We start from the raw sequence: 144,179 nt of genomic DNA, 5'->3' as shown, positions 1-144,179 counted from the left end.
GCCACGAGGCAAAGAACCCCACCCTCGAGTCAAAATCCTTGTTCACATAATTTAAATATAGTAATTTGACGTCGTACCGACCATGGCCGTTAAGCCCGTGCTCCGCACCGCCAGTACCGTATCCTGTTGCAGCCCCCTTGCCCAGCCGGATTGAGTTAAGTGAGTGCCCCAGGCGTGACCTCAATTAACTGAATTAAACATCAGGACACGAAACCCTGGGGGCTCGACTACGGGAAACAATTCCCAAATGAGGCATTAAGACAAAGTAAATTAATCACAAGCAGTGAGCAAGTGCATCATAGAGGCTCTGTGAGTGTGCGGCATACACAGAACAGAAAACAAACCTCATTACTAGCCACAGCGGCTACTGGCCTTGATTAATTGGCCTATGATAGTGGTCTAGCCAAACTAAGGGAATTCAAACCCGAACAGTGCATGTTGAGACAATTTATAATTAAATTTACAGTCGCCAACTTGGTGCTGCTTTTTAAATTAGTAAATCATTAAAAAAACTGTTAAGCTTAGGCAACTATTTACCAGGTGCAAAGTTTTAATCAAGCACCTGGAGTATGTTTTTTACTCATCATATAACAAATTAAGTTATAAGTTGACATTGTACTGCCGTCGTCCGGGGTCTCGGGCTCGAGTCCCGGTGTGGCTCCTAGTGGGAAAAGGCGGTTCTTGATCTGTGTTGTCCGGGTGGGCGCCAGACTAGCTCGTTTCTAGTCGTGAATTTGGGGTCGTGGATGTATGTGCCCCTGCGTGGCCCACTAGGGCCGGCGGCGGTGTTGCGTGAGATGATTTTAAATAAGAGACGTGGAGTTGAGGTGGCGGTGTCGTACCTTTTATTCAGAGGAGCGAGTCGTACACAATACAACACTCTACAGAGGTCCCCGGGGGGGGTTTTTACTTGTTATTCCGTGGCGCCGTATTGTTTGTGTTCCGCGTTACGTGGCCTCGGATGCTGTTATGTCTCAGACGTCTCACTGGGTACGCAGGTAACGTAATTTCGTAACACAAAGGCGGGACACAAAATACACTGAATTAAGGGGGCGCGTACAGGTTACGTGGCACTCGTTACTCGGGTAACGTAAGTTAGCAATACAAAATACGGGATACAAAAATACACTGAATTAAGGGGGTGCGCACAAGTTACGTGGCACTCGTTACTCGGGTAACGTAAGTTAGCAATACAAAACAGAGGATACAAAAATACACTGGATTAAGGGGGCGCGCACACGTTACGTGGCACTCGTTACTCGGGTAACGTAAGTTAGCAGTACAAAATACGGGATACAAAATACACTGAATTAAGGGGGCGGGCGATTGGAGACGGCCAGTCCCGTATGCAAATGTCTCGGCGCGGGTGTTGTGCACACTGTGGTGAAACACGCACCGCAATTAAGTTTGTCCAAGTTCCCTTGCGGGTTTGTGGTCAGCGCCGTGCGCGTGACCTTAAATAAAGTTCTGTACATTGCGGGAGACGGCCCGTGCCATATGCTGAAGAGCAGCCCCGCTGACAAAGTGTGGTGCGGGGTGTCCTTAAGTTAATGCGGCCGGATTAGGTCCTGGACCGAAAAAAGGGACCGGGTACTCACGGAGAGGTTAAGTAATAAAAGGGGTTTTGTTAATTAGTGACTATATTTACCGGACGTTACTTTCAATGTAGACAAAGGATGTTGCCTCTCCGTGGGACGTAGGTCCGCCCCGGTCCGTGAGCTGCGCTGAACTGCCGAACTGGCATGGCATCCGAGGGAGGCTCGGCCTCTCTCGCGCCAGGCGTGACCTCATTACGCTAGACTCCAAACGGGTGTGTCTGGAAGAGATTTTATTGTCGCTAAAATCCTAATTTAATGTTTCAGGAGGAATGGGTACGGTTCTTCTCTTGTCTACTCAGGTTTCCGCGGTTTTGCCTTTAATTGCTGTTCGGCTCGCCTGACTCGGGTGGGCCACGGCCAGGGGTGTGTTCCGTTAGCGGGAGCGTATACTGGCGGGTACAGGTCGGGCTCTGGGGTGGTCGTCGGCCAGACGACATCAGTACCGACCGAAGGCCATTAGCCCGGCCTCAGCCCGCAGTACTGGCTCCTGCTGGTGGAACGCACCCCTCGCCAAGTCTCCACCCAGATGAGACGATGGGCGTAACCTTGGCGCATGGAGGCAGTGTCCCCCCCTCCACACACCAACCCTTGCGGCAGTTCTGATCAGCTCACGGCCCGGAGCGGACGTGCGCGTACCATGGGGAGCCTTCAAGTTTTGTCTCTCTGATTCTTCACGACCGGTAACTATAGTCATCACCAAATACCTTTTTTAACGCAACTCCCCACACGACTCCGGGTCGGTTTTTTCTACGGTGCAGGGATTAACGCGGCCGTCGCTACTTTCCAAGTCAAGACACTGAGTCTAGGGGACATGCTGGGGCCGACCGACCCACTCACGGTTAGACGACAGAGCTAGCCTGGCGCCCTCCCGGAAAACACCCCCAATTTTCACGTACAGCTCCTTAGACTCGCCGCGGGAATCGCACCCGAAACCCCGGTGGCAAGTACGTTGATAGGGGCTATTCCCGGCGATTTGCGAGTGAGATGCTCTGGCAGGCGATAAGTCTGTTCATACCTCGGTGGAAGTCCGCGGCACGCAACGTGAAATGCGTGGGGAGGTTGTTCACACAAAATTACTTAAAATCAAACATTACACAATAGTCACTGCGATTAGTCCCGTGTTCGGGTCTAGATAAAGTGTTCCACTCAGCTGGTTAACTAATCGCGGCTACTCCGCGGGGTGGCGAGGGCCACGTTATGCTGGGTACGGGCGCGGTGGAATCCTGCAGGATATCACACACGTGACCGTGGCACGTCCCAGTTAATGACTCGTCTGAAAGTTTAGATTCGCATTTGGCGTAGTGCCGCCCTGCGGGGGCGATGAACTAGTTCCCGATGTGGGACTTTACAGCGTGAGGCGCAGGTGCCACGATGGGCCACCTAATCATTTACGTATTACACTAAAAGTCCTGTGTCGGACTGCACATTTTATTGAAGGACAGCGCGGGGTCTCGAACGATCGATTCGGGCCAACCGGGGAGCTGAATTAAAACGATTTTGCTATAATTACCTATTGTAGTTACTGGTGATGTTGGCGCGAAAGTTGAGAGCTCCCCGTGCGTGGGCTGCCGGCCCGGGCGAGTGGTGGATGGCGACTGACTAACCTCCCTGGCCGCAGGGGCAAGGGAGGGGGGAAATTCCGCGGGAAAACTGCAGAGCGCGGGAAGATGACTTCGGCCAGTTTTGTGAATGATAACACTTTATAAAATGATTATTAAATTAACATTAATTATTAATGGTTTTAGACTTATTAGTTTCTGTTTATTTTATCAAATGCATGAATAAATAATACCCTTGCACAGTGCCACACCCGGCCGGGCGCTTTGCACACGTAGGGGGCCGTGACTGACGTCACGCCATTCGGGACACTGCACTATGTTGCGCGCGCGGGCGCGTTCGAGGCGCGGCACTGATCAGGTGTTGAGGACACATAACGGCCTGTGCTCTCAGAGGGAGCACCGACGACGGCGTCAGTCTAATTCTTTGTTTGTCTTAGTTTCATGTGAACACGAGCCAACAGTGACCATGTCCATTTCTTGGGTCTACACTGTCAGCAAGGTTGAGTTGCTGGCCTTTCTATCAGATGTGGGCGTGGCTAGCGAGGAGCGAGAAACGGTGCAAGATCTAAGGCGAAAGGCAATTCAGTTTCTCCACGCGGAGCTGTCCGCACCGCCTTCGTAGGAAGCAACATCTGTGAGTCCAAGCATTCCTCCTTCTTTCAGTCAAAAGTTATTTCTAAAATCCCTGCAGGGGTTGCCAAAGTTGTCATCCGGTGATCCTCGTGCGGTCTTGGATTTTCTGCTTGCTGCCAGAAAATTGTGTGAGCTCATGTTAGTGAGCGAATCAGATTTTGTCCACTTACTTCTTACGAAGTGTGCTGATCATTTTCTACAGTTATTGTGTGTTGTCATTAGGGTGCACGGTAAATTTGATGACTTTGCAAAGTCCGTGTTGGACTATGCTTGTCCTCCACAGGTCAGAGAAAAGTGCAAGGCTGATCTAGTTTATCGTTTTCAGGAACCGAATGAGCCGATGATACATTTTTTCAATTCAGTTATAGACTTTTCGAACGTGTTGTGCACAGGTCTTCCCGAGGCAACTCTAGTAGAGATTCGTTAGTGCAAACTGCAATACAATAAAACAAATAAATTACTAACATTACATATTTACGACACTGCGGCGTCGGTAAATGCACCACATATACAGTTACATTATAGCATTTAACTCGCAAAGTTTTATTTAACTCCTTTTACATAGAGAGTGCCATGCACCGACCACTCATGAACATTTAAAGTTTACCTATAAAATTGATAGTACTGGGCAAAGGCAACACAGCCAATGAAAAAAAACTGACCGACATTATGAAACATAATGATTCCTACACGTAAGTAATGATAAGCCAAACAAAATTTCCAAAGGCAATCCGAAAACAAATTTAGAAAAAACCTAATCCAAAGTTAATCACATACCCTCTTCGTGCTGCCCACACACATCGGAAACGGTTTACTACCTGCTACCCAATAAGTTACATGTTACCTAGTTCAAACCTGAAATAAGAAGGGCGTCAAACAGTCGTTGCAATTACCAGGGAGACCAAACGCTCGAGCGCATGCACAGAGAGAAGACTGGAGTAGGGGAAAAGGAGGGGAGGCAGCACAGACAACCAGGGAGGGGACAATAAGAATAAGAGGAGGAAGGAGGGATGATTCTTGTTTGTCGATGATGTCACTCAAATGTCTTCTTGCTGCCGGCACAACCACCCACCCTTAAAACACTGACTAGGGTTTGACACCCTAAAATCCTGCCTCTTGATGCTTCACCACTCCTAGCCACATAGTTATACACTCAGCTCTCCCAAATCTAAGTCCGTCGTCCATTGAAGATTAAGCGTAGCACGCTCACGAAGAGAAGAACTGAGCAGACGAAGTCCAGAAGAATAGAGAAGAGGATACTTCGCTGTAGACAGAAACAAAGTTGCACTAGGCAAGGAGCACCTAGAAGTTCGTCAACCGCTGAATAGCGGTGTCATACAGGACGCTTAGTTCAGGAACATGCTCCAAGAGCAGGCAGCCATCTGGTGTACTTCAGGAGATGAGCACCACAGCAGTGGGAGTACTGAAAATTGGTCGAATAGCCCATTCGAAACACATACTCTTATATGCCACTGACTGAAAACACTTGGCATTATCCGAAGTCAGAAATCACAGAGCCCCAAAGAGCTTCCAAACCTGTGATGTTAAAACATTTACCACTGTAGAGGCTTTCAAATTTCTCATAGGAAGTAAAAACACAAATTTTGTAAAAATATCTAATAAAACCAAAATGCACACATTACCCTTTTTAGACCTCACAAGAGGACCGAACACATCCAAGTGCGCAGTATGCCAAGGGGCTTCAAGCAAACTAGCAGCATTCAAGCCCGATTTAGCTTGACGGGGAGGCTTACAAAGCTGACAATCTGAACATTTCTGCACATAATTCTTAACATTCTCAATTAGAGATGGCCATGCAAAATGTAATGCAAGATTTTTCAATGTTTTTGCCCTCTTTAAATGTCCTCCAAACACTGTGGAAATACTTCAACACAACCGATCGTAACGATAAGGAAACTAGCATATTTTTTTGCTCGTCCTGTCTTCCCTGTATAACAGATTAGCCCATTATGCATACAATAAGGAATAGTATCACCATTAGCAATTTTTTTGGGACAATTCTACACAAAAGGGGTCCTGCGCTTGAGCCTCTTTCAAGTTGACGAAAGTTTCCGGAATAACCCGCAAGGCCGACACCACCGCTACCTTGACATCATTGGCAGAAACAACCTGGTAATCTTCCGGCTGAAACGTGCGCGAAAGTGCATCTGCGACCACATTATCAGCTCCACGAATATGATGAATTTTGTACCGAAAAAGAGAGAGACGTAACACCCATCTACCAATTCTGCCCAGTTGAACAGGGTAGTTCAAGAGCCATATCAGAGCCTGGTTGTCAGAATATAAATCAAATTCAGAACAATCCAAATAGGTTTGAAACTTCTCCATACCATAAATGCATGCAAGACCTTCCTTTTAATAAGCACTAAGCTTGCGCTCAGAAACTGGAAGCGCCCGACTGGCATACGCAATGGGCCTCAACCTACCCTCTTCCATTTGTCCCAAAACTGCTCCCAGAGCTAAGGGAGACGCATACACTTGCAAAGTAAAAGGCTTAGAAAAGTCAGGCAATATGAGAACTGGAGGAGAGGCAAGCTTATTCTTGAGAATTTTAAACACCGATTCTTGATCTTCACCCCAATCGAATTTTTGACCTTTTCGCTTCAGAAGATTCAAAGGAGCCGCATGAACAGAAAAATCTTTAACAAAACGGGCATAGTAACCCAAAACACCAAGGAATCGCTGTACACCCTTCACATTCTTTGGATACGGAAAATTAAGTATAGGAGCAACCTTATCAGGATCCATCAACAGTTCTCCAGATGAAATCAAATAACCCAAATCTTTAACATGTCTTTTACCCAGGGTAATCTTATTCGGGTTGACTGTAAGACCCGCCAACAGAAGTCTGTCAAAATCCTGTCGAACATGATCCAAGTGCTCTTCCCAAGAATTACTATATATAATAATGTCATATATATAGTTGAACACAAACTGAAATTTGATGTCAAACAATATATGTACCAGCACTCGAGACAACGCCTGTGACCCAAATGAGGAACCCATAGGTACCCTATTATACTCGAAATGACACCATAGGGTGGAAAAGGCCAAATATTTCCTACAAGCAGGATGTATTAGCACTGATGGAAACTATAGTTCAGGTCCACAATAGTGAAATATTTGGCACAACCCAGATGCTGCAATGCACTCTCAACCGTCGGCATGGGAAGTGGGTCAAATACTATGAGGTCATTAACCTGCTTAAAGGAATGAACTAGCCTGAATTCACCTGGTTCTTTCTTGACAATCAAAAAAATCGGGGTACAATATTCAGATACCGAAGGTGGTATGACACCTGCCTTTAGCAATTTATCAGTGAGAGTTCGCATAATCTGCATTTTAGGAGTACATAAGCGGTATGGACGCTCTCTAACCGGCAAGTCTTCCTTGACACGAAAACGATAGGGAAACACATCACATCTTCCCAATTTCTTTGTGACAACATCAGAATATTCCTCCAATATACTACTCAACTGCTTCATCTGCTCCTCTCCTTCATTCACAACCACTTCCATCACAGAACAACTGCCCTCATTAGCCCAAGGAATCTCAACATCCGATGCAAAAGCAAAATGCAAGCACAGCTTGCCTGCATCTACAACACACTGAGCATGCCCTAAAAAATCTAAGCCTATAATAATGGCTGCAGTGATCTGCGGAATTATCCAGAAAAGAAAGCTCCAAGAAAAACAATCAATTTGAAAATGTAATCGTACACAGTACCTAGAAGACACCATTTCTCCATTAGCTACACAAATCTAGCAACTGATGGTCTTCTGAACACACTCTGTATAAATGAGGGCATTCTCTCAACAAACTTTCGAAAAATTTAGCACTAACCACGCAATGCATGGCCCCTGTATCCACAGGTGCCAAAACCTGTTTACCATACAAAAGTATAGGGACTTGACACGCACGAGGCAAATTACCTTTTATTCTTTGAATCCCACTCACACACATCACATGAGCGGAGCGGCCTCATTTCCCGGACATTTCTCCCTAACATGACCTGGTTGTTTGCAACGAAAACACAGTCGTTCAGAATAAGCAATCTGTGGACTAGTGCAACGCGAGGACACATGCCTATACTGACAACAATTAGCACATCTAACATTCACAGCACCAGACAGAGTCGCACCAAATGCCTCCACCTTCGGCGAATTACGATTCGTAACGTGTTGCTTGGAGCGACCACTCACAACTGCCCTACTAGAGAGCTGGACACCTTGTCCAGAACATTGACTACGAGTCTCACTAGCAGAAAATTTCCTTGCATATTCCTTCATAGCCAGCAGTCTGTTCTCAACTTCACTAGCCAGGGCCCTCAACTGCGCAAAGGAGCGCGGCACATACGCAAAACTACAGTGCTGCAGGGTAAGAGGAGATAGAGGAGTAAATCCTTTGGAACATATTATTTTGGTAAGAGTTCACATGTCCTTTATTAGGCACCTTGCTTATTTAATGTTCTATTGCTGTTTTATTTAATTTAATTGGTAAATACTTGTACTATGTCTCGAGATTTGTACAATGGAATACGTGCAACTCGCGGTGGCGATGGAGACAAACATTCAGAGGATGTGGGGAATGAGCGCACATGGCCCCGAGCGAGAACGGAGCGGCCAACCCAACCACCGACACCTGCTAGCAATCCAGGCACCACCACCCCAACCACAACAGAGAGGCCCCAACCTCAGGGAGCCGAGAACGCTACGCACCGACGGCCTGATGCGGCCGGAGGCCAGCCCGAATTATCAACCGGTGCAGTGCAAGTTAGGATGCTCCCAGGGCAAGTACCATTGGCACAGCGACTGTCCTAGGGGGGTAAACACCCGGCGCACGACACATCCCGCCTATCGGCCACCCACCACCTCGCACGACCAGGAGCCGACGGGAAACGCGAGTAAGGGGGGGACACAGATGGAGCCCCCTGCTCGCAATACCGACATGCGAACCAGGTGATGCCACGACCACGGCAAACCCACCCATGAAGAAAAACAGCACGACGTGAACCACCCACCACGACACTCACGACAGGACCCGGCGACCCCAGCGCCGCACCACGCTCAACCGCCGAGTGCACCCACTGCACCGACATACACCATGCCCAACAGCCCGGCCACGGCGGACCAATCCATCAATGAATCACCCCGTGGTTATGGGTACGAGGAGCAGAGGATCATATGGGAACAGGTCACTGAAATGCTGCACAGTGGGGTGATCGAACCCTACAACAGCCCCTACAACGCGTGTATCGTTCTGGCCCCCAAAAGGGACGGTACCCTGCATTTTTGTATGGACTTTCGCCCCCTCAACGCTGTAATCATTAGCGCACCACCTCCACAGATCAGCGTCGAGATGGCGGTATCCGGCCTTGGGAGGGCCCGCGTGTTCAGCACTCTAGATCTGAATTTGGGGTACTGGCAGGTGCCAATCAAACAGCAAGACCGGGAGAAAACCGCCTTCACCGTCCCCGATGGCAGGCGATTCCAGTACAGGGCCATGCCCTTAGGGCTCAAGTGTGCACCAGCTACTTTCCAAGCAATGATGACGCGGGTGCTAGAAGGGTACCTCGGCCAGTTCGCCCTCGCGTATCTGGACGACAATATCATTTTCTCATAGACGTGGGAGTACCACTGCCGCCCCCTAGCACTAGTGCTCGAGTGACTCGCCACACACCACCTGACCGCGAACCCCGGTAAATGCCACCTGGGTACTGAGACTGACCACCTCCAAAATATTGTGGCCGCGGAGGCCCCACGTACGAGAAAGCAACTCCAAAGGTTTATCGGCCTGGTCAATTGGCTGAGGGTATACATACCCGACTTCTCTTGGATAATCGCACCCCTCACCGACCTGCTTTCACCGCATAGGCGCTACCACTGGGGCAACGATGCACAACATGCGTTCGAGGAGGTGAAGGGTGCGTTCACTCGCTGCCACACCCTCGCGTGTATTGACTCCGAACGCCCACACATCCGCACAAGGGGTAGGCGCCGTCCTGTTTCAAGTTGACCACCTAGGAGACCAGCATGTCGTGGACTACGCCAGTGCGAAGTTCGGGCCTGCTGAGTGTAGATACCACAGCAATGAGCAGGAGTGTTTGGTGGTGATCTGGGCAGTAAAAAAGTACCGGCCGCACCACGAGGGCCTGAGTTTTACTCTCCGTACCGATAACCGCTGCCTCACCTGGCTCCAGAGAATGCAGGGCAGGAAAGGGAAACTCATACAGTGGCCATTACTCTTCCAGTCCTTCGACTTTGTGGTGGAACACGTGCCAGGGCGAGAAAACCAGTTGCCAGACGCCCTGTCACCGCAACCGAGCGACCAACACGAGGTCATCGACGTGTAGGAGTGGGAGGACATGCTGCCGCCCGGTTCCAACGCCGAACACTCCTCGCCACTGAACACCTGTTCACGGATCATGACCGACGCCAACCAAACCGACCAAAAACCTGACACCGCAACTGACGTCGTGCAACGCGTCATGACCGCTCAACGACAATCAACCGAAATGACCCGACGACAACAAGCCCGAGACGAACTACACCCGACGTGGAGAGACCAGGATGGCCGAATCATGCACCGAGCGCGGGGAGGGGCTGAGTCGTGGAAGACCTACGTGCCCCCCAAGGCCCGCGAGGCCATCCTGCAGTTATACCACGACCACGATCTGGCAGGACACCCCGGTACAGACTAGACATGACACGCGGTCGCCCAGCACTACCATTGACCCGGTGTGGCGCGAGATGTGAGGGAGTACGTCCGGGAGTGCCAAGTCCCCAATGCACACCGACGCGATGGGGAGCAGCAACAGCACCCACGACAACCGACCCATGTCTTCCAGACCATCGCACTCGACCTGATGGGGCCCTACCCCAGGTCGCCCAGAGGGAAGAGGTTCATAATCGTCGTGATGGATATGTTCATAAGGTGGACAAAGGCATATCCATGCAGCAATTACAGGACGACCTCCATCATCCACCTAATGATGCAGGAGTTCCTGCCTCGGTGGGGCTACACACAGTCGGCCTTGACCGATAATGGCAGCCATTTCATCGGCAAGCAATGGCAGGACTAGTGCGTGTGGATGCATATCCAGCACCACACCACCCCGGCTTACCACCCCAGGGCCAACCCCACCGAGTTCAGGAAATAGAATTTTAAGATCCAACTCCGACTTCGACTGACTGACGACCACTCGAAGTGGGACCAACACCTCGCCGATGCACTGTTCTGCACCTGCCGTTGTGTGAACGCAGCCACCGGTCATATGCCCACCGAGATGGTGCAAGGAAGTAACCTGCACCTCCCAGGCGAATGGGACACCCACGGGACACCGCATGACGGAGAAGGGACAGAGGAACGCGACCAGTGCAGGACGAATATGTATGAAGACGCACGACGACGAAAAACGACCTACTAGCAGATCACCCCCAAGACCACGCGGGAGCCACCCCTAGTCCGAACGGGAGACCAGGTCTACGCCCGGGTCCACCCGCTGTCAGCATCCCCCCGCAACTAATATGCCAAATTGGCACTGCGCTGGAGTGGGCCTTACAAAATCCAGAGACGCATGGGCAGGACCGCATATCTAGTCAGTCTCGGGGGCGGCGCATCCGGAAGATCTATCGCGACGATCTACGACTGGCTACGACACCGGGTGAGCTGATGCCGGAAGAACCCGACCACGACGAGACACACAACGACATGCACGACAACTAACAACCGGTAGCAGACGAGCCCAAACTGGCTACCGGAGAGCATGACCACGATATCCGAACCAGGACACCAGAAGAGGCCCTCGACAATCTGGAAACACCAAGTGACGCACAAGACCCCACGCACGAGATGACAACATCATGCCAACCGGGACAGGTGACCCGCTACGGACAGGTGACCATCACCGACGTCTCACTGAGCGACCCGGAGGGCCTATTGGGAGACACCGCCACTGTCGTCGACAAACCCGAAGACCTGGTACTCGGTGCCGCTGGACAACAACTACAACTCTGTGCGGCTGGGCCAGTGATCGCCCACACATCAGAGGAGAAGGCAGAAACCCTACCTGAGAGCACAACACATGTCGTGGAGGAACCCGACGACGAGGCAGGAGAAACCCCGGGTATACCCGAATGAAGGAGGCAACCTTACTCTAGACGGCCATCTAACAACCACGACAGAAGACCACAACAAAACCATCACGACCACCACTCAGACGCCTCACGACCCACCAGGAGCGCCCGACGAACCGCCCACACGCCAAGTGACGAGACCTGTCAGGGACAGGTGCCCCCCTAGATACCTGGCCGAGTACGACCTCGGGAGGGCCTAGTAGGGCCACCGCGGCCCCCGCAATCCCGAGGGCATGACGGAGGAAACTCAACCACCGGTGGACACGCACTACCACCTGTGACCGCCCAGAGCCCCAACCGCCTGGACATGCTGTGAAAACTAGGCCACCACACCACACCACCACACAACCACAACACTGCACACCACCACCTCATCACGCCTCCATGCGGCCCCACCAAACGCTAAACACATAGAGTGGAACTGCAGACACGCTACAGCGAACGGCAGACTACTCTAGACCCACCAACTTAGCAGAAACTACGACGTTCATGCTCCCTTAGAGCCTACACATGACACTGGTAGACTGAATAGCATGCCTGATATTTTAGATATCGCCCTGAATAAACGTGTACACACGGGACTCGAACTCGAGGTTGTACATGACATGTCATCGGACCACTTCCCAGTCCACTTGATTTTCGATGATGCCAATGTAGACTCCAACCAGCCACGAAAAATCAGGGACTACAAAAATGCGGACTGGCAACGATTTAAAAATTATTTATCAATAAATCTCCCAGATGCGGCAGAAATAAGCATAGAGAATGGCGACAACTAAAATTCCGCGATATTAGAATTAACAGAGAAAATCCAGGATGGTATTAGCCAGTGCATCCCGGAAAAGGAGGTTAGGTTAGCACACGACGAGCTGCCAGAATACATCCGCAGCTTGATTTCACAAAAAAATCGACTGCGGCGCGAATACACACGGCGTCGCACACAGCAGACGAAACGCCGAATAAATGAAATACAAACAGTCATTTCTGACGAAAACTCACTCTGGCGAAGCAGCTAGTGGGAAACTAAAATCGCGAGACTCGATAAACCAGGACGGAAGCGCCTGGACAATGACGAAGCGTATTCTAAACAAATCAGACAATATCCCGCCCCTTGAAACAAATAATGGCATAGTTTTCCAGCCCCGTGACAAGGCACAAGCTTTCGCTGACACACTGGAAACAGCATTCCAACCCAACATGCAGCTCTGCGATAGGCTAGTCACAGCGCAAATTTACCGCGAACTCCGCGTTAAACTGCGACAACCTACACTCTCTGCGCCTCTGTTAACACAGGCACAAGAAATAAAGTGTGCTATCAAAAAAATGAAGCCGCGAAAAGCTCTCGGAAATGACAGCATACAGGCTGTTGTTCTCAAACAACTCCCGACCGAAACACTAGAATATCTAGCCGAATGAATCAATGCAATGTTTAGGTTAAATATTTTCCCCTCGCAGTCGAAAGAGGCTCGAGTTATAGTCTTCCACAAGCCAGGCAAAAACAAAACACTGCCACAGAATTACAGACCTATCAGTCTGCTAAGCACTGTGTCTAAAGTCGTGGAGAGTATCATACTACACAGACTTAATGTGCACATTCACGATAATAACATACTACCGAATGAACAGTTCGGCTTTCGCAGTACGCATTCGACAGTACATCAGCTAGTGCGCCATACTGAGGAAATCACAAGCGCATTTAACGTACAAGACTACGTAGTCGCTACGTTTATAGACATAGAGAAAGCCTTCGACAGAGTATTTCATGCGGGGCTAATCTACAAACTCTATCAAACAGGATTCCCGGACTGTTATATTAAACTAGTCGTGTCCTATTTAGCAGACAGAACCTTTACAGTATTTACTGAAGGAGCTCTATCTGACATTAAACAAATAAGAGCAGGTGTTCCACAGGGTAGCATTTTAGGCCCTGTACTCTTCAATATATATGTCAGTGTCATGCAACGCCCCGCACACCGACTGGTAAAGTTGGGCTGTTATGCAGATGACACAGTGCTGTATAGCAGGTCCCACAACCTCCGACTAGCTACAAACAGATTGCAAGTCGCGCTCACTGAGTTCGAAAGATGGTGCACGACTTGGCGTATAAAAGTAAACACAACTAAATCAGAGGCTATTGTGTTTACTCGCAAAAATCTCCCGCCTGCAGAACACAGGCCGCAAATACGTTTGTTTGACGAACAAATACCGCACAAGGATGACGTCGTCCGACCGAAGGCCACCCTAAAGCCCGACCTGCAACTGCCAGTATTCACCCCGCTAACGGAACGTGCCCCTAGCCATGACCCACCCGAGTCAGGCGAGCCACCAACAACTAAGGTAGAACCCGGCCTTCCCCAAATAAACAGACCGTCACTTCAATCAACCACGTATAAAAACAAACACTAATTATTAAACTATATTACGTAGTAATTTAAAGTCGGTTGACAGAAGTGCGACGTAGGAGTGCCCGGGCACTCACGTGTGCAACTACATAAATACGCGTGTGAGTGTTCCCCTGGCGGCCTTCTGCCTGAATCAATCAATCAGACCTTATGACATAATTATTCAAACCTTGTGTTGCGTCATTAACCACACCAAAACAATCTGACAAGAAACGAACAGTCGCTGGTGTGACGTAAAAATTCAAACACAATAATTCTTAAATATAATAACTTTCAATTCATAGAAGGGGCAAATGACCTTAATTCAGCCTTTATAATTTATATAAGAATTTAACATCATTAAATTCTCTTATTAACTTATCAGATCAGAAATTAACGTAATGAGGTCAACCCTGGCGCGAGGGCCACCAAGCCTCGGCCGGACGCCATGACATGACGCCAGTACAGCGCGACTCGTGGACCGGGGCGGACGCACGTCCCACGGAGAGACATCATCCTTTGTCCACACCGAGTTCACTTCTGGTAACTATAGTCATTCTTCAAAACCTTTTTAATAATCTCTCCGTGTGTACCCGGTCCAGCTTTTTCGGTCCAGGACCTAATCCGGCCGCATAAATATCACACCCCCCCCTGCACCAAACTTGGTCCGCGGGGTAGGTGCACTATCCGGTACGGGCCGACTCCCGAGGACAGAACTTTTGTTAATCTCAGTCGCTCCGGCGCTGACACTCCCCGTAAGGGAACTCTTGAGCGAATTTAGCTGCGGTCCGCGCTCCACTGCCGTGGACGCGAGCACCGCCTCAGTACGCAGATTTACGGGATTGGCCGCCTCCAATCACCCTCTCCCCTCGTTGAGCAGTCAGGCTCAGAAACGCCTAGGGACACGATAATACGGAACAACTACTGACGTTGTAACATTCTTTTATAAACTTGTGCAACGCAACCTCGTGTAACATTTCTTTTGTAAACTTGTGCAACGCACCCTCGTGTAACATTCTTTTGTAAACTTGTGCAACGCAACCTCGTGTAACATTTCTTTTGTAAACTTGTGCGACGCACCTCTCCACGTAACATTCGTGAACTTATATAACGCAACCTCGTGTAACATTCCCTTTGTAAACTTGTGCTACGGTAATTCAGTAACTCTCAGACTCAGTTGAGTGTAATTGTGTAATTTGTATCTTGTAACGTCACCTATTGTGCGACGTGGCGTGTAACCGACAACGTTACACCAGAGCCACTGTCGACTGAATAAATGACACACGTCATTTATTAACTCACTCCAGCGTACGCTTCTTTAAACCTGCTATCCCCAACCACCGCCGAGTAGGGAATCTCTCAGACCCACGTAACACCGCCGACGGTCCTAGTGGGCCACGCAGGGCAATCGACCCCACGACCCAACTACCGACTAGCACCAGAACTAGTCTGGCGCCCACCCGGACTCATTACATTCGCAACAGCCACTCCCGCTAGGAACCGCACCGGGACTCGAGCCCGAGACCCCGGACGACGGCAAGGATGTAGTGAAATATCTAGGCGTACACATGGATAGGAAACTACTCTGGCGCAATCACATTGACACTAAGCGAGCGCAAGCACAGACTAGAATTAGTGCGCTCTACCCAGTAATGAGCAGGAGTTGCGGCAGCAAGGTTAAAACCGGCCTACTGCTGTACAAAGCTCTCATACGCCCAATAATCACATATGCAGCCCCTGTCTGGGCAACAGCTGCCCCTACACACTTAATTAAATTACAGCGAATTCAGAACAGGTGTATTCGAATTGCTACCGATGCCCCGAGGTACTGCCCAGTCGAGGCATTGCATAGGGAAACCGAGTCGGAAACTCTGCAAGACACAAACTTTCTATGATAAATGTGCAAACAATTTAAACCCACATGTTTCCTCACTTGGAAACTACGATCCAGACGTTGCGCAAAAATACAAACGCCCGAAATCCATCCTGGCGCACCGACCCCCATAGCGGCCTGTGATTGGCTGGTAGCTCCGGCCAATCACAGCGCATCTGCGCGCAGCCGAGGCCAGACCCCCACACCGCGGTTGCGGACTGGCGAGAAAATTCCGCGCAGATCGACACTCGTATTCTGGCAGCTCCAGATTTAAAATTAAACATACTATTTTTAAGTATAATATTAAGAATTAATTAATAGGATTCTGACCATGTGCCTGACCACGTCCTGCGGTGCAAATAAGCAACATTGGACCAGCCAATGATTGATATTCCCAGGCTGGCAGCATATTGTGTCGGATCCCACCACTCTTAAATACACTAGCTGAGCTGTAACCCAGCAGCGAGGCCTGACAGACACAGACGCACGACACGGTAAGCCAATAATGCCTTCAGCTTTGTGCCGAGTACATTGGAGTGCGTATCCGCGTAGCTTCGGCTACAAAATTTACCCATTATTTTTTAGAAAAGCGTATTTTTTAATTTTATAAGTGAGCAGACTCACCAATTGTTTATAGGTGTTGGACCATGTGTCTGACCACGTCCTGCGGTGCAAATAAGCAACATTGGACTAGCCAATGATTGACATGCCCAGGCTGGCAGCACAATGTGTCGGGCGTACATGGTCGTGGTAGCTGGGGCAACCTGGGTGCTGCGGCCATATAATTATAATTATAGTTGTAATTTGCATTTCTCTCTTTCAGCTAACCTGGCTGGCTGGCATCCTGGCGGGAAACGACGAAAGTCGCCCCCTAAAAACCAGTCATGCCCAAACCAAAATGCGGACAGAAATGTCCAAGCGCCCGCCCTTGCTTAGTAGATATTTTCTACTCTTCCAACTCTTCTTCCTGAGCCATCCTTCTACTCCCGTAGCCAACCCGCATGTAATTAATGCATGAATTTTTGCATCCCGCATGTAAGTGCCCAGGGTTTTCCCTGTGTCTATGCAGGTTTTACCTGGGCCCAACTTATCTAGTTTTAGTCTAGAATAGTCAGTGATGGGAGTTAGTCGTGGCGCCAATCGCTGCCATGGCTGGCCAATCCCCTCCTAGCACACGATGCATGCACCCTCTCCCGCATGGCTACCCCTGCACGATTAGAGCGTATAGGCTTCGGCCTGAGACGCACTTAGACTCTGTCCCTAATCCAGACCCCTCCCAAACACACTTAGTTTTAATTTAGGTTAGGAAATCGCTTAGTCCCCTCTCCACAAACCAATCTGAGAGAATATATACCAATATATCAACTCTCATTCTCCTTAATATTGGCTTCCCTTCTCATTATCCCTCTCTCTTGTACCTATCCGCTAGCAACTCCTCGTGAGACTGGAGGCACCTTCCTTGTCTGCATGTCCTCGGTCAGCTGCACTGGGCCGAATGGTCCGCTCCCACCTCAGGGTGTGAGGCTGCTCTACCGAAGAGCTGGTGCCAGGCAAACAACATCTTCACCAGAGACGAGGCCGCGCCATTTGGCGCCCGAATGTGTGGCACATCTTCATCATCGAGACTACAAGAGAGCATGAACAGCCAGCAGCATTCGGCGACCCGAAGTGTATATTGTTACGGCCGTCGACTCACACTTATCTGTGTCGACCGTAAAGATGGAAATGAAGGGAATATGTACGTGAAATTATGATAATGAAATGAATCGTGAAGGATGACGGGGAAAGGGAATGGAAGTGAATCTACCGGGCTCGTCTGTGTTCCTGATATCGTGACGGCCCTGTCATGAGTATCAGGTTCTGGGGGCGGTTCCACCATTCGTGTTTTTCCTTAATCAGTCCTTAAGTTAGGGTGACGAGTCCCTATTTGCAAAACATTTTAAATAAAGAGGTTAAGGGTGAACGTTTCCACAAGAACATGTTTATTTCCGCAGTTTCAACTAACATTTTATTCAACACACATATAATCCTCTACTTTCTGTGTATTTATAATTACAATTTGTAACATTCTATTTATCACACATAAATTACTCATAATTACTGAACCATAGTAGTGCCTATCAAGGATACTGTCGTTAATAAATAACCCGTGCTGTCGGCCATTTCCTAGAGCTTATTCTTGACCTCATTTGTCTCTTACAGTTTTGTGCTGTTACCAACTGTTGCAGGCTAATTTCTCCCAATTTATGTGACGGTTTTAAATTAATTTATTATTCTTTATTCATAATGTGTACCGTGTGATTGTTAATTTGCGTATTCTTAGTTTTTGAAATGAGAGAGAGATATATCGAATATTACCAGCTACATGGGCATAAGGCCGTTGTGCTGCTGTCTAGTGTTGAACCATCGTTGCATCGTGGCTGATCACTCACCAATCGTCGTCTCGGTGGCGGAGTAGCGTGGCTTCCAACTGACTCTGTGACTCTCACTTCTCGAATAAAATCTCCCGGTATAAGAAGCCCGTTCTGACCCTGTTTGCGTGTGTTGTTAAAACATAAACAGTTCCGCTTCTGCGCCGCTTCTGACGTCATTACACACTCTCCCTCCTTCCCTTTGCCTATGACCGAGTTTCGCTGCGCTGTGACCAAGGTCGCGCCAGCCAAGGTCGCGCTTCTACAGCGAGTCCCAAAAGGACTCAGAGTCAGTAGAGCAGTTCGTGGCAAACAAGCTGCGGCTGTACCGGCGCATAGCCCCAGGAGAAGAGCCCGAGCAAGCTTTACCAGAAGTTGCGGCATTAATACGAGAATAATTGCAACCATTCTTCAGGCCATACTGCAATGGGATGGTAGAGGACTATGTACGGCAGGCAACAGCTACAGAAGGCAACCTACGACACCTCCTGGGACGTCGGACCGGGACAACTATCCCCGAACGAGGGCCCAGAAAGCAGGTCGGAGCACCTGCAGGGACAAGCAGGGCCATACCGCAGGAACGTCCATGGCGGACAGCAACACGGGCGATCGAGGGCCCACCTGCTGGGACAGACCAGAACACATCTCCTAAATAGCGAAATGCAGGCAATCGGCGCGATGGAGGCCGACCACTACAGTGCCGTCTTGGATGCCCACAGGGCACGTATCACTGGCATCAGGACTGACAGAGACACCAACAGCGACAACAACCAGGGGGAAACGGGCAGTAGGGGGTGTAGGACCTACAGACCTACCCCCCATTGCAGCCAATCCCCTTCCGCAAGCCACGGAGAACAACCTAGAACAACTGGGTCAGCTAACCATGCTAGAAAACCGACTGTTGCGGATCCCCATCACCCTGAATGGGAAACCGACTGCTGCACTTATAGACACAGGGGCGATTCATGTGTTCGTCGCCCAGCACTGTGTACCACCCGCAGATATCACATCCAGACACTGTGCCCTGCGCCTTGCTACGAACACTAGAACTGGGACAGCCATTGGAGATGCCATCATCACAGTGGGTATACGGGAGATGGTGACCCAAACTCCAGCAGTCGTGGTAGAAGGACTCAGAGAAGATTTGGTACTCGGACAGCCAAGGTTGGTAGATCAGGATGCCTTGATTTCGCCAGCATCAGGCCTGGTAAATTTAGGTAAACGTGAGCACCTGGCAGTATATAAACTAGGAAGCAAACCACCTTCCCACATGGCACACGACCACAGGCCAAGAGACACGACCTGTCGCCTGCTCACTGTGGGAGATGATGACCCACCTCCAGTGGACCTGATCGAACTCAAACAACGGGTTCTCGACTCCCAACGCACCTCCCCAGATGCTCAGCATAGACGAGCAAAGCAAGCAAAAGGACTGGATGAGATATGGACCATGAGAGAGGACATGCTGTGTACGAAGGGGATAGGAACCAACCAGGAATGGCGCACCTATGTACCACCGAAAGCACGGGAAGCCGTTCTGCGCTTCATGCACGATCATGACCTAGCATGACATCCAAAAGCAGACCAAACCCGCCGGGCAACCAGCCAGCACTACCACTGGCCCGGCATAGCCCGGGACATACGGCAGTATGTAAGGACCTGCGAGAAGTGCCAGGAGCGAAAGACACGGTGTAGTGATGGGACCGAACAGCAGCAGCCGCGCCTCCTCACTACCCCATTCCAGTCCATCGCGCTGTATGTTATGGGGCCGTATCCCCATACTGCCCGAGGGAAGAGGTTCCTGTTGGTGGTCACGGACCTCTTCACACGATGGGTAGAAGCATATCCTACCAGTAACATCCGAGCCAAAACCATTGCAAGAATCCTGCAGACGGAATTATTTCCATGATGGAGATACCCGAGGGACCTCCTGACGGACAATGCCAGCCAGTTCATCGGAAGGCAGTGGCAAGATTTATGTCGGGCATGGCAAGTGGAAACACCGGACTACGCCGGCTTACCATCCATGAGCCAACCCAATGGAGAGACGTAACCAGGAGCTGAAAGTCCAATTGCACATACATCTGGGGGACGACCATACCAAATGGGACGAACACATAGCGGAGGCCCTGTTCTGCATCTGCAGCAGGACAAATGCAGCCACAGGGATGTCCCCGGCACAAATGGTCCAAGGCCACAATCTGCCCATGCCCGGCGAATGGACGGCCCACGGAGTCACAGATGAAGGGGAAGACCCCGAGGATCGCCGGCGGCATTAAGAGATTGAGCTGACAACAGCGCGAGAACACCAGAGGGCCTACACTCAGCAGATAACCCCGCAGACCACATGACAACCACCAGAGCTACAGCCAGGTGACCATGTGTATGTCCACACACATGCCCTGTCCAACGCAATTAGGAACTACTGCGCTGGACTGAGCCCCAGGTGGTCGGGACCACACCGCATCCTGAAGTGGCTAAGTCAAAGCACTTATTTGGTGCGCTGGGGTAGACAAATGCGAAAAGTACACCGGGACCACATCCGGAAAACGGCACTCCCAGAAGGGATTAATGCCGTAGAAGACCCTACCCCAGATGTGACAGGACCAATGCCGGACAACCACCAATCTGTCACACTCCAAGGAATGCAGCATCTGTTCGAGGGAACACCGAGCCCAAGTACAAGAATGGAGAGGCCAGCAGAAGCCCCTGCCACGACCCCGAGACTACAGCACCAGAGAGAGGCACCTGGCACGGATGCAGATCCTTGATGTCACTGGGACACCAGAGGCGGGCGTAAGCACCACAGAGGAGCACCCCTGGTGACAGAACCGGACGACATTGAGACAACGGAACCACCCTCCCCTACCCGATGCGGACGGGGGCACGGAGCCTCCCTCGCCGATGCCGAATTCCGGGTTAAGGTGGAGGAACCAGGTGAGGACAACCAGAGACACCGCCGCCGACAACGCCGGCCCTCACTGTACCTGGCAGGTTACGTCACAGGCAGCGAACTGGACACACTGGTGAATGGTGACCCAGGGAGTCCGGAACCAACAGGCCGGCCCTGACGCATGCAACCACTAGGAGAGAAGGCATCATGTGCCTGCTGGAGGGCACGCGGACGGCCTAGACCCGGGCTCTTCCAGGGGTGGGGGGGCGTCTGACGTCGTACCTCCTCTTTATTTAACTAAAACCCGGGTCACAGTCCTATCTGCGGCATTGTAAATGCAAATCAGCCAAAGTGATTGCAATATGTAAAATTTAACACGAACAATTGTAGAAGGAAAATGTTTATATTGTGCGGGCTAACAAGCCTAGACAGCTCTCCTCTCTCCTAGCAAATCAGGGAGAATAAATACTAACACAGCAAATAGTGGTATCATTGGCTTACCTTTCTCTCTCTCCTCCTCTGCTAGCGACTCTTCGTGAGACCGCAGGCATCCCTCTCTCCTACTCCCAAACTTTCTGCTAGCGACTCCTTGCGAGACTGCGGGCACCTTCCTTGTCAGCACGTCCTCGGTCAGCTTCACTGGGCTGAACGGTCCACTACCATCTCAGAGTGTGAGGATGCTCTACAAAGAGCTGGCGCCAGTCAAACAACACGACAACCGAACGACCGAGCGTCCTCCACCCCGTCTTCACATCTTCACCAGAGACGAGTCCTAGCGGGAAGGCTGTTCTCTTGCGGGGAAACGTGTCCGGGAGGGCGCCAGGCTAACGCGGTGGTTAGCCACGAGGTGGGTCGTGAGGTCCGTAAGCCCCTGCGTGGCCCACTAGGAACGGCGGCGGTGGTGATGATGACGTTAGGGATCCATAATGCTTGTTGCCCCACTGGCCCTGCACAGCATAGGACGCTGATCCCTAACTAGGTTGGTGAGGATCAGAAATAACGTACACGGTTTTGCAGCGTCGTTTACACGTCGCGCACAGAGTGTGCGGAGTGGACATTTAATTACGATGGCAAATTACACTGCACTTACAATCACACAAATTCCCTAACATAAAGTACATTGTCAATTACACACTAGGCGCTCTGACGCGCCGACACTAACGTTATTTCCTCACGCCAGTCGCAGTTGAGAGAGAGTGTTTGATTAGAGTCGGCTAATCCCGTAATTGGTGAACGGCGACGCGCGGGCCCACCTGTGTGGACCGCGGTTCGCAATTAAATTAAGAAAGGTCTACGATTAGCTGTAGCCAGTGCCTGTGCACTTGGTGATAAATTAAAAGACTGTGGTGGCGGGAGTCGGCCCGTACCGTATATTGCACGGCCCCACGTAATGCGTTGTGTGGGGCGTGTTAAGTTGACGCGGCTGGGTTAGGCCCTACACCGGAAAAGGACCGGGCACACACAGGGAGTATTAAAAAAAGGTTTCGGTTGTGAATATAATTACCAGATTGAAGTTCGATGAATACAAAGAGATGATGGCTCCCCGTGGGACGTGCGTCCGTCCCGGTCCGCGAGTCGCGCTGTACTGGCGTCTGGCTTTGGCGCGAGGGGAGGGGTGAGCTCCCTGTCGCGCCAGGGTTTTCTAAAGTTCCGTTATTCGTAAAAATTATATTAATAACAAAAATAAAGTGGCTCTAAATTCATACAATAAAACTTAATGATTAACTTAATATATATATATATGTTTTAGAAATGACATTTAATAAATTTGTGTAAAATAAGTTTAAATTATTAGAGTCACACTGGAGACTGTTTGTTGCTTGATAACTACTCCAGTGGCGAATGATAAATGCTAATTTGGGGCGGTTTGAGTTACGTCACATATTACACTATTGAATTCAGGCTGAAGGCCGCAAGGGGTGCACTCACAGCTGTTTTAGTAAAAAACTACATGTGAGTGGCCTGGGCACTTCTACGTCGCACTTGTGTTGCACGGTTTTGTTAATTCAAAGTGGTGGGTTCATTAAAGTTTAGTGGATTTACTGTGTACATGACTCGGTATGTCTTGCCGATTACACTAAGGGCATTGATAATACCTAAGTCCCGCGGCACTCGTCTGACTCGGTTGGGCCATGGCTAGGGGCGTGTTCCGTTAGCGGGGTCGGATACTGGCGGTTGCAGGTCGGGCTTTAGGGTGGCCTTCGGCCGGACGATGTCAAGGTTTCGTTTCGGTTTCGACCAAGTTGTTGAATATCAGCTACATAAGGAGGAATGTTTGTGTAAGCCACCGAAGACGTTCATCACTCACGGAAAATAAGTGCAGTTTGTCCATATTCCTTGATCTACAGGCTTGTGTTCTGTTGCAAATATCATGAATGTCAAACCACTTTCTCACTATTTTCATGAAGTGAACTGTTGCCTGTAGACTGTCTTTGTCGGGAAAGTGTTCACTCGAAAGTGTGCTGCATGTCTCAAGTGCAGCAGTCACTGGTTCAGAAAATAACAGTTTTTCTCGTTTTACATTCATTTTTTTCCAAATTTGAAAGATATACCATCTTCCGAGACAAATTCCGAACAGGGGTAAACAAGAGTTTTTCTGTAACTTATATAAAGTTTGCAGATGCTTTCCTGTTATCTGAGTCCCATTTAGCCTGATTGTCTTCTCCAGAAACTGTGTCCTGTTATGTTTTATTATGTGACTCTGGTCAAAGCTAAGGAATATTTTTCTTGTCTTGTCTGTAGGATGTTGTATCATTGATGTGACAGGCCCTTCACTTAATTTCTCATACATTGCCACATTTACCTTGGAATTATCATTAACAATTCTCAGCACACAAAATCCCACTTTTTCAATGGCTTCTATTACTTGCAGAGTTTTTGTGTACAGTTGCGAGCCATCTAAATTCTTGCAAAAGAAAAATGCAACAGGAATTCGTATCTTGGCAGAAATTCCTCTAAAAGTGAAACATAGAAGTCTATTTGCCAATTCATCAACATTGTCCATTTTCTCGTCTGATAATTCTTTCCAACCATGAAACTGATCAAGCTGCCTATTGTATAACAACTTGGGCTGAATTGACATCTCATCAATAATGAGTGAACCAATCCGTTCTTGATCTGTGCTTAGTGACTCAAATTCTGTTATCAGTCTCTGTATGATTTCATCAGTGATTCCTGTTTGACCAGAACACTTCCCTACATATTTTTTTATGGTGGATTTGTGAGGAAAGTGTAATATGTTCATTTCTCTTGCGAAGTTGTAACCTTTCGGTGAACACATTTCCCAAAGAGAGGAAATTTTTAATGTTTCTTCTGAATATGGCAATTTTCCTTTACCAAACATCCGCGGTTGCTCCAATATAAATTTCGCCTTCAAACTATTAGCATTTTTAGCTGCGATTAAATTGGAATACATTTTTTCAGCATGGAAACTTTCTTTTTTTCTTTTAACTGTCTTCCTAGTTCTTTATTTTTGCTCGTAATTTGGTGATTATTTTATTCTTTTTTACAATGATGTGTGATGAATATTTCTTTGCAACCACTTTATGTGAACATCGACATTTGATTTTGTTTAGATCAACTTGAACTGAAACAGAATTTGCATTTAAATTCGCATCGCTATCTGCAATGTCTGAGTTACAGCACTGTTCTGTAATAGTACTTCTTTGTTGAGGGAATGTACAATCGTGTGTCCTCTTTTTGGAAGTTTACGGGCCTGTTTTTATTTTATTTTCAACCATGTATGATGGATACCCAGGGAAAATAGTAGGGACAGAATTTGGAAGTAGTCTCTTGTTTTTAGTAGAAATACTAAAGCATTCATTACTAAAATGTTTGCTGCAGACAACTGACCTAGCTGAAGGCTGCCATTTATCACTGCTATCAGGACTTTCCTGTCGTGAAATGACTTTAAGCCATTTGTCACGCAAATCACAATTTGTTGGAAACTGATGAAATGAAATGCCAGTCACCTGTGAGGAATCACTTTTGTTGGTACACAACAATACAGCATCTTAAAATATAAACAAATAAGTAAATGTATGTCTTTTTACAGTGTGCAGGGATACTAAAGAGTTCCACACATCAAAAGCATTAAATCCATTGCCTAACGAACTAGCAAAGCGTTAATAAATTCAATGTTTACATCATTTTGCACCATTATACCAAAGAACACTTTTGAATATTATATTACCAAATTACATGCAAAATAGTCGAAATCATTAATTTCCCGCAACTTATAACCGGTTTAGTCAACTTACTTGCACACTGCTAACAAATAAACCCCAGGAAAATGTTCTTTCATCAACAATTCGACATTTCATATCATAAGCCATGTGTTAATTCACAGTGTAAACACCTGCGCTTTAGCGGCATTGTGCGAACTACACTCAATGTTCCACATTGAAATCATTGATGCGAAGGCCTTCCCAAACTCGTAGGCAACGGCTATGACAACTGTAGTGTTGTTGAAACAATCGATAGATGCCCTCGACAGGTTGTTGTTATTATTTATATTTAGTTCCTACGGTTTCCCTTTACTTACTCTATGCGGTTCCTATGAACATTGTGTTGAAATAAGATATTTAATTTTAAACAAATCTTAGTGAGTTGTAGAGTTTTAGTTTATTATGCCGAGGATAATAAACACAGTTCTCATAGGTACGTTAGCGTAAACCAATATCTTTATAATAAAGTTTTGGTTAGCTTAAATATAGTATTCACTTAATTTATAATACTTATATTATAATATTATGTGTGTTTACATTAATTGAAATGGAAAACCAATTAGGGTAGTAAACAGTAATGGTTCCGGCTGTAATATTCTAACATTAATAAATACCCTTGTCTTTTTAAATCATACTTGGATTATCCTATATTCCTGATTTGAGTGAAGTTAGATTCGAAACCCAGATTCATTTCAAAAGCGTTTGGTAATTATAGCACGGTGCGACAAAACTTGCAAAGCGTGAGTGCAAGAACGGCATAAATGATTTAAGTGGGCATTTATGAAAATTGATGTTAAACAATACTATTCTTAAGAGTACTGGGCATGTTGTATGCCACAGACCAAGTAATTTTAACAGAGTTTTATTAAAAGTAGGCAATATAAAAAATTAAAAATATTATTAAATGCTCTACTTTGTACAACATATCAGATTCATTTTTATTAATGTTTCTGTTTGTTTTACTGTCCTCTGAACTTGTCACATTGCTGACTGTCAAAAAATTATCATTCATAGTCACATCGGTTTCTGTTTGTCCTCTGTCAGTCCTCTGAACTTGGCACATTTGATCCTCCATTTGTCGAAATCACGTTTAAACAGCGATACAAGAAAACCAGAATTTCCTACCTTATAGTGAGGTACCTCACGTAAAGAACGCCTTGCTGAGTAGGGTTATTCTGTATGAAATCAACACTAAAATAAAAATAAAAATTTACTTAACCACTTCAGAATTTAATGAAATTTGAAATGAAGATTGTCCTCATAGAGATTAAGAAAAATGCCTTTTTTTTAAATATCTAAAACGGTTTCAAAATTACGGCTATGTAAAGTTTCCCAAAATCCGCCAAAAAAAGTAACCAACATATTTTTAAATCACAATAGCTTTTCTCCTAATTGAACTAGAAAAATGGGAGTGGTGGGTGTCATTTTACTCAGTTTTAAGTGCTCTTTCTTTTGATGTACAACACAACATACTTTGTTATTAAAAGTGATTCTGAAAAATCAAATTTAAAATTTTGATTTTGATTTTCTCAAAAAGAGCATTTTTGAAAATTGTTAAATAATTTCTATAAATAGGCTAGTTTATACTTTTGGTAAGTGATTCTTAAAATTTCAAAGTGGAAGGCTAAAGGGTTCATAGTTAAATAATAATTTTAAAAAAGGGTGTTTTATGAAACTGTTAGTCAGCTTACCTACCACAGATTTCTTTACTATATTACATTAATTATGAACATAAAATTAAATTTTTAACACTTACATCTTAGGCAAAAGTTATTCAGAACTTCATTATTTGTGAAGTTTTTATGGCTTCTTCAGATGTTATTACATAAATAAAATCCTTCCTGTAGCAGTTGTGGGATCAACTTTACAAAGTAGCTACATCTATCTGTCAGTGGTATCCACAATATGTCCGGTATTCTTGGATATAAAAATGATAAAGAAGGACAGCAGGATGCAGAAATGTCACTTTTAGTTTATCTTATTCATTCTTTTCCAACACATATGCCAGCCACCACTTATATACAGCTGTTATATATCCACTAACTTCTGCTGTCATTTATAGGTTTTCAGGGAATTTTTGGATGGTCACTGTTTCCTCCTTTGTATCTTCAGAGAATATTTTTACACATATCTTTGATACACTTGAATTTACAGGCATTACTGTACCAGTAATATGAACTAGTCTCAGGACACCTAATTTTAAATACTGATATTAAGAAAAATACTTCAAAAACAAAAATCTGACATATCAAAATATTATCTTTTAAGATTTATTTTTAAAGTGTATCGGTTGATAGTTGTGTTTCATGCATTAAGAATAAGAAGAAATTGGGCAAACAAATCTTTGTTTATACTTTAGGCACAGTGGTATTTTGCTTAGCAATTTCAGGAAGAGAGGTAAGTATAGTAATTAGTATTATGTTGCATTCAGTATGTGAGAGTTAATGTCAAAAATATTGCAGACTGTTAATTACCTGTCATTGAAGAGGCAGAAGTGCTTTTATCAATACTTGTTGAGTTTTTATGTGATAGAAGGGGTGTCCAGCTACTAAAACACACAAACCTCTATTGCTGTAGTAACTGGACACTGGGCTGTAACTAGTGCAAGCAGGATTTTTTTAAAAATACCTCAAATTGTTATATTATAATACATATCTAACCGACATAAAGTAATTGTTTAAATATTATAAAAAAATCTTTGCCAGATCCAGTGACTGGACTCCTGTCCAGTCCCGTCACTAAAACAAAAATGTCCGATAACTAAAACAATACCTTTTAATGTTAGGTATTAGGCAAGATACAATGAGTTAAGACACTAGGTTTATAATTCCATTAACCATGAAACAGTATTTATTAAAAACCATTTGTATTAGTATTTGGTAATGATAATTGAAGATACTTTTGCCCCTTAACGAAAGTTATTTCAGGATTTTTGTAGTTTCAAACTTCCACCCTTGTTTTTATGAAATTATTTGTTTTTAAAAATAACCACCTGTACCTAATTATCTCATTAACTGGCATATAAAGTTTATTAAGTATATGTATATTTTTTAACAATGGAACATAGGCTAAGTATTAAAATTGTTATTAGGTCCTAGGTACCTACATTAACTTTTGTCTTTTGTAATAGGTTAGTTTACCTTTTTTTTTTTGTAAATAAGCCAGTTCTCTGCTTAAATTTCAGGTAAAATGTCAAAAAAAAACTAGTTTTCGATATGAAGAGGCAGCCATGGAAAGAGCTTTACAAGATATGGATAAAGGTATGGGCTTAAGGGAAGCTTCAAGAAAGCATGGTGTGCCATGCTCAACATTGCATGGAAAAAGAACAGGGATGTATCCACTTCAGAGAAAAATGGGCCCACAGTCATACTTAACGCAAGTTGAAGAGAAGAGACTAGTCGACTGGATGATAAGTATGGCCAAGGCAGGCTTCCCAGTTTCAAAAGAAGATCTACAAAACAGTGTAAAAGGTCTTGTAGTCGAATTGCATCGAGATGTCCCCTTCACAGATGGCTGTCCAGGAAGAAGCTGGTGCACATCATTTTTAAAAAGACACCAGAAAATTTGACAGTGCGTGCACAAGTCTCCCAAGAGAAAATCTCCACATGTTTCCAAGAAGTGCAGGCATATATACAAGAGAACAATTTTTACTCTGTTCTGTTGGATAATAAGTGGGTCTTCAATGCTGATGAAACAGCTTTTTTTCTGAACCCAAAAGGAAATAAAATTTTGGCTCAGAAAGGTCAGAATAAAGTGTATCAAGTAGTGAATGCAGGTGATAAAGAGTGTTAAACAGTCCTCATCACACGAAATACTAATGGAGATGTCAGCCCACCACTGATTTGTTTCAAGTACGAACACATTCCCCAAGATCTTGTTGCTGAGATGCCAAATAAATGGGGTATTGGAAAGTCAGCTAACGGTTGGATGACTGGAGAAGTATTTTTCGAATTCATTTCAAATATGTTTCATCCTTGGTTATTGGAAAGTGGCATACAGTTAGCTATAGCTCTGTTCATTGATGGGCACTCTTCTCACCTAACACTTCATACAAGTGAGTTTTGTCAGAAAAATGGCATTATTCTAATAGCATTGTTGCCAAATGCTACTCACATCCTACAGCCTATGGATGTTGGTGTATTTAAACCACTCAAAAGTGAATGGAAAACCACTGTTCATAATTGGCGTATGCAGCAACTGCAAGAAAAAAAGGACCCTACACTGAGGAAGAAGGACTTTGGGAAGTTGTTAGAGGCAGCAGTTGAGAAATCAGTTTCTTCGAAGAATCTAGCCAGTGCATTTAAGAAATGCAGTCTTTTTCCATTTGATACATCAGCTGTTATTGTTGAGACAACTGTTCATAGTGTGTTGACAGAGGCAACTTTGCCTATACCAAAGCCTTTACAGTCTCAGAATTTGCAGAGTTGTAATAAGTACCAGTGTGTTTGCAGGAGATTACAACAATTTTTGGACCAGTTAAAATTGATGAATTTGAATCTGCTGGTGATATATGGATTGGAGATCCATCAGACAAAAACCTGTTTATCTTGTGAAAGAATGTCAAGAATGGCCAGAACCCATTGGAAAGTGAATCACGTACCAGTGACGTGAGCTTTGCAAGCATGCTTCCATCCCCAGCAACCTGTAGTATACCTAGTACAACACCAATTGCAAATGCTGAGTTTGATCCAGATTCTTCAACATCATCAAATGTTCTTGAACCTAGCCCTTCAATCAACATGGTAGACCATGGCTTAACTGACAAGAATCTCAAATCTGCAATTTTGCTTCCATTGCCAGCAGCCCATAACATACAGACATCTTCACCAACTGCAACTGACAAGTCTTCTAACATTGCTAGCGTAAAATTTCCAACACCATCTAGGCCTAAATCCCATGAACCTGGCCTTTCATCATCCACAACCACCCCTGAAAATGTTCCTTCCCCCCGCCCCTCTTCACATCTTTGTCATTTAGAGACGAGGAGGAGGGATGCGGTGCGAATGAGGCACTGACTGAGTGCGTTAATGGGGGAAACGGGAGTACCCTGGGACAAACCCATCACAAAGCATCTCAGCCTTAGATTTGTAGTGTGCATTTCTCTTTCCAATTCACAATTTCTGCTATTAGCACAGCCCTTGTTTTGGTGTGCTCTATTGCCATACGCACGCCATTCACCGCAAAAGTTTCAGACATAACTTTGTAATTAAATGAAAAAATTTTTAATGTATCGAAAAATTTTGTATTTTGTAAAGTAAAATTTGGAATGAGGATTGTGGAAATAAATTTTCTTATAGTTCATCAAGAGCATCATATGATAAGTTCAATTTTTTTTTCTAAGGAGATGTAATTTTAAGATGCCATCTTGGTTTCAACTGTTTTTGGTGACATTTTGTTTATATCATTTAATTTTAAGAAGTTTGGCTCTTTTCAGCATTGCACTTACTTTCATGGAATGCCTTGTTATTAATAGTGACTAACTGTTACAAATAGTTTCTCATGTAAAATAATAATTGGTGTTTAGCATTTAATTATTATTTTTTGGTCAGAATAACAACTGTAACAATACTGTCAGTAGACACTATTTTACAGTCAGAAAAGTCGAGAAATATGACAAAATATATATTAAAACTTGATATTGTTAACAATGTTTTACAAAATAAGTCTTATAATGTTATGTAATTAACAACTTGGTATAGTGTCATTCTGGCAACGGTGCTCGCCATTTACTCAGTACTGCAATCCAAGCGTGAAACAGACTGTGGCTCACAGCAACATCTTCCGGGTTCACCACTTGCGGAAGATTCTGAGTTCACCCCGTCTGGAAACAAACTGGGATCGCTCTGTTCAAGGTGGTGGTTCAGGCTTCATCGGCTCTGCGCTCACCAACCTCCTGCGTGCCAAGGGATACGACGTCATCGTCGTCTCCAGGATGCCGGGTCCCCAAAGAATATCTTGGGCGAGTGCACTTACAAAATTTTCAATTCCGTGTGTTTCCTTTCCTCTCCCAGCAGCACCTGCGTTGAGGGAATTTTCGGGCTTGAAACACCCGATACAGATTATTGAAAGGACTCAAGGGACTTGCATTACACCTATATCTTCATTTATTCGCCATATGTTGTGGTCACCGCTTAAAATCAAAGTTGCCATATCTTGACTTATCGTTTAAATTGTATGACTAAATGATATGAGTAAAATCAAATTCAATTTTTAAAAACCTAAAATCTTTATACTTATATATTTCCTTGAGATATATTTATTTGTAGGCATTTAGCCGTTATGTATAATTTACTTTGAAAAACATATAAAAATTTAATATTTTTTTAACTCCACGCATTTCCCACAATTGTCTTTTTTTTTGGTTGTACAGCCTTCTTGTTGATGGCTCCAGATATATATATATATCACGTGTTTGAGGGCACGGCGTGGGTTGCACTTATCATCCCGCCTATCTAACACAGATACACCTATGACTAGGCGGGCCCCTTGAGTTTCATACAGTTTGAACTCACTTTTGGACTATCTTCTCCTCGTGTTGAGTTCACCTTGAGCAATGTGATGGTGGGAGTTCTGTCTGTGAAAATGCTTCCAGGTCTGCAAACGGTAGTCGTTAGGACGACTCATCTGTTGGACATGTTTTGAATGGCTTTAGGGGCCTCGTCATTTTGCCGTTTTCCTTTTTACTTACAAACATAAAAAAAATTAACGTAGTATTTGCATCTTTTGCCTTATTAAATATGCATTTTCAAGTACTATTTACAGAACAAACTCTTTAAATGCTGACATGCAGAAATATTACAGAATAAAAATAAAGGTAAGGTTTTACATCACACAGTTCTATATATGTAGGCTTAAGGAAATTGACTACATTTGCAACAACATGCACTCAGCATACAGAAAGTTTTCAAACTTAAAGGTTTTTTTCCCCCTCTGCTGTTGCTGATTTAAGTTCACTGCCAATCAGCAGACGGTACGTCAGCGGTATAGAGAAGCTAACAATTGTTTGTAAATGTGCATTTCAAAAATAAGCTAAATATAATTTGTTATGCAGGGTTCCAGCAGACAAGGAAAATGTGAACATCAGGGATAACTCAGAGAATGAAAAGGTGTCTGGAAAACACAGGCAAATTGACAATATATAAGTACAAAACCACAAAATATTAGACTATGAGCAATTTTTCATACAATATTTACACAATGATGTATTAAAACTGAATGTGTCCTAATATAATTGTGAAAGTTATGATGTTTGAATTTTGAATGTTTGTTACTCAGTCATGCTCAAACCACTATGTATTAGGATGAAATTTTACATACAGCTAGCTCATTTCCTGGATTAACACATAGGCTACATATAATTATTAAATTCCATCTCTAAGGGTGTTAAAAAAAGAGTAAATTGTGTTTTATAATATGACACAGTCATACATGGACATAACAAACAGTAAATGAGTGTCATTGCTCTATGTCTGCCACATGTTCATATACGTAGTAACTTGTTAACCCTTTGGTTGGTGAGGTAAAAATTAATTTTTGTGTATCCTCTAGAGGGAGGTTTTCCAAAAAAAAAAAAATTTTTTTTACTAAATTTTTATTTCTTACAGAATTTTTACGATTTTTGTGAAAACTACAAAATCTTATAATTTTTTTGCAAAAACAATTATTAACATTAGTTTTAAAACATTTTAATAACTGACATTTTCAATTACATTTTTTTTTAAATATACATATAATAATAACATATACACATTGTACACACCGATCAGATATTTAAAAAAAAAAATCAATATTTCGGTGATCACATGTACTTTCAATATTTTGAATAAATATTTTAATATTTTAATAAAAATTTAAAATATTTACATACACAGTTTCTTACAATGCAATCAATTTTGACTCGAAAAAGAATGCCAATGAAAGATTTTTATTTCAAGTTTCAGGATGAAATTATTTCGGTACTTACAATATTATACATATATAATAAACAAAATCTGTTAACAAATTTAAAAGTTTTTTATTGTGTGGAATGTGCTGAAGCATGGATGTACGCTGAGTCCTACATCACATTCTGCACACATCCACCTTGTTTCTTTTCGCCTTGGTTTTGTCTTTGTGCTGTGCTTGCACACGTAACACTGCCTTTGTGGTTTGGCCTTCGCTGCTGTTGATGGCACTGGAGTTGGGAAGTGTCGAGCAGTTAGCAGCAATGGTGTTGGGGTGATGACAGCTGAGCGCCGCCCACCTTTTGCAGTAGTTGTCGAACTAAATTGAATCTGAACTGCACCAGCCTAATTTGATTGTTATGACTGATATTGTACATAATACAGGCATTCAAAATTATTATGTCCAATATATGGAAAAACAATTTTTTGTACCATTTTATTGTCTTCCTAGTACTATCAACAAAACTTATCTGCATGTCAGTCTTATCCACTAACCCCATGTTTCGATTGTAGTCAACCACGGACCGAGGCTTCATTATGCTTTCACCCTATGTTCGGTCATTTTTGTCTGTTTCGACAAACACGTGGTTATGAACAGTAGTAAGCATGCAAACCTCCCTTTTGTCATGCCACTTTTCAGCTAGAATGTTTTCTGTGTGTGAAACTGCACACTGACCTTTTTTTTACTTTTTGTGGAAATCTCGGCATTTCTTTCCTGTTTGGGCGCACTGTTCCGCATGCACCAGTCTGATGATCAAAAAGAAATCCGAACAGTTTTGGGCTTGTGTACCAATTATCTGTAAACAAAATGTGACCTTTGTCTAGGTTGGGCTCCAAAAGTGTAATGACGATAGAACCTGAAATGCCGAGATCGCTGATTTTGACAATGTTGGTTTCACTGCCAGTGTAAACAATAAAATCAACAATATATCCTGTCTCACAGTCACACAAGACGAACAACTTAACACCAAATCTGTGCCGCTTGGATGGAATGTATTGCTTGAAGACCAAACGACCCTTCCACATCATAATGCTCTCGTCAATACATAAATTTTGATGCGGCTTGAACAATGTCTTGAATTTCATTTTGGTAGTTTCCAAAACAGTACTTATTTTGTATAGACAATCTCCGTGTGGCTGACTGTTGCTATCAGAAAAATGTAATAGACAAAGTAAGAGCAAAAAATGATCCTGTGAAAATATTTTTCCAAAAATAGTAGAAGACAGAATTGGGTCAGTGGACCAATAATCATTTATACGGTTTTTAGCTGTGTGGGGCATGAGTATAACTACATCTAAAAATGTATAAAATTCTAAAACATTAGATTTCACCCATTGTTTGAGTTTTGATTTTTCTTTGACTTCAAATCTTTCTGTTATGTATGAGTGGTACTTATCCGATTCATCAACTATGTGCTGGACCAAATCTTGATCAAACAATATTTTGAATACATCCAATTCACTGAAATTTTCCGGCAAATTGAATTCATCTGTGAGCCCCGAAAAAGAATTGTCAAAATTTAATGTCCTTGGTTGGAAATTTTCATTGTTTTCGGAAAGAGTTTTCTGTATTAGTTGGAACATCTATGCTCACCTCTGTTCCTGTAGTTGCATTCGTGGCACCTAGACTGGAAACTGCATCACTGTCAGTGTCTATGTCACTTACACTTTCATCACTTCCTGATTCCCAGTTAGCGATAATTTCTTGTAATTCTTTTTCAGAAAGTATTTTTCTTTTGCGAGATGTGGCCATTATTACAAATAGTTTCAAAAAAAATTATATACGAATAACAGTCATAAAAACATTCGGTAAAACAGTAGCACTATATTTCTACTTCTACGCATTTATGGCCAATAGATAAACCCCGGGACTGAACATCGTTTGCACGAACAAGCCACTTGTATATCTTAGTAATACAAATTCAATGACACAAGCATATAGATGGAGTACATATCAGACTGAAAAATAATTGCAATATTGCGAAAATATTGTGTTGTAAAGTTCTGAAAATGATAGCTATAGGCTATCCATCTTAGTAAGTTCCCAGTGGAAAAAATTTTGTACTTGCTGCTCAAACAATTCCTTCATCAATACGATTACTAAAATAGTTGTATAGAAAACAGATATTTGATTCATAATATTTACAAACTTTATTTTAAATCCCTTTCTTTTTTCGCACAGATTTCTGGCTATTATGAAGAGCCTATAGTTCAGTATCTGTGACCGCGAAAATAAAAGCACTCTCAAATAAATACACCCCTGTTCGCGTTACCGGGAGATGAGCAGATAAAAGATTGACTCTGCAATTCTATAGGTGTGCGACTGTTGCTATCGTTCAAAAACCCCACATATAAGGACTTGACTACGCCGCTATCTGACGCATTGTGTTTCACCACCTTGTAAAATATGCAAGAACTTTAAAAATCACTGGGAATCATTTAGTAAACTGTACAAGAGAATGTAGGACATAGCAAAACATTATACTGCCACCAAAACGTAAAATTATGGTCAGACTATTAAATTTAAGTTAAAAACGTACATTTACGTTCATACTCTCTAATACCATTAAAAATATGCCCGTACATGTACGTTCATATTAGCCAAAGAGTTAATTGTGCAGGAATAAAGTTTAATTGACAGTTTGGCATTTAATGCATATTTGTTTCTATTCGTTTTGGTAGAAATTGGTTTTCTAATATATCTATCATGTCAGATGGACTGATTGCATTATGGGATGGGGAAATTTGCTGAAGTAAAAATTAAATACACACACCAGTAAAAAATTGGTTGTCTGTAAAGTCGGTTTACGGACGATAGTTGAACGTGACAACGTCATAACAAAATATTAATAAAATTATTGATCCAGAAGAAAAGGAAATATCATATTAGGCCTGAGACTGAGCCGTAATAGGTTTTTGCAACCAAACCATTTAGGCATTAAAAATATTATATTCTTTGAGGAAGAATTTTTTTTTTAAATTTTTCTATCTTTTGTATGATAAAATCTACCTCTGCATACTTTTATGAATAAAATTGAATCATTTTTATTGTATTATCACTATTTTGTATGGATACAAAGGAGTGAAATGTAATCTACAATTTAATTAATAAATTTACTTTTATTTGCATTTATTAATTCAAATATATTTATTACTTTTGAAATGTTGCGTGCGCCGTATTTATTTTTACAAGTACAAAAAAAAATTTGCAGCTGCCGAGATTCGAACCGATATCCTTTGAAGTCATCCATGCTAACCACACGCCCACGAGACCATATTGAGAAAATTGTTTCAGATGGTATAAATTAATAATATTCCATGCACGATATTTGTTTGAATTTCTTTTAACTAGCATATTCTCTGTTGGACTCGAAATATTTACACGCTCGTGGGCTCATAACTATAATACGGTGTGTGATTTAGTTCATCAAATAATAACTCATGACAAATAATAACCAATGTCAAACTAAAGCGTGAAAAGTATCACACCAGCAATAAATATTTAGTTACACAGCTAAAACAATACTCATACAAAACTGTTTAAAGTTACTGATTTACACTAGTAATTAAAATAATACGTACTTGTAAGAACGCCATTTCCTTGCGAATATACTCCCGTGGCGCGGTGCACAACAATAACCTCGGTTTTCCACCACGTGCCGGCTAAGTTCTCTGTACCGTCCGCAACATACCAGAGAGATGCCACGCATGCGTAAGTGGGACATCAGTAGTGGGACAATTTTTCGTGCGTGCAGCCAGCGTTCATCGATTTATTAGACGTCACGTCAAAAAGAGTGTGGGAACTTTGATGTGTTGTGTATTGGGGGTAAGTAGTTCCTAACTGTGCCTAAACATGTTGTGTGTTTCAGAACGACCTGGCAGAGTCCAGGCTGCCGCAGAACGTGACCGCCGTGGTGAACCTCGCTGGCCAGAACGTGCTGGACCCCACGCGAAGGTGGACCCCGGGCTTCCAGCAGAACGTGTGGGCCAGTCGCGTCAACACGACGGCTTCCTTGGCGCAGGCCATCGTCAAGGCAGCCAGCAAACCCAAAGTTTTTATCACCATATCAGGTGTAGGTAGGAAATAAAGTCTATTTATTTTGGCACTGTCAGAGATTAAGACTATTTAGGGTTCTCTGAATTGTAATTGCATATTAAGTTAACTGGTTCCCGTTAAAATGAACACTTTTGAAATCTTGTATTTTTTTCTCTATCAGTCAATAGGACAACAGAATATTCTTATTCTTCTTATAAGTATTTAAGTGATGTAAGCTAATGTCTGCCTATTTTTAAGTCAAATTAAAGGTCTGTGATCATTGATGAGTTTAAGGAGTAGAATCAGATTGTTCCGATTAGGTACAAATGTTTACTGCATTATTTGAGTTTTATTTAAAGTAATTTTTACGGATTTCACTTGTCATACAAGCATTGTAAATTAATTTATGTTGTTAATTTTTATTTCAGACATTCAGAATCAAAGAAAAATGATTGCCAGGGCTTTAAACTGAAATCATAAAAGAAGTATTAAATTGATATACACGTGTGGTGTCTTTCAAAATGGTTAGAAAATTTAAAGTTTTGGATTTAGCTTAGTAAACATTGATATGGGTGTATATTTGTCTTTGATGGTATTTAGTCTCCTGTCACGTCTTCTGAATTGTTTTCACAGTTTCAGTAGCAGTTGCTGTAGCTTCACTGTCAGAGAAGATCTCGTGAAAACTTTACTTTTTTTCTGTAGAAATAAATTAAAATCATTGTGTTCTCTGAGAAGATAATGACCAGCCAGCATCTTAAACAGAGGGTCGCTCCAGCCAATGAAAGCTGTAAATGTGGACAGAATCAAAAGACATGGCAGAGACTGAACACCATCTTGACAGTATCAAAGCTAAAAGGGCACCTATGTCAAAGTGCACTAAGTTAAATTCAAAATTTAAGCATTTTTGAACTTTTTGAGGTGCCACATGTGCATATCCATTCAATACTAAGATTATAATACAGTGAAACTTCAATAATACAAACCTGAAGGGACCATAATTTAGTCTCTTTGTAATAATTAGGTTTTTTATTAACCATTCTATTATAAAATTCAATCAAAATTTTTATATTATCAAATTAAAATAAAATTTAAAATATTTTGTAGTTTACATTTAAAACACACCTAAAATAAAAAGGATATACTACCAGAAAATTTATACACAATTTTATACAGCACCATATGTACTTTTTATGAGTTGTAAAATACAACTAATAAAAAAACATTTTGTACTGCTTTTTAAAGGATTTAAGACAGAAGGGTCATTTCATGCCAGATAATCCAGCCAAGATAACACATTGTCCACCCCACCATTTCAGATTTGGATGAAATTTTGTACACAGTATCTTCAGACAAATACAAGAACCAGTATTTTTCATTTTTGGAATATTGGCTCTAGTTTGGAATTTAAAGCCCTTCCCTCTGTTTGGAGGAATTTTTTTACTCTGCAACCAAAGTCGAGTGACACATCTTGCTTCAACTTACATTTGTAATAATATTTATTAATCTAGAATCGTGAAATTCACCAAACTTATTCATAATTTTATGTAGATTACAAATATCTCTCGTAAAATGTAATTTAATGCCCAGAAGTACATGCAATTTATGTTAGAAGTGAAAAAAATTAATTACCAAAAATTTTAAACATCAATTTAGTAAACCTATTATAACTTTTTTCTATTAATCTTTACATTCTTGGGCCTTGTGCCATTAGAAAGAACACAAAATTTGCTACAAAATAGTTAAATAAAATTTGTGGATATTTATCTTCTCACCCCACCTAAAAAAATGTTTTGGTAGATAGAATTTTTGTTGAATTACGGAATTACAGTAGTTAAAGTTAGGTCTGCAAGCTGTGCTCATGAAAATTTATTTTTTACATTAATCTTGTCACTTGATGTTGTACATACCTGAAGTAAGTCTACTTTAAGTTCTTTATCAATGTAATTATGAAGAAGCTGATTCCATTTTGATCTTTTTGATGTAATTTTTCTCTCACTCATGGATGTCTGTTTATAATGCACCCTTCCAACCTGAGTCTCAAATTCCGGAACAAAAATAGTGCAAAGAATATTGACTAATTTCATTGACTAATTTCACTGACTAATTTCACCCAGCATTAATCTTCCTGCCCATAATTATGATGTTCAGGCCAGTAAAATAATTTAGCTGGCCAGTGAGGATGCATATACGTAATCATTGCATCTTCATTTTCTTTTTCAAGCACTAACCCATTATAACATTTATAATCATAAACTGAACACACATGCGAATTGTTTTTAATTTTGAGGCTCTCCGTTTTTTTCAGTCAAAGAGTACTCTGACGAAAAATTCTCATCATAGCTAATTCGCTTAGCTGCTATTAAAGTTTTAGATAGAGAGATGAAATAGTGCTAGAACCTTGTTCCAGGCACAGTTGTGAACTCTGAGAAACACTTGTTAAGCTTTTCTTCCACTGCGTGAACGTCATCTTCTTTTTGATCAGCTGAAACTTAATTGTAGTAAAGTAGGTATTCATTGCAAAGTTGAACATCTGCTCATTTGTCAAAGTTTGATCTTTATATGGTCTTTGCTAGCTTACTCTAGATACTGTTCTTTTAGCACATCCTCCAACACCATCACAAGCTGTTTTACCATGACTTGTTGCATGAAAGGTCCCAGAAGCTTTTAAATTAAAATCTTCCAAGTGATAGCAGAGGTTGACCAAACTTATAATTCTTGGTTTGTGCTGCACTAATGTCTGTGGTATAATCCAATTGATTTATTTGAAGTAATTCTTTATGAATTAGTAAGCTCAATCTTCTTTGAACCTCATATACAAAGCAAACATCATGGTTTAGGTAATCTGAGCTAAAGCACAGACATATTACGTACATGTTTCTCCATCCTTTCTGAAGTACAGAAGTACTGGATGTAATCTGCAAGCAGAACGCAACCAATGACACGACTGAATTTTGTCTTGGATAACAAAAGAATAGTTTTCTGCAAAGTCCACAAAATAAGTGGTGTTCATTTCATTGTGATAAGTCTCCTGTAGCTTGCTTTAAACGCCACATTAACAATGCATCCTTGATAAAACCCATTTCGCCACCTGCGTGAACAATTATCACTCGCTCGCCTTTAGATACTGGTTTCAACAGGCCTGCATTGCTTTCGTCACTCCATGATTTGGCTGTACAGTGCGAGCTCAGTATATACTCTCGTCCATGTACACTATAGGCCTGCCTTGCTGCCTAGCTTCCTTTATCTCTCTTAGGTACACAATCCATTTGTATTTTATTTCTTGCCTCTCTGTAAGTACAGAACGGTTTTTTCTCGTTTTCTTCCATCTAAATCCCAATTCCCGTACGATTTTTCGCAAGCTTGTTGCTCCTCCTTTAAAACCAATACTCTGTCACAGTTATTGTAGTATTCTTGGGATAGTAGGGGCGATTTTCTGATTTATATAAAAATTGTGAATACTTTGTCGCACAACACACTTATCAAAATCGTCAAGTCCCGTAACATGCTTCGTACGTGTCCTATGTTTGTTTGGTGTTACGAAACTTGTGCCTTCGCCGATTGCAATACTCTGCATCTCTTTGGTAATCTGGGTAACAACATTTTTAGACACGCCTGTAGTTGCAGCCACACGTTTTCGTACTTCGGCAAAAGGGATTATGGGCTCTTGAGCTGGTTTTTCATTTTTCATGAACTCAATTACATTCGCAATAACTTCTCGCTTTTGACTATGCAGAACCTTGTGTTTCAATTCGAATGTATTGGAGACATTGTTATGTACCTCAAGAGAACGTGCACACAAACTCCGACAATTCTCACAGCACTCTGTTAAATACGTATAGTTATTCGCGAACACAACACTACCACGGAAAGAGGAAGACTGATATGTCTACTAGACAGCCATGCGCTATCGCTGGCCTTGGCAGGCACGGGCGCCGCTTGGACTCTCAAGAGGGGTGGTTTTTCGTCTCAAAGCCCTTCCTAGCCTGCGCGAGTTGTACACAGCTGCAGTTTGTATTAATTTCTGCAACTTAGAAAGTACAGTATATTGCTTAATAATGATGTATTGTTGTAGTTATGTAGAGTGGGTGTGATGCTACATAGAGAGTATCATTTTATGGACAACAAGATAAACCAACCAAAGTCAAGCAATTGCGATGTTTTAGGGAGTTTGTCTTTAAATAGTTTAAATAGAGTGGCATAGAATGGAATTTACACTGTATTACCATCAATTTCCCCGACCCACACGGAACCAAAGTAATGGCATCAGTATTATAGTCAAAACTTCATGTTGTTTCTTTATATCATCCTGGGATATTTCTATTAACCATCTTTTACTTTAAGCAATTGTTTACCTTTGGAACAAAATCAACTTTGTATTACATAATAACCATACTTTCATATTAAACAAATTACCTAGCACTTGTCACACCTCAGACCACCTCAGCTAGCTCAAAATATTTGGCCTAGAGTGGACATTCATAAATACTTGCATAAATCATTTGAGCACCGAAACATCAGTGTAAGTTCCAAATAAATGTTACTGCAGACAACTGGATATTGGAATCATATTTCTCAGGCACAAACATAAATTAACATATTTTTATTAATACTTGAAGAAAATTGACAAATTACATGGTGGCGATCTTCTGACCATGAAAGCCAGTACATGTAGAGTATACAAATTTTCACACATAACCTCTTCACAGACTCGAAAAACCAATATGTCAACTGTTCGCAGGTACCGAAGGATGAATATTAAAAAGATAGTTCGCAATTAAGTCCCTGGTGTAGCAGGTGCACCACCTCTCCGGCCAATCACAGCACATCCCTTACAAAAAACATAGCAGTATACAAATTCAGGTTCGTGCTGCTATGCCCTTCCCCCTCCTTCTGGATCCGCAAGTGGTTCGAGCAGACGATCTCGTACTCAACGTGACAGCAAGTGATAAGAGGGTTATAATTTAAGCAGAACATGGTACAGTGAAAAATCTTTAATCTGGCCCGTTGGATACCATGGCAATGCAGGATTATAGTTTTAACTGGAATGCTAAGAGAGAGAGAATATGTGAAGTGCAACTCGCTATAAAATAAGTTTGGCAGCACATTAATGCTACCTGACAGCAAAGGAAAATACGTACCAGGAAGCCACTTTAAAGTAAAATCTGAACACGAGCAGCTTGTTTATTGTTTATTATATTTATTATTACTTGTTTGCCAAACAGTTGTTTATTTATCTTTTTAAAACAATGCAGGTATTTACAAGCCCAGCAGTAGCGAGGAGTACGATGAAGATTCCGACTTGACGGCGTTCGACTTTTTATCCCGGCTGTGCCACAAGTGGGAGGAAGGGGGACAGCTGCCGGCGGGAACCGGAGTGCGGCAGGTCACCGTCCGATCAGGTGGGCCGTTCTCCATTCTGCCGTGCGCTCGTGCGCTCTGGATTGTCCACGTTCTGGAAAGATATCTCTTCTAAACCTGGATAACACAGCTAAATTGACAATATCATAGTTAATTTTTCCATATTATGTAGTATCTAAATTTTTTAAAACTAGGCCTGTGCGAATATTTGAAATTTTTGAATACAAATAATAAACTATCCACATTTGATATGACCTCGAAAACTAATATTTAAAAATTAACGTATATTTGTTGCGTTCCTCGTAAGTTTGTCGTAAACCAACATACACTGTGCGATATAAGTATCCTTTTTTATGTGTTAATGAAACTTCATAAACGATAAGCAACGTTTTAAACGTGGAACAAGAATACAAAATTTTTTTTCACTACTGACTCACTACACAGTAACTGCAAAATCGCGTTTACTGTTCAAAAAGCTGCATATTTGTCATTTCGACTTTAAAAAAATTATTATTATTATTTATATTCATTACATCGCATGCACCAGAAGTGGGAAAAAATAAATAATCTTCAACAACCTACGATTTTAGGTTCCACATGAAACTAGCAAAAATGGTATTTATAACTAGAGACCTGAAAAAGTAGATGTTATTTTTCTCAAAAATCGGTGTTATTTTTCTGAAAAATAGGTGTTATTTTTCTGAAAAATAGGTGTATTTTTTTTTTTTTCAAAAATAGGTATTATTTTCCTTACTTTAAAACTGGTACTAATTTTTTTTTTTACAAAATTATGAATTATTGTTTACAAAAACTAACTTGGAAACGCACCACAATGCTGAAATGCCAAACTGACCACAATGCCGACAGCTAGAAAACTGCTGTGTACCACAACGCCGAAATACATTAATGCCGAAAAATGTCATTGCATGACTGCTACAAAGGTTAGGTTAGGTTAGACAAGGTTAAGTTAGACTAGGTTAAGTTAGACTAGGTTAAGTTAGACTAGGTTAGGCTAGGCTAGGCTAGGCTAAGTTAGGTTTGATTGTGGTATTTCGGCGTTAGGTACATTTAAGAAACACACACAAATTCATTCAGTTGTTATTTAGGCGTTGTGGTACACAGCAGTTTTCTAGCTGTCGGCGTTGTGGTCAATTTTGACATTCGGCATTATTGTATTTCGGCGTTGTGGTAACGACCCCACTAACTTCTCCTGTTCTTGTCTCTTTTTTAATATGTAACTGTGCAGCTGCATTGTCTGCACATTAACGTTTTTGGGTCAGAAGCGTAGAAACCTTAGCGTTTGAATTCTTCCGCCTGTATACACGCATTTACGGGAGGCTTAGGCATTGCAAACAAAATATGGGTAACTTTATACTTAATTTAACATTAGCTGTACAATTATTTTAAAACAATGCTCAAAATCCAGAAAACCACAACGAAAACAAAAGCCTAATAAATAATCGCACTAGCTACGTTACTCGATGATAAAATAATTGGTTTTCGCGGCAAACTTGTTTACAGCGTCGTAGGATTTCATATTTTGAGGTTACGATTGAAGTTCCATACTTGTTGTACGTCTCTTTCGTGTTATTCAACTATACCTAACTTTAAAATATGGGTATAGGAAAGTTGAAAAATTAATTTCAATAATTATTTAACAATAAATATTGTCGTTCGTATTATACTACAACGTAATTTACGTATTAAAGTTTTTGTCAGAAGAAACTTGTTCATATGAAAATAACGAACAAAACAGAGTGACCAAAATTAAATCTCAAACATTCTTAGCCAGCCAATTTATTTTCAACCCGTACGTAAAGGCACCGTTAAAAATATAAAAGTAAATTTAATCGATGTTATAAGAATATGAAAACTATTTACGAAAGAAATTGAACATTGCATTTTTATAATTATGTATAAATATATTTCAAGCCCGTGACAAATTTTATTTTTATAGTGCAACAAGTGAACAACCGTTGAGAAAAGGAAGATGGCGACTAAACTAAGAAATCAAAATAACCGTAGTATCTAGAAAAGTAATGAACTTACGGAAAATCATTGTAAATATACATATGTGTAATTAATTACGATGCATCTTTATTTTGATACGTAAATTTTAGGTGGATTTAACAAAATTTCTTTAAAATGTGCCAAAACCATGATAAATAGGCATTTTCAACTAAAAGTGCAGAAATTCGCGTTTTACATGTGAAAATGCTTAAATTCGCGTTATTATTCGCGTTATCGCGGTAGCGAATTTTTCAGGTCTCTATTTATAACATTGCTGAACTAAAATACATTTTACTTGTCTGCAGTTAAAAACAAAAACACGTTAATAACTAGGGTTTAAATATGTAAATATGAACTCATTTAATCACTAATTTGGGACATCATTTAAAAAAAAATTAATATTTTTTGTGAAATGTATCGCATTTCATGGCATGTGGTTCGTGAAAATTTTCTGGATAAATATGTAAATAAGGAAGTTCTGGCCAATAAGGGCAGTAGGAACTGAAAAGAAAGGTTGGTTAGTTATGTTAACTTAAACTAGTTGCATAGTTACAAACACAGTGTTTTATTTCATAATTTAAATATTTTAACAAACATTTTACATAAAATTACTGTAGCAGACTTACCAACCTTTCAGGTTAGTATTATTTGTATAATTTTCCAGAAGCCACCACATTACACATTTACTCCCCTATTTATTTTATTTATTTATTTATTTTTATTTGTAATTGTAACATGCCAACCAACAGGACAAAGCCTTTAATGGTTGGCACACAATTAGATACACATACACTCACAATAATAAACATAAATGAAAAACACAAAACAATACAATATAAAACATATAAAAACAAAACACACATAAAGAAAGACAATAAAACAAAAATCAAACGTTACAATTTAGACAATACAGAACTAAAACACATATGATCATTAGGAACAAAGGAAAATAATTAAAGTCTTTATCAAATTTATTAAAATTGGTTATTAGCCTAAAGATAATATCATTATTTCTGTTAACTGTACATAAAGTGGAAGTTAAACGACTGTTAAAAGGAGGTACTCTTAAACCGGTGTTGTCAAGTATATACAGTCAAACCTCATTATTACAAACCTGAAGGGACCATATTTTAGCACTTTGTAATAACGAGGGTTTGTATTAACCAAACTATTGGGATATCATGACAAAAAAAATTGATTGAACTTTAAATGCCTATATTTACAATTATAAAGAAAATTATACACACCATTGGTAGTATAAGCTGGCTTCACTACATGCACGACAATATGTAAACACTGAAGAAAACAAACACAATGCAACACTTACAGAATAAATCATAATACAAACTTCAATAAATTGCATTCATGACACATTTTCAATTCAAACATTTGGTTTAAAAAAAAGCATCAATTCTGGTTTGCACTATCTTTTTCTTATAGGCATTGTTTACCACATTTAACTTTGGTCATATATACTGCTGCCGACTCCCTACACATAGTTTTGCCAACAAGATTGTTGCGAATCTTAAACCGTTGTAGCCAACCATTGCTGAATTGTAAGTCTGAAATTCCTAACCTCAATGCTAGGTAGTCTGTCTTCTTCTGAATCATAGGTCCAGAAATTGGCAAGTTTGCTGCACACATTTCTTAAAACCACTGCAACAATGTAGCTTCCATTTCATGATGTTTTGGGCCTCGCATTCTTTTTCTTGTTGATAATCTGCACGAACTCGCAAAAGCCAATTCAATCTTTTCACAATTTTTTAATATTGTCGACAACGACGATTACGGGATGTAATTCACTCGCAATTTCAGTTTTCGTTCTCTCTCCATTGTCTACTTCTTCGATAATTTTAACTTTAACTTGCAATGTAAGTTCGTTGCGTTTACGTTTCGCAGTCATATTACAAAACAACAAACACTCAAAATTGAGGTTAAGATTCACGTGCGTGAACAATGGAAAATATCAGAACTTTTTTCCATAGATTGTTTAAACTTCTACGTATGTACACTTCCGACGACTAATATTAATAAGGTATAGAGTTCTTTCCTTTTCGTTTTCCGTTTACAACATGGCATCTTTTCTAGTTTAGTTACTAACATCGCCATTAGAGTTGAACTTTTCATCTTGTTTTTCGACCATTTTGCGCTGTAGGATACATACATGTATCTTTGGAAAAACGTTTGTTTACATGACGGTTATGAAGACTATTTACTTTAGACTTCGGCGGTGAAATTCGTATTAACCGTTTACTTATACACCTTAACAGCTACTTGAGGGATCAAAACAACTTCGTAATTCATATTAACCGTATTTCGTATTAAAAGTACTGAATAACATAGGAAATCATACTTTATTTTCCGGGACTGTGAAAGTACTTCGCATAAACTGGAATTTCGTACTAAGCGGATTCGTATTAATGAGTTTTGACTGTATTTACAGTTTAATTTGTTAGTATAACATTTTTTAATAAAAATAAAGTCAAGTAATTCTCTTCGACTTGAGAGAGATATCAGATTGGGTAGAGGAAGTTGTTTTTGAATAATAATATTTATTAATTTATTCTGTATATTTTCAATTGTCATATTATCGCACATATTGATGTTCCAAATTACTGAGCAGTATTCTAGTTTTGACCTAATTAATGCTAAATAAAGTGAGAGGATAGAATCAGTTTTGGTAGCATAACATGTGACATATTTAATTAAAGCTAATGTTCTTCGGGAACTAGAAATTAAATGTTGAACATGTAGGTGAAAGAACAATTTTGAATCTAGAATGATACCTAAATATTTGAGAGAAGAGGATTTCTGAATTAAGGTGTTGCCCAATTTATAATCGTATTTGATAGGAAGGTATTTTCTGGTAAAGGATATTATTTTTGTTTTGCCTTTGTTGAGGGTCACAAGATTGGCTTTACACCAGTTATTAATTTCATTAATGTCAGTTTGTAATAATAAACAGTCATTAAAAGAGAAATTTTTTCTACTTATTTTTAGATCATCTGCGAATAGAGTGCCAGAAGAATGATTCAGAATTTGAGTAATGTCATCAATAAATATGTTAAAAAGTAAAGGAGACAAGGTACCACCTTGAGGAACTCCAGAACAAGCTATAAAATTTGAAGAATTGGAGTTGTTGATAGATACAAAAAAAGTTCGATTTTTAAGGTAGCTAGAAAACCAATTAACATAATTGTCACTAAGACCGAAATTATGTAACTTGCCTAATAGTAATGAATGGTTTACAGTATCAAAAGCTTTAGCAAGATCAAAATAGCAGGCATCTACCTGACCCCTGCTAATGACTTCATTAAAAATAGGATTGAGGAAAGTAATTAGATTGGTGGCTGTGGTCATTCCTGATCTAAAGCCATGTTGATTACTAGATAAATGATTTTTTAGTTGGAAATTAGTGATTTTAAAAACTATTTTTTCAATAATTTTAGAGAGACTATTTAATAGTGATATTGGTCTATAGTTAACCACATTTAATTTGCTACCGTTTTTATGAATTGGAATGACCTTGGCAATTTTCCATTTATTTGGATAAACTTGGGTTCTTAAACTAGTATTAAATAAATGTTTTTATAGGGGTACTAATATATTTGAACAGCCTTTCAGAATAAAATTAGGAATCCCGTCGGGTCCTGTAGACATTGAGGGTTTTAGAGCCCTTATGCCCCAAAGCACAAGGCTGTCAGAAACAGAGGGAACAGATATTGTATCAAGGAATGAATTTAAGGTGGGAACTTGGTAATTGACAGAGGACACATAAACACTTGAAAAGTATTCAGCAAATACATTGATTAGTCAACACCACTGGATCACTAGATACAACATCATTAACTTTTAACGAATGCTGTTCATGATAACCGTTTTTTATTAATTTGACATAGCGCCAAAACTTCTTAGGGTTGTTCTTGATATTATTGTTTGTGGTTCTGGTCCAATTAATTTTATCACGCTTGATAAGATATTTGGTTTGTTTTCGAAAGAATGAAAATTTAGTATAATAATACATATTTTTGTTTTTTCTGTAAAGTTTGTGAAAATGTTTCTTGGATTTTAAAGCTTGAATTAAGTCTTTTGAAAACCAAACAGTGTATTTAGATGGTTTGCTAATGAAAACGGGGATGAATTCATTAATATTGTGACATATACAAGTAGTTAATTGATCAACAAGATAGTTAACATCAGTAGATTCATAGAAATTTGACCAATCATAGTTTTTAACAGCATTGTAAAGACCAAGATAGTCACCATTTATATAGGACCTAGAGACACTAGTAGAACTGACCACATACGGAATGCTGTCAGATATTATTTTTATAATTAAGGCAGGATGATATGGGTCTTCAGTGACAAGTGCTTAATCCGCATGAGATACTGAACATTGCGAGATGTTTGTAAAACAAAGATCTAAGAGGTTTTTGGATGATAGGATTGTATTATACTGAAATAGACCAAGACTAGATATAAAGTTTATAAGATATTGTGCTTTAGTCTTGATGTGCGTGTGCACGATGTTGGTAGTTAGATTATTGGTCCAATCAACACCTGGGACGTTAAAATCACCAAGAAGCACTAACTCATCTTGATAAGCAGCCAGTTTATCTTCCAAATTCTCAAAATAAGATGAATAAATATTTGGTGATGTTTGGGGTGGTAAATATATATTGCCAATTATAAAGGATTTATTCTGAGACATTTTAACTTTTAACCAAACAGATTCAATTCCGGGGTAGCCCAGGTGAAAAATAGGCTGAATAGAAGTGAATTTAAACTTATTGACTGCTATCAAAACACCGCCACCACGATCTTTAGAAGTCAGCAAGGCTTCTCTATCATTTCTGTAGATTGAGTATTGGTCTGTGAAGTAGTGGGAATTAATGCTAAGATCGTTGAACCAGGTTTCAGTTAGACAGATAAAATCATAATTAGAGATAATAATGTTTTCATAGAATTCTTTTGATTTAGTTTTTAGACCACGGACGTTTTGATAAAAAATTTCCAATTCCTTTGAAATAGGATGCACAAAAACAAATTACGGTGCTCCTCCTGGCACCGGAGACAGGTTTGTTGCAGTGACACCAGCTGATAAGGGCTTCATGGGGATGACGGTCTTATCAGTGCTGACGGAATTATTTGATGTAGAGTCACTGGTAGCAATTTGTTCCGGGTGGAGATTACCGTAGAAGGGACTGATTAAGCACCCACTCGGCCAGAATACTATGTTATTTATTCTATTAAAATCTTCTTCAAGTACTACTATGTGAAACGAAGCGTAAGAATCGAATTTGGTTCTAAGTTTCACTACCTTAACATGTGAAAGATTGAGTTCATTAGTTATGTAGTCAACTATCTCGTTTGCTTGAACAGAAGGATCAAAATGAGTAACAAACAGTGCTTTTGTTCTTCTCGGAACAGGCTTGGCGACCGTTTTAAGGGTGGGAATATTCCTTATACCCACTTGCATCGGTGTTTTCTTTCTTTCCGGCTCACACTTGGATTCTGTATTCGCCTTCAGTTTGGATTTTCATGCATTTTGCACAACGGTGAAGCCGTCAGAGTCAGCATGTTGGTTGGTGTGGTTGTTTTTGGTGACGTCACTTTTTTCTTGCTGCGTCGGAAGTAGGTCACTGGACGGATGCCCGTTACCCGAGACGCTCAGTACTGCTACACGTTCAGTTTTTTTGTCGCTCGAAGATTTCATTAAAGCCTGACTATAAGATATCTCACTTTTATTTATTACAAACAAACTTTCTTTTATTGAGATGAGTTCTTGTTTAATCACAGCCGTTTCAGAGCGGGAGTCGATAAGCAGAAACTTAAGTTGAGCGTTTTCGTTTTGAAGGGCATCAACTTTATTGCAAAGCAGTTCAACCTTATTAATTAAATCATCGAGTTTAAGAGCATCTGGCTTCATTATTTCCAGCTTGGTTATCTCCAACGTGGGTAGTTCCTGAGTTGCACTAGAACTGGAACCAGATTTCTTGGTCGGCGATCTAAACATTTCCGTGTTGACGACCTGTACTGACTTTAAAGAGAGAGGTTCATAATGGGGCAAAAAACCCCGGAAATCAGGTTGATCTAAGATGGACGAATTAATATTTAACACCAACAGACGATGTTAAACCAAAATAGATCGAGATAACCGACGGTAAACGAGGAGCACGCGCACACACGTCCGTCGGCTATGGACTCCCGGCAGCTACTGTAACATAATGTGAAATAAAAATGTTTAGTGGGATTATATTTCACATTCTTACTATTAAAATTTAGGATTCATATTCGAGAATAATTTGGTATCATATTTGATTCAGACTAAAAACCTGATATTTCCACAGGCCAACTTAAAACTGTTTTGTATATGTAAAAATGAATGTTAGTGTGTTCGACTTCTATGCACTCGTGCATCGTTTATCCGATTAAGTTGAAACTTTGCACACTTGACCTTCAAAACACTGGGAAGGTCACTGCCTAGGTGAGATTCTGATTGAACCATTCCTTAAAGCAGAATTTAATTATTCTTGATAAAATTTTGCCATTTCTTTGATAACTCATCGTTTATCTTCTCTATGAAATTTTGTACGCTTGACCTTTGAAACCATGTAGGTATTAGTCTATGGAGTGGTTGTCTTTTCTGAAGTTGAAATCAACTGGTTAGCAATTGGGTGGCCAAAGAAATCATAGCTGTATAAAGGCTAATATGCTTTAAATTGGTTTAATAGCTTGAAAAGAACTCTAAAAAGAATCGTAAAGATGCCGTCATATAATGAAAATTGCTAAACAAACATAATACCAACACATCTGCTAGATGTTAGGGTTAAACTTACTTACTTACCGTGCATAGAGCGCCCTTTTTTCCCCTCAAGTAAAGGAAAAAAATAAGGATGCACTCTATACACGGGAAAAAAAAGTGAGGGGGTGGGCCGGGGAGGAGGAGTGGAAGTCGTTAACTGCCGGGTGACAGGTGACGTTTTTGGCCAGCCCCCACACATACGCACAAGCAACAAGGCCTCTCTTTCACACACACACACACACACACACACACGCGCGCGCGCTCGCACGCACACAATCTGGTCTCTCGCACACACACGCTCACAGCACACACACACATACGTGCGTGCGCAAGCTCGCACATCATGGTCTCTTGTTTATTTTTAGATTTCCCCCTCTACAGAAAGCCAGCGCAGCAGCTAGTAAAATAAGAGAGAGAGAGACAGAGAATGTTGTCACCAGTCCCCCTCCCACTTCCCTCACTTCCTCGTCCTAGCAGCTACGGGTGAGTCATCCAGTCCTCCGCACCAGCTTAGCAACGTAGCGTGATGGAGTGGTGGTGTTTAGTCCTGTCAACTGTCAAGGTTAATTGATGGTCATAGTCCCGTTCCTGCCTACGTGTGTCAAGTTGGCGACCAACATTGGAATTTCAAGGTCAAGATTTGTCACAAATTAGTGCTCAAATTGTGCTAATTTGTGCCGTAGAAATCAGAATTTGTGCTGCATTACGTAAAAAGTTATAGCATATAGTAAGTAGGTCGCCAACTTGACGTCAAGTTGGCGACCACCCAAGGAAAATATCAATTTTTTGGAATGAATTTTATGTCACGAATTAGTGCTCAATTTGTGCTGCCAGAAGCCAAAATTTCGAGCTTATCGCAACAAAACTAAAAAGTTATAACCCTTGATATGTTTGAAGTGAATTGACAGCTGGCGACCACACATTGGAATTTCAAGTTCAAAATTTGTCCAAAATTAGTGCTCGATTAGTAATAATTTGTGCCGTAGAGAACAGAAATTGTGCTACATTACATAAAAAGTTATAGCATATAGTAAGTTGGTCGCCAACTTGACGTCAAGTTGGCGACTACCCAAGGAAAATATCAATTGTTTGGAAATGAATTTTATGTCACAAATTAGTGCTCAATTTGTGCTGCCAGAAGCCAAAATTTCGAGCTTATCGCAAAGTAAACTAAAAAGTTATAGACCTTAATTCGTTTTGCACATTTGTCAAGTTGGCGACCACACATTGGAATTAAAAGTTCAAAATTTGTCAAAAATTAGTGCTCAATTTGTGCTAATATGTGCCGTAAAAAAGAGAATTTGTGCTGCATTACATAAAAAGTTATTGCGTATAGTATGTTAGTCAAGTTGGCGACCACCCATTAAAAATATCAAATTTTTTGAAAACACTATATGTCACGAATTATTGCTCAATTTGTGCTGCCAGACGCCAAAATTTTGAAATTTGTGCAACGTAAACCTAAACGTTATAGCCCTTAATTCGTTTTGCACATGTGTCAAGTTGGCGACCACACATTGGAATTCAAAGTTCAAAATTTGTCAAAAATTAGTTCTCAATTTGTGCTAATTTGTGCCGTAATGAACAGAATTTATGCAACATAACAAGTTATAGCATAAAGTATGTAACTCTCCAGCTTAACTTCTATTTGGTGGCACTCTTAAAAATATTAATATTATGAAACAATTTTATATCTTGAATTAGTGCTCAATTTAAGAAACTCACTGCTAAAATTTCAAAGTTTGTGCTATGTAAACAAAGGAGATATAGCCCTTGATATGTTTATAGCAAACAGACAGCGGGCGACATGAGTGTCAAGTTGGCGACCACACTTTGGAATTCAAAGTTCAAAATCTGTCCACAATTAGTCCTCAATTTGTGCTAATTTGTGCCGTAATGAACAGAATTTGTGCAACATTACATAAAATGTTATAGCATATACAGTAAGTTCTCGGTTTACGTCGGGGTTACGTTCCTGAAAACCGCGACGTAAATAGAAACGACGCAAAATGAGCCATGTTTCATGCCACCGGCCGGCCACGGCCCAAGGTCGGCCGGAAGCGCTGGCATACAGACGTGACAACGGGCAATTTTATCAGCAAATGACAACCGACAGCGTGGGAAACAAGTCCAACTAGTACTTCTCAGCTTTATAGAATGGTTATTTAACCAGCTGCTTTATTACCTTTATTGATTGAAATATAAAAACAGATATATAGTACATACTGTACGTAAGAGCAGGAAGCGTCCCTCATGATGTATGATAAGATAAGGCGGTGAACGTGTAGCTTACGCTACATAGCATAAATTAACTACTGAAGGAAACAAAGAATTATAAACGAATTATATACGGTGTTTTGGTTAAAATAAAGATTTACGGTCATTGTAAACGACGTTATTGTGAATCGGCGACAACTTAAATTGAAACATGAGTACTCAAACATTTGCGACGTTAATCCGAAACGACGTAAATCGGTACGACGTAAATAGAGGACTTACTGTAGTATGTAACTGTCCAACTTAACTTCAATTTGGCGGCACTCTTAAAAATATCAATATTCTGAAACAATTTTATATCTCGAAAAAGTGCTCAATTTAAGGAGCTCACTGCTAAAATTTCAAAGTTTGTGCTATGTAAACAAAGGAGATATAGCCCTTGATATGTTTATAGCAAACAGACAGCGGGCGACACGAGTGTCAAGTTGGCGACCACACTTTTGAATTTTGCGTTCAAAATCTGTCCACAATTAGTCCTCAATTTGTGCTAATTTGTGCCGTAATGAACAGAATTTGTGCAATATTACATAAAAAGTTATAGCATATAGTATGTAACTCTCCAACTTAACTTCAATTTGGCGACACTCTTAAAAATATCAATATTCTGAAATCAATTTTATATCACGAATAAGTGCTCAATCGTTGCTGATAATAGCCAAAATTTCATAATTTCAGCTGCATTATATAAAACGTTATAGCGTATAGTACGTTTGTCAATTTGGGACCACCTGTTAAAAATATCAATTATTTTGAAAAAATTTAATGTTACCAGTGGGTGTATACCATTTGTTCGAGTGTCCACTTCTCCGAATGACCACTTGTCCGAGCTCCTTTTGTTCGAAGGACCACTTGTCCGAGTGACCACTTGTCCGAGCGGCCAACTCTCCGAGCTCTGAGGGGTGGATGGTGTCTCCCACCCGCGCGACCTTGCTCCGCCCTGCCTCCTCCTTGACAGCCAATCCCAGCACGGCCGATAGGCCGCCAATCAGCAATAACAGTTATCACACTGGGAGGTGGCTACCGAAACTAAAACCTCTCTTACAATTACGTACATAAAGCGGCTAAGTAGAGCAGGCACGGCCCTAGTCGCCCCGAGAACGAATCCTCGGGCTGAGCACATTATCGACACGTTACCGTTTAAGATAAAAATTCACGTTTAATTTCAAAACGTGTCTTAACGCACGCTTTTTAAAAATTATTTTGAATGTTGATGTATTTAAAGACATTTGTTTTAATGTTGTAATTAAATTTTTATATTATAATTTTTTTGATTTTACGACAGAGTTGTACTGCAACATGTTTGTTTTGACAGTTTAATGATTTATTATTATTTACGATATATTTTATTTTTGTTTGCTCTATGTATAATATTATTTATTTTCAGAAACGGCAATATTTGGTTATGTATGTCTATGGAAAAGTGATTCTTTGGATTTTTACCGGACTATTTGAACGAGGTATTGTTGATACCCCTCTAAGGACTAATGGACTTGAAAACTGTGAACGGTAAAATTAACGCCGTAATTTTATTATGTAAATTATTATTTTAATATTTATTTATTTAAATTTTAAGTGAAATTTTGTTATCCGCGCAATTGTTGCGTTCGGAGTTTACGTTTTCGGTAAGAAATTATGTACCTGAAACGGTCCTTTTGGCCAATCACGGGCCACCATTTAAAAGTGAGTCTTACTGGTTATTTTGAGGAAACTAGTAAGAAAGAGAGTTCTACAATGGCCAGCTGAATGAGCGGCAACTCCGTGACGTCGGCGATTTTAAATCCTGAAAATTAGCTATCTAGCATCAGGCATCCCGGATAGTGGATGATAATTATGAACCATTAGGGAGTTCAGAACATTTAAATAGGATTTATCTAAAAAGATAAATATTATAGGAGTGATTAACGTGAGTAACAAAAGTGCCCAGATTTTTTTGTGCCCTAATTTTATGCACGAATCACGAAACTCCCGTTTTTACGTCACATCGTCGCCGAAACTTATTATAAACATTGATTTCATGAATTAAATTGACTTTATAGCTGATCTAAATAATACTTGGAGATAAATTTTGCGAATTTACACATTAATTAACAGACTCAGTGGTCCTATAGATGAGAGGCTCTGAGCTCTGCCGATGAACTATTCGAACCTAACTAGCCGAGGTAAATTGATTTAAGTTCCCTAAAAACATTAATTAAAAACTGTGTAGTGTCAACGAACCCGAATTAAGACTTTTGAAAATAGGTAAATGTGCGCAACATAACTCCTGGTAATTGAACTTTTATTGAATTACTATGATGTCACCGTTAAGTTAGGTTGTTGTTTTGGGATATGAATAATAATTAAATATATTAATAAGATTGAAATCTTTTAAATCGTTTTTACATTGGAAATAAAATAATTCTATATTTAATATTCAAAGTGTTGTGTTGTGTTATTTGTAATTTCACTTACTCCAGTGTATATTTATGTATGTTCCAAACCAATCAATTAACACCTAACTGTGATTTACCTTATATCCACATTGCCAGCGAAGAGTCACACAATTAAGAAACCTAATTTATTACACAGTTTTATTCAGCCCAACGTTTTAGTGTGTGCGTGAGGGAAAAGGGCTCGCACATATTTATTTGACAACCCTAGTGGGGCCTATTTAGTACAAAACTAAATCTTCAAAAGTCCCCCCACAGACTATTTGGAGCCCATACGGTGGGGCCGATTTTGAGGTTAAGGGACACCTCAACATTTTTTTTGTGTAAATTCTGTACCAGCCAAGTACTGAGTGCAAGTGCACTATTTGTGTAATACATTATTTTTTTCAATTACTTCCTTGCACACCACTATGGCCGACGAACAAAACAAATACTTTCTTAGAGAAAGATCACGAAGTGTAGGAGAGGAGTATGCTACTGCACAGACTTCAAGCAGTGAGTCGCATCATACATCATCTGCAGGGAATTCACCTGTAGTCACCTGTGAGGAAAGGTTAGGGCGGCCCACATCTCCCCTAATCATGGAGCAGGAAAACTTAAGTGACACTGTCATTCACACAGCTGCACCCCAGGACAGTACTCCTACTCCACCGCCAGTGACACTTGAAGCACTGATGCAAATCTTGCTGCAGACAAATGCTCAGATGAAGCAGACCGACTCTAAATTGGAACAAAACAACACCGTTCTCAGTGAGAAACTGGAGCAGAACAGTACTGCCATGGAGCTGAACAACTCTGTGCTCACTGCAAAGTTAGACGAGGCCAGTAATAGCATAAAGAATCTCGAACACAGCATCGAGGTCAGACTCTCACAACAACACGAGGAGATTCAGCAGATAGCCGAACAGGTCTCCCAGTACAACAGCAGGGTAGATGGGTTGGAATCCCACGTCACGTCCCTAAGGAACATGATGGCTAACGAGCACCGAGGGCAGGCCAACGCCAGGGAAGAGGTGCGCGAGCACATCCAGCACCTGGAGAGCAGGCTCAGCGATATTGAGGTGGCCACAGCTACACTGAGGGACAGGTTTGAAAATCTGTCTGTTCAACCAAGTCCTACAGCTGCATCAGCTGGCAGTATAGGCCAGGCCCAGGCAAGCGAGTGCCATGGCCCCACTGTTCCCACACTGTCCACCACAGGCAAGCGACAGGGCGGCACCGAGTGCTACACTGAGCACCAGCCCCAGGAACCGTCACGTGTCACCCCCATCACTCATCGGCCAAGTAGCAGGACGTTTGTAAACACGTCGAGTATGGACCCTGCTACTCTGATCCACCACCCGGCCAAGCATTGGGCAGAGGCCATGCCCACGTTTTCAGGAAGGGTTACTGAGAACCCTATACGCTTCCTGAAACGCTTTGAGGAATATGCGGCCACATTCAATCTCAGCGAGGCTGAGGTACTAAAGTGCCTCAACAGTGCTTTGAAAGGGCAGGCTTTCTACTGGTGGGAAATGCTGAGTGCAACCACCAGTAGCTACAACCACTTCCAGGCCATGTTCCGCCAGCAGTATTGGAGTCTGCGGATTCAGAGCAATCTGCGTGCCCAGCTCCATACTGAGAGGTATGACCCCAGGAAGGGCACAACGCTGGAGGCCCACCTCTCAACAATGTTTGAGAAAACTAGATACCTCGACTTGCCCATGACGGACGAGGAGTTCGTAGCGGCAATACTCACTCAGCTGCCGCTGCGCTACCAAAAGCAGTTGTCCGGCCTGACGTACCGAGACGTCACAGAGTTCAGAGAGAGGCTCCTGAACTACGACAAGCTGGAGAAAATGGACAGGACGCCAGCACCTAAGGAGGACCACGAGAGGGTGCCTCAGCAAAACCGCCAGCCACCCCTGAATAACTACTGGCAAAACAGGGACAACAAGCCAAGGGACAACCGTCAGGCAGCTGTCCACTCTATGACGTGGCAACCCAAGGGCAGGGAGCAAAGCTCGTATGGCCGTTACGCTGCGAGCCAACGCAAAGGCCCCTACAACAAGAGGAAGACCTGGTGGTCAAACGCGAGGAACTACCATAGCGATGAAGAGATGTACCAGCGCAAGAGGAAGGACGACCGCAACGACAACCGCCGCCGCTCCTACTCGCCTGAAGTACGGCCTCCCAGGGAGTCCCGTGACCGACGCCCAAGATCCTCGTCTGAAGACGAGAGAGAGTACGCGAGGAAGTACCGCAAGACGGAAGAACCTCGATACCAGGGCCGGCACGAAGAAACCCGAATGCCACCCCACCATTATTCCCCCCAGACGACAGAGAATCATGGCGGCAATGCCCAGAATAGCCAGTTCTCTGGAAACAAACGCTACCAGAACGCGACGTTTCCACCACCATTCCAGACGCAGCATCCAGGACATCAAGCTGCATACTACCAGAGAGGGGAAGTGAACCCGGTTGCAGCCGAGTTCAAGGCTGCAGTGTCCAGCGTCGCAGGACCCAGTAATTGGAACCACAACGAACAACAACAACGTGTTCCAGGTGGACGTGCCAACCAGGGCACGTTAAACTAGAACGGGTTTCAGTTGGATCGCCCCGAACAGAAACCCACTATTCAGGCTCAGGGGTACATAGCGATAAATCTCCAATCTACAGCTGCATCAGCTACGATAAATTTATATGCACTGTTATGCTAAGAGAAAGTGAAAGAGACTTTCTATATAATGAAAATGATGAAAATAGGATTCATCAAGTTTGTACAGTTTGTCCACATGTGACATTAAAAATTGAAGAATGCAACGTGGATGCATTAATTGACAGTGGCGCTGAAGTCACGTGTATCAGTGAGGAGTTGGTGAATTACCTCGAACACCAGGGCATAATACTACCCAAGATACCAGTACCAGCACTCAAGATAATTGGAGTGACATCAAGGGCAAGCCCTATTGTAAACAGACAGGTACTGATAACAGTACACGGCCTAGGCAGACCAAAAGACATGACTGCACTAGTTGTGAAAGGCCTAGCAAAACCGCTAATAATAGGCACCGACTTCCTATCACAGTTTGGTGTAGTGATAGATTTTAAACTATGTGAAATTCATTCAAATGACTGTGAAACTCCAGTCATACTGACTTGATGTAAGTTTTTGGACATACGCCATTGCTAAGAACTTTTTCTGTTGAAGAAAAACTAATAAAATAAAATAAATAAATAAAAATAAAAATACTCAAAAAAAAAAGATACAAAAAACACACAAAATTAAGCAAACAATTGCTGTTGTCAACAAGGATATGAACACCACAAAATATTCCGAAACAGGAATATGGTCAGCAAACAAAGAAAAAACAAAGAAAAATGTACTAAGAGAACGAAAAAATCCCCACAAATGATGACAACACAAAAATATAGAAACCCAAAATAATTCAGCACAACAGTTGAAGCGAGACAAAAAACATGACAAAACGAAAAAACAAACAAATACAATAGTTTTACCTAAACAGAAACAAGCGACGTTTCGGGAACTGCTATCTGCTCCCGTCCTCAGGCAGAGACGCACATGGTACGGAAACACAGGTGCGACCATATTCCTGTTTCGGAATATTTTGTGGTGTTCATATCCTTGTTGACAACAGCAATTGTTTGCTTAATTTTGTGTGTTTTTTGTATCTTTTTTTTTTTGAGTATTTTTATTTTTATTTATTTATTTTATTTTATTAGTTTTTCTTCAACAGAAAAAGTTCTTAGCAATGGCGTATGTCCAAAAACTTACATCAAGTCATGCACTCCCATTGCACAAATCTTTTAAAGATAACATCCAGTCATACTCACAGGCAAGTGGCATGTGAGAGAAAATTTTGTAGGAATATTGTACAGTGAACCTATGCACAGGCACATATACAATGCACAAGCAAGTGAGCAACTTCAGGCATCACTTGAAGACATAAGACAGTCACTACAGGAGGTGAAGAGTGTATCACCCAGTCAGCTGCAACGACTGTTTGGTGTACTGGCCAATTTTCAGTCAGTATTCTCTGACAAGCCAGGTAGAAACAGATTCTACCAGGCCAAAATTAAGATAAATGAGGAGGCACCGTACCACCGCAAATGCTATCCCATTCCGGTGAAGTACGTTCAGGAAGCCACAGCCTACCTACAACTTATGATCGATTGGAATGTAATCAGGAGAGAAGCAAGCCCCTATGCTAACCCCATTGTTTGTGTGAGTAAACGAGACGGGACAGTAAGACTGTGTCTCGATGCTAGGGAGCTCAACAAAATTACAGTCAAGGACAGGGAAAGTCCCGTACAAACGGCAGAAATTTTAAGATTGTATCAAGGTGTGAAGTATCTCACAACCATGGATCTGTCGTCAGGCTATTGGCAGATACCATTAGAGCCTAATTCCTGCCAATATACATCATTTCTGTTCAGGAATCAACAGTATGTATTTACAGTTATGCCATTTGGACTGTGTAACGCAGTGGCCGACTTTACGAGATGTCTAGACGCAACCTTAGGACCCGAGTGTCAGGGATTTGCAAGGGCGTATGTCGACGACATATTAATAACGTCATCAAATTTTGAAGAGCACATGCAGCATGTTGCCACTGTACTGCACAAACTGCAAGAGGCAGGCATGACTGTGAAAATTAGAAAATCTGTATTCTGCAGAGAGGAATTACCCTTTCTAGGACACATCCTCACACCTGAAGGCATCAAGACAGCCCCAGACAAGCTGCAGAACATTCAGGAATTTCCTACACCGAGGAACGTGAAACAGCTAAGAGCGTTTCTTGGAATAATTGGTTTTTACAGGATATACTCCAACCAAGTTGCACAGTGTGCAGTCCCGCTGTTCAGCCTATTGAAGAAAGGTCAGGCATGGATGTGGAGTGAAGAGCACGAGCAAGCCTTCCTCAGCTTGAAAAACTTGTTCCTGACTGAACACGTCATCTACCATCCAACCCAAGGGAAGGAATTTCTGTTATACACAGATGCCTCTGACACAGCCCTAGGTTGTAAGCTTGCACAGGAGGAAAATGGAGTTGAAAAGACTGTAGCAATGGCTAGTCGTACTCTCAACCAGGCCGAGAGAAATTACACTGTTACAGAGCGAGAGGCTCTGGCCATTATATGGGCACTCCAGAAGTACAGGGATCTGCTACTTGGAGAAACAGTGAAATTGTTAACAGATCACCAGGCGTTAACATGCCTTAAGGCAGGCAAGTTATTTGGTAGCCGCCTTACGAGATGGTTTTTGCTACTGCAGGAATATGATATTCATATACATCATATCAAGGGATCTGCCAACACCACTGCAGATTACCTAAGTCGCCTGCATGAACTACAAGAGAGTTCACCATCTACATCTAAACGACAGAAGGAATTTCTAGTGGCACCAGTATCCACAGAGATATTCAAAACCAACCCTAAACTCCGAGATATCCTGAAGGATATAAAATGTAAACAACAAGCAGATGAGTACTGCAAAAACACCATCAACCAGCTGCAGAAGCAGTCAGCTGATAATAAAATTCACCAACATTTCTGTTTGTCAGCAGAAAATGTTTTGTTTGCCCAGTCAAGGAAGAGAGGCATTTTCGAAGATCACTGGAAACCAGTGATACCAGCTGATTTGAGGCAACCAATCACCTGGGAACTACATGTAGCCTTGGGACATGTAGGGAGCAAGAAGCTCATCGAAGCATTAAAGAGGCAAGTGTATTGGCCTAACATGTCACGCTATGTAAGTAAGGTCACAAGTGCCTGTGACCTATGTCAGAAGGCGAAACCACCTGGACAACACCTGCATGGAGAGTTGCAGCCCATCATTCCAACAGCACCATTGGAATTATTATCAGTTGATTTATTTGGCCCCCTACCACAGTCAAAGGGAGGTGTTAAGTATGTTTTTGTGATGCAAGATGTTTTCACAAAATTCACAAAATTATATGCAATTGTGAACCCAACTGCAAAAGCAGTCATGCAAAAATTAAAAACTTTCGTTGAAAAAACTTTCGTTGAAGAAATTGGTTTACCTAAAGTGGTATTGTCAGACCGAGGTACCCAGTTTACCAGTGATTTGTGGCAAACAGGAGTCAGGAAATTAGGTGCAATACCTACAACTATCAGTGTACGACATCCACAAAGTAACCCTGTGGAGAGACTCATGAAGTCGATAGGGAGTCTGTTACGTACGCTATGCCATAACTCGCAGCAATCATGGCGAGATAAGTTGCCATATGTAGAGTGCATTATCAACCATACTGTACATGGTTCTATTGGAGTAACCCCTGGAGAAGCTATGAGCCTGAATAGATCGGTGGCGATCAACCCGAAATATTTACCCCGATGTGAACAAACCCCCAATGAAGAGGAAAAACTACCTACAGGAGAAGAGGTAGAAGCTCTAGTGAAGAGGAAGTTGACAGCAGAAGCTGACATCAGACGCAAGAGGAAACCAGCATCAAAATTAGCAAAATTTAAAATTGGAGACCAGGTACTGAAGAAAACAACTCCAGTAAGCAAGGCCTGGGAACATGTAACCAAGAAATTGTTTTTGTTATTTGAAGGTCCTTATGTCATCACAGACATAGTACAAGAGAATTGCTATGCACTAGCAGAGCCAGCAACAGGCCGACCAGTAGGCCGTTATAATATAACGCAGTTAAGGGAATACAAGAGCCCTACTACTATGTAAGCAGTACCGACCTAAGCTGTGAATGCCTCGTGATGGTATAAGGTGTAGTACCATAAACAGCTGAGAGCAGTCTATGTGTAAGTTTCAGACCAAGGATCTGAACTGTACAGAGGAGTAAGTGTATGTCACTGTGATTATGTGATCTAGTACGCCATGTGAGGCGTAGTGCAGCCACTGTAATTTGTAATGTTAAGCGGAGGTGTAATTCCCGCTTGTTTCTGCATAAAGGTGAAGTGAAATGCCACCTATGCAGATATTTACCCTGTGGTTATGCGGAAGTGTAATTCCCGCTATATTGCTGTATTTGAGGTGAAGTGAAATGCCACCCATACAGATGTTATTGTAGCCTGTGAAGCTACCAGTGTACAATGTGTATTGTATTTATGTATCAGTTGGCTTGCACAATTCCTCGTATGAGTATGAACTCAAATGTCACAAAGACATATATATACAACACTAGACTAGCCTATACCTATGTGAAGCTGTATGTACTGTGTACTAACAAACGAGAAGAAATTAAGCTTATTTAGTGTTGATGTAACTATGTGGTATGATACCCCATCCTGCTGTGTAGACATATGTAAACACTGGCATGCAAAGCATCTCTAAAAGCACATAACACTTTGCAACTACAAGCAGAATAATATTATGCAGGTTACCTTGATTTATTGATGATGCTGAGTAATCCAATAGGCGTCGTTATGTTGATGATGAAAAATATAAAATCACTGAATTTTCTAATATTTATAGAAGAACTCACTAAGATTTTAAAGCTTCACTATTTTTTTTACCATTTCTGGGATGAATTTAGGGAAAAGAATGATCTTTAGGATTGCATTCTACCCAGAATGCAGATTAGAAAAGTATGCACCCACTTCGCATACAAATCCAATCAGTTTTAGTTGAAATATTTAGTTTATTAAACTTTGGATGTCAAGGTATTGACATTTTATGAAATGAAAACACTGAAATTTGGAATCGATGATTTTTAAGGATTTATTGGGAGAAGCCCCTATACAAGAAAATTACGTCGTCTCAACACTATTCACTCGCAGCACTGTCATAGTTGCTTGAATAGTATTCTTCGAATGATGTGAGGAATAGCGAAGCATGTGGATCTGAAAAACTCAGGATCTAAGCCCTTTGTCGCGAGAAGTGAATGTACTCCGGCAAACAAGTGTCCACAAGCAACTTCGCCTAACAGAAGTTATAAAATTGGAAAAAACAAGAAAATTTTTCTTAAAAGGAAATAAAAAAATATTGAACATGTGATACCATGTGTTGAAAGCTATCCTGATACAGCATGTTTGTGAAACAGCTGATTGGTAAGAGTAACCTTAGCTACACTGAAGCCAGGAGCCTCAGTAGATTACAAGACTCATGTTACTGATAGTAACCAAGATGAGATGAAATGTGAACATTATTCAACCCAGCGAGACCGCTACGGGATGAAAACAACATTAATGAAAGATGAGAAGAGGAAGATAAAGCCTCTACAGCTGTTGAGCTGAGCACAGCAGACTGAAATTGAAAAAGTTACTAAGTTGGTAATTGTGTAAACCAACGATTTCTCTGTATGTGAGATGAAAATGGAAACAATGTGTAAAGACACTATGAAATTTTGATTGTACAACCTGTAAACATAATGAAATGTAAATGTTATGATGTGTAAATGTTATTATATATCTAATTATATATAAATGTTATGTTTTATGACCAATTGCTAATATGTACTATGCAAACATAATAATGAACTATTAATTGTTAATATGTACATGATATGATATATATTCTTGGATGAAATGTTAACAAGTGTGATAAAATGCAAATGTAAATTGCAAGCTAAATATGCTACGGTTAAATGCAGATATTTTAATAATGGAATGTAAACGTGTGAGTTACAAACATTGAGTAATGAATATAAATTATATTAGCTATCAATATGTTATAATGAAAAGCAAAACATGTGATGTTTAATATCCAATAATGATATGTATAATGATATGTTTTGTGAAATGTATGAAATCTCATGAAATGAGAACACAAACAAGCAAATGCACTGTGATGCATATTAATCGAGTACGAACTAACAATGGGATATGTTAGTAGCAAGCAAAGTACTAATATTGAATTTATTGTTTATTGATAACCATGCATTGTTATGCAAGAATTGAGATTTAATAATTAATTGTATTTATTTTTTTTTTTTCTAACAATGATGTTAATAATGAGAATGTTATATGTTAAGCTAGGAATTTTAAGGTTAATTTAAGATATTTTTGTTTTAACGGTGACGTCATAGTGTTCCGCGGCAAGTACACAAGTTGTATTGCCTGCAGACACTTGTATTTGCAAGAGTACAAGTACGCACATAGTGATTAAGTTATTGATTAAGACCCGGACACCTATACTTAAGTCAGGTGCGAAGGTTACACCAGAGTGAGCTAGACGTAGTGCGGTTCGCAACGATTGTGTACCTAACAGTGAAGGGAATAGACGAGTGCTTCCTTGTGGGAAGTGGTGACCTCGCCCCACGCAATCAGCACCGCAGACGCCACGACGCCGTCTCGCGCGTAGTCGTGAGGCAGGGCGGCTGGACGCCGCCACATCAGCAGTTGATGACGTCAGCTGCAGTGCCAGATGCCGTGCTATCTGGTACAGCATCATCGCCCCATGCCAGACCCCGTCGACGCGTGGTGAACCAGGCCAGGTTTGTTGGTCGTTTTGAGGACAGGCGCCGTCTCGACGCCGCTGTCCGCTGCAGGAAGGAGGAGTCGCAGCAAGGATGCAGTCATCACCGCAGGTGGACGTTGACCCACTGCCGTGACGTGACCTGGAGAACGTCCTATTGTTGACTCACGTGTACATTGCACCCCTTCGAATCCCTTTAGTGAATCATACTCACAGTAAGTAAGTCCTCCCGAGTCCTTCTCAACAGGAGCGGCTCAAGGCAGAAGCAGTTCCAGCCTTCGAAGATTTTGCTCTGAAAAATCCGTGAACTTCTTCGCGCAGGTCTGTTAGCAGCGACGACCCGACAACAAGTGTTTAAAAAGGCGCGATTTTCAGGCGCGCAACGGTAAAAAACGAATCGAGGAGGAGAGGTAGTCTCTCTCAAGTTGTTTTTTTTGTTTGTCGTTTGCTGCGCGCGTTGCTAGGCAACGAAGAGTGTTGTGTATTGTGCGACGGAGAAAGGGAAGTGCCAATCACATTGCACCGTTTTGAACAGGTCAAAGAGCACTGTTCAATGTAATTGACAAGGGCGGCAAAATCTGTACTGCAACATGTTTGTTTTGACAGTTTAATGATTTATTATTATTTACGATATATTTTATTTTTGTTTGCTCTATGTATAATATTATTTATTTTCAGAAACGGCAATATTTGGTTATGTATGTCTATGGAAAAGTGATTCTTTGGATTTTTACCGGACTATTTGAACGAGGTATTGTTGATACCCCTCTAAGGACTAATGGACTTGAAAACTGTGAACGGTAAAATTAACGCCGTAATTTTATTATGTAAATTATTATTTTAATATTTATTTATTTAAATTTTAAGTGAAATTTTGTTATCCGCGCAATTGTTGCGTTCGGAGTTTACGTTTTCGGTAAGAAATTATGTACCTGAAACGGTCCTTTTGGCCAATCACGGGCCACCATTTAAAAGTGAGTCTTACTGGTTATTTTGAGGAAACTAGTAAGAAAGAGAGTTCTACAATGGCCAGCTGAATGAGCGGCAACTCCGTGACGTCGGCGATTTTAAATCCTGAAAATTAGCTATCTAGCATCAGGCATCCCGGATAGTGGATGATAATTATGAACCATTAGGGAGTTCAGAACATTTAAATAGGATTTATCTAAAAAGATAAATATTATAGGAGTGATTAACGTGAGTAACAAAAGTGCCCAGATTTTTTTGTGCCCTAATTTTATGCACGAATCACGAAACTCCCGTTTTTACGTCACATCGTCGCCGAAACTTATTATAAACATTGATTTCATGAATTAAATTGACTTTATAGCTGATCTAAATAATACTTGGAGATAAATTTTGCGAATTTACACATTAATTAACAGACTCAGTGGTCCTATAGATGAGAGGCTCTGAGCTCTGCCGATGAACTATTCGAACCTAACTAGCCGAGGTAAATTGATTTAAGTTCCCTAAAAACATTAATTAAAAACTGTGTAGTGTCAACGAACCCGAATTAAGACTTTTGAAAATAGGTAAATGTGCGCAACATAACTCCTGGTAATTGAACTTTTATTGAATTACTATGATGTCACCGTTAAGTTAGGTTGTTGTTTTGGGATATGAATAATAATTAAATATATTAATAAGATTGAAATCTTTTAAATCGTTTTTACATTGGAAATAAAATAATTCTATATTTAATATTCAAAGTGTTGTGTTGTGTTATTTGTAATTTCACTTACTCCAGTGTATATTTATGTATGTTCCAAACCAATCAATTAACACCTAACTGTGATTTACCTTATATCCACATTGCCAGCGAAGAGTCACACAATTAAGAAACCTAATTTATTACACAGTTTTATTCAGCCCAACGTTTTAGTGTGTGCGTGAGGGAAAAGGGCTCGCACATATTTATTTGACAACCCTAGTGGGGCCTATTTAGTACAAAACTAAATCTTCAAAAGTCCCCCCACAGAGTAGTGACTAATTAAGACAAATGAAAATTTACATTAATGCCTTACCCTAGACGTGAATCCTTTAAGCCCTACTTCTCACAATAAAAGCCGGTATGCATTCAACTACATCACGTAGATCAGCAAGCTTATTTCTCAAGGCAGCGTTTCTTATCTCCATGGGTCACAAACAGCGATAAAGATTATTTTTATAAACGATATATCCGAATGTAAACAAATGTTCACAAATACTGACTATCTGCAATCAGAACCTTTCTGACCTTTTAAGAGTCGCATACTATTTTTACACTGCACATTAAAAGCAAATTCTAGGCTTTTTTAAAGTTTGGTATATTAATTCCGTAGTGAAGTGATACATATTTTGTAAAAAAAAAATCAATTTTCTATACACTTAAAAATATTAGTAAATTTTATGCTAAGTGAACACAAAATAATCACATTCGGCAAGTCTACAGGCGCAGGTAGATATTGAACTAACTTTATCTTCTAGAACTTTGTGGAAGATTCTTTAAACTTTCGGAACATTCTGAAAACTTAATGCACATAAAATCCTTCTTTATGTTGACCAATATTCCAAATTGATCGATAATATATTTTTTCATATTCGAAACATCGGAAATGTTATGAATGGTTTTTAGATAAATGCATCTAGCATTGAAATAACTTATAATGAACTACATGCTTTGCCTACTAGTAGATAGTCATGAATAATTTGTACCTTCAGATACCATATTTCCTCCCTTGTTTTGGATAAAGGTTTTTAGTAGTGGTGCACCGATGCGGATACCGATGAATCGTAATCGGCGATTATGGGTACTTACCAATGAATCGTAATCGGCGATTATCTTAACGATTACTGTGCCGATTATCTACGTCCCGGCGTAATTAAGTAGGTTTTTCTGTGTAATATTTTGTTACACATTTTAGGACGAAATACGGTAATATTTGTATATATTACAAAATTCGTCTAACTCCGTCATATCAAGATTACAGATATTTCGTTAAGTTTAATAAATCTCATTGCCTCAAACAATAAGAAATACATTTTTTCTACACGTTTATTTACGTTTAGTCTTTTGTTCTGTCTTTTGTTTAGTGGCCTTGTACATTACCTACAGCCAGAGACGTAAAATAGATGACACGCAATCAAAATACCACAAGCAGTTGCAGTGGATTCTATGAAAATCGATCTTTTCGAGTCGTAGTAGCGGTTCAAAATCGTGGTCCCGATACCTTTCAGAGTTTATCACTGCGTTTTACAAACTCGTTATGGGCGTCTTTGGTAACATTATCCGTTGTTGTGTTATTTGTATGTGACGTGAAAAGTGAAAAAGTATTTATAATTTTATACATTCAGTCAACATTAATAAAATCACATGTGCTAGAATTGGTTTTGAGTCATTTTTATATAATTATAGTGAGATGGCGACTAATGAGAAAAAAAGTGAAGTTTGGAAACATTTTTCTATAAACTCAAGTGAACAAAATATAGCAACATGTTTACATTGTTAAACGGTAATTTCTCGATGCAACCTTATGTGATAGTCGATAATAATGCTAGTTTTCCGCAACAAAAACTTACCCACTGTAAATTACAATTATTAGACTGTAGTTCAAGTTGTTTACAATAACAAATATAAATAGAAGTTAATTTAATTTACACTTTGCAATAACTTAATAGTGTATTTTATATATTTTTATACTGTTATTATAACTGTATTCTCAATTTTACCTAATCTTGATATTAAATTCACAAGGGAATAAAAATTTTTGTGTGCATTTTTACACTTTAAAATTTGTTCATTATAATCGGTAACTGAATCGGTATCTGCCGATTATTGCTCTCATAATCCGTAATCGAATCGGTAATCTGTAAAGTTATATCGGTGCACCACTAGTTTTTAGATAATGTTTTGTGCCGTTTCAGTGCCACTTTCAGGCACAATGTACGAATTTAAATTTAATTTTTAAAGAAGGAAACCAAATAATAAATTTGTATTTTTTTATTTTATTTTATTTTGTTTCCATTACTGTACACTCCGACGTAATCTTGTGCTACCCAGTGCACCTGTGCTTGTTCGCAGGCTTCAATTAGATACTGTTTGCTGACGATTTGTGATCGCAGCATCTCGGCCGTGGTTCGCGTCACGTTTTCTCCATGTAACAGAATGACTTTCGTGCTAGCGAACGCTACCCCAACCCCACTGCTAGCAACTTTCATTTCTCGGAGGCTAGCATACGTAAGGGTTTTGCCGTCACGTACTGGACTAGGTTACAGCCAGCGGCGAAGCCTCGGGACGGTCCACATGACGCCTTTCCCAGGCGATTTAGCAAATTTAAACCCCCCTCCCCTCATCACCCACTGGTGGCTTCACGGGAACTCCAACCCGGAGCAACGACCCCCAGTGAACCCAGGCGGAGACATTGTCTCTTCAAGGACTTTCGCCCTTGTCAAACAGAGCCCTCAGCGAAGTCTAGCGGCGGGAAAAATCCCTAACCTCGCTCTGAGCGCTGGTCGCGAGCACGCCCACTGCACTCTAGCGGATGTTTCTGTGACCCTCCAGGCAAGTTCTCGTCTTGCCCGCCAGAGCGCACTACTCATCTCTCCCATAAGAGACAGCTTGTCACAATTGACCTTGGCAGCAGTCGCAGTGCGATTTGCGATTTTAGTTCGCCTACGACTCGTGTGAGAGCGCGGCGAACATGTTGCAGTCTGCTTCGCCCCTTCGGGCATCTTCGGACACCTTCGGGCAATCACCCCCCCCCCCCCCCCCTCTTTGGCTGGTGGTAGTTACTTCCTTTAATTAGGCGCCCCGAGGCCATTTTTTGAAGATGGGGCGGGCAGCATCTGGTCTGTGCGGACCACGCGTCGCGTTCCGCAAGAGTTAATCTCCGTTGTTCGTCCCAGACTCGACACTACGTCATGTAGTCGCCAACGTCAAGGCATAGAGGCCTCAATTTTCTTATTTTTAAATTTTGCTGCCCGCAATAGTTTTTTTGGTAATCTAAATTATTTCATTATCTCTAATCAGGATTACCGCGAACTTCCGTGCCGCGAGCTGCATTCCCTGCTCCTGGAGGCAGCCTACATGACTTCACCCCGCTGTTTTGGGTAAGTGGTCGTCATCCCTACCCCCCCCCCCCCCCCTTTTTTTTTTTGCCTTTCACTGGGCATAGTCTTGCCCAGGCTTAGCCGCCTGTTAACCAGTCTAAGTAATTTGGGACTTTGGTTGCAGGCGGGGTCCAAGTTGAGGCCCAAAATGAGCTCCAAAATGAGCTGCAAGCTCCAAAATTAGCTGCAAGTTTAACTCCAAGTTTAACTCCGAGTTTAACTCCGAGTTTATCTCCAAGTTTCTACTCAAAATGATTTCTTCTGAACTTTAATCTGCTGAAACCTCCGGTGCCAGGACACAGAATATAATTAAATTTCAATGTAATTGTTTCTTTCTTTTGAGCCTGCGAGCTAACTTAAAACCAGTATTAAGTTCAAGATGTATTATGGTGTTACTTTTATATGTATTTTGTTGCCCCGGGGCTCCCTCCATTTTGTAATCAACATGTTTTAATACCAATGTAATTAAAAGATAAAAACAAAAGTAAATTAGTTTAGTAAAAGGGCACTTATATAAATCAAACCACCAGTCTTGTTATTTCATTATTATTCATCCCCAATCCACATAGCCTACTAGAGTTACTAGGAGGTTATAAATAAAATTCTTTTATACAACGTCTGAGCACCTCTGTGATTAGTGTTGTTATTGTTTTGTTTTCTGGGCTGACGCTTCCAAGGCCTTAATTTAATTATTCACTTTTGAGTGTTTACCTGCAGCCCAGCGTTCGTTATAGTTTAAATGGTTTGAGGTACCTAAGTTTCAATGGATTTTATGGTACAGACAGAAAGAAAGTTTTAAAATATATTTTTATTTCAACCTCTGTATTATTAACCCCATTGGATCATCTGAAATGCCTTATCAAAAATTGTTTAGCCAAATATTTTAAATAATATCTACGTTTCAAAAAAATTAAAACAGACTTGATTGTTTACATATTAAGGGAATTAATAAAGGTATTCGTCCTTTAACCCTTAGTTTTACATCCATAACAGCAATAAATGTTTACATTAAAAATTGTTTCATACAAAAGTTTTAGATAAATGAGGAGAAGAGACAAGTAGAATGATTTTGATAGTGTGCCTACTAAGGATGCTATGAATTTTTGCCCCCTTAAACAATAATTTTGTACACCACATGCTGTAATTGTGGGTTGTATGTAAAGAATTTAAGTAAAAAGTGATAATAGGTACAAGTTTAGAAATAAAAAATAATAGAATTGATTGTATACATTGTACGTACAATAATAATTATTTTTTATTTCAACAGCTATTTTAAAACCTCTTGCAGCAATGGTTCATATTATTGAACAGTTGTTTAAGACAAAAAATTACGATAGTATTTATAGAGTTCCACGTGCAAATTGAATGGATTTGATGATGTAGGTACCTAGTTAGAGAATTTTGAATTTTTTTGTCCACTAAACCCTGTTATTTCCACCCCTTGAAGTCATAACAAAAATTTGTTTCAACAAACGTATTTGTCATACCTCTTAATGAAATATAATGCTAGTATAGGGATATAATATTTATAATATTAAAGAAGTCATAATGATTTTTCTGTTTTTCAAAAACTTTCCCTATCTGTTCCACTTTGGTCGGATTATGCCCAATAACGAACTCGACCTAGATTTTCCATTAATTTGATTAGCAATTTGTGCAAAATTGCGGCAGCTATTGCGTACATAATTGTGATTGAGGTATTTACAAACGTATTTAAATACTTTTGAGCGGACAATGGTTTTTCGGTGTATGGAACATAAAAAAAAAAACTAAGTTAATATTTTCCGGAAGTCGCACCATGTTTAAGGCTACAATTGATTCTGTTTCTTCGAAATATACATAATTGTGACACGAAACAGCCATAGTTCCTCGTAATTTTATGATATATTTTAAACAGAAAAATCTTTTGCTGGAATCCTCGGAAACAGTTTTAAAGGTGTTTTCGTGTGCTAGAACCCGATCTAGCTATTTTTTTACTGTAGGAAAAATATTTTAAGACATCGAGGTTGTAGCCATATCACAAAAAAAAATTGTTCTAAAAAGTATTTGAATTATGAAAGAGTTGGTATAATGCAAGTGTTCATCTCACCATGCAGTTAAGAAGACTAATATTTTAATATGTGTCACTTCAAACGATTGAAATACAGCAATATAAAGGACCATGCCTTCATGTGCAGCAATTGTTTTGATATGCTATAAACATTAATTTTTGTTTAATGTTTCCGAGACGTTTTAGAGAAGTCATAACAATGATATTATGATTAAGTCATAAATATACAAATAAATGAATGTTTGTATGTTTGTCCTCTGTGTATTCATATAATATTGATTCGATTCTGATTAAAGTTTATCGATTAAATACTGTGTATTCTTTTACGAAAACTGGTGCGTAATTATATAGGTATTTCAATTTATGTTTCCTTCAAACATATTTTTTAACCTTGGAAAAGATAATGGAATATTTAACAATTACACTTTATTTTGTTTTATCATGTCTATTAAGTGCGCTGTTAATACTGGAAAGTTATTCAGGGAACGGTTTGCAAATAACTTCAACTATTGGAGGTAGGACAACACAAAGCATAAATGCCCGGTTAAAAAATAAAAGGCTGCACAAGTGTGCGAGTATGCGAGTGTGCGAAAACGCAAGTGTGCAAGTTACAACTGGCATGTAGCAAGCTACGCTACGTAAGTAACCCACCTTCCACCTTTTACCTTCTTCCTATTCGACCGTTTGTACATGCGATGGAGTGGTGTCGCCGCTGACGCACTCTCCTTTACCGGTCTCTCCCTCCCCCCTACCTAACTATTCCCCTCGTCCGATTAGAATTTTCTTAACGCTCGAATATTGTAACTATCTCAGCAAAAAAGTTTACTTAAAAGATTACAGTGTACGACCCTTATAGATTCGACTCTAAAAAAAGGGTTCTCTTGAGACTGTAACGTATTTTATTTATTTATTTATTTATTTGTTTATTTATTTAATATTGTAACATGCCCACCAACAGCCGAGGGCTTTAGCGGTGGGCACAACACATATATACAAGGACAACATATAAACAATACAAACAAAATGCAAACAAACAAGTAAAGTTAAAATAAGTATAACTATTAAAAATAAACATCAAAATATAAAATGCATAAAAAGAAATACAAAACATAGACATTACAGTATAATGAAATTACTAATTGCAGGCTTATGTAAAAATTAATTTAAAAAAAGAAACTAGCTACACTTTCACAGATTAAGATGATCAATTTTATTGAAATTAGAAATGAGTCGAAAAATTATATCATTCTTTTTATGGTATGTACATAAGGTAGAAGTTAAACGGCTGTTAAATTGGGGAATTCTAATGCCAGTATTATCAAGAATGGACTTACAATTTAATTTTGAACAGTAACAGTTTTTAATAAATACATAATCCAGATAGATACGGCGTTCAGAAAGAGAATCCATAGTAATCTGAGAGAAGTTTTTAAGTTTAATTATTTTATCAAATTTATTCTGAATGGATTCTAATTTATTGCTATCGGAAGGATTAATTGAATTCCAAATAACTGAACAATATTCTAACTTAGATCTAACAAGTGATAAATAAAGACAAAGAAGAGAGTCACTGTTTGTAGCATAGAACGTAATATATTTGATTAATGCTAATGTTCTATTTGAACTAGTAACTAAGTAATTTACATGCAAGTGAAAATATAATTTTGAGTCAAGTAGTATACCTAAATCTTTTATAGAAGAAGTGATTGGGATTATTTTATTGTTAAGAACATAATCATATTTTACAGGATGATATTTCCTTGTGAAGGAGATAATTTTTGTTTTACTTGTGTTAAGAGTTACTAAATTTAATAAGCACCATTTATTAATTTCATGTATATCAATTTCAAGTAACAAGCAGTCATTGATAGAGTTAATACTTCTGGAAATTTTAAAATCATTGGCAAACAATACACCACTCGAATGTTTAGGTACAAATGTAATATCATCAATGAAAATATTGAAAAGTAATGGAGAGAGAGTGCCACCCTGCGGGACCCCAGATGGAACTTTAAAATATGAAGAATAACTGTTGTTGATGGAAACAAAAAAGCATCTATTATGAAGGTAGTCGGAAAACCAGGTTACAAAATTGCCACATAAACCAAATTTAGCAAGTTTACTGTTGTATATAGTATGGATGAGGATATTTGGTGACTCAGGTTGGCAACACAGACCGATGCGCCACTCAGCCAGTCGAGCATCAGCCGCCGCCATGTCCGCGTGGTCTAAACATAACAGTTGGCGACGAGGTTAAAACGGATAACAATTTCGTGTACAATATGGCCTTAATCGGAGCCATCGGAGAGTTCGCGCCCGAGAAAGAATCGTGGAATTCTTATCGCGAACGGTTACAGTTTTATTTTATCGCGAACACTATCACGGAGGATGAGGCCAAGCGGGCAGTGTTTTATACCGTGTGCGGCGCCGATTTGTACGGGCTGGTGACGTCGCTAGTATCACCAAAGTCGACCGCGTCGGTTTCCTTGACGGACGTCTTCACCATATTAAATAATCACTTTCACCCGAAGCCTAGTGAAATTGTGGAAACTTTTAAGTTTTTGAAGCGCGATCAGAAAGATGGGGAGACGATCGCCGTGTACATAGCAGAGCTTCGAAGGCTGAGTACACACTGCAATTTCTCGGACCTCGACCGAATGCTTCGCGACCGGCTCGTTTGCGGCGTAAGGGATAAATCAGTGCAACAGGCTCTCCTCGTTAAAGAGAAACTAACCCTGAAAGAAGCAGTGGATATTGCGATGGCAACAGAGGCGACTGGACAGAACATGGCGGACTTGAGAGACAGTACAATAGTGGAAGAGAGTGTACACAAAGTGAACAATGGCGTGTCAAGATATTCAAAACCGGCGGGTTCGGTTAAGTCGAACACTATATCACTGGGAAGACAAAGGGAAGAGACAACGAGAACCAGCTATGTTGGCGCTGTAATGGGCAGCACGCAGCAGACACGTGCCGACATTGGAACACTGTATGCCGGTTCTGTAAAAAGAGGGGACACATTGAGCGGGCTTGTATCACAAAAAAAAAAGCATGAGGGAGTTTCGAAAACAAACGACCTAGCGCAACGAGAAGTGGCACAGGAAGTACAGCATTTTGAAGAGGATTGTTCGGAAGGTGCTGCCACGCAATATACGCTGTACAATATGCGGGAACAACAGCCCAGGAAACCGTGGTGTGTGGAAGTGTTGCTGGATGGGAAATCAGCGATGATGGAAGTTGACACGGGGGCAGGTCGATCGATTATCAGCGGGAGAACTTACAAGGCCCTGTGGCCTCAGGAACCTCCACTGACAAGGAAGGACATGTTATTACGCACCTGGTCCAGCGAATATCTACAGGTGATGGGGGTTATGGAAGTTGCTGTACAACTGAAGGGGCGTGAGTCAGCGGTACTCCTAGAGTTGGTAGTGGTGGAAGGACAAGGGCCGAATTTGCTGGGACGAGATTGGTTTGCACCTCTGGGAATTAAGTTAGTGGGGGTGAACAAGGTTAGGGAAGACTTGGCAGCAGGGATTGTTAGGGAGTTTCCGGATGTGTTTAAGGCAGATAAGCTGGGAAAATATGTAGGACCACAAGTGACAATAACAGTTCCACCAGAATGTGACCCTGTGTTTAAAAAGAGCCGGCCAATACCATTTGCTTTGAGAGACAAGGTGAGCCAGGAAATAGATAGGTTAGTGCAGCGTGGAGTGTATGAACCAGTGGACTTTTCGGGTTGGGCGACTCCAGTCATACCCATTTTGAAGAAAGACGGGTCCATTCGGCTTTGCGGGAACTATAAGGGCACTGTAAACAGCGTGTGTGACACTAGTGTGTACCCATTGCCCACTGTCAGTGAAGCACTAGCAGTACTAGAGGGAGGACAGCTGTTCTCAAAACTGGATCTGGAGGAAGCATATTTGCAGGTAACTGTAGATGAGGGCACAGCAAAATTGCTTACGGTAAATACCATGAAGGGGTTGTTCAAGGTTAAGAGATTACCATTTGGCATAAGTAGTGGTCCAGCGATATTCCAGCGGTTGATGGACACCTTGCTTGCTGGCATACCTGGTACAGTAGTATTACTTGATGATATATTAATATCCGGAGGAGGTGACAATGAGCACTGGAGTCGTGTCCGTGAAGTCCTGGGACGGTTGCAAAGTGCAGGGCTTAGGTTAAAGAGTGAAAAATGTGTTTGGGGGGTGGATTCAGTTGTTTTCCTGGGACACAGAATTGACAAGATGGGTATCCATCCACTTTCAAGTAAGGTTGAAGCAGTTCACGATGCGCCAGAACCTAGTAACAAAAAAGAGCTCCAGGCATTTTTGGGTCTCTTGAATTTTTATGAGAGATTTCTTTGTCACAAAGCAGATGTATTAGAGCCTCTTCACAGACTGCTGGATGCCAACACTCCATGGTGCTGGACAGATGCACACGCAAGGGCGTTTGAAGAGGCCAAGCAGCTTTTACGATCGGAGCAAGTCTTGATACACTATGACCTAAACAAACCCTTAGTTTTAACATGTGATGCATCTGAGTATGGGGTAGGGGCGGTGCTGGCCCATGATCTGGGAAATGGGACGGAAGCTCTAATCGCATTTGGGTCTAGGACACTACAAAAGAGCGAACGAAACTACGCGCAGGTGGACAAAGAGGCCTTGGCTGTCATTTTTGGGGTGTCCAAATTTAAACAATATTTGATCGGAAGACAGTTCAAGATTGTGACTGACCATAAGCCACTCTTGCGCCTTCTCCATCCCAAGCAGCCCGTTCCAGATACCATTTCACCGCGATTGTTGAGATGGAGTTTGATGTTAGGAGTGTATGATTTTGAACTAGAATTCAGACCAGGGACCCAAATACAGCATGCTGATGCCCTTAGCAGATTGCCTCTGCAGTCACCTGCATTCCCAGTTCCAGGTCCCAGTGAAATTCTCATGCTGGAAGAAGCGGGGGAAGTGTTTGTCGATCCACAGACAATAGCAAGAGAGACTGGGAAGGATCTTTTACTGTGCAAGGTGTTGACATATACACAAAATGGATGGCCAGATCAAGTGACAGAGGAGATGCAGCCCTATGTTCGACGGAAGCTGGAACTGTCTGTTCACAAGGAGTGTTTGTTGTGGGGATCCAGGGTAGTAATCCCACCACAGTTACGGACAGAGGTGATGAGCATGCTTCATGCAAACCATGATGGGGTGGTGCATAAGAAAGCGTTGGCAAGGAGTTACTTTTGGTGGCCAAAACTAGATGCTGCAATTGAACAGGTTGTGAAGGAATGCAAAAGTTGTCAGCAGTGTCAAAATAATCCACCTAAGGTTAAAGCAGTAGCCTGGCCCACAGCTGACAAACCATGGTCTCGATTGCACATAGATTTTGCGGGACCATTTCAAGGAGCTAATTTTCTCATTGTAGTCGATGCGTATTCCAAGTGGCCAGAGGTCAGGCAAGTGGGAAGTATGACTGCAACAGCCGTAATTCAAGAATTACGAGACATATTCAGTTATCATGGACTGCCAGACACTGTGGTGGCAGATAATGGGACAGCCTTCCGATCCCAAGAGATGGCACAGTTTTTAAAAAATAATGGCATTGACATGGTTTTCGCACCACCCTATCATCCTTCGAGTAATGGGTTGGCGGAGAGGACGGTGCAAACTTTCAAGGTGAAACTCCGTAAACTGGTATTGGGTGATTGGCGAACTCGAATAGCGCGGACGCTGTTGGCATGGCGCACTACGCCAAGACAAGGGGAAAATAACACTTGGAAAACTCCCGCGGAGTTGTTGATGGGGCGATCATTACAGACAGCTTTGACAAAACTCCATCCAGCAACAGGTACAGTTCAGAGAAGTCAGGCGGACAATACGGTAGCAACGCGGGTTCGACACTTCAGAGAAGGTGAGGCAGTGTGGCTGCGGAATTATAGAAGAGTCCCAAAGTGGATACCAGGCTGGATCTCTGGGGTAGAAGGGTTGCTGATATATGGGGTCAAAGATCAGCAAGGAGGCTTACACAGGAGGCACGTCGATAAGTTACGTCGAAGAAGTAGCCAGCCAGACAGGGGACAGTGTCCTGGGAGGCAGTGTCCTGTAGGGAGCAGACGTTTTTGCAGCAGCCACACCGGTTTGCATCCGGAGTTCGCCCCAGCAGTGAAGGTACGCAGCAGCCAGCAGCGGCGGCCATAACAGCAGCAGAACCAACTGGCGAACGGGGTTGGACGACTGCAGATGAGTCCACAGCGGCAGCAGGGACACCCGTAAAATCAGCTTCCGAGATGCCTGGATATGGAAACAGCCCGGGGATCTCCCAAGGATCTCCTCCATTCAGGGGTTTTCCTTCCAGTTCTGTACTAGGCCGTACTCAGGACAGGTCCTCGAGGAGACATCGAGTGCCACCAAGAAAGTTAGATGATTACGTGACAAATTAAATGGGGGGAAGTGTTGTATATAGTATGGATGAGGATATTTGGTGACTCAGGTTGGCAACACAGACCGATGCGCCACTCAGCCAGTCGAGCATCAGCCGCCGCCATGTCCGCGTGGTCTATACATAACATTTACTGAGTAAAATATCATGATTAACAGTGTCGAATGCTTTCGCAAGGTCAAAGTAGCAGGCATCTACCTGACCCCTATTCGTTACCTCATAATAAATAGGATTCAGAAAGGACACAAGGTTGGTTGCTGTGGTCATACCAGTTCTAAAACCATGTTGTGAAGGAGATAGTCGGTTTTTAATTGGGAAATTTAAGAATTTAAAGATAATTTTTTCAAATATTTTAGACAAACCATTAAGGATGGAAATAGTATGGTAGTTTAGAACCGCTTTTGAGAATGGGAATTACCCTTGCTATTTTCCATTTGGTGGGGAACTTTTGACTTTTCAAACTTACGTTAAATAAATGTTTAAGAAGTGGTGTTAATATGTATGAACAGCCTTTAAGAACAAAGTTAGGTATTCCATCAGGACCGCATAACATAGAAGATTTTAGGGATTTAATACCCCAAAGCACAAGACTTTCAGAAATAACAGGGACCAAAATGGTATCATGGTTTGATGTTGATACATTAACATTATGATTGTGATTAGTAGATGAATATACATTAGAAAAATATTCAGCAAAGGTATTATATAGCAAAACAGGGTCAGAAGACACAACATCATTAACCCTGAGAGAATACTCTTCACGGTAACCATTTCTCATTATTTTTACATAGCGCCAGAACTTTTTAGGGTAAGACCTTACTTTGTTATTAATATGTCGAGTCCAATTGATTTTGTCACGTTTGATTAGATATTTAACTTGCTTCCTGTAGAATGAAAATTGGGAATAGTAGATCATGTTTCTTTTCTGTAATTTATGGAAGTGTTTTTTAGCTTTTAGATTAAATATTAATTCACTAGAGAACCAGCAAGGGTATTTAGTAGATTTTTTAGAAATAACAGGAATAAATTCATTCATACTGTTACATATGCAGTTAGAGAGTTGATCCACTAAAAAATTAACATCTGTAGATTTATAGAATAAAGACCAATCAAAATTTACATAGTTAACAGTCGTGAATGTCAAGACTGGGTTATTTAATAATCCCTTTGTTTCGTTTCGATTTTGCTCCATTGTCTAACATTTTCTTATAAATGCTACCACAATATGTAATGAATTATATATATATATATATATATATATATATTTTTTTTTTTCAAATAAGTAAATACCAACTTAAAACAAACTACTACGTGTATCATGAAAACTTAATATAATTTATATTTTGTCCTGTTTATGTATGGCTTATGTAAATAAATACATTCAAAAATATTTTACTTCACGTCATTTATGCAGCTTCTGGCTCTCCTCTCTTACTGGTCAGTTATGTACGAGTGTAAGAAAGCTGTTGTAAATGAAACATTACCTATTTAGTTAAATCCATTTGAATAAAATATTTTACTAAAAATTTTGAATAACTTATCTTATTAACGTACATCCTTACGATAGCGATTAAATTGCACAGTAATTTGATTTTCAATAACTCAGTAAAATATTTGAGAAAATTTGGAACGTATGGAAGATGTTCGGTAATTTCTGGACATAAATTTGTTGAGTGGCAGGGAATAAAAATAAAATCTATTATTGTTATTGAATAAACATATTTACGGAAACGCAACCCCACAAAGTTCCAGTTGCGTACGATAGCGTGCAAATTTCAATTTCGCGCTTATGTGGGTGACTCTCCACTGTCTAAAGGGCACGTGATTGAACGCCATGACATTCAAATGCTCCGCGGAAAAGAATACGTTAGAGCTATATCTACGCATAAGTTGGTAGCTGAGTTGTATATTTCCAGATAAATTTTACTTATAACTAGCCCAGAGACGTTTTTGTCATGTATTATTTTGGTAAACAAGAAATATACACAGCCAAATCTAATCCGGTTGTCATGCCGCGCCGTATACTATGAGGCAGTATCGGGTGGCTGCGTCAGCAATGCGCTGGTGAGAACGCCCTTTTCCTAAATTGTTCACTGAAGAGAACGCAGACATGTCATTTTTTTTTCTGTTTGGAGGGAGCTTTTTAAAAATGCTTTTAGTGTTAGGAAAGAAGCGAAGTCATAAACAAGTGTTTCACGTTCCTGAAATCCGGATTTATATATGTGTGTGTGTGTGTGTGTTTGTATATATATATATACACACACACACATCTGTGTGTGTATAGATACGTATGAATATATATACACTACACACACATATATACACATATATATAGTATAGGAAAGTATATCTGGGCACTAGCGCTGGCGCGAGGTGTTGGTGCCGGGCCGCCATCTTGGATTTGTGATGTCACAATATCCATCCATCTTGAATGAACTTGACCTTTGACCTTCAAAATTTGCCAAAATTTTCCCGAAATCTGCCAAAATTTCCAGTTTTTTTGGAAAAAGAATTCTTTTAAAACATCTAAAAAGAATTTGTTATTTCAAAAATTAGGATTTCGGAAAACCTCAAAAACTTTTTGCCTTAGAAAGAACACAAATTCATAATAAAGGCTTAAGCATCCAAGTATACAGCCTCCGATAAGCCATTTTTAGGAATTAGGATGTCACGACCGCCATCTTGGATTATGACGTCACCGTTGGAATTACTGTTACTTCCGCCATCTTGAAAATCTTTATTTACTATCCGATTTTGATGAAGAATATTCTAAAATTTATAGAAAAATTATTAAATAAATATTAATGATAAATATTTACCACTTGGAGTTCTGAGTCCTCTGTTCAAAACCAGCAAGGGCAAAAATAAATAACTTGACGTTAAGTTCTTCCTCCACAGAAGCTGCTGGCAGGCTGACCTCCCACCACTTTTGTCACGGTATATTTATCGTTAACTAGTATGACATCATGTCCGCCATCTTGAAAATCAGTAATTTCAATGTTAGAATTTCGGGAAAAAAAGTAAAATTTTAAAAAATTAATGAATTAAATTTTAATAAAAAATTTTCAAAATATTGTTTAACATAATGTTACGGTCGCCATCTTGGATAGTATAAATGTTGCATGTTTCGTAATGCACAACATATTGGTTGAGTATGATGTGTTCGTTACATTATTCGTTATGCCCACCATATTGGATTCTAGATCGTTGCACTTTAAGTTACGATCGCCATCTTGAAAAACCATAATTTTTATGCTAGAAATTCGAGGAAAATGTTAAAAATTATAAATATTTTATTGATAAAAATTAATGAAATATTATTCTTAACTTGGACTTACTTCTTTGGTACGATTCCAGCGAGGTCAAAAAAATGAAAAACGACAGATCCTTCCTCCTCATCGGCTAGTATGACGTCACGTCCGCCATCTTGTTTTATTTTGCTGGAGGCCACCATATTGTTTTAACTACTATGCCACCATCATTTTAGTTTAATTTTTACTCATTAGAGTACAGATATAATTTAATATTACTATGGCACTCACCATCTTAACATTTGGGCACCATCTTGGAATGGTGTAATTACTTAGCTAGAAATTCGGGAAAAAGTTCAAAATTCATCAAAAAATAAGTTATTAATAAACTGATTGATTCAATAAGTTCCTGTCCTTGGTTCAATCACTGGACGATGCAAAAAAAAAAACTTTAATCATAAATACCGCAAAATGGACAGGTTTGAAAAATAAAACACCACAATTTTAAAAACATAATTATATTACATAATTTCTATTCTACTACAGATACACTTTAAAAAGTTAACAATTCAATAAACATTTAGTTCTGCATATGCGTGAAATGACTAATTCTCAGCTCAAAACGGTTTTTACTAGACGGAGAACAGCCAGATCCTTACTGACATAGTCTTCCTCTTCTTGACAGAGTTTCTGGACATTATGTTTAACAGTATGTTTCACGTCGTCAGAACTATAAATTACAGCAGCTGATTGTTTGAAAGCACACTTCTTTACTTTGTCCTCGAACGGATACGGTTAACCATATATACAATCCAACCACAAGTTATATTTCAAAAGTCCATTTATTGCTACGTCATCAGTAAGCTGATTGATTATGTTCTGTCTGATATCGTCAAGAAAATTACAAATGTTTTTTGACTCACCTAACGTATTTAGATAATAGTAGTCTTTCAATGTTCCACGAAATGCAGACTGCGCTAAGTAGAAGCCATTATCATTCACCTGTAGAGCACCGAACACAGTCTTGGGTTTAGTTTCATGTCCAGACGTCATATCAATCGGTTGCTGCACATCATTTTTCTTAATTGTACGATTACGAGTCTCCAATCTAAAGCGATGAGTCGAAATTTCTGCATGTAGTTCAGCAGTAAGCACACGGACTTCACCTTTACATTTTTTTCGCATGATGTCGTAACTGTCAATGCATGTAAACCAAACATAGCACTCACCGTAGCGAAACTACGTATATACGAGAAGGATTTTTTGCATTTATTCCGTTCATGTCTCCGTACATCATGAGCGAATTAAAACGAGATATCGTAGTAGCTGCAAGGATACAGCGGTGATGAAGACAAGCCTTTCAGACCCGATCCAGATACTGACGCTGTAGTTGTGCCAATTCCCGACGAACTCTTATGAACATCAATGTATCGCTGTTGCAGCGAAACCGATACCTTCTGCCGTGCAGCACGACCTTTACACGTATTCATGTGTGTTTTCCAATTATCTTTTCTGGCAAACTGCTTATGGCATTTCTCACAGGGGAGGGGGATTCTCAGCACATTCTTTCTGTTTGAGAATATTTTGTCACAGTAACGACATTGATGGTCGTTAGTGGTTGTCGAATCACTAGCCATTGAAGTCTCCATCGAGGGCGAAACAACGTTCATCGAGGTTTCCTGTGCAGCCAGTACTGAATTCATAAAACTCTCTTATGCTGGCAATATTACGACTGTTGAAGTCTCCTCTAGTTTTGACGTCGTCTTTGCCAACGGGATCTGCTCCATCATCGTAGTCGCTGAAGTTAGGGTTCCCGTAGTAGATGGTACAACCTCCATCGAGTTCGCCGTTAAAGACGTTAAAGATGCCATCGAGTTCACAAGAACAGGTAATTACGTGACTTAAGCACGAGACGCGACAAACTTTGTGATCCTTACACCGTCGAAGACAGTAACAAACTGAAAGTCCCGTCGTCGAAGGACTCGCTCATACACTAGCAACCGACTTAATAATACGCTAGTAAAATCAAGATCCATTTAATATAATTTATCATTTTAAAAGAAGCACATTAAAATAAAATAACACATTTGGAAGCATATTCTACTAAAGAAAAGTGCATGCAATACACGCACTTGCAGCTTTCATCACAAAGTTAACATCTAAATTTAATTAAAACGAATTATCAAGCCAATGTCACATACTAACATCCTATTGGTCGTAATATTCTCAAAATCTCACAGTCTTATAAATCACATCAGTTATGGAAGGACTTACAGTTTATAACGCACATCATTTCAGTCATTGATATTTAACAAATTCAAATTAAAAAAAGTAAAATGTAAGTACTTGTTAAATCGAAGGACCGGGTTTGCTAATGGTTTATATACTCCATGAACACTGTAGGCACAGAAACCTTGAAAGTACATATGTAAGAATGATATTTACTAAAAGTCGTACTAAATTGTATATTTCTTCCCAACAATATACATCACATCAAAGAATAGTTTTTATTCTATAAACCTCACACTTCTTAGCACATGTTTCTTTGATGATGTAAAAATTTTCATCATTTTTCGAACCAAGTAGAAGTTTTAGCCCATTCAACATGTATTTGGATTGTCTTTTGATGTACAATATGCCTCGTGAGTTACTAGTTCCACCTTCTTTACATATGTTTTATTAATATGCTTAAAATCTTCGAGCCCATGTCACTATCACAGTCCCAAAGACATCATCATCGTAGCTATCAATATTATTAACATGAGCTTCATCAATATCACTCATGTAATGATATCGTTTCCATATTTCAGTTGTCAGTGATTTACCACAATCTATGATCTTGTTAGCTTCATATTATTCTCTATTGTTTTCAAGACATAGCTGGCTTCATTCTCATTATCTTTAAAAGCTAGTGTGTCCAGTATTATTATTTAATCCTTCAACCCATCATCCCAAACACAATTAAGTCATCGAATTATAAGGAAGAAAAAAAAGGTTCCTTTCATTAAATCTTAGGAACCGCATCATCCTTTCCACCTATAGTATACTTACTTGAGCGCAAGAGTCTCTCATTATATACCATGCAGTGTTCTTCAAGAGATGTGGTGTAATACCAGTTCTACATACAAATCCATCCTATCAATTATTTGTTTACACATTAAAAAAAAAAACTTCACGTTATTTTTACGCGTTTGATTAAAATATCACTTCGACTAAAATAATTGCCACACCTAGTAATTTCCACAAAGGACTCTTTTCCCAAGACATTTTAACCATTATCTCTGAAAAAAATATTGTTCCTTCTATATCACAAAGTAAAAGCTGGTTAGATGAGATAGGACAAATGACAAGTGCTAATCACTCATAGGACAATGTGTTTGATATCTCAGACATTGTAGCAACTATGTATTTTTCTTGCCTCATGTAGAAAAATATCTTCCAATGCATACAAATTTAAAATTATTCACGTACGACTAGTCAAAGTACCTAAATTCAAGAACATTAACCTCAAATAAAATATAAAAAAATTCTCAAGGCTAGAGGCAGAGACTTCACGATTGAGACACGCCTACCGTCACCTACAAATGAACATTGACCCCATCGCGCGGGAGTTACAAGCTTACAGAATGCTGCGACAGCCAGATGTACATCGTATCGCTTGACTTCCATCTCATTACACGTAAAACTCCAGTGAAATCATAATCCCGCACATGTAAAGTACTTGCTGGAACCATTTCAAAATATCCAAAACTAAACCAGAGCAGAAAACCAGCATACGAATGTATAACTTTCAACAACAAAAATTTGTAATTGAATGTACCAAAGTCGAACCCAGTACCATACACAATACTCTGAACATTATAAGCAGAAAAAAAGTACAACAAGCCACCTGCTAGTATACGTTTTTTCATGTACCCTAAATTCTTGTTAGTAATCAGTTGCGAAGGAGTAAGTGACTTGGACGAAGAATCGCTTACCATGTATTCAGAATCTTACTGATACTACAGTTAATCCAGTGTACCAGCTTAATCGATAGTTTGGTTAATCAGTTACCATTTTCATTTTTAATATCACCATCATAGTGTACTTCGATATAAGTGTCTATGATTTTAAGGTCATAAAATTCCTAGAGGTCTATTAGTTTTGTTTCTAGGAGTAATAAATTATTTCATAGTAACAACAGAAATACAGGTTCCTATCAGGTTTTCTCTAATGCTTCGTTATTACCTGTGCCATCACTTAACCAGTTTCATCACACACTCGCACAAAATACATGCTTGACACTCATGCATAAACAAATACGAATCCGCATATGTTCGCATAACCAATTCCCATAAAAAATTTTAAGAATGTAGATGCCATACTCAGGTAAAAATTATGTTAGCAAAAACTGCCTTCATCATTATTGTTTAAATAAAATACTCCTAATGGAGACAAAATGGTCATTTACAAACCAGATCCAATTACAAAATTACTTGCCACCTATAGTTTATTAAATTAAGAAAAATGGAGAAGTAGGCCTACGCCAAGAAAAATAAATAAATAAATTTATTTAATGCTATTAATTATTTTAAATTACACGTTAACATACAGTAAAATCTGACACTCATGTATATTGTATACATTTCTCAGTCCATGATGCATAAATTTCCTCTGAAAAAAATATTTTAGTTTGTTTTAAGAGTGAAAAAATACATTTAATTCATACAGATCACGATACAGATGTTCAGGTTTGTTACACCTTAGTGGACCACAGATGTTGATGTTAGAAACCAACCTTCACAAACTGTATAATGTTTTTTCAAGTATAATTTTCGTGTAACCTGAACACCGCACTTCAAACACATAAATTTTACACGGTTGGGATTGCTTCTGCAGCCATGATTTTCATGAGTTAATTTACTTCCTCGTCATGCAAATCGTTTACCACAGTAGCGACAATGATATAGCTAACCGTCACAATTAGCATCGCTTCCTCGCTACACAACTTGCATATTTACTTTGCTTTTACAGTGCCTTATGAAATTAGTTTTGTTCGTGAAATGTACACCACATGGGTCACATGGAAATGTCACACGATTAGCGTTCCTTCTGCAGACATGATTTTCATGTCTTATTGCATATTGTCGATATTTAAAACTTTTGTAACAGTACCTACACATATGTCTCGTCGATAGTTCTTGAGTCATCAAAGGCTCGGAAAGTATGATACTTCCACTGCCCTCTGCTGTTGTAGACAATGAAGTCCCGAATGTTGCATGAGCTGGAAATTTCCCAGTAGTCATTGACAGAACATCCGTACTGGTTGACAAAAAAGCTGAAGTAGACGCAACTGACGCAGAAGCTGGAAATTGTTCACGAAATGTTTTATTTGCCAAATTCGGTGTAGTTGCAGGTATTGAGGTCTCCTCTGCTGACGAAAATGCACACATTGAAGTCTCTTGCAGTGAAGAGTCAGTAGATGCAGCCAACATCGAGATCTCTGGAGATAGTAGCCACGTTACCATAGGAATCTCCGGAGCTGTCCTCATCGATGTCATGGGGATCTGCTTTGTTTTCCTTATTGCCTTCATCAGGGTCCCCACTGTCAACGCTAGGCCTTTCACCAAGATATCTGCAGTCGCTGAGCCGGCGACCGTCGGGATCTGTCCAGATGTCAACAAGGTGGACTGAGCGACCTGCTTTCTAGGACTCGCTTAACCCAGTTAAGACTGGCGTCCTTTGGGTAGAACACATGCACTTAAATTACAGATATATTTTTACTTCTTGTTCTGTTTATTATTTTGGTGTTGAAATAAATTCTCTGTCCTCCCTAATCTATCTGGTTGGTGCATTAATTTATTTGCTTGTCAATAACCAATACATCTATATTTAAAGGTGAATGATATCATCAATGATAATTTTTGTTGGGAAATTTTACATTTGACAATGCAAATGATGTTATAGTTTCTCTGTATCTCTTTGGAATTGTATATGGTTTTTAGAATAAGTGAAGTATATATCAATTTATGATACATATAGTTTATTACATGAAAAAAAAAAATATTTATCAAATTTATGGAAACTCGTACTTCAGTGTACTAATTATAGGACGCCAGTCCATCAAGGGTAATGTTACATGGCACAACAATGCTGTTTATTTTTTATAATAAATCATGTGTTTGGCATTTTTACTTTTTTTATAAAATAAGAGCAAAGCTCTTTTCATTCTTTTCATTTATTTTTTGTTTGTGAATTCACCCCTTGAAACACTTTTTTTTTTGGAGTGTCTAGAAAAGTTTACAAATGGCAGCACTGTCATTTACAGTGTTTCAGAAAATCAAGTACACTTTGAACTGTGCTGCTTTTAGCCATCACTAGGAGCAACATTTTACGTTATCTTGTTTTCTGTGACTTTGGTACAAAGAATCAACGATGGCTGATGATCCATTCATAAAATTTGAAAGGTAAGTACTGTCACATTTCATAATTTCATTACTTCATATACTTCATATACTTCAATGAACAAAACATACTTATTATAGATTGTAATGACCGTATGTATCTGTGCAACACATCACTAATTGTGCATGTATATAACTATTTATAAATTTATAAATATATATATAAAGGTTATATATAAATATAAAAATATAATATTACATACAGTAACTATTTATAAAAAAAATAATTATTTATATATGTATTGCTGAATGAATAAATCTGTATTTATATTATTTATATAGACATACTGTACACACTTCATATCTATGAATCATAAATTCGCTTTCTTCTACGCAACTTTTCTAAACATGTTTATTCTATTTGATACTACATTGATTTTATATAAAAAGTCTTGGTTTTTGTTTCAGAGGATTATCACTAAATGGAGCACTGGAAATGCTTGCAGCATCTGATACGGATGATGACACTTGCGAAATTAAAATTATTGCTCTTCCACCTGCAACTGCATGTGATCCAGTAACAGACGAAGATTCCGGTGGAGAGGAAAATCCATTACTGGATAATCTCCCTGGTAGTCAGTTATGTTCGAATGTTGAGGTATCAGGTAATCAAATTTCACACAGTGTTTTAAAAAAAACTTTGAAGCAGAAGAAACATATCAATCTCTGTCAGTCACCGAGATGAACAGACAGATTTATGGATCTAGCCCCTTTGTTAGTCACCAGTTCAATAGGCGCAGACCTACAAAGTAACTACAATTATTACCTGCAGTTGATACACCGAATCTATGGAAACTAATATATAGAGATGAAGATATCCAAGTATACATGTACTTTAATTGATTTCACTCTTCTAAGGGCTGAATCCACGAATAAGATCTTTTTGCAAAAACAATATCTTATCTTTAACGTTATTCATTAATTAGTCCAGTATAGTAGTTCAAAACATCTGTAAGCTGTGAAGTGGTCATGAACATCAGTGTAACAGAGATGCTGAAAATGAAAGGTGTATTGAAATTTGAATTTTTACTACCAACGTAATTAATTGTGACGCTGGTGACAATACACATTTACACAGACATACCCATTTACACTGCGTACTAAAATAATGAAAACGTGACAAGTGATTATCATTTACAAATATTCCAGATCAATATAGCTCATCATCTTTTTATTGATGATATTCGTAGTATTTAAGTTTGGTAGTTTGTTTATGTTAGATTTCAAACCAAAGATGTTTATAATACTCAGTCGAAGAGCAAGAGTTATAGGAACCTTTGGACTTAGAACTAATAGTAGCATACAAACTCAGTTTACAATTGGAGAGTGGACATTTATATAATTACTTTTATGAATAGCATTATTGGATTGAACTTATGACATTTCAAATCTGTGAGATAACACTTAATTCACCATAGTTTCTTTTGAACAAATTTGACTAATTATTTGTGGGTCAAATAATAAAACAATTATAAATCTTGTGACTGTTCAGTATCAAAGGTTAACACGAACTTTATGCAGTTTGGGATACCTTTGGTTGGGGAAACAAACCTCGTCGAACTGCTACACGATTTGGAATGCTCTGGAAAACCTTTCAAACTCCGTGGCTTCCTTCCTGTGCTGCTGGCTCTGCAACTGCCGAAGTCGAATGTTAGGTTACTCCTCCGGTCCTCTCCCTCTGAACTTGACGTCGGTAAAATTGGAGTCGTCGTAGTGGATGCTGCCTCGGATCCCGTCATCCGCGATGTCTCCTCTAGTAGATCGACATCCTTCCTTCGCGGCGTGGGTCGGCATCTCTTCTTTCTTGCTTCACGGACATATTTGATTCTCTGGTATCAAGCTTATTAACGTTGCCTGTACCAATCGACGGTCTTGATGTCATGCTCCATAATTGGTCACTACCTCTTCTAATACTTAGTAGTACCGGGTTTCTTGAAATGTATCAATATTATTCCTGGTTTTAGTAGTTCATTAATTGCTACTAAAACTTTACACGTTGATTCTTTGATTCTATAATCTCAAATTACATGGAACTTATTAACGATGTATCTTAATCCCTTGGCCGTCGAAAGAACAATCCAAAACTAAGCTTCCAAATTTTTAAAAAAAATAAACATTTTAATTTTCCTTGTTCCGAGCTCATCGATATATCGCTTGAAATCGCAAATATAGTTTAAGCGGAATATTAATTGTGCCCTAGCCTCCAAGAATAATAATCTCTTAAGTGTTATCTCTCAGGAACAATACATAAATATAGTAACACCGAATTTAATGGGACAATATCAAACAAAGCATTAATAATTATTTTAATCAAGAAACATATTTATAGAAAGTAATAAAATTAACGTCTAAGCTAGAGTGAAATATTCATAGAGAACAAAATTTGGAAATAATTTTCAATATAAGGCAAAGATAAAATTACACAGAGACTAAAATAAAAACATTTAAAAACAAATGTTTTACTTCTATGAGTGCTTCACTATGTACCTCTACAGAATTGCCCCTTCCAGAAATGTTAATAATGGACTATACATTGCTATAGGACTTTAAGGTTATTTCTCAAACTATATACTAATTACAAGCTTAGTCAATTTAAATGTTTTTATACATATCTTATGTCGACAATAGTCTCTTAGCTTACCGAACATTGACATCAACATGACACTAAATTCAAATGAATATTATTACAAACAAACATATAACAAACATTACGCTAATTCAATAAATATTTATCTACATGTGCAAGTGCATTGTCACCAGATATATGTTTTCAAGCGAAACATATGTAGCTATACCTGTCATTTAGGTGTCCACAGGAGTGTAATACTTCCTGAGCTGTGTGATGTTATAATTTCCCACTATTTGTTTAGTTTCTATATCTGTCAGTTCATAGCAATTATTACGTATTATATCAGTAATCATATATGGTCCGTCGAACAGTAGGAACAATTTTCTTGTGACGTATTTCCAAAATTGGCTCACAGGGTTGGTCCTCTTGAGTACCAATTCTCCGCAAACGAAATTCATTTTATATGCATCCTTCTGATATCTCTTGCGAAGTTCTGCAGTGGACCTCAATTTAGCTGCGACTAACTCTTCGGTTTCCTTCCTGATTTCTTCCAGTTCATTTTTCTCCTGTTCAGGAGCTTCGTCTTGAGGTTTAGGTATCATAGCTGGTGGAATGAGCAAAGACTGTTTTCCCGTGAGAGCTTCATACGGAGTGACACTGGTGGAACTGTGTACCGTGTTATTCAGAACACACTCTATAAAAGGTAACTTACACATCCAACTCTGTTGTGCGTCGTGGCAAAATGTTCGTAGCATGTTTCCCAACGTACGCATTTGCCTTTCAACCGGGTTACTTTGAGGGTGTCTCACTGAGGACATGGTGGGTATGATCCGCAATTTCTTTAACCCTTCTTGCCAAACTTGACTTATAAATTGTGTGGCATGATCAGAAATAATCACATCCGGGTGACCTACTTCTGCTACAAATTGCTTGACCTTTTGGAACACTATTTTGCTAGTGGCACAGACGATTGGGTACAACTTGGTGTATTTGGTAAACAGATCTACCATTACAAAAACATACTTTACACCTGCCGTCGATCTAGGCAAGGGTCCCAATACATCCACGGATACCAATTTCAGAGGTCTCTCAGGAACGATAGGCTGTAATTCTCCCTCAAGGTTCTGTTGTGCATGTTTCGCCTTTTGACATAAGTCGCACGATTTTGTGATTACTGCTACTGCCTTGTGCAGGTTCGGATAATACAACTGTCTACTTAAAGACTGAGTCAATTTCTTTGAACCAATATGACCACAGTTCAAATGAGTCTCCCATATAACAGTATTAATGTTTCCTTTCGGAATCACGGGTTTCCACTGTTCTTCAAACCTGGATTTTAATTTAGTTTGACAGAATAATACTCCCTCTTTGGAAACACAGTATTTATCATGGAGTTTGTGTGTGATTTCTGAGTTCTCTAATTTAGCTATTACAGTTTTACAAAATTCATCTTCGTTTTGCAACTGAGCTAAATTTTCAAAAACATTTCTGATAGTTACATTTCTTTTAATCTGTTGGGTTACTAAATTTGCTACCAAAAACTCTTTGGAATTCTTCTTCGGCGAAACCTCATCGGATAAAACATCGGGTACTCGGCTAAGGAAATCAGCGACTATATTTTCTTTGCCTTTAATATGGCATATTTCAAGATCAAATTCTTGCATAAGCAAGCACCATCGAGTTAGTCTACTCCCAAAAATTTTACCTGTTTTCAAACACATCAGAGCTTGATGGTCGGTTAGTAGTCTGATGTGTTCTCCCAGAAGAAGGTCTCTAAACTTCTGTAATGCCCATATTATAGCTAGTGTCTCTTTCTCGGTGACTGTATAATTTCTCTCTGCTGTGTTTAACGTCCTGCTCGCCATCGCAACTGTACGCTCTACTCCGTCATCGTCTGTTTGAGCCATTTTTGTGCCTAACGCATACTCGGAGGCATCTGTATACAATAAAAATCCTTTACCTAAGATGGGGTGATACAAAACTCGTTCTTCTAAAAATATCCTCTTGAGGCCTTCAAACGCTGCTTTCTCCTCTTCGTCCCATTTCCACATCTTGTCCTTTTTTAGCAAGTTGAACAATGGCACAGCAATTTTGGCTACCTGGTCGCTATAATTGCGATAGAAGCCTATGACCCCCAGAAATGTTCGCAATTGTTTTACGTTCTTCGGTGTAGGAAAGTTGGTGATACTATGTAGTTTTTCAGGTGCGGTGTGAATCCCTGTTGGAGTCAAAATATGACCTAGAAATGGAAGTTCTTGTCGGCAAAACACAGATTTTTTTAGCTTCACTGTCATGCCTGCGTCACGTAATTTAGTCAGCACAATACTGATGTGTTCGAGATGTTCTTTGTAAGTGGATGATGTAATTAAGATGTCGTCTACATATGCACGTGCGAATCCCTTGCACTCTGGTCCTAGTGTTTCATCTAGACAACGAGTAAATTCTGCCACGGCATTACACAAGCCGAAAGGCATGACCTGGAATACATATTGGTAGTTCTTAAATAGAAACGAAGTGTATTTCCTGGAGCTTTCTTCTAACGGTATTTGCCAGTAACCTGCTGACAAATCCAGGGTGGTTAAAAATTTAACACCATGGTACAAGCGTAGAATGTCATTCGTGGATCTAGGACTTTCCCTGTCTCGAACGGTGATTTTATTTATCTCTCTAGCATCCAGACATAAACGCACGGTTCCGTCCTTCTTCCTCACACAAAGAATGGCGTTAGTGAAAGGACTAGGTGCTCGTTTTACTACATTCCAGTCCAACATTAACTGCAAATATTCCTCTGCCTCGTTCAAAAATTTTGCCGGAATCGGATAAGACTTCTTATGGAAAGGTTCACTGGGTTTAACTTCAATGCTAGCCTGATATAGTTTGTTTAAACCAGGTTTTTCTGAGAACACATTCTGATAGTTTTTTAACACCTGAAGAAGCTTCTTCCTCCCTGAATCATCAACCATCGTAACACCATTCACAGCATTAATTAAATCCGATTCTGTCGCCACCAAATCTATTACATTATTCGTACATATTTTTAAGTAGGTTTTCTCCTTGTGAATTAAAGAAACACTTTTTTCGGAAACTTCCCAATGTTCCGCAGTCTTAGGATTTTCCGCATCATCCATGGCGGTTACCATCCATCCAGCGAAGTCTAAAACTACTTTATTGCTGCTTAAGAAATCAACACCTAAAATAACTGGTTTTGCTAATCCCTTTACAATCAAAACATTTGCGTACTTGTTTTTACCTAATCCTTCTACTTCTAACAAGGTCTGTCGGTTAATAATGGGGCTAGGCCTTGACGTGACTCCCAGAATCTTCAAGCTTGGTACTGGCATTCGCGGTAATGTCACACCTGTGCTCTCTATCATTTCTACGCAATCTTCACTTATGCAGGATACTTCTGCTCCGCTATCCAACAAAACTGGAACTTTTACTCCGTTTAATGTTAATAGAATTTCCGGACATAGAGCTTGTTTAGACTGTATTTCATTTTCCTCTGGCTCGTTTAGTAAAAACTCGCGCTCATTCTCCTTGAACATTATCGTGTTTACATGTTTGGGTATTAATGCGTCTTGGCTGTAATTGTGTGCATAAGTGTTTTTAATTTTAGCCCCGGCAACATTATCGTTAGGGAGTGACGTGCGGAGCTGTGTTCCGCCATCCCCGATTAGTTTACCGTACTATTTCTAAATCCTTTAATTTGTTCAGGAACCCAATTTGCAACTCCATTACCTGTATTTTGCGGAATCACGAAAGTATTATTTCCTCCTTGGCTTTCCTCTGTTACTCCGTTTGCCTGCACGAGCGACCATTTTGTGTTGCCGTTTTCGTGGCTGGGTGCGATAAAATATGCATTGTTTACTCCTTGTCGTGCCTCGTGACTTGCAATAGTGAAACTGTTCCCTTTTCCTGATGGTATGAAAGTTCGTGCGTCGACACGATACTGACTTTCGGAACTGTTGGTGTTGGCTGTCGGCTGTTCTTTCGTGATTTGATTCTCGCGCGTATTCTCTCGAGCTACAGCTGCCCCTTCCTGACGTTTATCCCCAAATCGCGGTTCGTCTTCTCGGCGGTCCTGTCGTTTTTCATTTTTACGCCGGTAATTCTGGTAGTTTGTGTAATTACTATTATATCGGCGACCTCTGTAGCCGTGGTGATACCAGTTTTGTTCACGACTGTCTACATTTAACGTATGAACTTGTGTTGATTTTCGTACGTTACCATGTTCGTCGTTTCGGCTACGCCAGTTGTTGTACAGTGGCGCGGACGGGTTCGTGTTCTTACGTTCTTCACTTTCTTTGTGTGTGGCCGTTCTATCGAGTTTCACTAGTCGGTCGTAGGTCAAGAGTTGTTCCTTAAAATCCACTATGTTATTATAGTGTCGACCTGTGAGTTGAAGTTGATAATTAATAGGCAGTTGTGCTATAATCATCGCAATGAACTCCTCGTCCTCCATTCTGCAGTCTAAATAGCGAGTTCGCTCATACATCTCACTGATATGTGATTCTAGGTTCTGGAATTTGCGATTTTCAAATTTTTCGGAATGTAATTGTATTCTTAAATTACTCTGGATTCGGGTACTCCAAAATTGTTGTAAAAACGATTTTTGAAACGAATCATACTCGTGTACGGAGTCTTGCAATAATTCCCACCAAAAATAGGCAGTGTTCTTCAAACAGTGGCTAACGCATTTCAGTTTCTCCGCATCCGAAAGATTGAATGTTTTGCAATATTCTTCGAATTGTTTAAGAAAACGTTTTGGATTTTCTGTACTTTTTCCTGCGTAAGTCGGCACATCATCTAGCCATTTCCTAGCCGGGTGGTGTAATGTGAGTACCGGATCAGTAGACATAAGTATCGCATTATTACTTGTGTGGTTTTGTTCTCTATCGTTCATTAATGAATTGTTTATATGGGCATTTTCCCTATCTGGATGACCCACACTAGTTGAGTTGGTGGTTATGGTAGGAGGTAAATTTGTATTTGGTCTGGTTTCTTTTTCCATTTCTCCTACCCTAGATTCTACTATATCCAACCTTCCTGCTAAATTTTCATGCACTCTGCAAACCTTATCATTCGTTGTTTTACCGAATAATTCTAATGTTTCGATACGTGTTCGCATACTGGAAAATTTCCGTTCCATTTCCTGTTGAGTTTCCGTTAGATCGTTTCTAATTTCTGTCGTTTCTTCAGATATCTTGCCTAATGTGGTGTGAAGGAATTGAACTAGGCCATCTAATCTATTAGCATTTTCCCGTTCTATCCGTTCCCGTTCTAGTTTTTCCTCTTGTATAAACCGGAAAAGTTTCTCTAGAGTAGCTGTTTGTGTTTGGGGCAGATCCCTCATTTCGGCTTCCTGTGGTGACGCCATGTTAATGACTTCAGCGTTATGTAATTCTACTATTTCCCTAGGTTCTCTTTCAGGACTTGAATCTGAGCTATCCTTTTCTCCTCTCAGAAAGTAGGGTTCTCGACCTGTGTCTGACATGCTAAATAAATATTAATTTCTGTTCTGTGACTTGGTTGAATATTAACAACAATCCTCTATGCAAAATGTATTTTTTTGTCTACGATGTCTGAGTGGCAACGAATTTGGCTACTATTGTTCCTATCTGGCCTACACGTTTTGGGCGCCAAAAATCTGTCAGTCACCGAGATGAACAGACAGATTTATGGATCTAGCCCCTTTGTTAGTCACCAGTTCAATAGGCGCAGACCTACAAAGTAACTACAATTATTACCTGCAGTTGATACACCGAATCTATGGAAACTAATATATAGAGATGAAGATATCCAAGTATACATGTACTTTAATTGATTTCACTCTTCTAAGGGCTGAATCCACGAATAAGATCTTTTTGCAAAAACAATATCTTATCTTTAACGTTATTCATTAATTAGTCCAGTATAGTAGTTCAAAACATCTGTAAGCTGTGAAGTGGTCATGAACATCAGTGTAACAGAGATGCTGAAAATGAAAGGTGTATTGAAATTTGAATTTTTACTACCAACGTAATTAATTGTGACGCTGGTGACAATACACATTTACACAGACATACCCATTTACACTGCGTACTAAAATAATGAAAACGTGACAAGTGATTATCATTTACAAATATTCCAGATCAATATAGCTCATCATCTTTTTATTGATGATATTCGTAGTATTTAAGTTTGGTAGTTTGTTTATGTTAGATTTCAAACCAAAGATGTTTATAATACTCAGTCGAAGAGCAAGAGTTATAGGAACCTTTGGACTTAGAACTAATAGTAGCATACAAACTCAGTTTACAATTGGAGAGTGGACATTTATATAATTACTTTTATGAATAGCATTATTGGATTGAACTTATGACATTTCAAATCTGTGAGATAACACTTAATTCACCATAGTTTCTTTTGAACAAATTTGACTAATTATTTGTGGGTCAAATAATAAAACAATTATAAATCTTGTGACTGTTCAGTATCAAAGGTTAACACGAACTTTATGCAGTTTGGGATACCTTTGGTTGGGGAAACAAACCTCGTCGAACTGCTACACGATTTGGAATGCTCTGGAAAACCTTTCAAACTCCGTGGCTTCCTTCCTGTGCTGCTGGCTCTGCAACTGCCGAAGTCGAATGTTAGGTTACTCCTCCGGTCCTCTCCCTCTGAACTTGACGTCGGTAAAATTGGAGTCGTCGTAGTGGATGCTGCCTCGGATCCCGTCATCCGCGATGTCTCCTCTAGTAGATCGACATCCTTCCTTCGCGGCGTGGGTCGGCATCTCTTCTTTCTTGCTTCACGGACATATTTGATTCTCTGGTATCAAGCTTATTAACGTTGCCTGTACCAATCGACGGTCTTGATGTCATGCTCCATAATTGGTCACTACCTCTTCTAATACTTAGTAGTACCGGGTTTCTTGAAATGTATCAATATTATTCCTGGTTTTAGTAGTTCATTAATTGCTACTAAAACTTTACACGTTGATTCTTTGATTCTATAATCTCAAATTACATGGAACTTATTAACGATGTATCTTAATCCCTTGGCCGTCGAAAGAACAATCCAAAACTAAGCTTCCAAATTTTTAAAAAAAATAAACATTTTAATTTTCCTTGTTCCGAGCTCATCGATATATCGCTTGAAATCGCAAATATAGTTTAAGCGGAATATTAATTGTGCCCTAGCCTCCAAGAATAATAATCTCTTAAGTGTTATCTCTCAGGAACAATACATAAATATAGTAACACCGAATTTAATGGGACAATATCAAACAAAGCATTAATAATTATTTTAATCAAGAAACATATTTATAGAAAGTAATAAAATTAACGTCTAAGCTAGAGTGAAATATTCATAGAGAACAAAATTTGGAAATAATTTTCAATATAAGGCAAAGATAAAATTACACAGAGACTAAAATAAAAACATTTAAAAACAAATGTTTTACTTCTATGAGTGCTTCACTATGTACCTCTACACTAAATGGAGCACTGGAAATGCTTGCAGCATCTGATACGGATGATGACACTTGCGAAATTAAAATTATTGCTCTTCCACCTGCAACTGCATGTGATCCAGTAACAGACGAAGATTCCGGTGGAGAGGAAAATCCATTACTGGATAATCTCCCTGGTAGTCAGTTATGTTCGAATGTTGAGGTATCAGGTAATCAAATTTCACACAGTGTTTTAAAAAAAAACTTTGAAGCAGAAGAAACATATCACTGGTCAGAAGGCGATATTATACAAGATGGTTCAGAATGGCCATTGTTGCAGATGCCTAAAAACTCTCTTACACCTGAACAATTGTTTTATCTTTTTTTTGATGATGAAGTTGTTTCATTTATGACAACGTATACTAATCAGTATGCAGCAAAGAAAAATCTGTCGGGTGACATAACTGAAACTGAAATGAGATGCTTTATTGCTGTTCTATTGCTGAATGGTTATGTAGATCTTCCACGAAAGAACATGTTCTGGGAATGTAGTCGGGACACTCACAATCCATTGGTATCAAATGCTGTTTCAAGAGATAGGTTCAAATTTATTATGGGAAACATACATGTCTGCAACAATGACAATCTTGACAAAAGTGATAAATTTGCTAAAGTTCGCCCATTGTTTACAGAACTCAATAAACGTTTCCTTCTTCATACCCCTCATTGTTAAAACCACAGTATTGATGAGACCATGGTGCTATATTTTGGAAAACATGGATGCAAGCAGTTCACAAAAGGAAAGCCCATTCGCTATGGATATAAGTTGTGGACAGGTGCGACTAGCAGTGGCTACATTGTTTGGACAGACCCATACCAAGGTGCTAACACTATCGCAGTTCCAGAATATAAAGACTTGGGTTTAGGTGCTAGTGTTGTCCTTCAGTATGTCGATGTACTATCAAACATTGGCCCTTTCAAGTACCACGTGTTCACTGATAATTTCTTCACTTCCTTGCCATTACTGGCCAAACTTCATGAAAGGAACATAAAAAGAAGGGGCACCATTAGAGAAAATAGAGTAGGGGGTTGTCCTTTGACACGTTCTGAAGTACTCAAGAAAACTGATAGAGGAACAATTGAAACAAAAGTAGATAAAAATAACAATATCGTCTTGACCAAGTAGAATGATAACAGGGTTGTGACTGTTGCTTCAAACTGTGTTCCAGCATCTCCAGTACACCATGTCGGCAGATATTCTCAAAAGCAAAAAAAGAGGATCCGTATCACCCAACCACACAACATTCATGTTTACAACCAATACATGGGTGGTGTTGACAGAGCCGATCAGAACATTAGCTTGTACAGAACTTCAATATGTGGCAAAAAGTGGTATTTCAGTTTGATAGCTCACTGCATTGATGTTGCTGAACAAAATGCCTAGCAACTTCATAGACAAGGCTACGGCGAACTGGACCACTTATCATTCCGCAGAAGACTGGCCATTTCAGTTCTCGAACAAAATGCCATTCTACGGAAGTCAAAGGGCAGACCATCAAAGAATGAGCATCAAGATTCAAGATTTGATAGAAAGGACCACTGTATTGTACCATAGGATAAGCAAACTTTCTGCAGAATGTGTCATGCGAAAACAACAACAAGGTGTTTCAAATGTGATGTTGGTGTTCATGTGAAGTGTTTCAAATATTTTCACACAGTAAAATAAATAGTTGATTTTTTTTCATTTTAGTACACGAAAGTAAGATTTATAATAAAAATAAATATTGACATTGATTGGTCTGGTGTCCTATATGTAGGCCAAGATATGTTTCGATTGGACTGGCGTCCTAAATATAGTAAAGCAGTTTTTATGCTTTTGTGTTATAAAAAGAATTATCATATGGTATGAACGTCATTTTTGTAGTGTATTGACCCCATTTTGAAGGAAAAAAAATTTAAAAGAGAAAAAATTATCTCAGTCTGGGTTAAATAGCAGCGGATGCAGGAATAATATGTTAGTCAAAACATCATCGATTGGTAATACTTAAATTTTTTTTAGGAATATCAAGGAAAATAAGTTCTAATTATATATTCAAACATCTCATCGCACAGTGCACATACCGGGCACATTTAAACTTACTAGAGGAGGACCAAGAGTCTCTGAACATTAGTACCTTCAAATTCCAAACATAATTTAGACTACTCAAATATAAATTATGCTCAGCTACTCAAACGGCTACAGCACATGACTATAATATTTGATCCGATCCCTAGCTAGGACCAAAGTAAATTATTTACATCTCTCGCCAACAGTTTATGACACCTGCAGTGTGCATATACACTACAGCCAAGACATCCTCCGAAATGCTTCAACAGTTCCAAAGCTCCAACAGCTCAAAGCTCCATCAGCTCCAAGGCTCCAAAGCTCCAAAGCTCCAACACCTCCAAATGCTCCAACAGCTCCAAAGCTCCAACACCTCCAAAGCTCCAACACCTCCAAAGCTCCAACACCTCCAATTGCTCCAAAGCTCCATCAGCTCAAAAGCTCCAAAAGCAAAAAGCTCCAACAGCTTCAAAGCTCCAGAGCTCCAAATGCTCCAAAGCTCCAAAGCTCCAAAGCTCCAAAGCTCCAAAGCTATAATCTTCCCATTGTTCCAAGTACTCCAATTTCTCGAAGTGCTCTATCTACATTTCAATCCAACTGATTTAAATTTTTTTTTAATCGAACCTGTCATGATTACTTGTATGACTTTGTCTACATTTTGTGTCAATGGTGATGATTTTTCCACCTTTAAGTTATAAATTTTATTTCGAAATCAGATTTCGAGAAATGATAGAACCCATTTTGAAATAAAAAATTACTTTTTCAAGTTTATACATATGCATTTAATTTAAGCTATTATTGTATGTAGCCAGCTTCCCTCAGTTCTTTGAGTATGAAGGATATTTCTTCTCCTTGATGTCTAGCGAAGCACTCATGCGATCGCGAAATGGCATCCCACAACCCACATAAAAAAATATAATAATGACTACGTGACATGTGACGTCATCTGTTGTTGAAAGGCTGAACTACTTGCGACAAGTTTCTTGTATGACATAAATAATTCTCATTGGTGAAAAATTTAAAAAAAAAAAAATCCTATTTAAGTAATTGTTCCAATTGAAAACTCTCAATTTGCATCTAACATTACTCACAGAAACTACAATGAATTCTGGTTTGATGTATGCGGCTGAATCCGAAGGATGCCGTTGTAGATACTGCAGCCAGACTTTTGACCTGAGAAGGGATGCTATACGTCACGAGAAGAATGATTGTGTTAAAACCCCACTACGCAAAATGTTATGCTGTAATCGGTGTAGCAGGTTGTTAACAAAAATTGACAGCTTAAAAAAATACGTAGAACTTGTAAAGCCAAGCCCACTTACGGGATAGAGAACATAGATAAAGATACTACAATAAGGAAGATTGATATTATTAGCTGTCCCGATCACAACGAATAACTTAAATTGAAGGAAGACTGAAACTAATGGAAGTATCTCCACCGTGAAAAATGAGTACAATGATGCCCATATTCTGTAGATCCTCCATAATTTGGAATAATGATGGATAATTAAAATTAAAAATATTTTAGATGGTAAAGAAGCTTCTACGTAAACGATTTCGAGTTCTTACTGAAACGCCCCTCGTGCCCTAAACTTATATCATTTTAACTTGATAATAAAACCTTGGAAACTGCTGGGTTCACAAATATTAAGAAAATTAAAGTTATTTACCAGAGGGGGCACGAGGCGGTGAACAAGACAAATTTCATACTCCCTGCACACAAGCAACTTGGGAGTTCGTGGATCGTTAAATAGAAGAAGGTATATGATAAATAAATACACTACATAAGTAGCTTGGGCTATAGGTTTCCCAGGTTTATTATGAAGAGGTTTTGTTTTCGCATTGTTTCGATATGACAATAAAGATCTTAAGTAACAAAACTAAGGGCCGGCCCGAAATTATTTACAACAATTTGTATTATATCAATTAAACATTGTCACAGAACAAACATTGAAATATTCCACCCTCTTAGCTTCTTTCGATGATTGCATAAATAACAGTCTCATGAATTTTACATATTCACGTTGATTAAGTTCTTAAGGCACTGTTCGCTGGTATGTATTTAATTAATTTAGTTCATTATATGCAAGTGGAAAATATATTGCTCATATCACCCGGGTCTTCAAAGGATGACGTTGGACCGGGAGGAAAACTCTTCTTAGGGGGAAAATCAGCTGGTGGTCCCGAAGAACATGCGGGGAGCAATTTGTCTCCCCAGCACTTGGACCCTGTCTGAAACACAAATCGAATTCAAAACGAATTAGACCTGCTTCCAGACAGTCAAACACAGTTGGTGCGAAAGGCCAACAAACGGGAATTCGGAGAGGAAAAAAAATCAAAGTCACTCACCAAACAGGGTGTAGCTCCAGGGCTCAGGAGGTGTCTCGCGCCGACATCACGATGGCGCGCACCGAGAAATCCGCGGAAGACACGGCAGAAATCGAATTTTTAGTAAAATAAAAAAACAATAAAATTTAACTAAAACATGACTTTTTCTAATGACTACTTCTGACTGGCTACTGTACAACTGGGATCACATCCCCCAAGACAGCTGACTACATTCTTAATAGAAAGCTTTTCCGTCGTAGCCGCGACAAGAGACGGAGAGAAGTTCTGCCCGACCTGCTGCGCGGTTAGTAGCCAATGTCAGAGTCCTCTCATGGAGGACCACGCTCCTAATTAAAACGGGCGCTAAGGCCCTAGCGCAAGGGAGGGGGAAGGTTCGGTTCTAGGCCGAAAATTTTCGAAGGAGTCCGAGGCGGGCGTGACAACAACACGACATGCGCGCTCTCTACCGGCGGTAACAGGAAGCTACCTACAATCGACTATTACAGGCCGCGGGGAGGAAGCATAGGGCCTTAAGGCATAGCTGGTGGTGCGCTCTGGCGGCCTAAAGGGGAACTAACGGAGGCGGTGAACTGAACCGCATCAGGTGTCACTGGCGTAGTCTCTGCTTGCTGGCCACCAGGGTCGAAGTTGCTTTTTCTGCCGCTAGATGTCGTGGAGGTCTCTGTAGGACAAGCGAGAATGTCCTTGGCGTAGGCCATTGTCTTGGCGAGGTTCATGTCAGGTCACTGCTCCTAGCATAATTTCTCATAACTAATGGGGGTGGAGAGAGAGGGGAGGGTGGACAGAAAACGCCACTAGGCTGGGAACGGAGATACACTGGAGACTCGTTCGTGCCGAGACTTGCTACTCTCAGCAGGCCTCTAAGAAGTAGCAGCTTGCAGGCCAGAAGCTGCTCTATGCGATTTTCGTCATGCAGGGAATTAATATTACAAACCCGGGACGTGACTGCAGGCGAGAGAAATCTCAACCGAACTGCCCACGTCCACATTAGACTAGCAAAATATCAGATAGGTCCCTGAGAAAGGTGCCTCGGTCCACTGCCACAAAGTTTAACTACGTGGCGTACACCAGCCTAACAAAGTGTAAATCGCCCTTTTAGTAACCAGATAAATTGAAAAAAAAAAATTCCAAAATTAATTTAAAATTATAATAACAAATTTAAAAAAAACGTGTCGAAATGCCTAATTTCCGGCACATTACAGTAATTCATGTGAAGACGCTGACTTCTATGGAAATGGCGATAGTGACTCTGAAGCTTGTGCATGGAATATGTCAGTAAAAGTTATTAATTTCTCGTCATGGGAAGATCTTTACATATTGGTTGACAGGTTAAGACTTCTACATGCTTCGCTTTGTGCAGGAAACTATTCGCACATTATAGAAGTTTCCTTAATATTCAAAGTATTGATAATATAATATATTGAAGGTTTTTAAAAGTAATTGTTATTTCACGAATTATGATTTCTTGGCCTGAGTTCACGCTACTGCATATTCAATGTCTGCATTACATGCCCATTGCATGTCCTGTTTGTGTGTGTGCTTGTGTGTGGGTGTGTACTGTGTGTACCGTGTGTTCAATCCATATATGTTGTGTGTACTGAGAGTTTATTCCGTTTCCTGTGCGTACTGAGTGTTCTGTGTGTTCATTCCTTTTCCTGTGTGTGTACTGTGTGTTCATTCCGTTTCCTGTTTGTACTGTGTGTTTATACCATGTGTAAAGTGTGTATTGAGTGTCCATTCCGTTTCCTGTGTGTACTGTGTGTTTATATCGTGTGTACAGTGTGTATTGTGTGTTCATTCCGTGTCCTGGGTGTGTACTGTGTGTACATTCCTATTCATGTGTGTACTGTGTACAGTGTGTACTGTATGTTCATTCCGTGTCCTGTGTGTGTACTGTATGTACTGTATGTTCATTGTGATCTTTTCTGTTTTTTTTGAATTTGTGTCGTTTCGTTAAATGTGCGCAGACAAATCTGTAGTACCTCTGAACATTTACTAGTCAAAAATGTCTTTTACTTAATAAAACATTTTTCAGGTATTCTTGGTCATTTTGTAAGCATTAAACATGATCCGTTGTTCAAAATGCTTGTAATTGATTTTATATATACTTTAGGTCTGACTGTTCGATGACTTGGTCTTTACTGGTTGAAATATGTTGTATTAGCTATCGACGAAGATGGTCATGAAGTTTGGAAATGTCTTGTCTATACGCATGACATTGTTCAAGACCTGGTCTCGTGGTCCGTAGGTGTTGGCCTATACATATAGCATTTTACATGAACGGGTCGTAATGTATTCTAAGTAACGAAAAAATTAACCTTTATGTTGGGCATAGATACAATATATTTAATTCATTGGACAGGTATTTTATCTAGAGTGTTTTTTTTTAGAGTGAATGATTAATAAACTCCACAAAAGAAAATGGGAACCAGCATAAAAAAATTATTTTAAGTTTTAGTTATCCTTATCACTGGCCAAGATTCAAACCAAGGACGGAAATCTATCGCACCTATTATTATTTAAATAAGTGAATATTTTATGAGTTTTGAAAATTTCCTTAATTTATAAGTCAAAATTTACGAATTTTCAAGGTGTCTGACATTTAGGCTTTATGGAGGCTGCTACATAAAGAACTCAAACAACTTTTAAAATTTTGAACATAATTTATTGATATTGTTATTTTTTACTTAAAATTAATTTTTTTTCACCATCCAGGGATAGAACCAAGAACAAAAATCGATCGAATCATTCAGTAAATTAAATGAAAATTTATTTAATGAATTTTTTAAATTTTTACTGAATTTCTAGCTGAATAATTACAAACTTACAAGATGGCGTATAAATTTCAAGATGGCGGGCGCCTTAATAATAAATTAAAACTGCACTCTAGCAGATAAAAATTAAATGAACATGGTGGTAGCACAATCTAGCAGACGAAAACAATATGGCGGACATGACGACATACTAGCTGGCGATATAGTACATATACCTTGGCCTTAGTGGTGGAAGGTCAGTCGGTCAATGGCTTCTGTGGAGGAAGGATGTTTATTTTTGACCTCACCAGGTTCGAACCAAGGACGTAAGTGCGTGTTGTAATTATTATTTTATTAAAATGTGATAAATTATTTTTTATAAATTTTAATTTTTTCCAAATATACATATAGCATAAAAATGACGGATTTTAAAGATGGCGACCATAATTAAATGTCCAAAGATTATCTCATACACGTCCAAGATGGCGGACGTAATGAAATGTGCATGGTTTCTAGAATACGAAATTTGCAACGATATTTTAAAATATTTTATTAAAATGTTATTAGTTTTTAATTTAAATATTTTTACGATTAAAATCTGATAATAATTACGGATTTTCAAGATGGCGGCCGTAACGAAAATTGCAACAGATACGTCATAATACTAGATGCAGCTTATTGGAGGCTGTAGCCTATATGTGGAATTTAAGCCCTTTTAGGAATTTCGAAGTCATCGGCATTTTTAAGCACTAAAACGGGAAATTTTTCTCTCGATACAGTAATTCGTCTGGCGAAATAGAGAAATGTGATATTTAAAAAAAACAGGAAAAAAAAAGGAAAATTTGGCGGATTTTGGCGAATTTTGGGCAAATTATGGAGATTGTTGGCAAATTTTGAAGGTCAAGGACAAAGGTCAATGCAATCGAAGATGGCCGCCGTGACGTCTTAATCCAAGATGGAGGTCGGCACCTCAGCACCTCTCCTTTAACCCTGCGCCAGGAGCCCCATTTACACATAACTGGAAACATTTTCTTTTGAAAAACAGAAAATTCACTATAGTTCCTTTAATATTATTAATATTGTAAAAGTATACAGATATTATATTTCATTGTAGAAGATCTAATAACTAAAAATGTTTGTCAAAATATATATTTTGATACGACCAACTATAACTCAAAGGGGTTGAAAAAACAAGTGCTAGAGGACAAAACATCTGTTACAATTGTTTTTCAACCCTATAAATACTGTCTAAAACTTTTGTCTGAAAGAATTTTCGATGAAATGATCAATTGCTGGAAGGGGTAAAAAAAAAACAGGGGTTGAATCAAAATATAATTTCATAATACCATACCATGTTTACTACTAAATCCATTATTATTTTTTTTAACTTTTAACTAATATCTATTTTTTTTGTCTGAAATATTTATATACGAACAACTATTACAACAAGCTGAAGAAAAAAACAATGCTTGAAGAACAAAATTACAAACATGCTATCAAAACCGTTCAAACAGTTTATAAATCTCATAAATACTATCTAAAACTTATGTGTGAAACTATTTTTATACAACTATTGTTGTTTAGTTTGTAAAGACATGGGTTTAAGGACAAATAAATCCATAACTCCCTTAATATGTACACTATCAAATCTGTTTAAATTGATTGTAAATTTCCTAAACATTATTTTAAAAATTTGATGAAAAAACTTTTGAAAAGGCGTTGAAAGTTGTTGCAAGGGGTTAATAATACAGGGTTTTAAATAAAGTAATTTCAAAAACTTTCGTCCTACTAACACTATCGAATTGGTTGAAACGTATTGCAAACCATCTAAACATTATCCTAAACCTTAATCCAAAACTTATTTTTATACCAAAACATTAGTCCAGTAATGAAATATGGTGTTTGAAGGTGAAAATATTCATAACTTCCTTAGTAAGTATTGTATAAAGTTGGTTTCAGTTACTTCAATGTTGGAAGCATTGAATAAAAAAAAAACAAAAAAACATTTGAAACATTTTCGCTGCATGGAATATTAAAAATATATAATCAATCAATTTCGAAAATTGAAGAACATAAATAAGTTATGTAGGCATAAATTTTGTTTTCACAATATTCCAGAATTTTAAAGTATTTTCGAGAACATTCCAGAAGAAAAATACAAACCCTTTATAAAAATGCTCATAAATACTTTTAATGTTCAGTGTAACAAATAGAATGCAACTTTTCAAATGTAAGAATGGTGTTGTTCGCCGATAATCAATATTTAAATTTAAAATATTTACATTTACTTTCGGACAGTAGAATGCATCGTCAAGCTGGAAGTCTGTAATAAGAAAAATTGGTGGCAATGTAAATAGCATCCAAGTCAAAATCTTTAAAATTTTGCACAGCTGATACTATAATTTGCTGTAATTTCAAATCTCGAACACTTCTTTGAATTTCGCATTCATGAGTGGATTACCTTAAAACGTATAGGCGTATTGATATGTTGGTAATATTTTTAAGTTTTTCGCTTACATTTAAAGTTTCGCATTTAAATATTTTATATTTGGACATGTGACATCACGAAGCTTATGGCGCCTCCTTTTCCCTTGTCACAGGTCACACTTCGTCGACCACCTCCCCTCCCCTTAACGCATGGCGCTATTTATGGATGGCCCCCAATGAGACCGAGTCTTATCAGTTTCAGACAAGAAACTCAAGAAAAGGCAAATAACAATGTTTTCAATTAACCTTTAAAAATCACACGACATCTTGCAATTCTGTCCTCCATATTTAATGTAACGTGTTCCGAAAACACTGAAGTTATTTGTATGGAAGCCAACGACTTTATTTTTATTACACGTTTCGCGTTTTTACTTACGAAATTGCCAAACAGTGAAAGCACATGAAAATATTTAATGAAATTACAAAGAACTGCTTACTTTGACATAAAAATGAAAAATTACTTTTATAAATAAGCCAAATGTAAATTGTTTCCACATTTGTGTTGTTTCAAGTTGCAGGGTCGGCTATGTTTAGCGTCTGGCGTATTTTACCTATAAATTTCCGCAGTTTTATTGCACTTGTTGCATGTAGCGTCATGTGCATTTGCTTTTCTTGCGAAGTTTATAACATTAGCCTTGTAGCCAACTAGTGAACACCTTAAGGTGTAGCCAAATTATAATTGTTGATTTTATTTAATTTCAGATGCCCGTGGTCACTTCTTAAACATAATTTACTATAGTTACATCCAATTGTTAAACGGTCATGTATTTCACACTTCTTCAACGTGAAAAGTGCCACGTATCTACCGCTCAAGCCCGCTCCACAATGTGTAATGGAACTTCAAGAAATTTAGGTTTCAATATGCGTTCGCTGCTTCCACAGTGTGTGAAAACTTAACAAATGGTAATGAAGTGATTGAATTTCACGGTTATGAAAAAAATTAATGAACTGAAAATTTGTTGAGTTACGATAAAATAACCACGGTCATGATTTACATACACACGCCTACACACACACATGTATATAAACATAATTATATGATTAAATATAATTAAAAAACAAAGTAATGATTCTGGAGGCAAATTGAAAATAATGTCTTATAATAGCGTATTACATATTAAAAGTTCTCAAATAAACTCGTTGAAAACAACCGCATACTCTGTTTATTATTTACTGAAATCCAGCGCTATTGGACGTCTACACTTTCAACTACCATGATTCACAACTGCATTTGCTTTACGAGAACTTACAAAAAAAATCAGTGTAAAAACAACAACCCACAGGTTACATACAGGATTAGCATATATGAATGACCAGATGTAAAAAAAAATCATATTTTCAAAGATATTATTCTATCAGTGATACTGAAAATAATAATAAAAAAATTCAAATTTCTTATCAAAATCGTTCACTTCATGGCAGCTTTTTACCTTAGAACTCGATGATAATAGGAAAAAATGATGTGTTTATAAACCAAGTATACATTAATAGTTAATAATCAGGCATTGATATGTTTGCATCTCATGACCTAACTTCGTATTACGCTTCATATACTAGTAATTTCGTCACTATAGATCCACAAAATGTACTATTACTAGGCCCAATTTACATATGGGTCAACCGGGCATTCGCCCAGATTTCCAGTTTTTGAGCGGCGAAAGAATTCGAGGTACGAACAAAATTGGACAAAAAGGTTTGAGGGACGAGAAATAATGCCTAAAAATATAAATTATTAAACAAAAGAATTTAGAAAAAGATTTAAAATTCATTTAACAGTATACTGTAACTCATATTTTATTACGGTACCTATAACAGCCGTATAAAAATGCTACAAGCATTTATTAAATAAAAAAAATACACACAGCCTTTGTCTTTGAGAAACCTTAGTATTTAGTTGCATAATATGCTGTTTTAAAACTTATTATAAATAAGCTTGACTTTTAAAAGTTTTATTATTTTTGCGGGGAACTGGAATGAAAGGGGGGGGGGGGGGGGGGGGGACTATAAATTATTTTCCCAGAGCCTTGGCTCCTGAAATCGGGGCCTGGCTAGTACATAATACAAGAGCAACCAAATTTCTCAAATTGTTTACGATGAAATGTACTTATTTTCCACTTTCCCTACAACCAATTCTATAGATTTTGGCGTAAAGTCAAAATCGTCCTCAAAACGAATCAAGTGAAAGCTTACATACAAAAATATCTCAAAATAAATGTTTTGTACAAATAAAACAGAAAGGCTGTTTGCAAAACAATCTGTTATTCACAAATGCAAGGATACGCACAGTTAAAACATACTTGTTTTTCCAACACTCTACCCACTTAGTATTAAAGAACATATACTGAGAACTAAAATCAACTTAGCCAAACTCAAGAACTAATTATTCTTAGATAACGCTGTGGGCACTATTCATTTGGTTAAAATTTTTATATAAGGAGTATAAAATCTATATTGTAACACAAAAAATTAAGATAGGTTCCTAATATGGTATTTTTATAAAATAGCAGCTTCTTGTAAATAAGGCTAATACAAAACCGTCAAGTGAAAGATTCGTTGCGTAAATTCAGAAGTAGTAATATTTATTTGGTACGTAAGTAAAACTTTATACGTAATTAATAAAGGCAACCTAACTAACCTTTAACTTTAGTTACTATTCAAATTGTTTTCCAGGAGACGCTACTCTGTAATTTTCCCCTAAAACATTCTGATGTGGCATACGAGTAATATATAAATGTATGTCCGGCATCTGGTGCCAGTACATTGTGTGTGGTTGAGGTCCATCATCTTGGATTGTGACTTCACGGCGGCCATCTTGCACGACCTTGTTATTCCTGACAACATTTTGTTGGTGTTCTCCCTGTGCTCCTGGTTATTCCTGTCAAAACTTTTGTTGAATTTCTTAGCGTGCTTCTGGTTAATCATAAAAAAGTAGGTAATCATTTCAAGGTTTTTTTCGATATGAGACATGCAATTGTATTCAGTTTTGCGTTTATTTAGTGAATTCCTATTACCAAATTACTTTCGATATGAGACATGCAATTGTCTTCAGTTTTACGTTTAGTTAGTGAATTCCTGTTTCCAAATTACAACTACAAATAAAATAAGGTGAAACTCACACATAAACTAGATTTATCACTGAGTCGATTTCTATGTATTAAAACAGCTGAGAACCACAGCATGCAAGACTATTCTCCTTCTGCCTGAGGTCTAGCAAAGCTCTCCTTCTATTCCGATTGTGAGTGAGCATCCCGCATCACGCCTAAAACAGTGACCGCTTTTACAACATAACAAATAACGAATGTTTTATACTTGCATTACTATACAAGGTAAATTGTACTAGATGGATTAAGATATATTGTTTAAAGCATGAACACTGTGAGCAATTACATGAGGAGACATCTGTTGGTGAAAAGCAGATCTACTTGGAGAAGAATTTTTCAACAAGTGTAAAATTAACTCTAGCTTATGGTTTACTGAAATTCCTGCTTGAATGTCTGTTTTAGTTTGGAACACTCAGTATGCTTCTGACCACATTCACAGAAGCTAGTATGGATTCCGTAGCGATGTCTGTAGCCGTTATCGAACGGACACAAGTGTAGTTATCGCAGCAAGAAATTTACCTTGCAATAAATGTTAAACATCATGAGAGAAGTGAGTGTATTTTGGGTCATTACCAAAAATTATTTAGTTGCACTCAGCATCATTTAGTTGACGAAATATCTTGAATAAACATCATAAGATCTGTACAACCAAGCTAACTGATTAGAAAAAGAACGGTGCTTCAACATCCAGAAAGTGAAATAAAGACAACACTATCCCAGATTTCGTTAATGATTTGAAATTAAATGCTAACGAAGAAAGTAGCATCTTTAATGGAAATAAAAAAAATATATCAATAGCAAATTCAAGTCATCTTTGCAGAACTGAAAACAATATAAAAGCATCTGAAGCTGACAAGTTCGAATAACGTGATGACGCACTTGAACCTTTCAAGATCGAAGACCAAGCTGAAGCACCTGAATCTTACAAGATTGACAATTGTGATGAAGCACTGAGACCTAAACGATGGAAGCGACATGTTAAAATTATCAATTCTGATCATTTCCGTGATGATAATGGGACGATTATGATTATAATAACTATGAGGCTGGTTTTAAAACAGAAGACTATCGAGTTTCTCAGAAAATTGGCAGTAAAAGCGCAAAGAAGAGGGAGGCAGCAGCAGAAGAGATTGATTACACAACATGAGAAGATCCTAAAATATTGGTTGATAGGTTAAGACTTCTACTTGCTTCCCAAAATGTTAAAAATATATCCATCACTAAAGAAAAATGTACTATACTTCATGAACTAAGATGTACGGGATAGTACAATAATGCCTTGTTTTACCTGCAAGTGTGTTTTATTGAAAAATAAATTATATTTTGTATTTTGGAACAAGTGTTTTATTTCTTGTATTTTAATTTATCACTTAAGATTGTTTTCTCACACTACAATTTCTAACTAAAATATGCAAAAATCGTCACCAAACAAAATAATACGTAACAAAAAAGCCTTCTCAGCAATCGTGACAGTTTCGGGCTAAATATAATTGATACCAATTGGAGCCAAATTCAGTTGTAGCTGTTGTAGAGAGTTGGAGCCATTGTAGCTGTTGTTGCCAGTTGGAGCTGCTGTAGCCATTGTAGCCGTCGTAGCCAGTTGGAGCTGTGGAAGCCAGAGCAATTTGGAGTTGTTGATTTTAATCTTTACTCGGACTGGACAGTAGCAGTCGCAACAACGACGAAGACCTTGATGACGTGTGTACCATCAGCAATTGGAGGTTCTTCAATTCAGTCTGACCTTCACCTACAACAACAGTAATGCTGACTATCGTCAATAGAGATCATTGTGGAAGGTATACAATCACCGTTTACGTACTAGAGGAGACTTGAACGGGTTCAGTGACTTTATCAGCATTAAAAACATAACAAGTATCGAAAACGGATACATCGTGGATCGGATACGCTTGGCCTACAAGGCTGACATTGTAAATGATCTGTTCGAACAGTATGCTGAGAATCGATGAATTAGATCTTTTGGTTCGGGATACTTTGTCTATACCTGAAATGGTACATGAGTAAGCTGAAGGGGTTTCCAAACCTCTTGGTGTGGAGACGCTTGTCATACAGCCTGTCTAGAGAGACGTTTCGTTGTAAGGCCAACTATCCAATTGTCAGAAGGTAAAGAGAGAAATAAAAAACATATTTTTAGTCTAAAATCCCCTTTTTTGCATCGACCAATGATCGAACCGAGGACTGAAATCGATTGATTCAATCGCTATATAATTTGGCTAATTGTCGATTTTTTCTCGATTATTTATTTAATAAGTACAGAATTTCAATATGGCTCACTGGAAGCTGATAGATCAGAAAAGTAAATATATGTATTTTGTATTTTTAAATGAATTAAATTAAATTTTAAATATAATACTTTATTTGTATTGGTCAAGTATTGAACCAAAGACTTAAATCAATCGGGGAAATCATTACATTAATGGGCAATCTTTTTTTTCATAATTTTTGGAATCATATCCGGATATATAGGTTAATAATTACAGAATTACAATATGACGGCTATGATATCCGAAAAGATTGCGGAAATGACAACATTCTTGCAATAAATACTCCTGCACTCTTGCCAACATATCATACGGCTGGACACTAACGTGCCTGGTAGCAAGAACTGAAAACAAAGATGGTGGCAGCGCCCTCTAGCATATGGTTGGTTTACTACGTGACACTCGCGCTCCTATTATTGTGAATTGAAAACAAGTATGGCGGAGTTTCCTCTAACAAATTCTGCTATTTTTATTTCATCATATTGAAAAATTTTACAAGTCCGAATATGCGAAATTTTTTATATATAGGTACCTTAGATAATTCTGTCTGTTAAATGTCTCGATGGTCAGGTGGTAAAAGGCGTTTGTTTCTAATCCAGAGTTACGAACTGCCATGGTTCGAATCACCTAACTGCCTATGTATATAGTATAAAAAACTAATTTTAATATGTCGATAAGGGTCATAACCTCATTAGTAGGTAATGGAACATCGAACTTATGTACATGAGACAGAGAGAGGCTGACACACACTAGGAAAAAATAGCAGAAACAAAAATGGTAGACATTACATAATCCAAGATGGCAACCTCCAGTAGAAGAAAGAAAAGCAAGATGACAACTTCCGGCAGATAAAAACAAGATGATGGAAAAAACATATTGCGGCCGTAACGAAAAGTGCAACGTTCGAGATTGGGGCATTCGATTTTAAGATGGTGGAAAGTTTCAGAAACAAAATGGTGGATTCCAATATGGCGGTGAGATCATAGTCAAGGTCATTCAAGATGGCCACCGTGATGTCACAATCCAAGATGGCGGACCCCAAACACACCACGCACCGACTTCAGTTTCCGGACATACATTTATACACTTCTCATACGGAATGTTAGAAAAAAAGTTTATTTTGAATGCATACTGGCGTGAACTTCTTATTCATTATAAATACTTTTTTTTGTTAAGAATTCTTTAAAAATATATCAAAAGGAGTTTTGTGTATTTCAAGGGAAAGGACCTACTGTTAATTTCAGCTGCAAAAAAATAAGTCAAAATATGACAAAACAACACAAGTGAATATGTTCAAATTACTAGTCAATGGAGTGAAGATCTATGAGGCAAAAAGCCACAGACTAATATAATGTAGGTCTACACATAACATAACCAACCACAGACATTCAATTAAGTAATTGTGTCACAGCATTTTTCTCAAGAAAACAATTAGTTAACTCATTTGTGAATAATGCCTCTCCACTCACCTACTCGCACTTGGCAATGAATTAGTGAAAGTGTAAATTCAAATTGGAGTAAATAGTCATCTGGTTGCAAGCAATAGAGCTTAAAATTTTTGTCCAAATCACCTTACACAGTTCTTACTTTTAGAGTAAAGTAAATAAGAAAAGGGAATTTTTTTCATGGAAGCATTAAAATACATAATATTATTTTTTAAGTTTATTGTGCAAAATACGAAATCAAAAATAATGTAATCATTAATTGATGAATAACCGTATATTGTTAACACTTAACTACAAAAAAAAGGGGGGGGGGGGGGAACTGCCGTAGTACGTACATTACAACTTATTTACTAAGGCATTGGAAACTTAAAAGTCTGTAGACATAATACGCTGCAATCTTACGTGATGGAAGAGAAAGTCCGCGAGAGATAGTAACATTTCTGATTTAGACGTAGGGCATAACGCAGGTCACACCGAGCAGATCGACCCGCATTTTCAGCCACATGAGTCACGCTGAAATATGAACTCTATTGAAACTTCTACGAGCCGAAGAAAAGAAACAGCAATTTTTCCTAAACTGTTACTAATTCAAAGTAATAATAAATATATAAACGGAAAATACCCCTGCAAAATTTTTATATTATTAGTCAAAAATAATTATAAATAACTATGGGGAACTCATTTAAAGATATGAATAGGCATATTAAACGAAAATAGTTATCGAATTTTATTTTAAAACTATGAAAATAGGTTACGCAAACAATAATTAATCAAAGTAACAAAGAAAAAATTTGTAAAAAAATATATACTTTTAAATTTAAAACCTAATTACCGTAAAAATACTTCATTATCTCACATCAAGTAATGATAGTTACTCGGAAATGCACTACGTATAATACAACGAGGTAGCGCAAACGCGAAAGCTAGGTTAGAAATCATTTCATGAATCTTGATTTTTTACCACCTTTCCAATGACCTAGCCATCATGTTGGAACCAGCTGTCTGGCCAAACGTTTTCTGAATCCCCAGTAAACATTGCTTGTGCAGTAGGTATTGCCCCGAAAATTAACAGGAAAATAGTACCTTGATATAAATTTTATGAAATGGAAAAATTAAATTTTTATGTTCCTCATATATAAAATTTGCAACGCTTTTTATCTAAAAATGTTTTTAAAATATTTAATAACTACCCTGCATCTGAACATTAATATTTCTGCTTTCCCTACGTTACCTGATTTCTTACTTATTAAAGTTTAAATGATTATTATACATACATTCTGTATTTATATTCTCAAGATTATGTTTAATGCTACATTTAAAAAAATGAAAAAATATTATATTAAATAAATGGCATTAACCTTCGAGAGAAGAATACCTAATGACGCTACAATGAAAGTAAATGAGATAATAAAATTTAATTTATATACTTTTTTTTTTATTTCGTTTTAAATTTACGTCAACAACGACGTCATAGAAACTGGAGAAATTAATTCAATTTTTTTTCTTCTTGGGTTTACATGTAGTTATTAAAACACGTGAATTTCGCCCAACACTCATTATGTAATCAACTTAATTTATTATAGCTATACAAACAAAAACATCTGTTTTACTAACACAAATTAAATCTTAATCATTGAAAACAGGAATAAAATAAACGTGTCGTTCAGATGTGGCGAGCAAACCATTAAGGCTAGCCTACAAATGATTTAGCACAGAAAATAGCACATGCACTCGCACAGGGCACACGCACAGCACAGAACTTCAACCTACAATTAAATAACACACGCACAGAGAAATCGGAAGTTTATACAAAATATTTACGAAAATTAAAGGAAGTGCAGCGAAGGAAAAATTGTGTACATGTATTGGTAGCCTTGTCAGAGGAAAACAGCTGAAATGTGTTTATTTGTGTTGCGCGCGCTGTAAGGATGGATGAAAAGGAACAAATTTGGTTTAAGATAGCAAAAATCACAATTTCCCTCCAGGTCTCTGAACAATCGTACACTTCTAACCTTAAACAGAATATCCTTCGAAAGGGTACATTGTTACAGACCTTTAAATTGTATGGCATGTTTACGTTTTTAACACTGTTTTCTGCACAGGAACTTTCAATCTGTAGTTCTAAAATGCTATAAAAATCGTAACTATATAACTAAGAAATGTAAACAACACTAAATGAAAATATGTCGTTTTGGCGCCATTAAGGTAAACTGGCATAATAATAATGTGAAACACAGAATTAAAATATATGACCCCTTGCAAGGTAATTCTTTTCATTTACAGAATACTTACAGTGATATGAAATCCTTGCTTGCGCAAGGCATCAACGATTGATTTTCATCTGCAAAGGGTTGATAAGAAAAAAACTTTACAGTCAGTTAAAAATGTTGGTATTAGATTATTTAATAAATTACCATCAGCTCTAAAAAATATGGAGCAATATAATTTATTTAAAAAATAATTATTTCTTTATTTATCACATAAGACTTTTTATTATATAGATGATTATGAACAGGAGGTAGCTTCATAAAATTTTTACTGTAATTATGTATTACTTTTCTTTTATATATAATATTATCTAAATAGGTGCTTATTCATGGAAGTGCAGCTGTTATATTATTTTAATTGTATGCTTTTAATACTGTTCTTGTATCTGTTTATGTGTTTGTATTTATGTTTATTTGTATTTTTTATGACATATTCTATACCATTATGTATGGTCTATTGAATGCAATAAAAAATCAAATCAATCAAATCAAATCGCCTGCCACGCATTTTTCTTGGCTTCTTCATTTTTGAACCCTGCCAGGGTTTTATCAAATAAAATTGGTTTGCTTTCAACCAGGCAAACTAAACTTATGTCGAAATTAGTCTCTTCATTCATGTTGAAATTGAAGGAGACTATTTAACTTCCCGTGCCTAATATCAAAACAATAATGTACAAATCTAGTCAAATTACGTACGCATTTAACATTTACAATTGCGCATGACCTCGGTGGTAAGCCAGTTTTCATTGGTCAGCGAGCAGCGCACAGCGCACACGCACAGAGAATATTAAAAGTTGGTCAACTTTCTGTGCGTCGATCCTGTGCTATTTTCCCGAGCGTATGCTGTGCTCGAGTGTTGGTGGCGCAATTCAAAAACCTCGTTTCTATTTTCTGTGCTAAATCATTTGTAGGCTAACCTTTAGCTGAAGTCAATTTAGCTATGTGTGGAACTAACAGCGCCATCTATACAGGAAGAACCAAACTGAACGCGAAAGTAACTATTTTACACAAGAGTGCAGCTCTGAATGCAGGGAGTGCAAACAAAAAATTTTTCACTACAGTCCTTTCAAAATATTTACGCTTTCTCATTCAAATTCTAAGTAACGTGTTTTGGCGTTATGTGTTTCTAAGTTACGTGTTTATAAGTTATGACAGTTCTAAGTTGTGACAGTTCTAAGTTGTGATAGTTCTAAGTTATGACTTTCTACGTTATGACGGTTCTAAGTTGTGTGGTTCTGCATTGCGTGTTTCTAAGTTATGACAGTTCTAAGTTGTGTGATTCTAAGTTGTGATAGTTCTAAGTTGTGACTTTCTATGTTATAACGTTTCTAAGTTGTGTGGTTCTGCGTTGTGTGTTTTTAAGTTGTGTGTTTCTAAGTTATGATCTTTCTAAGTTGTGTTTCAAAGTTACGTGGATTTTTCGAAGTTTTCTAAGTTATGACAGTTCTAAGTTGTGACTTTCTAAGATATGTGTGGTTCCCAGTTCCACATCCAGATTTTAATTTTCGAGCAACACCCTGTACAGCACTGCCCAAATGCCGCTAAAACATTCTATATCACATCCTATCACAAAATTTGGGTTATTACAATTATTTTAAGGTATAAAGAAAGTATGTAGGGATAAAGCTGATATGCTAATAAGTTCAAAGAAGTGTCAGTTCCACATCCAGATTTTAATTTTTGAGCAACACCCCGTACAGCACTGCACAAATGCCCCTAAACCATTTAACATCACATAATCACGAAATTTGGGTTATTACAATTTTTTTAAGGTAGAGAGAAAGTATGTATGGATAAAGCTGTTATGATAATATGTTGAGTGAAGTGTCAGTTTCACACCCAGATTTTAATTTTCGAGCAACACCCTGTACAGCACTACCCAAATGCCCCTAAATCATTTAACATCACATAATCACGAAATTTGGGTTATTAATATTTTTTTTGAAATATAAAGAAAGAATGAAGGGATAAAGCTGTTATCCTAATATGTTGAAAGAAGTGTCAGTTTCACACCCAGATTTTTATTTTCGAGCAACACCCCGTACAGTGCTGCCCAAATGCCCCTAAAACATTTAACATCACATTATCACGATATTTGGGTTATTATAATTATTTTAAGGTAGTGTGCCGAATCAGTGCTACTTTAGGCACAATTTTTTTTATTTTCTTAGTTTTACAAAATTTTAAATTTTTTTATAACTTCAATTTTCCTCCTTCGCCCGCTGCTTTCGCCCCCATCCAAACTTGTTCGGTCGAGTGTACTGGCAGGTTAGCTTGTTGAGCAGTATAGTGCTCTCACCGCCGTTTCCCACCAAATTTGCTGGGTCTAGCCGACTGCAGGGCTATCATCAGCAACGGTATCCACTGGCTGTCGCGTCTCGTCACGAGTTTAGCGCTACGCGTGACGAAAGTAGCCCCCCTAAGCTTCCCATGGTCACCTCTACCCCTTCTCGGAGGTGTGCTGAAGTTTGCGGTCTCTAACACGTTTTGGTGTCCTTTTTTCAAGCTCCGCCGCACGTCCCGACGTCTGGCCGGCGAAGTCTCCCAGGGCAGGTCATTCACCGGACATACCCCCCACCCCTCCCTGGTCCACAGCGGTCATCGGCCAGCCGCGGCAGTGACCGATCTCAAGGCCAAAATCCCCCCCACTTGCAAAATGGCGGCCACCAAGTGCCGCGATGGTCTCTGCGAGACTCCGATTTGCATGCCCACACCATCTATCGGCGAAAGGACGAACTAGCTGAGAGCGAGAGCGCACTACGGACCACCTTATCCCCACCAGGAGAAACAGTCGACCTCACACTCAGTCGATAGGTCGCCGGAGCCCCTTTTTTTTTTCTTTCGGAGCCCTTCGGAGCACTTCGGGTTTCCCGATCCCCTCCTCCAGAGGAACAGACGACCGGACTTAATTTTAAGTTAGCGTCCCGGCGCCATTTCAAGGATTTTGAGGGCAGCTCTCGTCCAGCGCGCATCTTCGCAACAGGTCGCAGTAACGACCAGCAGCTATCGTGATCCGCTTTCAGCAATAATGTAGTTGCTTTCTGAGCCAGGCCATGTCGCCTAGATTTTTTTAGTTTTTCTTCGTAGCTGCCCAAATAGTTAAGTTTAACTTTAGTTTTTTTTTGGTTTTCGGCATAATTATTTCTTCTATGGCTACCGCGAGCTCCCGCGACGCGCTTCCCCGGATCACCCCCAGGGACAGCCACTATCTACTTCACCCTGCCAGCTAAGGTAAGCTGCACTTCGTCCCACACAAACCTGTTAGGTTGCCTTTTTTTTTGGGCTTAACTTTGCCCGGCATAAACTGCCTGCTAACCAAGCTAATCCAGGTGGATTATTGGTTATAGGCAGGGTTCCAGAATCCCAGAGGGTTCCAGAATCCCAGAGTACTCAAGAATTCCAGAGTGCTTCAAGGACCCCAGACCAGTTCAAGATGGCGGCCCAGTTCCGGCGCCACATTTTGCACCTCAAAATGTAACTCGTGAGCCTCTATAACGGAGTCTCCCTCCATCTTTCGGCACCCCTCAAAAAGAAGTGAAGAACAGCTTTATAACTCCGCCAGTTTTAGGACGTTTTCCTTATTATTATAAAATATTGTATTTTAAACACATATATTTGTTTTATGAGCCTGCGAGCTCAATGTTCCTAAACAGCTGAACTTAGTATAGCAGGAAATTGTGTTCCTCCCCCCCCCCCCCCCCAGCCCCCCTCCTTTTTTTTATATATTTTATTCGTTAGTGTACTCAATGTAATGTATCAAAAATAAGAATCTGACTTTGTTACCAGTTTTGTTTGTAATGGCTGTAATGGCGTAAGATATTTTCAAATGTAAGAAACCGGCAATGAAAAGATACCAAACTACTAATCAACAGTAAAAGCCTCTAATGAAACCAAACCATACGATTGTTTTCATTTGCTGCTACTTGAAACCACAATCCACGTAACCTTTCCTTCTGTCAGGGAGGTTAATTTTAAATTGTGTTTGTAAGTGGGCTGTGCCCCTCTGGCAAGTCCTTTTAGATAATTAGCCTGACGCTTCCACTGGACAATTATTATTAATAATTATGGTTTTATCCTGAGCACAGCACCACGATTACAGTAGAAAGAAAGGATGCAGGGATAAAGCTGATAAGCTAATATTTTGATAGAAGTATCAGTTTCACATCCAGATTTTAATTTTCAGGCAACATCCTGTACAGTATAGCCCAAATGCCCCTAAACCATTTAATATCACATCCTATCACAAAATTTGGGTTATTACAATTTTTTTAAGGTAGAAAGAAAGTATGTAGGGATAAAGCTGATATGCTAATATGTTAAATGAAGTGTAAGCTTCAAACCCAGAATTTAATTTTTGAGCAACACTCCGTACAGCACTACCCAAATGCCCCTAAAACATTTGACATCACATTATCACGAAATTTGGGTTATTAATATTTTTTTTTGAAATAAAAATAAGGAATGAAGGGATAGAGCTGATAATCTAATATGTTGAAAGAAGTGTCAGTTTCACACCCAGAGTTTTATTTTCGACCAACACACCGTACTTAGTTGCCCAAATGCCCCTAAAACATTTAACATCACATAATCACGAAATTTGGGTTATTACAATTATTTTTAGTTAGAAAGAAAGTATGTAGGGATAAAGCTGATAAGCTAATATTTTGATAGATTTCACATCCAGATATTAATTTTCGAGCAACACCCCGTACAGTAGTGCCCATATGCCCCTAAACCATTTAACATCACATAATCAGGAAATTTAGGTTATTACAATTGTTTTAAGGTAGAAAGAGAGTATGAAGGGAATGCTAATATGTTGAATGAAGTGTCAGTTTCACATCCAAATTTTAATTTTCATGCAACACCCCGTACAGTATAGGCCAAATGCCCCTAAACCATTTACATCACATAATCAGGAAATTTAGGTTATTACAATTTTTTTAAGGTAGAAATAAAGTATGAAGGGATACAGCTGATATGCTAATATGTTGAATGAAGTGTCAGTTTCACATCCAGATTTTAATTAAGCTGAGACTTAATTCAACATATTAGCATATCAGCTTTATCCCTTCATTCTTTCTTTCTACCTTAAAATAATTGTAATAACCCAAATTTCGTGATTATGTGATGTTAAATGGTTTAGGGGCATTTGGGCAGTCCTGTATGGGGTGTTGCTCAAAAATTAAAATCTGGGTGTGAAACTGACACTTCATTCAACATATTAGCATATCAGCTGTATTCCTTCATACTTTCTTTCTACCTTAAAATAATTGTAATAAACCAAATTTTGTTATTATGTGATGTTAAATGTTTTAGGGGCATTTGGGCAGTGCTGTACGGGGTGTTGATCGAAAATTAAAATCTGGGTTTGAAGCTTACACTTCATTTAACATATTAGCATATCAGCTGTATCCCTTCATACTTTCTTTCTACCTTAAAATAATTGTAATAAACCAAATTTCGTTATTATGTGATGTTAAATGTTTTAGGGGCATTTGGGCAGTGCTGTACGGGATGTTGCTCAAAAATTAAAATCTGGGTATGAAACTTACACTTCTTTCAACATTTCAGCATATCATCTTTATCCCTTCATTCTTTCTTTGTACCTTAAGAAAATTAAAATAACCCAAATTTCGTGATTATGTGATGTTAAATGGTTTAGGGGCATTTGGGCAGTCCTGTATGGGGTGTTGCTCAAAAATTAAAATCTGGGTATGAAACTTACACTTCTTTCAACATTTCAGCATATCATCTTTATCCCTTCATTCTTTCCTTGTACCTTAAAAAAATTAAATAACCCAAATTTCGTGATTATGTGATGTTAAATGGTTTAGGGGCATTTGGGCAGTCCTGTACGGGGTGTTGCTCGAAAATTAAAATCTGGGTGTGAAACTGACACTTCATTCAACATATTTGCATATCAGCTGTATCCCTTCATTCTTTCTTTTTATTTCAAAAAAATATTAATAACCCAAATTTCGTGATTATGTGATGTTAAATGATTTAGGGGCATTTGGGTAGTGCTGTACAGGGTGTTGCTCGAAAATTAAAATCTGGGTGTGAAACTGACACTTCATTCAACATATTAGCATATCAGCTGTATCCCTTCATTCTTTCTTTTTATTTCAAAAAAATATTAATAACCCAAATTTCGTGATTATGTGATGTTAAATGATTTAGGGGCATTTGGGTAGTGCTGTACGGAGTGTTGCTCGAAAATTAAAATCTGGGTGTGAAACTGACACTTCACTCAACATATTAGCATATCAGCTTTATCCATACATACTTTCTTTCTACCTTAAAAAAATTGTAATAACCCAATTTTCGTGATTATGTGATGTTAAATGTTTTTGGAGTATTTGGGTAGTGCTGTACGGGGTGTTGCTTAAAAATTAAAATCTGGGTGTGGAACTGACACTTCACTCAACATATTAGCATATCAGCTTTATCCATACATACTTTCTTTCTACCTTAAAAAAATTGTAATAACCCAATTTTTGTGATTATGTGATGTTAAATGTTTTTGGAGTATTTGGGTAGTGCTGTACGGGGTGTTGCTCAAAAATTAAAATCTGGGTGTGATGCTGACACTTCACTCAACATATTAGCATATCAGCTTTATCCATACATACTATCTTTGTACCTTAAAAAAATTGTTATATCTCAAATTTCGTGAATTTGTGATGTTAATTGGTTTAGGGGCTTTTGGCTATTGCTGTACGGGGTGTGTTCACCATAATCTAAATTTTTTGTGATTAGATATGATGTTAAATATTTATGAAAATTTAATTCCGTAAATTCTTAAATTATTTTTGGACAATCTGTGTTTAAGCTACACCCACTGCTGCGGCAGCCTGTACTTAAGCTCCGCCCTCTGTTGTGCTCTTCAGCGGGCTTTGAATTTGGAGTGGAGGAAACCCCCGCCCACTGCTGCGGCATCCTGTATTTTAGCTCCGCCCACTGGCGCTTGGTAGTTGGAGTGGGGGAATGGAGGGGAAGCAGAATAAATCTGGGATAAAGCCAACTTCACCTCAGTAAGCGCTAGGGGCGACGAAAGTAGACACAGAACGAACATTTAACGAACATTTTATGGAATCTATGCTGAAGACGCTAAACTTGTGTTATTTTTGGATGTACTTTATGGAACAATGGAACGTAAATCTGTGGTTATAGTATTCCAATAAAGGAAAGGCTACCAGCAAACTGAAATGCATGGTGATATTAATACGCTTCGTAATTTTTTTTTTTTAAATTGGTGAGATTTATGGAAATTCTGATATCACCAATTATGTAGCTCAATAAAAATTATTCAGAAACGTCTCGGTATAGTAAGCTCTTAAATTCTACATGAGATAATTCGGCACATTTTGTAATCCGGCACCTATCTAGACGCCTACGCTCGTATGTTTCAAGGTGATGCGGGTGTTCTAAATGCCATCAAAAATAAATAAAATAGTACGAAAATTTATCGAACATACATTTTTAACACCTAACAACTAATAATTGTTGGGGTTGTATGTTCCTAGTTTTACTTTCTTTACGGCCCAACAAGTTAATAAATTTAAAAATAGAATTTTCGTTGGTTTACAACAACTCTGTTAAACACTACATGTGCCACCGCCCGCCTATAATGAAGGTCCGCGCGACATCGCCACACAATGCTTTCTTTAAAGAATAGACCCTGTTATTTTGTCTATCGTGCTCTTTGTTGATGGGAAAGAAGCAGATAGCGTTTCCATAACTCTGCATTTTTCACGGGAATTTAGGGCAAGAAACGAACATCTATTCCCAGAAGCTTGGACAGCACGTGTGAGTTTAAAGTGAGGGGTAGAGACCCCTACATTTATAACCTTATCTTCCAAACCGAAGTAGTTTATTGCTGCTGTCGCCCCTAGTGCTGGTATCTGTAACGATTCACATGAAACTATAAACAACCACAGTGTGGAGTTCAGGCATTCTAGCTGTACAAATATATTTTTTCCTGACATTTTAAAGACAAAAAGGAGATTCGAAATGAGTTCCTGAACGATCAGTGGTAGACATTCTTTGTAGAAGTCAGAGAAGTGCTGTGGTGCAAACAGATAAAAGCCAACACCAAGCATAGCTCCCTCAGCCTATTCAACACACGTGTGCCATGCTGCGAGATAAGAAACCTGTAAAAACATTCAGTAACAATTTAGTGCAGCTAAATGATATGGAAAAAAAGGTATAATTACAGTGTTCAAAAATCCATGTCAAGAAGACTAACAAAAAACTTTAATATAATAAATTACAATATAATCGAAAATCTACGTAAGCGATTATAAACTAAAATGTGTCAACATATGCAAAAAATATATCACGAGGTACCACAAGTATATGGGTGGATGCCAACTTGTAAAATTACTAAACGCTATAACTTTTAATATAATACTACACAAATAAAGACATTTAGAATGTAAGGTACAACTTGAGCACCTATGAATGGTATAGGGTCAGTTGGGGTAATTATGAACACGGGGTAATTGTGAACAAGCGCTACTAGCGCTCATGTGACAGTGCCTGATACTAAAAGGAAGTTGAAATCAAATGTTTACATTCCTGTTTACTGAATTATAACATTCCCACCATTTTTTCTTTGAGGTTAACTGCATGGTTTGTGTATTTAAAATATCTTACAGTTTAAAGTGATAAACAGTTTTTTAGTGTGTGTGTATATCCTATGTTTCCATTATATTAAAACAAGGTAAGTCTTTGTTTTAGTAAATATTTGACAATATATGTTTACTTTAACAGAATATCAATAATATTTTGCTCCAACACATTTTCAAGGACCTGCAGAACCATGTTCATAATTACCCCATACTTTTCATCATACGGGGTAATTATGAACAGTTTGTTTTTGTGTTTTTTTGCATAGTAGGCCATATTATTTAGACATTACTGCTTGCAAAATTTAAATTTTGAGCATTACCTATTAATTTACAGAGGTTTTAACTCTAATAAACATGGTAGCATCAAAAGTATAACCTCACATTACATAACATAGAATAGGTAATAAGCAAAAAAACGAGTTAAATGTCCGATTCAAAGATGGTAAGCCAGGTGAAGACTGGTACTATGGGTTTATGAAGCGACATCCTAACATTTCGCTAAAAAAACCCAGAACACTTGCAAAAAGCACGGAAGAATGCAAGGGATCCGTTTGTTGTTTACCATTTTTTTGAGACGGTTAAGGATGCTTATGCAAAAAAAAAAACTCTGTAGAAGATGATTCAGGAAGCTTCATTTTTAATGCAGATGAAAGTGCGTTTCCTAACGACCCATCCCACATGAGAGGAATAGGGGAAAATGGGAAACCTCTCAGCAGGCGATGGTTCTGGAAGGGATAATACTACAGTACTTGCATGCGTTTCTGCTAATGGTGAGGTTCTACCCTCTCTCATAGTATACAAGGGACAAGCTGTTCAACAACGGTGGATATCACCACAACCATATCCTGGAACTATGTATGTTGCAACCACTAACGGGTGGATGGAAGAGATCTCGTTTTATGAATGGTTCACTAAGATGTTCATCACCTTTGTAAATGAAATACGTAAAAAGAAAGACATGGCACATAAAACTGCTTTTCTTTTTTATGATGGTCATGCAAGCCATATAAGCATTCGCATTATCGAGCAGGCAATCATCAACAATGTGGAGCTGATAAAATTTCCCAGCCACCTTACAGATCGTCTTCAACCACTAGATAAGTGCATATTTGGTCCAGTTAAGACTGAATGGGACAATTTTTTAGTTGTCCATGGTAAAACCAAGATGGGAAGTGGTCCTTCTCGTCTGAAAAAATCTGAGTTCGCGACATTACTGGGGAACGTTTGGGCAAAGATGAAAATGGACAACATTGTCAAAGGCTTTCAGTCAACTGGGCTGTTTCCTTTTGATAAAACAAAACTACCAGAATATTTTTTTGATCCACGAGACCTGTCCCGATACAAACAATTTATTTTAGTGGAGAATGACAAATTCACCATCACTAAAAGCCACGTGAAAGCTATTCTGCCGTGTCCAAAATACAAAAAAGCAGGAAGAAAATCTGTGTACAAGTTTAGTGGCAGTGTTAATGTGAAAGAGAAGTAAAAATTAGAAAATTTTGATTCATTCTGCATATTTTCAGTAATTTGCTTCTTGATTATAATAAAATATGTTAATGAAATAAACATCCAATGTTGTCCCATTGACACGTTATGGTTGTTGTAGTAGAATATAATAATTTCCTGATAAAAAAAACTCAAAAAGTAATCTTTGGATCATTGTGAAGTTCGTATTGGGGTAAATAAGAACAACGTAATTATCCTCTTGAATGATATCTGCAACTTATCCCTGCCAAATGTTTTTGTGTGAACTTAATGATTTTTATAGTCTACCATCCGTACACAGAGATAGATGTTCATAATTACCCCATAGTCTCCGGGGTGATTATGAACAAGCATTTTAGTTACTTTATAATTAATCCACAGCACTAATAACCAATTTTAATTGAGGTTTTGGAGTAAAACAATAGATTTATGGAGGTTCTAAAAGGTTTTGCATGGTTCATATGCTCCTAAAAGCCATCAGTAATTGAAACTAGTAAAATTTGTTCACAATTACTCCAACTGACCCTACAATATATTCCAAAAAAAAAAAAAATATTGTAAATACATGGTACCCAAATTAACGAACATACTATACGCTATATCTTTTTATATATTGCAGCTAAAATTCTGAAATATTGCCTGTGATCAGAACGAATTTAGCACTAATTCGTAACATAAATATTTTCAAAAATATTGATATTTTTAATGGTTGGTCGCCAACTTGGCAGACATAGTATACACAATAAATTTTAATGTAATGCAGCACAAATTATGAAATTTAAACTATGATCAGCACTAATTGAGCACTAATTTTTGGCATATAATTTTTTCCAAAAAATTGATATTTTAAATGGGTGGTCCTCAACTTGACGAATGTACTATACCCCATAACTTTATTATGTAATGCAGCACAAATTATGAAATTTTGGCTATTATCAGCACTAATTGAGCAATAATTTGAAGCATAGAGTGTTCTCAAAAAAATTGATATTTTTAATGGGTAGTTGCCAACTTGTCGAACATACTATATGCTATAACTTTTTATAAAATGTAGCACAAATAAAGAAATTTTGGCAATGATCAGCACTAATTGAGCACTAATTTGTTACATAGAATTTTTTCTAATAAATTTATGTTTTTAAGGTGGGTGGACGCCAACTTGACGGATATACTATACGCAAAACCTTTGTATTTAATGCAACACAAATTATGAAATTTTGGCTGTGATTAGCAGTAATTGAGCACTAATTCTTGGCATAGAAATTTTCCCAAAAAAAAAAAAAATATTATTAATGGGTGGTCACCAACTTGACGAATATAATATATGCTATAACATTTTATGTAATGCAGCACAAATTATGAAATTTTGGCTTTGATCAGCACTAATTGAGCACTAGTTTGTGGCATAGAATGTTTTTAAAAAAATTGATAATTTAATGGGTGGTCGCCAATTTGTCGAATAAACTATATGCTATAACTTTTTATGTAACACATCAAAAATTCTCTTTTTTACATCACAAATTAGCACAAATTGAGCACTAATTTAGACAAATTTTGAACTTTTAATTCCAATGTGTGGTCGCCAACTTGACTCATGTACAAAGAGAATTAAGGGCTATAACTTTTAGGTTTACTTGTTTACAAATCGCAAAATTTTGGTGAATGGCAGCACAAATTGAGCACTAATTCGTGACATGAAGTTCATTCAAAAAAATTGATTTTTCCTTGGGTGGTTCCAACTTGACGAACATACTATACACAATTATTTTTTATGTAATGCAGCACAAATTATGAAATTTTGGATGTGATAAGCTCTAATTGAGCAGTAATTCGTAATATAGAATTTTTTTAAAAAATGAAATTTTTAATGGGTGGTACCCAAATTGACGAACGTACTATACGCTATAACGTTTTATATAATGCAGCTGAAAAAATGAAATTTTGGCTATTATCAGCACTGATTGAGCACAAATTCGTGGCATAGAGTGTTTTCAAAAAAATTGATATTTTTAATGGGTGGTCGCCAATTTGACGAACATACTATAGACTATAACTTTTTATGTAATTCAGCACAAATTCTCTTTTTTACGGCACAAATTGAGCACTAATTGAGAACTAATTTTTGACAAATTTTTAACTTTTAATTCCAATGTGTGGTCGCCAACTTGACACATATACAAAACGAATTAAGGGCTATAACTTTTAGGTTTACTTTGCACAAATCTCAAAATTTTGGCATCTGGCAGAACAAATTGAGCACTAATTTGTGACATGAAGTTCATTCCAAAAAATTGATATTTTCCTTGTTTGGTCTCCAACTTGACGTCAAGTTGGTGACCAACTTACTATATGCTATAACTTTTTACGTAATGCAGCACAAATTCTGATTTCTACGGCACAAATTAGCACAAATTACCACAAATAGAGCACTAATTTGTGACATATTTTGACCTTGAAATTCAAATGTGTGGTCGCCGGCTGTCAATTTGCTTCAAACATATCAAGGGCTATAACGTTTTAGTTTACGTTGCGATAAGCTCGAAATTTTGGCTTCTGGAAGCACAAATTGAGCTCTAATTTGCGACATAAAATTCATTCCAAGTTGGCGACCAACTTACTACATGCTATAACTTTTTACGTAATGCAGCACAAATTCTGATTTCTACGGCACAAATTAGCACAAATTACCACAAATAGAGCACTAATTTGTGACAAATTTTGACCTTGAAATTCCAATGTGTGGTCGCCAGCTGTCAATTCGTTTCAAACAGATCAAGGGCTATAACTTTTTAGTTTACGTTGCGATAAGCTCGAAATTTTGGCTTCTGGCAGCACAAATTGAGCACTAATTCGTGACATAAAATTCATTCCAAAAAATAGATATTTTCCTTGTTTGGTCTCCAACTTGACGTCAAGTTGGCGACCAACTTACTATATGCTATAACTTTTTACGTAATGCAGCACAAATTAGCACAAATTGAGCACTGATTTGTGACAAATTTTGACCTTGAAATATCAATGTGTGGTCGCCAACTTGACACACGTTTCCTGCCTGCCTGCCTCCCTCCTTCCCACCTCGTACCAGTTGTGACCATACAGCGCTTCATTATCTTCCATCTACAGAGCAGAGTTTAAGTATTTTCCTGGCGCATCACCACACTTCAATTTAAATTATTATTTGTTTCATAAGTAATTACTTAACAGGTACCACATAATATTAGTAAAATTTATTTATGGGAAAAAATTTTTTAGGAAAAAAAATTTTAATTTTTTTTTTTTTTGTAATTTGTTGCAATAATTGTGGTGCGCGCTATTCATGAGTAAATACGGTATAACCAAAAATTGTTTTGCTAAGCAGAAGGGAAAAAAAAGGGGGGGGGGAGAATAAGAGGTCATTCTCAATTTGACTTTACTTCTTACCTCCATGTTTAAAACACAAGAAAGTCACTGTTTAGGTGAGTTTTCAATAAAACCAACCCTTAAACCAAAAATTAAGGTGGTGCGCAAGTAGTATTGGATAATTACCAGTAAGTATTTTATGCCAGTTCCTCTTTTCTATGGTTCGAAAAATAATGGTGGCATGCAAGTTGAGAGGGAAAGATAGAGACAGATAGTGATGGAGTGAGATAGAGAGGGATAGAGATAGATGGAGAAAGTGATAGAGAAATATAGTGTGATGGAGAGATATAGGTGTATGTATATATGTGTGTATAAACAGAGAGGTATAGGGATAGAGATATATGGAGTGATGTATACATGAAGAGAAATTTAAATAAACAATATATATACAGAGAGATAAAATAAAGGGTTACAGATGTAGAGGTAGAGATAATTATACAACTGTGTGTGTGTGTGTGTGTGTGTGTATATATATATATATATATATATAGACACACACACACAGAGAGAGAGAGAGAGAGAGAGAGAGAGAGAGAGAGAGAGAGAGAGAAAATATGAATATACATATAGATATCTAGAGAGATTGAGAGAGTTGGAGTGATGCGGAGAGATGAATAGAAAGAGATATTAAGATATTCAGAAATATATAGATATATAGTGTTACAGAGAGATAGAGAGATGCTTTGTGTGAACAAACTTAAAAAAAAAAAATACTACAAAAAATAATTAAAGAGGCATTATTGCAACACATGCTGGACATTAGCCAGTTTTAAATAAAATGGAAACAGTGTTACCAGTATATGGTGTAGGGAAACATTTTATAGTATGTTCTGCACCTTAAGGATGCTTGTTGAAGTGTGTTTTTATAATAATGTGTATTGTAATATGTACCTATATGTGTTAGCTTGATGAGACAGGGAAAATAGGAATCATTCAGGGAAATTGGTTGAAGTAAGAATGTGGGAAACATTTGAAAGTAAAATGCCATGCTCCAGTTTGCCATCATCCAAACTGTGAAACTAAAATTTTTTTTCTGATATTTTTTTAAATTCATAGTTATACAAACAATAAAATAGTTTATGCAAGGTTTTGTTTAAAAAAAAGTTATGGGGATGGTGAAAGTCTTTTCTTTAAGAAAATTGCAACATACACTGGTAAATTATTTTTAAAATATTAGTCAAGAAAATTTGAAATTTTGGTCAGGGAAATTTTATTACAGATTTTTGTGGTCACCCTGAAAGTTTGTTTGTGAGTATCTTAAAGGATTGTTTTTTTTTATAATTACGGTTTTTGTTGCAACTATCTCATCGTCTCAGCCCACTATGTTTTTCTGTGCTGTCTTGGAATGTAACATTTGAAATCAGCTAATATTAACTTGCTTTCCATTTGTTTATGTTGTATATCCATTACATTATTTTTAATTAAATAAAACAATCTTTAAAGTAAAAATTAGGTAAGACGTGCATTATCAATTTTTTTTAAATAATATGAATTCTACTCAGGATGTTAGAAAGATGATCTTTGGGTCTTTATATTTTAATTATTTTTAAATTGTTTTATTTCAAATTTATTGACTTTTCTGTGAATAATGTACTATCACACATTTCAGTGTTATTTTATTTGTATCGCAATTCACTATAAAATCTGGCTCCTGTGCATGAGGTGTTCACATAGAGCACAATTATTTTGTTGGGAATCTCTCTCATTTGAATAACATCAAATTGTTATTGTAAAAGAGGGGGGGGGGGGGGGGGGGGTGGTGAAATAAATTTTAGATGGTATTTGCATGAATTGTTTTTGCTCAAAGATGAAGCCATTTGCAATTCCAAATATTTTGATACAGTTTGCAATAAATTCCGTGCTAAAATTTTTGGTTTGACATGGCATACGACTTAGCTTTGGCTACTTGTTGAAGTTAACACATGTGTTCTGGTGTGAATATCATGACAGTTTTATTGGCCCACGTGGAATTGTAAGTTGTTTCATCGCTGTGCTTACAGACTAGATCGAGCCATTTAGCAAATATGTGGTTGCAATAAGGTATAGAAGGTCTGGGAGATATTGTTTATGCCATGACATATTAAAACATTGGGACAAATAGTTTGAAATTAAAGTTATAGCAAAATGATGGCAGGGCCTAATACCCCTTAAGTTTGTGTGATTTATGCCCTGTTTAAAATAATTGTTATACAGGTATTTTTAGTGTGGGTTACCTGTGTATTTAGTAGTACAGAAATAAAAAAAAAACCTCAGATGACCCAGGTTTGATTCTTAGTGTGTTCAATCCCGATTTTGGCTGGAAGGAAATAATTTCTCTGTAACCTTGCATGACTAAGTTGATTAAAAGGGGGAGTTGTTGTTATCATGATAAGAGGGGAAGACATGTGTTGTGGACCCCATGGATATCTCTACCCTGGCTACAGCCCTGCCCGCTAGCACTTTGGAAAATGTGGAGAGAAATGATAACAAGAAGTTGCTGATCGCAATGCAGCACAGCACCACACCTGTTATTTTTATTACTGTTTTTATTTTTTCACGTGATTAAACTGTGTGTGTTTGACACACGGCAAACTGGAGGATCCCAGCTGCAACATCAAACGTGTTCTTTCTGCAACAGCAAAAAGACGGATTAAAAAAAAAAATCTGAATGAATGTTTGTGTTGGCAGGTGTTGTGCTGGGGAAATATGGAGGCATGATCAGGCAGCTGTATGTACCTTTCTACATGGGACTGGGCGGACCGATCGCCTCGGGCAAGCAGTTCCTGCCGTGGATTCACATAGACGACATGGCAAATCTTCTAGCGTTTGCCATAGAAAATGATAAAGTACAAGGTGTCTTGAACGGCGTTGCACCACAGGTAAAAGTGATTTATATTGGTGTACATGCCTGATAGGTAGAGACCTGAAAAAAAGAGGAGGTTACTTTTCTTAAAAGCTGTTATTTTTTTTACAAAACTTGCAGCTAAAAGGTGAGGTTATTTTAGTTTATGAATACTTCTGATTGATGACAGTCAAGAAAACCTTATGCTTATACATAACTTCACAGATATTATTTTTTTTTAAATGTTTATCTTACTGCATTTAATACTTAAGGAGCAAAGAAATTCTGTCAGAGGTAAATTAAAAGTCATCAAAACAAAAGGAGTGTGCCAAGCTTCTGAAAGTCTAAGACAAATTGAAGTCTAATTTGTCTTCAGGAGGGAAAGAAAGAAAAAAACTTTAAAGGTTTCAAAGATTTTTTATTAAAGCAGTTTGGGGAATAAATAACACCAGCGGTGTCGGTTTACTTCAGTTTTTACCTTTCACCGTTAAGAGAACCACCCAGTTAAAAATGGATGAGAACTGTCAGTATGTTTAGATTATACCCAACACGGACCAGATGCTTGCCTGCCCACATTCCCTTGTGAAAAGACTGTAGGGGCAATTTTTATCTTTGAACAGCTCAGGCAATTATTTATTCTGCGTAATTGACAAGAAAAGGATCAACTCATGTCCCTCAGTGACAAAAATAAAAGAGTCTGCATCTTTCACACAAGCAAGCCATTATTAAAAGGAAAACCACTTTCAAACCCTTTGCTATGTGTACTTTGTTCAAGATGAGGCGAGACATTGTTTTTTCAGGTCTTACTTAGCCTTGGGTAACTGAATGTTATGTGAAATCAACAAAATAAAAATTTATACATGATTAGTAAGTATGGTGACAATATTGAGGTGTCAAAAGTCTGAATGTTTGCTGAAGTACAGGTCAAAAGTCTTAACCTTATCATTAGGGACAATGGAAAATGGTGATTTCAGTGAATAAAACGAGTTATTTCGCTGTGAGATTTCTGTGAAACAAATTGTTTCGTTAAAGAAAATATATATTCAAATTTTATCATAATTTTACATGTATATATTTATTTGAGAATAATTATGTCAAAATTTATCAAGAACAATTGTTTTAAGTACAACTAACACCTTACAGTTAAATTTGGCATACTGCGTTTGCATTGCTACAGAATTAAAATTTGCAAGATTTCTAAACTAGTCAGAAACTGATCTGAAACACATGCTTAATTAGGTGAAGATTAGTAACTCAAGTTTATTGCGACCACTATCTCAGAAAATCAGTTTTTATTTACCTGCTGCAAACTAGTCCCTCCAAAAACACACTGCTAGCATTATCTACGTGTTTTCTGCCATCAAAGATGTGCATTTGTTACTCATTATATTGCTGTACATAGAGAAGGCACGTTCACTGTCAACATTGGACACAGCAGCCAGACACTTAACTGCACTGTTGGAGAATTCTTGGAAAGTCATTCTTCAGTGACAGCAAAACTCGTAGCATGTCAACTTTCCCAATTCAGTCTTCAGAACTGCTTGTTTTGTTGCTATGTAGCCTTCCAATAACTGTTGAAATGTCAGATCTCGGAGTAAAGGCACAGCTTGAACTCGATCCTGTAAGTTAACTGCATCAATTTCTGGACCTGTTGAAATGATTTCTCATGTATTGAACAAGAAGCCAATGTTCTCCAGTAATGATTTTCCAGGATTACCTTGCATCAAAGATGACAGTTTCAGAACAGATTTCGGGCCAGTCACAGCAAGTTTTGCTCCTGTTGCACCTTTTAGACATGCAGCAGAATTCAACAATTTTGCTCTCTCTCTCCAGCAAAACACCAGTCACTGACAAGCTGAACAGTTTTTCTCACAGTTTGTGGGCATAAGGATGTGATGTACCTTCCAGACATTCCAACAAATTGACAATTTTTTTGCAATACTATACCACAAATTTCGCTTCGCGTTGCAAAACTAAAACCTCATCGGTGCTCTATTTATTTTAAATACTCTGTAGCATCACCTCTATCAAAATCTTGCTGTCTAAAAAATTCAACAAGATGAACTAAGTACTCATCAAGGTAGGACACTGAAGTGAACCACGAGTTCCAGTGTATGAGAACAGGTGATGGGAACAGCTTTGGTTCAACAGAAGATTTTTTGAGGAAATCCAAATAGTGATGTTTCCTCTTCCTGGTGTTCAGGAATGCCATCTTTGCCTTCACTACACATTGGTTTAGCATGGTTAGTTCTTTAGACCAAAATTCCCAACTAAATTTAGTTTGTGTGTTCATGTTCTCACACACTAACACTTTCAACATCTCCACACTTGTTCATATATTTTGCAGAATCTGATACACATGTGCAAACATTTTCGTACTTGACGTAATATTTTATTAATGTCTCCACTACTGCTCATGTTACTGTTACTGAGCACTTTTACTCCAGCAACTAGCAATTTGCAGTCACCACTAGCCAAGAGAACTTTAAACCAAACAACAAAGAAACATTCTCTTCTTTGAATAGTAGTGTCATCACACAGAACAACTACTTGTTGGTCAAAGACTGAAGGTAGGAAGTTTGTAATGTGTGTGCATAAGGATGATCTCCCGAACCTGCAATGAAATGTCACAATTCCATGTACTGGAATTCCAAACCATGTTCATTCTTAACATGTTACAAGTTTATACAAACTTTTAGTTTCGCCTACCGTTCACATAGTCATTCAATTCAGCCTTATGCCTGGATGGTTAAGTTTTTGAAGTGGTTTTTTCACTTAAACAATTTTAGTTTTCTCGTCTTTAGTTTTATTGCTACGAGAGATGTTTTCTTCTAAAGTAACTTGACACTTAGTTCCAGAAACCAATGCTTGGCACCTATCTTTGTTCGCCTTATGAGATTCTCGATATTTCCAATGTTTTTCACACCTGCATTTTCTTTTCCAATCAATGAACATGTTACAAAACTTGCACATCATAATGCCTTTTTCTTTATTGAACACATAAAATCCTTTGCCTTTATATTCTTTTGCACATTAGTTTCAAAAACACACAACATTTAGCATTTGATATGCTTATCAACAGAAAACTACCTCTTATCATGAATAGTCAGTCTTTTTTTTCCTATTATTAATTTTAATAAAAAAAATTGGTTGTCTGTAAAGTCGGTTTACGGACGATAGTTTAACGTGACAACGTCATAACAAAACATTGATGAAATGATTGATCCAGAAGAAAAGGAAATATCATATTCGGCCTGAGACTGAGCCATAATAGGTTTTTGCAACCAAACCATTTAGGCATTAAAAATATTATATTCTTTGAGGAAGAATTTTTTTTTAATTTTTCAATCTTTTGCATGATAAAATCTACCTCTGCATACTTTTATGAATAAAATTTAATAATTTTTTATTGAATTATCACTATTTTGTATGGATACAAAGGAGTGAAATTAAATGTGCAATTGAATTAATAAATTTACTTTTATTTGCATTCATTAATTCAAATATATTTATTACTTTTGAAATGTTGCGTGCATCATATTTATTTTTACAAGTACAAAAAAAAAAGTTTCGCAGCTGCCAGGTTTTGAACTGACAACCTTTAGTTTACGAGATAGGTACACTAACCACACGCCCACGAGGCCATACTAAGGTAATGTAGTTTGAAATGTTATATATATATTTATAAAAACTTTGTTCACGGTAGGGGTATAATATTAACACGATTTTATAACAAATACGCATCCCAAATACACCACACTTATTTATAATGTTACAATATTTTTTAAAACATTGTGCAAAAGATTACGGGTGTAATTTGAATTATTATGTGTAACTGTAAAACACCATTGTTGGTTCAAAACGTATTTGAATTTTCAACATTACTTTTAAATAACCGTACCGATTGTGCTGAAAATCGGTGGACGATCGTTAAATTACATAATATTCATAATTCAAACGACGAAAATATGATTGAAAAGTCAAATCGATGGTTGTTCCAATCGAGTGGAAGAGAGATGCCACGCATACGTACAGTGAGCATGAAGAGAGATGCCACGCATGCGTACAATGAGCAAACAGAACACATCCGTAGTGGGACAGTTTTTCGTGCCTGCAGCCGGCGTTCATCGATTTATTAGACGTTGACACGTCAAAAAACTCATAAATTTTGGATACAATATTGTATAAGCTATGTACAGTTGTTAGGCCAGATGTAAGTTTTTGGACATACGCCATTGCATCTTATGTATGTCCAAAAACTTACATCAAGTCATGCACTCCCATTGCACAAATCTTTCAAAGATAACAGTTGTTAGGCCAATTAATGACAGTTCTGAATAAAAGAACAGTGTAGTTTTTGAGTGATGGCACTTTTTTCAACTGTTTTTAACACCACCCTCCACTTAATTATTATATATTTGGCTTCAAAATTTTAAATTGTAATTTTTATCGCACAATCCTGAACGGCTCTGATATTCTTAATTCAAAATAACATGAAAATCACGCTGTACTTTGGGTGCACTTTGGGTAAACTATAAATATATATATATTCTTGGCCCATGTGGCAAAATGTTCTAATTGAGTAACTTTCTTTCTTCTTACTGTATTGTAAGAAATAACGTATTTATTTTTTTTGCAAAATACATAATTTCCATTAGTTTCTGTACTGTGATAATAACGTTACGAACGCCAGAGACCAGACCGCCTTGCCAGGTTCGGAGTTGGCTGGCAGCCCTGCGCGTATCACGTGGCCGCCACTGACGTAAGGTATGCCACGCGTGCCTGGCCAGATTACAAGGGTCATTGCTACCCCCTCTTCCCCTCTGCCACCAGTACATTGTCCTACCTCGGCGCTGTTATCTGTCGTTGGGCGGCCTTGGGAGTTCTACAGGCCGCTGCCTGAAGTCACGTGAGAAGCGACGCTTTTCTGGACTGTTCGGGCGTCGGGTCGGCGCGGGATGACGCGACTGGCCCCAACTGCACTCGTTGGTTCTGGAAAGGGCGCTGCACACTATTTAAGCCATGATGCCGGCCTCCGTGGAAGTTCCGAGCTAATCCCTAGCGAATGGAAGTGCGACGTCGTCGACGGAGTGCAGCGAGACGGGTGCCACGTGAGCTCACGAGTCCTGCGACGATGAGTGTCGCGAGTTGGGCGACAGAGTTTTTGGCGACTGAATTCTGGAGGGTTTGCGGTGAGAGTTGCGCGGAGGTGTGCCGCCCAGTGAGGAGTGCGGTCTGTAAGAACTTGACAGACACTGGCTTGAGAATAAACATTTTTAAGTGCGAGTAATTGTGAGTAGGCATTTAAAGAAATATTATTTATTATTACTGTAAATATTAGTAATAATAAAACTGTTTAAAACACATAATTGGGCTATCCCTATACAAACCCAGCAGTTCTCCCCACTTATTAAATCATAACAATACATATCAAATATTTAAAAGCACAGAGATTGAATTCAGTTAGTCTGTTTGAGACTGAGAGTGATAACAGGCCATTTACTTAAATTTGATAAAATAATTTTGATAAATGCCCGCACTTGCAATCCCACACAGACTAATTGAATATGATCTTTGGAGGGCGTCCACATAAATCTGTAAAAATTTTTTTTATTTTAATAATTTACCTACTTTGTGATTTTTTCGGAAAAATAACGAAAATACAGCATCAACCATTTCTATAACTAAAACAAAAATTCAAACCAAGCCTTGCATACACCATTTTATAGTCAGTGACACAGGATTAAAACACAATATGAAAAAAAAAATTAATTCACATTTTGGGTGATAGCAGATTGGAGCATTTAAATTTTCCCCTCCAATGAATACCCATCACTGGTTTTAATCCCCATAACTTTTCCAGAATTTCAAATAAATTCCATGACTTTCCCAGAACTAATTCAACTTCCCTGAATTTCCAGAATATGGACATATTTTTAACCACCCTGTTAGCGTGTCAGAAAGCTGTTTGGTCTGACTGTCGTTGTGTCACGCACCCCCTCAGCTGTCACATCTGTCACACTTTAAACCCTGACTGCTGCTTCACCCTCCAGTCTCTTGTTTCACGTGCCCAGCGAGTGATATGACTGGCTGGCATTCTGCTGGAGGAAGGGACACTGGAAAACATAAAAACAAACTATCCAGAATTTGTGTGCGCACTGTTTACGCTATCTTATCTTGAACAGTGCTGAGGTAACTTTCCCTCTTCCGTCAGTTGTTAATGATCGTGAACTAGCAACATACGTCATGATGTCAACAACGTTGTTTGCTCGTGTTACCATATTTATTCCCCAAGCTTGTGACTGCAACAGTACATGATGAACACTGAAGCCATGGATCCACTAGATTTGTAATTATTGCTGCATCCAGCTATGGTTTATGGAAACTTTCCTGTGTTAGATCTGTGAAAAACGAAAGGATAAGGAATTGAGAAGAATGAATAACTTGCCGCTGAGGGGTAGAAATATAATACATAATACAAAGAGGGAGGGGGGGGGTGAATGTGCCTCTCCAGCAGACGGAGATAGACAGCATGGCGACACACTGCAGTATTGTTTAATTTACAATAAGCTGAGACAATACACAAAGACTTAACGTGTGCTCAGAATTCTGCTGAAGACAAATATATGGTTTTTCCCAAATTCGAGGGTGGCCCCTACATGAAACTGATTATCAGGGCATCGTTGAAGCCCAATTAACACAGATTATCGAGAGGTTACTGTACTTTCTTTAGTATCACCTGTTTTTTATCTACTACAGAAAAATTGTTTTACATTTCTGCAAATCAGCAATAAGAAACTATGATAGTTTACATACAACTGTGTTAGGCTGCAGTTACACTATATTTGTATAGCAGTGTGATATTATACTAATACATGTAAATGTTATAATTTTTTGGTTCATGCAAGCTGTAAATACCGAGAGATAGAGATATCACAAGATAGATGTGGAGATAGATAAAGAGAGATATAGATAGAGATATAGTTTTTAATTTTACAATTTCATCTTTTTGAAGTGAAACTTCTTTGGGTGCGATGAGAGTAAAATTTCAGGGCCAAATTTTACGCAACATTTCCCTGAAACATTTTTTTTTAAGTTTGACGCAGAAAGAACAGAGAATAGGTACTTGGCTAAAGAGAGATGGAGAGTGCACTATGCTATATACATTGCTGGGTTCATCACGATAGTGAGTTTTTTCAGGTGTCTACTTATCCATTGTTTTAAATTTCTTTTACTTCTCAGCTTGGCTTTTTGTTTTATCTCGGATGAAATTTGCAGGTTGTCACCAACAAGGAATTCACGGATGCTTTCGCGAAAGCCCTGTGGCGTCCAGCGTTCATTCCTTTGCCAGAGTTCGCAGTGAAGCTGGCGTTCGGCGAAGAGAGAGCAAAAATGATGACGGAAGGCCAGAAAGTGATCCCGAAAAGAACTCTGGAGTACGGTTTTAAATACGAGTACCCAGACATCAACTCTGCTCTTTCTGCAGTTGTTGCGCAGTGAAATAGCAGTGGAAGTTTTTAGTAACACTTTAAGACTGGTTTTTACAAAGTTTTTGTTGTTGTTGTTGTTTGATTTATAGAATAAATTATTTATCATTATAAATGTTGATTTACAGTAAAACCTCACTAAACAAACTCCTTTATAATGAAATCCTTTCCACAATGAAAAATATGCTAGGTCCTTCCAAAACATCATATAACCCTATGTATTTGTACCTCTAAATAACAAAGTATTTTTCCACTATCCCACAAAACAAAAACACTAAAGCAAAAGAAAAAATAAGAAAAGCCTTGAAAAGGTTTATGTAGAAATGTTATAATTTTCCATTTGCTTTGTAAATATTAACCAAAATTAATGTTACTCTTAAACCAATCCCAAACTTTTAAATTACGAGTTACATTTACAGGAAAGTCAGGTTTGCAAACAGATATTGCAGGAAACATCTCACCATTTGATGCTTTTTCCCTTTTTGTTGATGATGATGTTCTCGATCTTATAGTTCGCGAAACTAACAGGCATGCAGATCAAGTTATTGCTAGTACCAGAACTTCACGTCATAGCAGACTCAGTAAGTGGGTCCCCCACATGCAAGGATGAAATGAAGAAGTTTTTGGGATTACTTATGTGGATAGGCTTGAATAAGCGTAGTAGCATTCAGTTGTACTGGTCAACTAAACCTATTTACCAAAACAACCTACTAGCAAACACCATGTCTCGCAACTGGTTTGAACTTCTGTTGCGTGTGATTCATTTCTCAGACAATGAAACTGTTCAACCGACAAACAGGTTATGCAAAATAACCCCACTGATAGATATATTGCATACGAAATTTCAGAAAATCTTTTATCCTGGTGAGAACTTTGTAATTGATGAAACGCTTGTTCCTTGGAGGGATCGGTTAGTGTTTCTTCAATACATCCCCAACAAGGCACACAAATATGGAATAAAACTTTTCAAACTGTGTTCCAGTGAGGGGTACACCTGGAACAGCAAAATATATGCTGGAAAATCCGAGTATTATGATAAGACTGTTGGACTTGCTCGAACAGTTTGTGAAGGATTGTCACAAGTACTGCTGAATGAAGGACGTACATTGTTTGTAGACAACTTATATATGTACTAGCTATGAACTGGCATTGTCATTCTTGTAGAAAAAGACTCACGTAGTTGGTTCAGTGAGACAAAACAAAAAGAACATTCCTAAAGATGTTGTTTTGAAAAATTAGAGAGAGGAGACATTACTGCAAAAGAAGATGAAAATGGCATCGTGGTAATGAAATGGAGAAGTACATGTGATGTGCGATTGCTTTCAACAAAGCATGCCCCAACAATGGTAGAGTGCAGACACATCATTACACCATCAACAAGTAAGAGAGCTAGAAAAATTACATCAAAGCCACTGGTTGTTTGTGATTATAACAAGGGAAAAATTGGTGTTGACATCTCTGATCAGATGTGTTCATATGCAACTACTCTAAGAAAGGGTGTAAAATGGTACAGGAAATTAGGGATAGAGTACCTACTTGGCATTTGCATTGTAGTACAAGACTGCCACACAAAAGCAAGCAAAAATAACTTGGTTCAGAGAAGAAATCACCAAGTTTGTTGGATTTACCCAAATCGGCAGAAAGACCTGAAAATCCAACTTGCCGTAACGTGCATGTTCTCTCAACAAAGGTGGCACAGAACAAGAAGAAAGTGAGGTGGATGTGTGTCAAAATGAACCTTTGATGTGTTTGGAATGTTTTGGTAAACATCACCAAAGATAGTTGTCACCAGGGTTGTTGCTAGGGAGGGGTTTAGGGGTTCGAACCCCCCCCCCCCCCCCTTAAGCCACTATTTTTTTTCTTATCTGAAAGCAGGTTAGCTAAAAGCCTGTGTGTCTGCTATCACCGGCCACTGCACTGGAGGGGAAGAGTAAGCGAGCCCTACAGATTCTCCTTCCCTTCCCCTACCCCTGTCGTGTGCATAAGCTATAAGGTGGTGACGCCGTGACAGGTCCCAAGTTTTCAAATATCTTACACCTATTGTATTTAACCAGCACGGTAATTATAAGCAGATGTTGACTGGGTAACTCTTCAAGCTAAAGCTAATTGTTTCCAGGAATAGGCCAGTTCTGCCGAAACTAGGCATGTGCAAATATTAAATTTTCGTTGCGAATCGAATTGCGAAGCGAATAGTAACTATTTGTGCGAAGTCGAATCAAATGCGAATAGTTGAATTTTTTTATCTCAACTTCCCAAACCCATTAATAAAGTGTCCAATATAAAAAAACTGCAGTTTTAACCTGTTTTATTTAA

General features: G+C 38.7%; 1 protein-coding gene and 1 long non-coding RNA gene across 2 annotated transcripts; one reads left to right on the top strand and one right to left on the bottom strand.

Annotated features, from left to right (window-relative positions):
- Nucleotides 1–25,965: 25,965 nt before the first annotated feature.
- Nucleotides 25,966–141,981, top strand: LOC134538561 (epimerase family protein SDR39U1). The gene is made up of 6 exons (XM_063379987.1): nucleotides 25,966–26,163; nucleotides 31,583–31,689; nucleotides 37,543–37,750; nucleotides 42,962–43,108; nucleotides 134,226–134,416; nucleotides 141,658–141,981. Exons 1-6 carry the CDS (start codon nucleotides 26,133–26,135, stop codon nucleotides 141,877–141,879), a joined length of 906 nt encoding a protein of 301 aa, XP_063236057.1. The 5' UTR covers nucleotides 25,966–26,132; the 3' UTR covers nucleotides 141,880–141,981.
- On the bottom strand, nucleotides 42,297–68,070 carry LOC134538562 (uncharacterized). The gene is made up of 2 exons (XR_010076176.1): nucleotides 68,013–68,070; nucleotides 42,297–43,197 (listed from the first exon to the last, which is right to left on the bottom strand). It is a non-coding gene; the product is annotated as an uncharacterized LOC134538562 (long non-coding RNA).
- Nucleotides 141,982–144,179: the final 2,198 nt, after the last annotated feature.

Source organism: Bacillus rossius, chromosome 13, assembly GCF_032445375.1.
Source record: "Bacillus rossius redtenbacheri isolate Brsri chromosome 13, Brsri_v3, whole genome shotgun sequence".
Lineage (NCBI taxonomy): Eukaryota > Metazoa > Arthropoda > Insecta > Phasmatodea > Bacillidae > Bacillus > Bacillus rossius.
This window is presented reverse-complemented; position numbering and strand designations above follow the sequence as displayed.

Bases quoted from the DNA above. Each gene is read 5' to 3' on its own strand.
- LOC134538561 (XM_063379987.1), top strand. From the start codon at position 26,133: ATGCCGAGGATAATAAACACAGTTCTCATAG. The intron at 26,164-31,582 runs GTACGTTAGCGT...GCTCTGTTCAAG, and splicing joins AATAAACACAGTTCTCATAG to GTGGTGGTTCAGGCTTCATC. The intron at 37,751-42,961 runs GTAGGAAATAAA...AAAACAATGCAG, and splicing joins TATCACCATATCAGGTGTAG to GTATTTACAAGCCCAGCAGT.